Below are 144,179 nucleotides of genomic sequence, written 5' to 3'. Positions count from 1 at the left end.
TTTCCCTCTAATATAATGTAATATAACACTGTCATTATCACCTGACCTAAACCAGTCAAAACAAAAAATACCAACAGTGGACAGTGTGTCATTGTAACATAAATTAGATTTCCCTTTGAGAGCCAAAGACTCAAGAAATGACCAGAGTACTATTACTCCACACAAACAAATGTGTTTTTCAAATATGGTAAAACTGATGGTTATCTGGAAATGGAGCAAATGAGATTTGAGAAAAGACAATTACTGCTCACGTCATGATCTAACCATGACAACACACAATACCAAACAATAAACAACTATAACTCTGCCTCCGAACTCTACGGGAGAGATTTTTGGACAGTGGATTATTATGACAAAGTTATGATGGCGTGTCCTCTGCAGAGTTGCATTACATTTGGTTGTGCTAATTCCAAACACTTACAGTTTACAGATCAGCCGAGGCAGAAAACATCTTTTGGCACTAAATCCTATACTAAGTCACTTTTTCATATTAAAGAATCAACATGTCTCTGCTAAAATGTAGACGTATGAATCAGGACGAACCTGTCATCAGAAACAAATTCATATCAATCCCATATCATCTCCTTTTCCCACCAAATCATGGAGCAGCAGGGAGTTCCAAGGGTAGACAGCTGGGGTCCTGACGAGAGGGGGAGAGCAACGCCTAAACATAGTAACAGGCAGCAGGGTTCTGGCCCTGCAGGCTCTCCTGTTAGTGGAGTAAGGCCAGGCCAGGCAGGCTCTACCTACCTCCAGCAGGGCTTGTTTCTCCCTGACAGTGAAGAGAGGAGACCATGAGCAGCATAAACACTGCACTTCCTCCCTCTCCTGGTTTTTATTCACAGCAGCTTCCTCCCACCCTGTGGGTGTCTCTCCTCAGGGGTCCAGCTAGCCCCACCCCCCACCTTTTCCCCCTGTGAGACATGGCCAGAGTGTTCCACTCGGTCTTGAAGCTCCCACATTGCCTTTCGGCTTGGCAAGTGGGCCTGCCGTTTAGTCCAATCAGGGGTGACCCCACTGACCCCCTACCACCAGAGAGGGGATTAGGGTCCAACAGAAACAAAGCTCTGTTTACAAGAGGAGGCTGGATATCCACCTAGCTGAGCTGATCTCTAAGTTAACATATGGAGTGGCACTCTGTTTGACGACGCAAATACTGCTGTTCACTTAGGAATGTCTTAGGATTCACGTTGTGTGTGACGTATGACCAGTATATTTTCTTGTCAATTTGTTTTGAATCAATTGCAATGCCCTCGTCATATTTTTTGACATACCATTGGCACAGTCAGAGTAGTTCAGGACAGGCACATGACAAAGTAATTACCATGACCTTCAATGCAATCAAGAGCTCGGCGTCCTCCAGCAGTTGTCCTCTGCTCTCTCTGTCTGTGTGCCATACAACCATCTTAAGCATGTGTGTTTACTGCTTGTTCTACAAAGCAAACAAAGACAAGAAGAGCCTCAGTAGTGATTAGAGAAATCAAACAAATCCTCACCAGGATGTGACCTCATGGGCCTCCAGGCCGGATCAGGTTCTTTGGAAAGGGTGAGTCAGTGAGGGTTGGGGGTGGAGGTTAAGGGAGGGTGCTCCGGGACCAGAGGTGTGAACTCAGAGCTAACGGTGCTCCCCGTCTCGATTCGGTTTACCATATCCGTCATGGGAACATCGCCTCTATTTTCTTTTCATTACAGGACCAATCCCTCTGCAATCCTTCCAAACAACAGTGGAATAACAGCTTATTTGCTCTGTGTGGCCTAGGAGGAGGGTGGAGTGATTGTAGTCTGCAGTGAGGTCCATCGAAGACTCTTTGTTGTTGAGCTCGGCCCTCTGCAAAGGTGGAAACAATCTTTCCTCTCAGTGTAAACTTAATCAGTGGGGAATTGGTGAACCACTACAAGATTACATTTTTCCCACGCCAATAACCTGGCCTCCTCACTCAAGCTGGTCCACTGTCTTACTAACTCTGCTATCTGATGCTGTTTGGAAGTAGAACGTTGATGATTGACACAACTAGGACATACAGTATGTTTTTTGAAAAGGGGTAAATTTGATTAATATCTGACAGAAGTATCACAGAGGAAATCCAGACTGGGGCACTTTGAAGGATGCTGGCAGGGGACATTTGATGTGTACCTTTGTTGTATAGCATATTGCAAAACCAAAATATATTACTCTTTTCATTTGTGCTCTGCTTCAAAAAACCTTGACAACAAAGAAGAACACCCAATTAAGGATGATTTTTTTTTTAATATCGCCAGTTCAAAAACATGAGCAGATGTTGCAGTGTCTGGGACAATCTGTCGAGGCAGGTGAGTGATGTAGAATGGCAAGGCCTGGCACGCCCACGTTGTCCTCAAAACAGTCTTTGCCTAATTGGCCTTTCCACACGCAGCCTGCTTTAGATCAGAGCTGACACTGCTGCGTGCAGCGGGAGTCCAGGACAACCAGCTCTACATACATGTACAACAATCCAAGATCTGTTTAGTGTTTCCCTGAGGACTGGTTTATGATGCGTTTAACTAAACAGACAGGCTTGGCTCTGAGACCTGGCAACATGGGCAGTGGGCACGGGTCTATTGAAAGGAGATGATGACAGACAGCAGAGATACAGCAACACCAGTGAGGGAGGGAGTTAAGGCTAGCTGGGTTACCCTCAAGGTGAGGATCTGTTCTATTATCAACAGGTATATCAAAGATCGACATTCCGTATGCACCTGTGCTGCACCAAACCTTCCTTTTCTGCCTCCATTTCACATACCAAGGAATTTTCTCTCTGTCACTGTGTTAAAACACAAGAGAATCCAATCTGCATCAAGAAAAACAAGAACAATGTCCATGTTTGTGATTTGTCAGTTTCATTCATACCATTCATATCAATCCTCAAAAATAGCTGTTATCAGATTAACCAAGACACAACCCAGAAGTCAGTCTTAGTCAATAGGATTGGTATTCTCTTTAGTAAAAGCTACAAGATTCTCAGCAGTCAGGAGTGCTGCAGACAGAGATTCCTGTCATGATGTGTGAATGAGATGGAAATGAAGATGAACGTCTAATTTAAAAAATCATGTTAACACCAAAGAGGAGCTGGAGAATATCTCAGTTTGAAAGATAAATCCTGGACTTATTTTCTGAGGGAATCAAAGGGATAATTTGACCATTATGGCGACAGTTGAAGTCTGTGCATGACCGTACTATCCAGCTATTCCAACATAATCTTTTGAAATAGACAGACACCCTGTGTACCCCTTTCTCTGGCTTAGCTTTTAATGTAACTGCGATCAACCACAACAAGATTTTTGAGGTCCGGTGTTCATCCCTCCGAAATCCTGCTGAACGTGAGTAGTTTTGGAATTCTGGAGTGCCATGCCAACCGTGAAGCCTCCCTGCCTCTCGCCGGCACTCCATGGAGGGCAATTTTCCTCTGGCTGAGCTTACCAAAGCTGCCTCACCTGGAACCAATCTGTAATACAATCGAAGGGTCCTGACTTGAAAGCCCAGTCCTTCCCTTTGATAGTCTTCTCCTGGTAGCCTGCGTGGCGCTGGAAACAGTCCCTTTGTAATCTTCAGATACAAAAGAGACCGAGGGATGGAGACAAGTATTCACCCATCAAAGTGAATTATGCAAATAACCCAGAAACAAAGCTCAGATACTCCTTATTTTTCCTGGGAGGGAAAGAGGAAATTGGGCTGGACACAATTTTCCCTAACATCCATTGTGCTTTTTGTTACTTTACCATACACTGTAACCTACAGTAACATCATGGTATGTTGTAGATGTAGTAGTGATGCAGCACTGAGTTCTCAGGCTTGCAGGTGTCAGGTGAGCAGCATCCTCTGAACACCCACCCAGCTAACAATTACAGGGAGAGAGAACATTATCTTATGTTCTGAAAACATGGCAACCATGTTCTGGTAATATTTGGCTCGACGTTGATGGAAAATTCTCCAAACCCTCAAAAAACTGGACATTGGAATATTCTTGCAATGTTCTGATGAAACTTGTCTACATCACTGAATATTGAATATTCTGAAAACATGGTGACCACATTCTGGGTAAGTTCTGTTTGATATTAAGGGAGTGGTCTTGAAACAGTCCTTGCACATCACTGGAACGTTCTCATGAAAACGTTAGGTAATGACCTAATGACACTCTTAAGGAAACGTTCTCTAAAGTTGTGAGAGTGTTTGTTGTTAGCTGGGCAGACATCTCCTACCTAAACCATGACTCGGCCTTATTCAACAAATTACCTTCCTTCCCCAGTAGCTCAGCAATTTGCCCCTACAGAGCTCTGAGGACTTCCATGATAGGTGAGGCTAGCAATTAAACTTTAATAGCTGTCCATTGAGGGGTCCAGAGGGGCCTACTCCTGAGTCAACATGCCAGACCCCATTTCCTCTTCTTCACATCTTCCTCTGCAAGCAATCTCTCCCTTCTATGTGTGCAATAGGCCTCACCAAAGCCGTGCAGCTAGTGCTGTAGGGAGCAGAACGGAGAGGAGGGAGAATCCCTGACTCTAAGTAGCCTGGGAAATACATTTAAGGAATGCAAAAGAGAGGTAGAAATTAAAACATGTAATTTAGGGGAATGATAATTGGATCCACTTTAAGAAGAATTTATATAACTTTAATATTGGTGTCCATATACTGTAGCATGGAGAAAACTACAAAAAGTTGTAACCACTGTAAAGAAAAGCGGTCCGAAATGAACCTCTGAACCTCCCAAGTGGGCTAGCGGTCTAAGGCACTGCATCTCAGCATCACTGCAGTCCCTGGTTCGAATCCAGTCTGCATCACATCTGGCCATGATTGGGAGTCCCATAGGGCGGCGCACAATTGGCCCAGCGTCGTCCGGGTTTGGCCGGGGTAGGCCATCATTGTAAATAAAAATTTGCTCTTAACTGACTTGCCTAGTTAAATAAAAATATATACAGTATGTCCTCAGATGAATGTATTTTACTAACGAGTGGCCAATTTAATGGCTGGTTGTATAAAGGTGCTAAAAATGGGATAATGGGCCTGTTCTGCCATGTCATGTAGGAATTCTCTTCACCAGACATTCTGGGGGGATGTAGAAATAGTTATTTTGGAGCTGAGGCTCTTGAAAAAAAGGTTACTTGCCCCTGCATGTGATTTTAATTGAGTGATTAGTTGTAATTGAATCAGCAGCAGAAGGGCATGGATGTAAGGCATGAAATGAAAAGGCCGACTGCTCAGTGGCCTCTTTGTATCCCGACCCGGCCGCAGTCCTTACCTTTGATAGTCCCCTCAGTCACAAGTCCTGATCGGCACGTGGCCAGCAGCCCTTCTGGACCGGGGTACTGCCAGCCCTCGCACCACACACCCCCTGTCCAATCGTCTAATCAACTTAGCCCCTCTCTTGCTTTCATTTTTAGGATTCTCTTCTCACATGTCCAACGTTTTCACATCTTGGTGTGTTTCCATAATCATATTTCATACCACAGAGGCCCTGAGAGGAATTCCGGACCAATATTAGATTATATTAACTTCCATCCAAACGTTTATCTTCATCCAAACTTGTCGGTTTAGTAATTCACATTGAATTGTGTGTAAAGTTGAACCTTTTAGGCTGATATCTCACCAATCAGATATGTGCTTTATGGTCTAACACGCAAGAGTATTGTGACTGACGACTGTCCACATTGTAAACCATAGCAAACAGTAGCAAATCTACCAAATAAACATGCACCATTTTCAAGGCAACAGTAGTTGATGGACCAGGACTACAACATGGCTGCCGTGCTCTCATTACAGGAGTCCGTGCCATACCAAGCCTGGTGTTAGACACTGCCAACATCATGCAATATCCAGAGAAAGGTCCTCTATAATGGCCATCATTATAGGAATATAATTGCTGTGTTATGCTCTAGTATGCTGCAAGTCACTATATTAGGAAATCATTAAATCTTATGGAAAAAACATGTGTTTCTAAACAACCATAGCTCATTAGCTATGAACAAAGACTGTGAGTGGAGCACAGCAAAGCTTGTCCTGGGGAGTTTGCTATTTCTGATTGGTTGTTAAGTTTTATTTCAAATCACTGCTACTGATTCCCCATGCGGGCAGCGGGCAGGACGTATTGTACTGCTTTATTATTACAGCCGCAGCAGCTGGCACCAAGGTGGAACACAGAACTCAGCCTTGGATACCACATGCTGGCGCAACTTATTACCCCTTTCACTACCTATTGTCAAGGTACACCACACTGAAACCTACTGTACCGCTGGAAAGACATTCTGATGACAGACTGGTTTTATCGCTTGACGCACCTGAACAGCTACTGCTGAATCACACTTTTAACATTTGAGTGGGCCCTTGAGACACTAAAGTGAACATAGACAGTCATACAGCCCATACACATACAGCCCATAATAAATCAATATTTATTTATCACTCATAAAACGAATCATAAAGATATCTGTTAACACTTCCGTTTAAGGGGTCCTTGTTACAGTGTAATTACACTGTAACAAGTATTGTAGTTAATGGTAACAACTCACAGTTACAGTGTAATAACAACCTGCAACTGGTAGTAATTGCGGTCTGTAATTACAGCATGGTAACAACAAATGATTGTTACCATGCTTGTTACAAATGGGCAGATTTCCACTAAATTCACCAACTTCTTCTCAGCTGCATCCGATTCATTACCAACTGTGACAAAGGTTGGGAAGCCTTCTGGATGCGCTTGGTGTCTGAGAGATTCTAGCCTATACTCAATAGGATCCAATTACTTACCCATGCACTGTTCAAAATATACTGAACAAAAATATAAACGCAACATGTAAAGTGTTGGTCCATGTTTCATGAGCTGAAATAAAAGATCTCAGAAATGTTCCATACACACAAAAGCCAATTTCTCTGAAATGTTGTTCATAAATTTGTTTAAATCCCTGTTAGTGATCATTTATCCTTTTGCCAAGATAATCCATCCACCTGACATGTGTGGTAAATCAAGAAGCTGATTAAACAGCATGATTATTACACAGGTGCACCTTGTGTTTGGGACAATAAAAGGCAACTGTAAAATGTGCCGTTTTGTCACACAACACAATGCCACAGATGTCTCAAGTTTTGAGGGAGTGTGCAATTGGCATGCTGATTGCAGGAATGTCCACCAGAGCTGTTGCCAGATAATTTAATGTTAATTTCTCTACTGTAAGATGTCATTTTAGAGAATTTGGAAGTACATCCTCTCCACCCTCACAACCACAGACCATGTGTAACCACGCCAGCCCAGGACCTCTACATCTGGCTTCTTCACCTGCAGGATCGTCTAAGACCAGCCACCCGGACAGCTGATGAAACTGTGGGTTTGCACATCCGAATAATTTCTGCACACACTGTCAGAAACCATTTCAGGGAAGTTCATCTACTGTATGTGCTCGATGTCTCACCAGGGTCTTGACCTGACTTCAGTTCGGCATCGTAACCAAATTCAGTGGGCAAATGCTCACCTTCGCTGGAGAAGAATCCTGGATGAATCCCCGTTTCAACTGTACCGGGCAGATGGCAGACAGCGAACAGAGTGCTCTATGGTGGCAGTGGGGTTATGGTATGGGCAGGCATAAGCTACAGACAACGAACACCATTGCATTTTATCGAAGGCAATTTGAATGCACAGAGATACCGTGACGAGATCCTGAGGCCCGTTGTCGTGCCATTCATCCTCTGCCTTCACCTCATGTTTCAGCACGAAAAAGCACAGGCCCATGTTGCAAGGACCTGATCACAATTCCTGGAAGCTGGAAATGTCTCAGTTCTTCCATGGCCTGCATACTCAGTAGACATGTCACCCATTGAGCACGTTTGGAATGCTCTGGTTCAACGTGTACGACAGCATATTCCAGTACCCGCCAATATCCAGTAAAAGAGGAGTGTGACAACATTCCACAGGCCACAATCAACAACCTGATTAACTCTATGCGAAGGAGATGTGTCGCGCTGCACACCAGATACTGACTGGTTTTCTGATCGACACCTATACCTTTTTTTAAAGGTATCTGTGACCAACAGATGCATATCTGTATTCCCAGTCATGTGAAATCCATAGATTAGGGCCTAATGAATGTATTTCAATTGACTGATTTCTTTATATGAACTGTAACTCAGTAAAGTCTTTGAAATTGTTGCATGTTGCTTTTATATTTTTGTTCAGTGTATATCTCCAGTCAATGTTGTTGTTAGCACTTGCCCCCAAAATAATGCATACCACATAGGTTAAATTGGTTGAGCTTACGAAAACAGATCTAATACGAGTGTCATCCCAGATGAGGAATAAGACACAATTTCAAAGCCTAAGTACAATGTAATTACTAGTTGTCACACATGATTTAGCTAGTTAAAATGAAGTGTATCTTGAGGGCTACTTACTTTTAATTATACTGTGCCTACAAAGTACATTGCCCATTCTGACAATCTTATCATCAGCTTCTGATAGTGCCATCCAAATGAAAAATAAACACACTAGTGCGCCAAGGAGTACATGTAATATCTGCATAATTACAATGTAATTACTAGGTGTTACACAGGACATAGGTAGTCCTATATAATTACTTTGGCCTGCTACTCATTACCAAGTGAAAATATCTACAAACAATAGATTAACTTCTACTTTAGTCAACTTTATTGCAACATGTAAAAAGAACTTGCATTTCTTACAAAATAATTAGGATTTTTATTGTTAGATTAATAATTTGACTCATTAGATTAAACAAGACATAACATAAAAATAACTATTCTAGTTGTGACTCAAATCTGTAGTCTATAGAGTGGTGAGTAGCCTAGATAGGTCATTTAGAAAAATAAAATTGTCTTCTTCTCCCCTTTTTAACATTACAAGTAGCAATCTGTCTCTGTCTTCATCTGTTTGTTTATTGTAAGCATTTTCCCATCCTGAGACCTTTCCCATCCTGAGACCTTTCCCATCCTGAGACCCAGTCTGAGACCTAGTCTGAGACCTTGTGGAAATCTGTGGTAGAGAAGAAGAATGTATGACAATTTAGCATTAGACACTACGTTAGTCTATACTAGTTATTATCATTAGTTATTATCATCATGCTTTCTATAGTTTAGTCTAGGCCTACCTAGCTGTAAAAGTGCATGCTAACGCCAAATATATTTATATTACGAACTAAATTAGCATATTTTCGTTAGGGAATGCCTACTCTGGGAGATGTGTGTGGGCAATAACTCAATTTGTCCTTGCACTCCTTCTAAACAACACTATTTTTTTTTACTTTGGCAAAGGGTAAAGTCTACAAAACTAAGTCCACTGAGTCTGTTTGTAACATATTCTAGTTTTGGGAACAGAAAACTGTATTGACATCAAATGTTGAATTGATGAGAAAATCAGCATTGTCACATGTGTATTGTCACAAATTGGGAACACATTATGCCTTAATTAACAGTGAAACCTTTGCAAGATTACATGATGAATAAGAGTTTGTCTTATGACCATTTAAGTGCATTTATAAACCATTATTCAACCAAGCTTACAATTTGGCAAGCAGAAATTACTATTTCACAATATTTACCACAACTGTTTGTGTCTAAAATATTTAAATTGGTAGTTAAAACAATCGAACCATTGTCAAATAAACCGTTAAATGATGTACCATTTTAAACAATTGTTTTACGTGAACCGTTAGTGAACCCATTTTTGCCATTGCGCTCATAAGCTTCCATTAATTTGAAATTAAAACTTGACCTGGGGCTGGATATCAGACTCCAGAGCTCTTTATTGCAGAGTTGTGTCAATGAGGTGATCGGTTCTAAGTTGGCTAACACATATAATGTGGTTTGCGCAGGCTGAAAATGGTGTGTTGGGATGCTATTGGCAGTGGTGTAAACTAAAGTACCAGTATTAAAATATGCACTCCAGGATCTTAAGCACAATATATTCATAACAAATAGTATGAATTGGATTCCTAACATATCATACAAATTGCACAACAAAAACATTTGTTTTTTTTGCAGGACGTAACATATCATACAAAATGGATGATGTAGCACACAATTTTATGACGTAGTACACAAAGAATGGGGACCACTTTTGGCTCTCTTTCAAAACTACTGGCTAAAATTATACAAAAGTTTGAGTGTGCATCTTCAAGTAAAACCATTTTATTGTACTGTATCTGTATTTTACTATTTATATTTTTGACAATTTTTACTTTAACTCCACTACAGTTCTAAAGAAAATAATGTACTTTTCACTCCATACATTTTACCCATTTTACACAAAAGTACCCAAAAGTACTCATTACATTTTGAATGCTTAGCAGGACAGGAAAATTGTCCAATTCACACACTTATGAAGTGAACCCCCCTGGTCACCCCTACTGCCTCTGATCTGGCAGACACACTAAACACAAATGCTTTGTTTGTAAATTATGTCTGAGTTTAGGAGTGTGCCCCTGCTATTCATAAATGTAAAAAACAAGAAAATTGTGCCGTCTGGTTTGGTTAATATAAGGAATCTGAAATTATTTATACTTTTACTTTGATACTTTAGTATATTTAAAACCAAATACTTTTACTCAAGGAGTATTTTACTGGGTGACTTTCCCTTTTTATTCAAGTATCTTTACTTTTACGCAAGTATAACAATTGGGTTATTTTTCCACCACTGGCTATCGGTACACTATAATTACAAGTAAGTACCCCTCAAGAAACACAGGATTTGGCTAGTTAAAATTAAGTGTAACTGTCACGATCGTTATATGGTGGAAGAGAGGAGGACCAAGGCGCAGCGTGAAGTGAATACATTTTCCTCGTTTAATGACACGAAACGAAGAACACTTTACAAACTACAAAAACAACAAACGAACGAACGTGACGCTATAATCCAAAATAGTGCTGACACTAAACAATACACATAGACATAGACAATAACCCACGAAATACCCAATGAATATGGCTGCCTAAATATGGTTCCCAATCAGAGACAATGATCAACAGCTGCCTCTAATTGAGAACCAATCTAGGCAGCCATAGACATACAAACACCTAGACTAGACACTGCCCCATAAACATACAAAACCTCTAGACAATACAAAACACATACATCCCCCATGTCACACCCTGACCTAACTAAAATAATAAAGAAAACAAAGATAACTAAGGCCAGGGCGTGACAGTAACGCCTAGTAATTACCTTGTCCTTATGCAGATATTACATGTACTCTGGTTTACTAGTGTATTTATTCTCCCATTTGAGGGCCAGGTTGTCAGAATGGGTGATGTACTGTAATGTACTGTATAAGTTGGTGAACCTAGTGGAAACCTGCCCATTTGTAACAAGCATGGCAACAAGCATTCATTGTTATACTTCTGTAATTACAGACCACAATTACTACCAGGTACATCTTGTTATTACATTGTAACTATTAGTTATTACAGTTAACTACAATACTTGTTACATATAACTACACTGTAACAAGGAAACCTTAAAAGGAAATGTTACCAGATATCCTGTAATATCATAAATTCAAGTGAATTGGGTTTGTATTTTCACAGAGTAGGGATGGGAAGACTCACCCATATGGACATAACGTTGTCACATGTGATGTTTGCCTCTTTTCCCAACCATGCCATCCCCTGCTGAGCTGTAGCTGTGGAATGGGGCTCTGCCTGCTTGGGCCTCTGTCTGTGGCCTCCATTGTTGCTAGCTGAGCTATAGCTGGCCTCAGGCACAGCTAGCAGAGCACTAAACTCAGCTTCCTATTCCCTCCAGGCCCGGCCTTCCAATCCATCCGCTCCCTTTCACTCAGCGGATGTCATAATAAACTAAGACAAATTGATTATTCTTGCCTTTTTTTGCAGCATGGCTCTATGTTAATCAAATTAATTGGTTTACATTGTTCTTGTGCAGTTTAGTCATGTTGGTTGTATTTTAGAGTTCAGAGGAGATGATGAGGGGAGAGACCATAAGGGTCAGAGGTTAGCCAAGTCTGTTCAGATTCACTTGAGATTGGGAGTTTTATTGTGGGATGTGGTGCTTGTCTGAAACCCCTCTGGAACCATTCCATTTATTTTAGTACCATTGTATTATGTTAGGGGATTTCCACCAAATCTGGAAGAGGACAAATCTAGTTTCAGTGTTGTATGGTCCTTAAGAACTATAACACTGTTATCTGTTGTTTGCAGGCTCTCCTGTAATGTCCAGCCAGACTGAGGAATAGAGAGAGAACACTGACTTTGGATCCTGTGTCTGTGCATTGGGAGACAGGACGAGGGACTCAGGGCTCTGGTCCATACCACGAAGATCAGCATGACCCATGTGACCCAATTGTCAGTAAACAGCACACACAGCTCTGACTAAAATCATTTGGACCTTCCAAGCAGGATGAACAGGACTTTGTTGCCAACCTGGCTGACCCCCACAACCTGCAATATCTAAGGTTTGGACCACATGGGCTACAATTTAAACTTCTACACGTCTACAATTACAGTGCAAATGTTCCCTTTATGCACTAAGTACTCGCTAATAATACTGCTTATGTGTGCCCTATCAGTGACATCCCAGGTCAGGTCTTCTCCAGATAAGAGGGGTCAAACTGATAGCTGACCCAAGTGTATCACAGAGAAAACCATTCAACCTGTCAGGCCGTAACCTGCCAAGCCTTAACCTTCCTCAATGTAATCAGTGGCTACATACCAAGGCACTCATATTCACTTGGAAGGTCTTTGTGGGTCCTTATGTTAGATAATGTGATCAAACATTATTAGTAAATTTCATAAAAAATCATGGCAGTTAGATTGCTCATTCGCTCAGCCTGTGACACAAGCGCACACACTCACATATACAAAATAAGATCGGATTACTATTGTTGAAGTTAAATTGCATTTACATTGAATTGGGTAGCGGACAAGTGAAGCAAGGAGTGAAATAAATGTTTGGACGTATGTATGGGTTTATGGAGGGAGAGATGGAGAAGACACCAAGCCCCCCCCCCCCCCCCCCCCCACCTCTTGTGTTCCTCAATTCCCCAACCCTGGGAATGAATGAACTGTGAATAAAGGACATCTTCATCCATGCAAGTGTCCTCGCAAATTAAATGAAGAACATGACTCTGATTAGGGGGCTGTTTGAAAGGGCTCCTTTCTAGTCTCTGTCAGGACATTCCTAGGTATTAGGCCGATGAGTGGCCCTCTGTTTCCTCCTCATGGTGACCTCTGCTCAAGCAGTTTTTTTTCGCAATACCTGACAGCTCTGTTGGACAGAGAGGATGCCAGCTGCTCCGGCTCCACAACACAACACGCCACCCGGCCCTGTTATCAGATAAACAAATACTGCCTTAGAGAGGCTGCAACTCAAACATGTCTGATCCAACATTGTACTTAGACCAACAAAGATTTGTGGCATTTCCTGGTCATCAAACTGCGTCAGACCTCTTTGCCTTTATCTTATCACTGTAGTAATGACGTGGTAATGTCTTTAAATTCAGTGTCACAGAGAGATAATCAGCTTATTGGAGAAGCAAATGTGAAGAGATTATTTTAATGCTTGTGGGAAATCCTTGTTTCTATGAAAAATCTGGAAAATCATAGTTTAAACTACAAATGTGCCTTACCGAGGCAGAGATTGTTAGTGTGGTATTCTTATGGCAGCCATCTCCTCTGTTGAGCCTAATAAGATCTGACATTGTTCTGACAGCCAAAGGACCACAGACTGTAACTACTTTGGAGGATGGCCTGTCCGGCCTTCAAAGATAGTGATGGACTTTCTACCCACAGACCTCCAGGCCCACTGCCTGCCTCTCCTGAGCTTGGTGCCACAGTGCAATATCACTCCCTAGCCCTCTAAGAAATACCTGTGAGTGCAGTGGCAATGTCTATACGTGTCTATGGATTTCTTCCATTAATGGAGACTTGAATGGCCTTTGGCTACAGTCCAGCTAGCCATCAAAATGAACATCATAGTGGGGTTTCACGGAGAAAACACAAACACTTCATTAAGAAGTGAATGATATCTATGAAATATGCAGCTTTTTGTGTTGCAGACAGACGCTGCCTTGACTGCAGTTTGTCTCTGTGCCACTTTCACTGAGTGTGCTCTGTAGATGGAAGACAGTCTCAGATAAATTGATTCTTGATTTCTCTACTGCCTGTCCACTGAAATCAAGCACTCTGTACATTCATGTAGTTTTACTGTAAAGTATGTGATGTGGTGTCATGCTTGTTAAACCAAAGTAAGCAGTGGTGCTCTGTACTGTAGAAAAAAGCTCCTGTCTAGGTCAGAATCACCATCTCAAACCCTTTGATAAACAGGGAACCCCCTCTGTGGCATCACACAAGAGTGTTTTATGTGGAAACCCATGTAAAATGAGATCGCCATAGAGAGTCTTTACAGCTGCTTCTCTTTTTCCAAATAAATGATAGAGTTCTTCTGCTCATGGTCATTATCCAATATGGAAATGACTGACACAACCAGGACAACCTAGGAGGCCCACTATGTATCACCATAGAAATAGGACTTGGATGATTTTTCTGAAGAATATCAAACCCATATTGACAATGAGACTGAGTTAATACACCTGACAAATAGAGAATACAAATATTGGAGGCATATTTTCTTCCATTTCACAGTATTTTTCAAGTAGACGTGTTTTCATTTGGCCCATGGCTTCATAGAATTGTGTCCCCTCTTTGTAAGGCTGTTCTACCACAACATGGAAACCAGCATTACACATCTTCCCTCCACTTGACTAAAGCCCTGATAACAACGAAACACAGTCACAGTTGTGTTCAGATAAAAGAAGCATCAGTGGAAGGATGACACTGGGTTCCCATGGCTGGGGGAAACACTGCAAACATTTAGCAGATACATAAGCACTCTCATTTTCTCTTTATAGACTGTAAGTCAATCTGTATACAGTAAGTCTACAGTGGGTTTCCAAGCAGGGTCAAAGATGGACCTCAAGCTTACATTCTACAAAGATGGATTTCTCTGTCCAGATTTGACAAATTAAAGACAGACTATTAATTTGTGATGTTTTTCCTCTGTGACTGTACAGTCTACAACACAGGGTTATTATATAATATGTGATTGCTCTCTGTGTTGCCATTAACCATGAGAGAGGCCACATTACACAGAACACGAGAGCGAGACACTTTAAAGGGGTAATTCAAACATCTGACGGAAATCACAGACACTTCACACACATGACACCTTTTATGAGATAAATAACACACTATTACTTTCCACTGAAACAAAACATTTACGCAAAGTACAAGATATACAGTATTTTACAAGGATAGTTTTGGGAGCTTGTGAGGACTCGTGAAAATATCGGAATTCTTCCTTTTACATGTTATGCAAAGTATTACATTAAGTTTTGTAGGCTGCATAGTCATAGAGGTACTCCACACATTTCATGATATTGAGAGTGAATGAGGACCTCCTGACTGCTGAGGGCATCAGTAAATCCATATGTCAGTATGGCTCTGTGTCCCATAGCACTGAGAGCTTTTGTCTGCAGTATATGCTGGAAGGCCTGTGTTGACCTGTGTCTGACCAGCCAGCCTCTTCCTGCTCCATCCTCTTTAAGAACATATGTAATTGAATTACAATGGCGTGCCTGGAGGGGGCATGGGAGGAGATGGAGGGGCAGGGGTGACACTGACCTCTGTCCAATCATAATATTTCCACTTGATTTGGAGGTGGTAGTTATAGGAAGGAAAAGGTAGTCCGGAGACTGGACTATGTGCCAGCCTGGAGGCAGGTGGCTGACCTGAAGCTCTGAGATCCGCTCGCAAGCTTGGGAAGGAGCGAAGGAATCTGTGTGTGTGTGGTGTGAATGTGTGTACACTGAGTGTGCGAGCAAATGCGTGTCACAATGAGTGTACAGGCTTGAGAGAGAGAGTATGAGTAAATAGTGTAAAACAAAATAGATAGTTCCTATCTCAGCCTTGGACACTGTCTGTAGGCCGTTGAGTGATAGGCTTAGCGTCTGTAGCTAGGTTTCCATCCAATTGGGGACAGATTTTCATGTGAATATTCTAAAATCTGCATAAAAACAATATGCACATTTTCCCACCAGAGATGTGTTTCACTCAAATTGACTTGTTGCGGATAAAAGTATGTGTGTGTTGACATGTACCGAATAAAGAATACAAGTTAAATGGGATTCTATCACATTTTCAACTTTACTGATGTTTTTGTCACAAAACATGTTGTGTTATATAGCTCATCGATACAGTGCGGGGAGGCTACGTATATGATGTGTCACGCCTGCTCCCGCTCCCCCTCTCTGGCGCTCGAGGGCGCCAGGCTGCCCATCATTACGCACACCTGTCACCATCGTTACGCGCATCAGTGCTTCATTGGACTCACCTGGACTCCATCACTTTATTGATTGCCTCCTCTTTATCTGTCTGTTCCTCAGTTTGATCCCCGTGTCCACATTAATGTCGTTAAGTTTCCCTTGTCCAGACGCTGTCCATGTTTTGTTTCATGTCTGGTATTTATTAAACATTCACTCCCTGTACTTGCTTCTCGTCTCCCAGCGTCTGTCCCCACATTATGAGATTATTATGGACAAAATAGCGAGATCATTTTCATTTGTCAAACGGCAGCCAAGCATCAATCATCATGTAACCAGAATAAGACCCTCGATATTTATTGGAAATACCATTGGACTTTTACCACCCTGTGAAGTTCATCATCATTTATTTCATCTGTAGCCTAATAAACTGCATGCTTTCCCAAGTCGTAGTGGGAGGACCACACAACATAAACGTTCCAAATGACACCAAGTTTTCACCACCATTTCTTGCATAATACATTTTACCGACACAAAAATATCTCATTGTCTAGCATATTTCCTTTGGTTGTCATTTGGAATGTTTACCGACAGATTTGCTGATTCCATCAGGCCTGTCGTGACATTTTATATCTGACATGTACTTTACTCGCCTAGAAAAGTTGGATGGAAACCTGGTTTGTGTTGCAATGTGTTTAACCTCTTCCCTTCCTTGTACAAAACGAGGGCCAGCAGGATTGACAATGTATTAGTTACATGTAACACACTCTCGGCACAGACGTGATCCAAGCACACTATTTGCTGTTGACAAGTCCACTACATACCCTTCACTGATAATTATAGCTCTATTTAAGATGAACGCCTGTCCTGTCTGGGGAAAACTCAGCACTACATGAATATAGTTTATCTACTCTAGCTAACACACATAAGCCTCATAGTAATCAGACACTGTGAAATGAGGCAGAGACGGTTGATTTGGGAGGTTGAGAGCAGGCTACAGATCTACATGAAGCTGGCTTTTGGCAATTCTTCACCACACTTGGATCCGGCTATTACCCTGTCATTCAGTAGAGCTATCCATTGCACATTGGCTCAGAATTAATTTAAACCTCAGACAAAACTCTAAAGGGTAAATAACTGAGACCAAATCTAGAGACCAGATATACTGATGAATGAAGAAGAGAGAATGTGGTCCATTTCCTGACACATGTGCACATGGCCAGCATCCCTGCCCTCTGACCTCTGTGTGAATGTCCCAGGAGCCCCTGCGGCCCACTTCTCTGGAGTCCTGGGGATTGCCAGTGGTTGAGGCCAGAGGTCAAAGCAATGACAGCGAGCACCTTGCTGCGAGAGTCCTGCCCGTCCCGCAAACCAAACAAAGGAGGGTTAGGGTCCGGCCCCTCCCCACCCCCTGTCCAGCTCCATCCAGGCCAGGCAGATAAAACGCCCAGGACCCAGCCTCCTCTTATGAAAACATTGGCAGGGTCGCAGGATGACCTGGAAGATCACACACCACTTTCATCCCAGAGACTTCTGACCAGGGAATGTGGCTTCACCCTGGTGAAGGGAGAGTCTATTCTGTTTTCCTACGCTGGACTCCCATTTGAGGCCCATTTCACCACCAACACTTTGCTGCCTCAGACACATACTGAGTCAATGTCTGCCTGTATTCAAGCTATATGCAATATACCATTTTTAGAAAAATAATGATATGGGAACTGCAATGGATTTCACAATACTGCGTATATGATGTCATACCAGAACTCCCGTAAAAACGAGATGAATTCTCAGGGGGGTTTATCCTCCAAACATTTCTAAATAAAGTAAGATAAAATATTACTATTTTTACGGCCTTGGGAGACAAATAAAAAAGCTGTGCAGCATGGAGTGTGAGAGGAGCACTGAGCCAAATCTATAACTCTGAACTTCATACCGATGTTCTACCCCTAACTTTCACAGTTCAATCCATAAGGGAAACATTGAGACCGAACGCTTCTCACAAAACCCCAAATGCTATAGAAGACTATTCGTGCTGGAGCCAGGGAGTGTGGGGGCGAGACCTCAGTCTTCACACCCTGATCGTCTACCCATAATTCAGAGCAAAGAGCAGTACAGAGACAAAGACAGACAGGGCCGACGTACACGCACACATGTGCACTGTCTCTCATGCACACATTCATGCAGAATGAGTCTTACTCTCCCATGAACAATGACTAAAACATGATTCACAGTAAACATTAATGTAGCTTTGTTTAGGACAGAAGAAATGGCTATAGTTCTATAGTCTGGTGAGTTGTGTCTCTCTAAGATCCAGACAAACAGGTGTATCAGTCTCCAGGAGATCTGAACCTCCACATGCCTCAGTGTCTGACGCTTCAAATGAATCTCTAATAGCCATAGTGACTGAGAACAGCAGATAGGTGACAAAGACAACTATGGTATTACTATCACAGAAGTAGAGTCAGATACAGTAAAACCTGCAGGATACCTGGGAGATGACCATAGCAGAAGAACTGCCCAGTCCAGCAGATACACAGCTTGACCAGCTCTGTCTGGCTAGAAATAGTGCTGTCAGGTAACTGATTTGTACCTAATTTTCCTTACAAGTGCTTCCATATGGTAGTCATATGCAGTAGAGGGGGGAGAGGAACAGAAAGACAACTCTCCTCTCTTCTCCCGCTCCATTCTTCACTCCTCCTCACATCCTCCTACACACTGTGACTGACTGTAAGAGAAAACACAACCTGAGAGCAGTAAAGTTCAGCTTCTGCAGCCTGTTGTCATACACACATACACACACAGACTTTTTTGATACAAAGGGACACACACAAAATTCAATAAAAATTGTTTTGATTGGTCTATAAAACTGCTAAATTTCTTTCTTGCTATGATTTTTTTTCAATGTAAAATGTAAAACAAACATGAAGAGCATTAGATGGGCTAGCTTTCAACAAAAATACAAATAATGATGCATAATTATTTACACGTGCACAAGTAAAGTGAAATGCCTTTCTTGCTAGCTCTAAACCCAACAATGCAGTAATCAATGTAATACTCCAAATGATAAGGTAGAATAAAAACACACAAAATAAAAATAAGAAATAAGAAGAAAGAAGACCACGAGAAAGTAAGAAGCTATATACCGGGTCAGTTCCAATACCGTATTTACAATGTGCAGAGATACTGGAGTGATGGAGGTAGATATGTATAGCGGTAAGGTGACTAGGCATCAGGATATGATAAACAGAGTAGCAGCAGCATAAATGATGATTCTACTCCTGTTTAAGTCATATTCACCTGATTTCCCAGCTAATTTAAACAAACCTACATTCAATTTAGTATTCTGCATTTGTTTTCATACCTTTAGGTAGGAATTGAGGTTATCTTTTCTAACAAGATTATAAACAATTTAAGGAATCAGAGGGTTGTGATCCTCTTTATCAAAACATTGCTGTAATGTCACTTAAGACGTTTAAGTGGACCTAACTAGACCTGCTGAATTGATACACATCACTAATAACACAATAACGCTCGTGGGAATACAATGTGCAAAGATGAACTACTCCACAACATTAGCATAATCATATATCCATGCAATTTCAATTATTTCATTGATGTAGATATATTGTATGGTGTGGATAGTGTTGAGCTAAACAAGCATCAGGTAGCGGTTTCCATATATAATTGATTTTCATTTATGGTGCGATACTGAAACAGTGGTAATAAGAACAGGGTTAGTGAAGGGACAGAGGTAGCTGGGTTTGGAGACAACAGTGCTGAAATATCCATATCAAGTTGGGAGGGCTCAAAGAGCCATGTGTACTATTTTCAAATTGAAGGCATTTGGCGTCCCATTAGATGTCCTTGAAAGTGAATAGCAGCTTCAGAGAATTCAGAGCAGTGCTTCTCTGTTTTTTTGGCAAGCACTGTCCTCCCAATGCCCTACAGTGTTTATAACAGTCCTTCCCAGAATGCACTAGGACTGGCTCTCTGTGTCTTAAATAGAAGGTTTGGACAAGACTGAACAGCCATATAATAGTACTCTATACAGCTATAATCTTGTGTTTATGATGTGCTTATAGATGTGTATGCTTGATGATTATAGTAAACAGATCATGTAAATCGTTACCAAACTTTTAAACAACGTTAACACATAGTAAAGCAATGTAGCGATGCCAAAAACAGGGCATAACAATTCACCATCTGGCTTTTTCCACGGGAGAAGAGAAACAAATTGCTGGACATTTGAGTAATTTATTCAGAATACATTGCTGCCTGCAACCGATTTGCACAACATTATCAGTAAGATGTGGTTGGAGTTTGTTACGATGACTGTGAGGTGTTAATAAGGTATTCACTGCTTGGTTCTCTCTCATTCTCTAAGGAGAGGTTCACAGCAGTGGAGGCTGTTGAGGAGAGGACGGCTCATAATAATGGCTGGAAAGGAGTCAATGGGTTGGTATGAAACGTGGTTTCCATGTGGTTGATACCATTCAATTGACTCCATTCCAGCCATTACTATGAGCCGTCCTCCCCACAGCAACCTCCACTGGTTCACACGTTCTCCACATCAATTCAAATATACCTTCTCACTTTGTGTGCTGTTCCCCATGCATCATTCCAGTTTGAGTTATGAAACAATAAACACTACAGTATCAGTATGCAACTTTGGCAACTGCAGTTTCATGCTTCCAGAGGCTTTATGTTCATCTACCATTATCATATGAAGAGCCCGATCTGAATACTTGCGGCTGTAGACTGTAAAGCACCCTAAGGACCTCCCTAACAGCCTCCTGGCCCATACAACCAGAATGGCTGCATTTGAGAACTAAAGTATAGGTAGGAACAAATACCACACGTACGAGGCTTCCAAGCATGTGAGGCTTTAGTTGTTTACATACCAGTGGGTGACTGTTAAATACTCTGAGTATGACTAATGGCAGTCGATATTCTATCTCCCCACATTCCACATGATTCCTACGGTCTGCGTGTGTGTCACTTTTTCACAGGCAGGATCTGAGGACAGTAGGCTGCATTAAGGTGAGGGACATATCCTCTGTGGGCCCGTGTGTGTTCAAACACAATGACACAGTATGGCTAGAGGGAGCCAAATACCATCCTCTTGAGGTTTATCCTATACAAGTGGACCACTCTGATATTGACTGCTGAGCATCTGGGCCCGGCTGGACCGATAATACCTCACAGCAGACAGTGTTATCTGGGCCTCTGTCAGGGCCGTGGAGGATGGAGGGGCTTTAATGTGCTGCACGCACAGCGCTCCCCTCCTTCGCTCCTCCTCTCTGTGCAGCGCATGCCGGGTGTGCTCTGAATTTGATGAAGAGGGATAATTCGACCAACTGATCATATCACTCAAGGAGGAATCCCAAGATCAAGACCAGACTGCTTAGCCAGTCACATATGGGATGCATTTTTGCAAATCCTAATAAACTTTCATCTGCAGATTGGGGGGGCCGTGGGCATCAGCTCCAGGCCCCCTACAAGTTCTGCAGGAGCAGATCCTAATGTAAGGAGGTGTCTGACAGGGGCTGGGTGGAAAATGAAAATCTGGGACTGACCTAGAGTCAAACCCAAACTATACGAACAGAAAACTCACATCCCCACTCTGACTGTGCCCCCTCTTCTAAATAAGATTTAATTTCAGACAGTGAAAATGATTTCATAAACAATACCACATTCAGTATAATCAACATTTGACATAATATTCAGTCATTTTCACATTATTGTTCTTAATTTCTAGTAGTTGTAGTATGCATATTGTACAGTCTTCTGATGAACAGTGATGCTTATGTGTTGCTACACAGGAACGTTGCCTGTTCCACCTTGTAGCCCTAGTGTTAGAGTAACAGGACCAGATGTGTGGCGCTGCGGTGCCCCATCAGGGGAAGACCAGCAGATGTTCCGCTGATGCTGCTGATCAGTATGTTACGGAGGAACATACTCTGTTCAACACTGCACTAGAACGGTTAAACCCAGCCTGGCCAAGGAGCAGAGACCAGAGAAAGAGGGCACTGATGATTTTTCTGTCTCCCTCCTTGGTCCTGTTTATTAAATTAAAGATCAGTACAACCGCTGGCCCTTTCCCCTTCTTCTCTGTTTAATATGATCAGAGATTCTGCTGATGCAGTCTGCCCCTCCACTCATGTGAAACCAATTTCAGCAGCACATAAAAATCTGGTGCTCTGCTCCAAAGAGGCACGGTGAGGGCTCATCCTCACCCAGAAGACACTCACATATTCGGGGGTGTCTGTCTGAAAACACAGGGGTAGGGACAGATCAGGCCCATCACCCCACACAGGGACAGTGGAAGGGGTAACAGAGTTGAGCAGACCTGGGTGAGCGTCGCGGGTGGGAATGGGTTTCGATTTTAAACTCCACCCGCCTATCTTCAGAAAAACCGTGACTGACGACACCACACAACATGCAGGGTGGAATAAACAAGCGTCAGTGAATGCTGTGGGTCATGCGTCATCCAATCAGCACCACAGGATGACTATGGTGGGGTACACCATATGGTTACTATGGTGAGGGGAAGATCCCCCCACTACGCTTCAAAAACACACTGTATCTATGATTCAAAACACTAGTCACACGCAGAGCAGTCTGTTGAATACACACCGTCTCACTCTCACCACACACACGCGCACGCACACACACAAATACACACTCACATATACACACACACACACAAAATCGCAACATCTGAGGAACATTTCTATTGTAGGTTAGTAATTCAAAAATCCCCATTGCAATCAATAGATTTAACAGTTCACCAAGAACACAGAACACAAACGACATGAATGATGAAAAGATTTTCAAATGTCCAGGTTGAAATGACACACACACTACACATTACACGGTCAACATATATAAACAGCACACAACAAATCACATGAAGGAGTGACATGAGAGTAACCGCCTACACTGTCAGATAGAACACTGTGTGTGTATGTACGCATCAAGGCATACAGACCAAACTCAACTCCCTGGTACACTCAGATAGAACACTGTGTGTGTATGTACGCATCAAGGCATACAGACCAAACTCAACTCCCTGGTACACTGTGATTCGTTCATCTGGGCAATGTAATGAATGTCAAATGTGTTCAGGCGTAATTACTTGTGTTCACTTCCTGCCTGCCTGGGCAGGACTGTTTTCCCCTCTGCAGAGCACGGGCCAGTCTAGATACCTGTGATGCAAAAACAGTGGACTAGATAGAGGGAGCAGAGCAGAGTGGAGCCTCAACCCAAAACAGACCCTCTGGAGGGAGATTGTGTTCATCAAACACTGCTGAGCTATGTCCTCCTCGCTTTGGCTTCAGCAAGCCCAAATGGAACTATCTGGAACATACAGTGCAGTCCCACATTAGAGAGAGGAGGGATGTGCTAGTCATGTGATATCATGCTCAAATAGACTGCTTTGGAACAGTTATTTTATGTTAAATTAAATAAGATCTGCGTACGATCCACTCATCTTCCTGTTCCTCTGTCCACTTTACATCCGCTAGCGTCACTGAACAATGCTGTCAATTATTAGCGTCTCTCCACACTGTATTAACAGCCATCAAAGGCCTGCACCACCAGCCTAGCCAAGGGCTACAGTCAACATGGCTGACACAGTCACTGCACTAAGGATGTAGCCCGCATGGTGTCTCATCCATATCCTTGTGTTGTCTTTTAACTCCCACAATCACAAATAGATGACTCTTCCCGTGACTGGAACGAAGCGTTTGAATAGAGCAAAACACAATGGGTGCATGTCAAGGTCATTGACTATGACAACTGTCACTCCCCCCTTGTGTCATGAGGACAATGTGTTGGGCTATTACACTGGGCTGACTTCCTTCCAGATCAGTCACAAACTATCATTTAGATGGCTGCTAATACTATAGAATCAGAATTTCTAATACATAAGCTATTAAGACATTGTACCATCAGACTGCGATATTGCAAGATATTTGCAGAGTTGAACTGTGAGTTGCCTTCTTATTGCCCTCTTTTGTCTGGAAGGGGGGGGGGGTTGAGGGCGAGGGTCATCTCTCTCCCCTCTTCTAAAATCCAATATTATGAATCACATGCAGCCCCTTTACTAAAACAGATTTTTTTCTGATCTTTTTTTCATATCTCGTTCGCCATATTTTCATAAAGTGTACCTCATTAAAATGGATGAATTCCCCCCTGTTCCATTATAGTGGGAATCTTATGTCTTTATTCTATAGACCACAGGGATTTAGACCCCAGCTCGTGTGCGTGCAGGGGTGCACCGCCCGTCGACGAAATAAGGGGTTCACGTTTTAATAAATGAGCAAATTTGTCAACATTTCCACCATGCAGACAGTTTATTTAATACTTTTACCCTTATACTGAATGTCAGGGAATGAATAGTTGGTTGTTCAGGGAACATACTTTTACCATTATACTGAATGTCAGGGACTGAATCGTTGTTGGTTCAGGGAACATACTTTGACAGAAAGACGCAAATGACTTTGATCACATACAAAATAAACAACAAAACATGTGATATAAAAACCTCTGCATTTGATGATATAATTTTCAGACAAAATACTTATATGATACTAGCATTTGAACTACTCCCTAGAGAACAGTGAATATAGATCATGTCAGGCATCCTCAAACATTGAAATAATTCAAACAAGTGTAAAAATTATGATGATCATTGGTCTCTGCTTCTCTTCCGTTAATAAAGAAATTGACATTGACATTAATGCTGTATAGTCCAACGCTTTATGATGATAATAATAATCTTACCCCCTAATAATATACCCCCTGACTATTAGAAACAGAATAGTGGTTATTGTGACACATATTTCAATGATGACCCAAGGAGACCTGAGTTTGTAATTGCAAGAGCAGCTAAATAAATAAGACACATGATGTTGTAAATAATCAGCTAGGTACAATCCATATAGCGGTACTTTCCTATCAAACTGAAGTCTTGCAAACTGAAATCTACTGACAGGCTCTGCATTACTCCCGACACGTTATGATGGCTTACAACTGTTTCCTCAGCATGAGATATATTATATTACAACTAAAAACACGTATCATCCATTACTTTCAATTATGACAAAAATTTTAAAATATACATAATGACACATTCAATAATGCAATAATTACAGTGTTTGAGGTTTTAAGTGCACTTACAGCGAGCATATTCAAAGATGCAATAACTTGTTTCTACATGACTTTGGGCTAATGTTACACCTTATAAAAACAGCACTTAAACATTTGTTATTAAAAGCATCAACATTCTCCTATTATACAAAACAAGTGTGATACCATGGTGTGCCAAGTGTTTCTTTTCTTGATGTATATATATATATATATATTCTATTTTATTAAGGCAGGTGGGCCTGTGGTCGAAGGGAAGCTTTTAATAGCTTTGCCAGAAAACTGACACGTTAATAGCTTTTCAATAGTCAGGAGTGTAATCGCTAGCTGGAGCCCCTCTCCCTCTATGTACTGTGTCTATTCCAAGCTGCAGCACCAAAGGAGGGCGCATGGTTTTTATAATAAAACAATTACATTAAGTGAGACTAGGGACGCTTTACCCCTGAAATAAACAGAGTAGGAATCACGCTTGTGGCCAGGACAAGAACCACCCTCTGAATATGCCAATGGAAATATACAACATATAGTCCATCTTTATCTACAGTGTAGCCAACATATTATTTTGCACAGTGCGGACTGTGCACACTATAGACAAAAGAGACAAAAGAGAAAGTAGCAAAAAATGTCAACCAAATGTTAGACAGTATTGTAAAGTTATATTACACTTTTGGGGGTGCCATTTTCTGCTCACTACTGCTTAGAAAAGTGAAACAAGTCACTTTTGGTGGTAATCATGTAACTAGTATCCTAACTAGTAGCTCATGGTATTGAAAAAGTACTGAAAATTGTGACACCTACTCTGGAGTCCATATCGATGTAGGATCTTAATTTAATCACTCTGTGCAGCAGAACCTTCCTGCAATGCAGGATATTTAAAACGTGTTGTGCATTTGAAGTTTAAAAAGGCTTCATTTCCATTTAGAAATTTCAGACTTGATCTTTGGGGTTCCTGAGTGGCACAGCAGTCTAAGGCACTGCATCTCAGTGCTAGAGGCGTCATTACAGACCCTGGTTCGATTCCAGGCTGCCGTCACAACCGGCCGTGATTGGGAGTCCCATAGGGCGGCCCACAATTGGCCAAGCGTAGTCGAGGTTAGGGTTTGGCCAGGGTAGATCGTCATTGTAAGTAAGAATTTGTTCTTAACTGACTTATAGTTAAATAAAAACATCTACAATTAAAATAAAAAACAATCCCTTACAAAACGTTATAAACCACTACAAAAAATTCAATTAATTATAATTCACATAATAATTCACATTTCCTGTTGCAGAATTATTCTCCTGCTGTAGCAAACTGTCTCAAATTAAGATCCTACATCTGTAGTTGCTTAGTTGGATCATCAACGTTTCTTGATCTAATACCTGCCCTAGGAGAGGGAAGAGGCAGTCTCAGCATTCAGCATCCAGCTGTGGGTGTGGAAAGCAGGCACAAGCCACATAACCATTTATTATTTGGTTTAGGTGAAGGTATTAGTCATTCACAGCCTCTTCTGAAAACCACAGCGAAAAGCAGAGAGAGATATTTCGCTCATTGTAGCCTACTAGAGACATTGTATGGAGCCACTGTGCTCTCCTAGCTGTTATTCAGAAGCTGGTGTCATCACTAACCCTTCTATCATTGCTGGGGTATAGGATGTGTGTGTTCAGCCTCTTAAGCCCTGATGGGCTTTCATTACCAAACACACCTGTTCCTCTGGCAGGGGTCAGGGGACGGAGTAGGACACACACAGTGGTTCACTCACATTGTAAAAGTGTTTCTTGAGTTTTTCCCCCCCCCATAAAATATGGTATTTTTATGCATTTGACTGTCACAAACCTATATACCTCACTTCTCAAAGGCTTTTTGCTGCTGGCTTGGCTGAACGTAAACAGTACTGAAGTATAGAGACAGCAATACATAAACATAGAGGCACCTTTCAGCTGTCTAAATGCCCTTCAAATTTAATCTAGGGAACAAAGTGCTGCAAGTGCATTGCCGTATTTGACGTATATATATATATGTGTGTGTGTGTGTGTGTGTGTGTGTGTGTGTGTGTGTGTGTGTGTGTGTGTGTGTGTGTGTGTGTGTGTGTGTGTGTGTGTGTGTGTGTGTGTGTGTGTGTGTGTGTGTGTGTGTGTGGTTACTCAGTATGGCTGGTTTGCATTTGTTCTGCTGTAGTGTTGGGTCCTCCACACATTCTCTCTGTGTGCCATGTATACATTCCTCTACTGCCAAGAGTGCTGCTTTCTACCACCCTGGGCACCAGCCTCAGGCCTGTAACACAACCTGGCCCCTGCCCTGCCTGCCTGCCTGCAGAACAAATACACAATGTGACATCATGTCTCCCTCCATGTCTACCTGTCGGAGACAGGCTGGGCACATCAGGTTAAGGTTGGGCGACTGGTTTCTGGACCACATCCGTAGAGGTTAAGGGTGGACCCACCAGCCCCTGGAACATCCTGATCCTGTTCCCATCTATGACTGACGCATCACACTGTTTCTCCATTTAGACAACATGACAACATATTCCACTTTACCATTCACTAAAGCATACAATGTTCTTCATTTCATCGGTCTTTAATGACAGATGCCTTACAGAATACATAATATAAATCATCAATCTACATTATTCAAGCTTGCTACGGGTGTGGTATTTTTGCTACCTTGTCTTTTTTCTCTACCCTTTCGGAAGGAACTGCACAATGTACCTGTTATCAAAGGATGTTAACAAAGCTCCCACGTCTGAGAAAAGAAGTGACAGATGAGCTGAGAATATTTAATATAAGTTTAATAACAGTTTATATAGCAAGTAATATGGAACAAACAAACGGACAAGGTTTGTATTGCTGTATATCAAGTCACAATCTAGGATCATTGTATTATGTTATTATAAATAACTGATAAACAAAGCCTGTATTGCTGTATATCAGGTCACAATCTAGGATCATTGTATTATGTTATTATAAATAACTGATAAACAAAGTGAACGTATCTTTGTGTTTGACACTCAGATGTGACAAATACAAAACCTCTATGTTAAGACCTTGTGGAAATGGAAGTCACCCCACCCCCTGCTTCTGTAGATGGCTAGCAGAAATTATTAATACTATTAACTTCGAAAATATTCGTTTTTCATGGATTTACTCCTCCAGCAAATTTCGGGTCCGTTTCTGGACCGTCTGGACACGTCTGGACAGAGACTGACTGGGAACACTGACTAGGAACGCGTATTGTTGTTGTATCTGTCATTGTTGCTCTATTCTTGTCCCATGTCTTGCTTAAGCAATACTTCACTTCATATGTCTTTTGTTTTGTACTGAATTGCTAAAGAAAACCCTTTAAAAGAAAATATACAAAAAGAAAAGACGTTGTGGAAATTAGATTCATTTAAAAGTAAAATAAAATAAACGGCCAGATCTAAATACATTGTGGCGTTTGATCTCTTTGATATGAATGACGAATGTCTGGAAACAGAACTTTGAAATAAATTGATTCACACTGCTTTAGGGTGAAATCAATCGAATCTAGCTGTCCTTGAGACTGAGCGTTTAATCAAGCGCCTATTTCACATTAACGCAATGTTACCTACAGCAGTCAATATAACATTTTAGTGGGCCTCCACATTTCCAAAGTCCACTGCAATATGGTATTCATTCGTTTATGCAATTTGTGAGTCTTACTATATTAATATAATGCATGCTTCTCATTTCATATTTCTATGAATGATGCATTACAGAAAAAGTTATTATTATAATATTAGGCTTATAATAATAACTATAATGCTTTAATATATTATTTCGATTGATTGGTTTTGGGTTTAAACGACAACAACATCTTTGAGATGTGTGCATCCCGTGGAAACAAATGGTGAATAGTGTCATTGGTGGAAAATATAATCACCCGTGAGTTTTACACAAGGTCTCTGATACCAGAGGGACTGGGGAAGAAAGTCCGCAAATGAGCAGCAATGTGGAGATGTGCTCTATTTCATTTAATATGGAAGGCGGCTTTGGATAACCCTGTTTATAGCGTCCTTAACGTCCCTGCATTTGCCTTAGTTTTTTATTGTTGACAGTAAAGGAGAAAAGGCTATCTCTAGGCCAATCTAACAGGTAAGATTGGCCTATGCTTGCTCTAATGGGAAATATATAAAGACTAATATAAAGACTAACTAAACCATGTAGCCTAATTTACGATTATATATTTTTTATTTAACTTAACAATCAAAGGAATCACCAAACCAATCACCACGAACTGCATAGATAAAACTGCACACCGTGTAGGCCTAATGTGTACTATAGCGTGTGGTTAAATTAACAAGGCCACTTTAATGCAGCCTGTATTGAACTTTGTTATGTTGGGTTAAATACGTTTCCCTGGGTAGTAAATAATACCAATGAATTATTTAAGTGCTTGAATGCTCAAGTCCGTTTCCTGTAATATCACCATGTAGCCATGTCCAATAGTATTAACCGAAATCTCTATGTCTCATTATTTTATTTATTGAACATTCGTTTTGTAGCATCTGAAAAGCATGCAGGCCTTCGCTCTCAAAGTGATCTACAGCAAAATGCACTCATTTTCAAATAGCTCCAACGATCGAGGCTGCCTTTGACTAGGCCTTTGCTACGTTTTTGGGAAACGTTTCATAATAGGCTAATTATGTTTTTTTATATTGCGTTTGATACACTTAATTAAACATTCAATTAGACAATTATCCTAATTAAAAGTTTGACTCGATTTCAGCCCACGAATGCAATATTTTGACATAAACAATGAGTGTGAGATTGTGCTAAATTCGCTTAATTGATGACATTACATTTTAATGTAGCCTAATCATGTCTCACTACCCTGTCATCACCACTTGTAGGTTTTAGGAGGGTGTCAGTCTCGTTTCCAAGCTCATTACCCATGAACTACACTGTGAACATTCAGTGATCAAAGAACCATGTTGTTTTCAGTAGCCTACTGCAGAGATATTTTACGCGGAATATTTTTCACCAGAGGGGCTTAACACAGCAACTCCCTGTAATAAGATTGTAGCCTAATAGCCATACGTTCAAATCTAAATACAGTGAATATAGTAGCCAAGCATGTTCTTCACCAATTCAGTTAAAATATTTAATTTGCTGAGCAATATCCCACAAAATTGGAGATAACAATGAAATAAGTAACCCAAGAAGGAAAATATGTTTTATTCCTGCATGTGACAAATAAATGTCCCAACGTCCCACGAGTACATTAACATAGGCCTAATCTGTTATTAAAATATTGAAGTAAGTGGCAATAGAAAACACGATGACTCCTACCACTACGTTTTGACATTTCAGTGATGTGCTTGTTGCCGAGTTTGCAATAATCGTTGTAATATAGATATATCTCCAATTATTAAGACATATTGGACTAATTTCACTGAAATGATTAGATCATATTTTGAGCACATAAGCCTTTAGGCCCAAATTGTATGATTTTGTTGAATCAGACGTGGTTATATCAGTGTGGTTCATTTATCGACGGGACCCATTCAACCTTTGCAAACGTGTCTAATTGGAGAACCCGTGCTATAGGCTTAAGTTAAATAATTTGCGTTAAAGTTTGAACCCGGCGATATTAAATGCTATTAATGAACTTACAATATGTCATTCACATCAAATGAATCACATCAAGAGTGGAAGGGTTTGACACGGAGATAAATTATAAGTGCAATGTGATTTATTTCCAATCAGTTAATGACATGAGAAAAAAGGCCTTATTCATTTCAAAAAGTCAAAAAACTTAGATCAACGGGATATAAGGATAAAGTTGTAGATATTCTGAATATAGGCTAACTCATCTTTAACGATAGAAAATATTTTCTGAGTGATATGGTTTCCAGAAAAATAAAATGTAATTCTGCTTAAAACACATATACCCCCCCCCCCCCCCCCCACATATAAATGGGAATCAGAAAAATGTAGAATAGTTCTCCATGTCACAAATCACACAGTACACATGAAGCATGGATTGGCTATATTGTCCTGTATGTGTCGAGATTCCATTTGTCTGGAAGAAGTCCCCTCTTGAAGAACCATTGCGAATCAATCATAAAATTGCGCTCTCGCTGTTGCCCTTCACTTACAATTAGTTATATATTCATACCCTAATTACATTAATGTCATGTGTTAAGTCCCCCCACATATAAAAAAAACAACGTTTTTTTCTTCTGAGGAAAGGTCTGACATCACCCATTCATTTTATCAACATAATCACTCCTGAGAGGTCTTGACTTAAAGTCCACACAGCTCTGGGTAGTGTATATCGGGGAGATCTGGGTTGCATCTTCTGAAGAAAGACGCATTTTTGTTACTCCTCTAAACCTTAAGGGGAGTTTTTAGCTTTTGGTCAGCGAGTGGTTCCTGGAAAACATCTGAATCGTTTTATAACCAAACACAGCTGCCGTGCCAGTGTATGTGTGTGTGCGTGACAGTGTGTATGCGTGTGTTCATCCGTATGTGGAAGAAGGAGAGAGAGTGAGGGTATCTGTTTGCTTCCCTTTCCAAAACGGAAAGAAAGAAAAAAGTTTGGAAGTCTTTTTCTCACAGTAACTTTTTTTAGGCATGAACGCCGAGACGTGCGTCTCATACTGCGATATGACATCCATGGATTCATATTATAGCCCCTCTGCACCGCAAGGTAGGGATCATCCGACGAACCCGTTTAGGACATTCCAAGTAAGTGACACCAAATACAGCCCCACTTTCCTGCCAAACAAAGGTCAGGCTTACGGAGAAAAGTCTCGGAGCCCATTCCAACAGGAGTGTCAGTCATTGGATGCCACCGCTGGGGAAGGCACCTTTAACAAATACCACCTCTTCATGCAGAGGTCTTCTTGCAAAACCCCCCCGGAAGGAGGCAAACTGCACCAAGAAAGCGAACACAACGGAGCGCTCATTCCCTGCTATGGTGAGTAAACCACAGTTCTGTTTCGAACGAACGGAGATTTCCCGTGTCCCGTATTGTTTACTCTTATGGAGAAACCACATCAAACGACAACAGAAATTGTGCTTGTGTTCTGTATACACTGCTCGGTGTAAATATCTGTTCACTTGACTGACTATGCCCCCAATTATGAGGGATGTTTTGAGTATTTTCCTAAAGTTGGGAACGTTATGCATGTCTCCACATGCCTCGTAAACAGGTTCCTGTAAATTGAGAAATTCCTTCCAATAACCAGAACTGATGATAAAATAAAAGAAATGGGTGAAGTAATCATGTCTGCTATCATTCCGGGTGTTAGGATAATATCACTAATCGCATATGAACATTTGTCAATGCATGAGTCTTTACAAACTCAATGTGATGAACTTCACAACTTACTACCAATATTATGGCCACAACTATCCCCTGTAACACAATTACGAAGAGGCATAACCTTCCCGACTATCACGTTTTCCCTTTGGCGATTGAATTAAATTAGGCTATATTTAATGCGATAATCTGCATTACAATCCTTAATATTGAATCTGAATCGGACAATTTAATTAACACGTTTTCAAGCATGAAAAATGACTGAGCGTCGAATTTACTTTAATATGTGAAATAGTTTATCAGCGGACCAATATTGTTATTATCCATAGTCTCTTTACATCTATAGGCTACTTACTCAATATTGTCTCATGACCAATAGATATTGGGGGAGTTTGCAAATGTTAAGAATCCATCGTTGACATACACACACACCCACACACACACGTTTTGGCACCTATATGATATCAAGGTAAAGATAATCCGATTCTTGTAGAAAATATTGCCCAAACTGATAGCCTATGGTGAATTGAAGATTGTGACTAAAACATTGCTGATCAAACAGCCTGATTTTCTGAACTGACAAAATAACACTGTAAAGGCCTCTAGCCTAGAATAGCCTACGTGCACTCTGCAGAAACGTTGCATTAGCGTGACTTGGGTATTGGTGACCTTATAGATGTTTGTATGGCCATACAATAAAATGTAACGGATCACAAGTTCTTAAGAAATATTTGTTTATTTTACAATGAAATACAACCTTTAACTTTGCAACTCGAAACCCACAGTTGCGTTGCATTAAATTAATATGTAATGTGTAAAATACCTACATGCAATTCTTAATTCTTAATAAGAAACAATACCCTCTACTGATTTCCCGAACTATATCTTTATATTGAAGATATTCTGCAGAGGTCTAGCAAAGGGCACATCTTGAGCGCAGGAAGAATCCGCCCATGCTATAAATTTAACACAAATACCGCAAAATCCATCGCTTTCTCTAACCATCTGCGAGCAGCTTGTGGGTGAGATGAAAACCCACGGACATACAGCGGCTTCTCAGATGATGAACTGGAGGGAAGCATCAAATACTGCGGTAAAAGCTTTATGGATCCTCTCTCAGGAGAGTGGTTACAAGTGCTAAGAATTTTTTTAGGAGTTATTACAAATTTCAAACGTGATTCATTTGTTGTTTAAGGTTTAGAAGTCAGTGACCAAAGCCAGATGATATTCGATACGTAGGCCACGAATCCTCAAGAAAATGGCTTACTTAAACAAGACTAAAGCAGTGCTAAAATTATAATAGAGGCCTTAGAGGCCTTAGACTTTCTGCCAAATAATTATTTCAGTCTCACGTTTCGAAGTCTCTATAAACCAATTGCGGCAGGTAGCCTAGTGATTAAAGCTTTGGGCCAGTAACCGAAAGGTTGCTGGATCGAATCCCCGAGCGGACAAGGTAAAAAATGTGTCGTTCTGCCTCTGAACTAGGTAGTTAACCCGGTAGGCCGTCATTGTAAATACGAATTTGTTCTTAACTGACTTGTCTAGATAAAAAAAAGAGTAGTTAGCTCATTTCTAAAACATTTTCATTAAATGTGGCCCAATTCTGTCTCAGGTTTAGGCTATATTTAGATCAAAGATGTCCAACGTTCCTTCATTTAAACGCACATTCTTCACATATTTTATTACAAAAAGTAAGAGTGCATAGACGATGATCGAACCACATGATAGTTTATTGAACGCTATTGGTAACATTAAGCGCAAGAATGAGTAAAAATCACCACAATTTCAATAATCCTTAATTAATCATGGTCGAAAATCAACCAAGCGCTCTGTGAGGGAAACTGAAGTATTTTTCCATCCATCTGTGTAATTTAGAAAATGTAAATGTATACCCATTACACCTGATTTATAACATAACAATAACATCCGTTTTCCGTTTTTCCGGATCAATAAATAGAAAAACTAAACCGACACTAAAGATGCATGCACAGTGAACGTATGGACACTGGACAGTGCTGCTAACACGAACAACATCCAAATTAAAATCAAATGCCAGATTACTGAAATTATAGAATGAAATTAGAATATTTAACAATTTCCATCAATATTCTAATATCAATTTGCACTGTTGTGCATGGGAACGGTTCGATTAAACGAAAGTATAGGCTTCACCAAACCTGTTAATGAATCACTATTACAGATATTCTAATGAATATCTAGTGAAAACGACAGGAGTCCTGTCCTTCGTGAAAATGAGAAAATGGGGACACAACCAAAGAGGATATAACGAGTTGAGATGTCAATATAAAAGCGAAAGCACTGAATCACTGCTGTCAAGGAGAAGACATTGATCAATTGTCTGGTCTAGCGGGCCAACGTGAGAAAAAGTACACATCAGTTAAACTTTGCCATGCTGTTCTTACTATTGGCTAATGGCTACCATGATGGGGATCAGGATGATATTAATGAGGATAAAGATTATATTATTGTTGATGACTAGACTATCATCATCATAACAGTAATAATAGTATTATTATTACATAATTAAGTATTTACAGCTGAGTTACGGAGGAGGGCTGGGCACTGAAAACATGCCACTAACGTGCCAGAATAGGATTTCTGTAAACCTTAATGAAAGCACATAAACCAATCAGTCTTTCTTCGCTACGTAATTAGTTTAAACGGGTGACGTAACATAGCATAGCCATCAATATAAGATTTAATGATGGTCTGCTGTGCAGATGTTATCAAATCTCTTTGGTTTAATCAAATAACTTTGGACAACAACATACGAACACCAGACACTTGCTTTGTCAAGAGTATGCGACTGATTGATCACTGCTGGGAATCTATGGGAATACGACTACTACTACTACTACTACTACTACTAATAATAATAATATTAATAGTAGTTAAACAATAGTTAACCATATGAGCATATTATGATGAATCAGAAGTCATTTACCGTATGCACATCTTTATTATTCAAAAAGCAACAAGTTGCCTATTATATAGTCATTATATAGCTTCTAATATTTAGATCATTCTGAACAAGAAAATATTCACCTGAAATAAATGAGTAAATACTCTGATCCAAACTTGAACCCGTATGTGCAGTCTTTTCTCTATTGGTCATTTAAGCACATTACGCACGGGCGCCAAACGTGTTTTGCCTATAACATTAAGCCTACAAGTTATTCAAGTTAAACATAATATTCAGTTGTTCATATATTTAATTTCCAATCCTGTGTTATGGCCTTGCTTAACCTTTGGTACGTAATGACTCACAGGAGAGGCGTGCGTAATATAGCGCGGAAAAGATCAGGCCTGCACATAAACCTGTAAGAAATTACGAAAATGCTCGGCATATACAAAGTCAACTAATGAAAACCTATAGACACGGACTGAAAATTTAATGATCGATTTGAAGGTGCGTTTGAATCACATAGGCCTATACTAAAAACCCAAACACATTGTCACACTTTCCTATCAACTCGGGGTCATATTTGCAATGGAATGCGTTTGTGTCCGGGGAATAGTTTTTATGTTCCGTAAACCTACCAGATCACATAATCACTCACGAGATCTTATTTAGGGTCACGTTTTAAAGACCCTAAACCTGGTCTTGGAAGCCATATTGGTTTCGACCACAGGTATAAGTCATGGCAGGTAATTCAACGGGGACTTCGTGAGTTATTACTTCAATCAGGCTTAAGCAGGTAGGCTGAAATTCCTGGAGTCACAGTCTTTACAATATTTCCCGCTAGACACCGCGGGGACCTTTGAAGATAATACCAGCGCTGTTTTCAGGAGATTTCAAGGGAGTTTGTTTCTTTTTGCGTTCAGCTGAATTTGCCAGTGACCTGTAGTCTACATAACGTCGCACACTCGGTAGATGTAAAGAAAATGATTGCCACTGTTAATCCCAAACAAACCGCCATAAATAATACGTAGACTAATGATGCCGTCCTAATGTATCTTATTAAAGCAATAAGTGAGCTACTAAAAAGGAAGTTTACATATCTAATATTTTACAACAGATACCCTCTGGGCACGTGTTTTGTTTTTGTCCTAGCACTACACAGTTGATTCAAATAACCAAGTCATCATAAAGCTTTGGTTATTTGAATCAGCTGTGTAGTGCTAGTACAAAAAAACAAAACTGCTCCCAGGGGAGGCCCAGGACCAAGTTTGAGAAACCCTGTTCTATGGTATCACAGGACCCTGGCTGGGTAGACCATGCACGTTTTTACAGTGGATGTCACCCTTACAGCAGCCTTGCCTGACCACAGGTATGACTGACTCCTCAGACAGAGCGAGCGTTAAAGAGCAGGCAGGAAAGTCTCAGCACTACAGGAGACCTCCACCATTAATGTGACTCAGATGTACATCAGCACTGCCCCCAGTTATTTTCATACTTTCAAAGGCCAGCCCTTCGTAACCACAGGCAGTCCTTGCGTGTCCAAGAGGTGACTGGTTTGTGTAACCTTGCTAAACAAGTGCACATACAAATACACAACATGTCACCAATACAATATTTGTTTATGGGGTGGGTCGCAAGTGATTGAAAGGATCAGTGAATGATTTTGTGGACATTAACATGCTGTACTGTGCTTACAAATCTTTACGTACTGTAAGAGGAAGGAAACAAATACTTTGTGCCTGCAACTTAGAAATGAGGCAAAGGGAAATGTATTGTTTTGTCAACCAAATTGTAAAGGACAGCTAGAACCCTTTAGATTTTCATACAGGTTTTCTAAGCCACCGTTGAATTATGGTAAAAAACTGTGGCTCCAAAAGAGTACAGGGTAACAAATGGCATGGTTTCAACCATTCCTCCATTCAAACCTCTTAAGATGAAACAATGGGACACTTTCTACGGCCCATCAGTCCAGTTACATTGAGGTTCTCTCAGGTCCAGCAGCCCTGGACCAACAATATGCTACTTCAGGGACAACATATACAAGGTCTGTGCATTAGCAGTAGGGGAGAGCAGTCCCTTTCCTAGCCGGGTCTACATGCAGTGATAAAAGCTTGTAGACTCCACTGGACTCCAGGCTCCATAAACCAGACTCCTCTCCGCCAGGTAATAGGATATTTAGGGCCTGGCTCTGAACATCTCAGGGAGAGTGGACAAAATTCAACCTGATAGAATCTGACAACAGGTGGCCTTTACATTGGGGGATTGTGTTTTTTTACATTAAAATATATAGTAGAATAGAATAAGATGGGATAATAGATGGTTTCTTGACTTGGTTTGACACACACAAACAATGCACATTGTCAGAGATAGCTATCCTTGGCTTCTCTACCGTGTCAAGAGGGGTCAGAGTACCCACTGAGAACGTAACCTCCAAACTAGGAACATCAATCTCTTTGTATTTTTCTTGAAGCAACAGGAGTTTTCCTATTATGGTGTTTGACTGTCCTCCCTGAGGACAGGACACAGAGACCTTTAACTCTGGTTTCCTTCCCTTTTTAGAAGAGCTGTACCCCAAAATTCTCCAGAGCGAATCGATCTAAAACCCAAAAGAATCCAAACAGAAACGTACATTATATTTTCGCAACATTTGTAGTCAAGATCACTATTTACTTTAACATTCCAAGAGCTTTTCCAATGAACTATTCGTGAGCTATAGACGGAGAGAGGAAGATCCTTTGTTGTGACATTACAAGCATTTGGTATATAGTTGCGGTTACAATATTGTGTTTTCACTCAAAGAGAGGGGGGATATAGGAGGTGTGAATAAACTGTCCTGTGAGATCCTTTCAATCTAGACTGAAGCCACCAACACCCCATCTGCTGCCCTTTCTCTCTCTACCGTCTTTAGTACAGCACAACCATTTGAGCCTTTCTTTCTGTCCGTCTGTGCTGATTGATATGAGCAGCGGGTAATAGAAACCAGCCATGGAAGTGCTGCGAAGCCTGGAGAACCAGGACACACTTCAGCAGGTTGCTGACATGACTAGAGGTGACAAGGACCTAGGATCATTTTACCAGTTAACTCGTATTTTGGCACAGCAATTTACATTAGGCTCAATCTGCGCGGCCGGAGTGAGACAGGGCTACATTGAACCTCGTACTCCAGGCCTTCTCTCGGCCCGGCAGTCAGATCCTCTGCTGTGTAACTAAACCCTCCATAGTTGAGGCCCTCAGAGGACGCTTACTGATCAGACATCCAGCACAAAGAATATCCCAGAAGATTAGAGTCTGTAATATCACCTACTGCGTATACATTTTCTCAGACGTTATAGTACAGTAAAAAGTTAGCATGTCCATTGGCCTGGACAGTGGCACCCATCACAAGAACTGAAATTATAAGCATGTTGATTTTTTCTATAAACTACCCATTGAATCACATTATTTCACATGGTGTTTCCTAATGACAGAGTACTATGTAAGTTCACATGGGAGCTGATGTAAATCATTTTAAGAAGCCTAGATGAAATTATATATTATTTAACAAGCAGATGATCATTTTTGCTTAGTTACAAGTGATTAACAATTTGTACCACCAAGGACAATCTAGTGCTCTTTCCACATTGTATTTACTTCAGTATAACAATGCTATTGTCAGAAGTGGAATCCACATTATGCTAAGAGGACAGTGGCCAACCTGTCTTTATTATGGCATTCCCGTGCACTCGTAAAATGGATGTTTGCTTCATTGTGGTTTTTAACATCACCCGAGAGATTCAGACCTCACTGGGAAAGGAGGAGGGAACATAACGTCAACTGTTAGATAAACTGAGAGGATCTCACATTAAGAAGCCTTCCCCTCTCAAGGGGTCTCCCTCTGCATTCATTCAAATAACCTCAAATCTATTGGAACATGAAGGCTTTCTTTCCTTTAGTCATTTCAGTACAGTACTGGTTAAAACCACAGCGTACGCAGTCAAATATTATTTTGCATGAACTTTGCATTACACTGGGTATTATATCTCCAACACAACTTACAGTGTTGTTACAGTTATTACTGTGTATTTACATGGGTATAAGAGCAGGGGAAAGTGTTTCCAGATATGCTAATAAGTTGGTTTCAGAAAGACAAATAGAGCTTTGTTCCTTCATCTTATGTGTAATTGTCTAACACTGTCTTGACCTTGTTTTAGAGCTAGCCAAACTGTGGAAAAGGCACTGAGTAGACCCTAGCCCAGTCTCAGGCTAGTGGAGATCCTGCCATGCTCTGGGGCCTGAGAGAGACTCTCAGACAGATGAAGAACCTTGAAGAGAGAGGGGTGATTTATCAGTGTCTCAGGCTTTATGGATACGCTCCCATAGCAGTTGTTTTTTGGCGCAGCGTGTGCACTTCACAGCAGCCTGATGGGATGAATCATCCCTCTCACTGTTTGACTTCAAAGTGGACGCTTACCTATCAGATGCTCCCAAACTACTGTAGCTGTAAGCTAGTCAGAGAGGTACTTATGGAACTTTCTCATCCGTTAGCTGACGTTTTGTTTACGGCGTCAGGCATATGAGAGGGCAGCAGGGATATGAGAAAGGCATGGGCCTAGTGAGCACCAGCTTAGGCTAACCTTGAACTGTTTCAATGACTGCAATTGACACCATAGCCTACTCATACTGCGGTGCTATTCGTAGTGGTGTCATGGTGCTCCTGACCAGGAACAAGATCGTTTAAGAAGGACTGGTTTATAAGAACTGCTGAGACTCGACTCCATCTGCCTTTGGGTAGGCGATTAGCTCTGGTTTTGCAAATGGCCGTGTAGGCAGAGGGCTTGCTAATAAGGCTCTCCCCATGCTAATGCCTTGTGGTGACACACTCACAGGCTGCAATAAAATGGATCAATGTCTCTCACATCACTTTTCATTCGTCATGATGTAGGCATGACAAAGTTTACATCTCAACACACCAGTCAGTCTCTCCATCCACTACCTGTGTTAGTTAGTGTGTCTGTATGTAACAGCCTCACAGCCAGCGGAACGGGCCGGAAGAGAGGACTTCACAGAGATGGCGGGACTTCAGAGCACAAAGCTTCCCATTATGATTCAATCCATATTTTAAGAAGGGAAAACAAACCAAATTAGAGTTACAAATAAACGCTTAGCAGAGAAAACAGCTTACACAAATTTCCTCTGCACCCTGGGTCCAGTCCAAACAGGGATCTATCAAGCCTAGACTACACACACTTAATCTCTTTAATTTATGTTTTCTAATATTTAGGGATTTTTTTTCAGATTTGGGAATATTTTGTCATTAATCGCTCTCAGTCACCGCAGGGTGTCTAATTTATAGTGTTTCTTTTAAATGCTGTGAGCTGACCCTAGCCGTCCTTTCCAATAAAGAGGCTGGGGAGGCGCCCTGTCGCTTTACTGCCAGTTAAATTACACTTTGATGTTCCCCTCTCGTTTTTGACAGCGACTTAACGTCTGTCCCCAGTGAAGGTCTGACCCTTGCTAACTTTAAGGGGTCCAGCACGGATATCCAAGGGCAGGAACTATAGTCATTTACCCCTCATAGCATAGCTGCTATGATGATCATATCTATTACTCTAACGTAACCATCTTTTTTCTTATTTTGACATTTTCTGTGGACACAACTTTTTAAACGACTTACAGTGCAAAATATAAAATTACGTTTGAAGACATTTTTTTGTGGGGAAATGTAGACGCTATTAAAAGGGGTTTACAAGACCCTGTGTTGCTCTGCAGGCAGGTGTGAATACTGTTAGGGTTAAACTGCCAATTAGTTCTCTGGTTTAACCTCACCCCTCTTCTCTCTCACCCACTGATGAACTCTGCTTTCAGACCCTCTTGGTTTCAGCTTGGTCAGATCTGGACTGATTTAGTAGAGTATTCTGTTTCCTTGACAGTGTAAAGAATAATATGAAGATTTCAGTTCTGAACTACCTTGTACTTGGACACAGCCACAGTTTTGTATCACATCTCATTATTTCTTACTTTAAACAAACATAAAAATAGCATAAGACAGCAGTTATACAACTGGAAAGGAACAGGGAAGCTATTTCAATTTTAGATCACAGCAGTTGTACAGTCACTGTAGACTTGGTATGTCAGATCCCTAACAGGGTTGGGGCAGACAAAGAACAATGGGCTCCAGACGTGCCTCTCTCCGTCAGAGAGCTGTAATTGGAACTGATGTGGAATCTTGGATCCAAAGTAAAAAATGAAAAAAATCTGTGAACACTGCTGTAGAGCAGCTTCCTCTAAATGGGAAACACGCATGCTATGAGGTTTAAATGGGAAACACGCATGCTATGAGGTTTAAATGGGAAACACGCATGCTATGAGGTTTAAATGGGAAACACGCATGCTATGAGGTTTAAATGGGAAACACGCATGCTATGAGGTTTAAATGGGAAACACGCATGCTATGAGGTTTAAATGGGAAACACGCATGCTATGAGGTTTAAATGGGAAACACGCATGCTATGAGGTTTAAATGGGAAACACGCATGCTATGAGGTTTAAATGGGAAACACGCATGCTATGAGGTTTAAATGGGAAACACGCATGCTATGAGGTTTAAATGGGAAACACGCATGCTATGAGGTTTAAATGGGAAACACGCATGCTATGAGGTTTAAATGGGAAACACGCATGCTATGAGGTTTAAATGGGAAACACGCATGCTATGAGGTTTAAATGGGAAACACGCATGCTATGAGGTTTAAATGGGAAACACGCATGCTATGAGGTTTAAATGGGAAACACGCATGCTATGAGGTTTTAGCAGAAGGGACTGAGGAGTTTATTGTCTGCTTGCTTCCAAGTGTTGTATCAGGGATGCTGAGATCTAGGTCTGTATAACAGGTAAAAGGTGAAAATGAGAGGGGGGTTGTAAGCACTGATAAATTACAGCAGCATGTCAGAACATATCCTGGCATAGAGACAGAAGTGTCTTTGCTTTATACAGTATATAACATATCATACTTTCACTAAGCCCAAATATGATTGTGTAATCCAATCAGCTAAGGTGAAAGTGTCTGAGTATCAGTTATCTTCAGGAAAATCCACCATGATGCTCATTGGAAATGTCTTTCTCCCCAATCAGTGATCATGAAATGTAGTGAGGAATGCCACTCTGACATTGCTCATCCTAATATTCATACATTCCTTAATTCCATTATTTTACTTTTAGGTTGTGTGTATTGTGTGTATTGTTGTGAATTGTTAGATATTACTGCACTGTTGGAGCTAGAAACACAAGCATTTCGCTACACCCGCAAAAACATCTGCTAAACATGTGTATGTGAAAAATACAATTTGATTGGATTTAATGATGCTGTATTTCTGAAATACTTTAGTGATGACTACTTTTAGTGATGACTGATAAGCTCTTTACCTCCATAGTTGAGATGGAGAAAATATTGCCTCTGCGATTTCAGAAGGACCTCTCCATGCCAATTACTCTCAGTGGCTTCTTGCTACAGGCATATCTCCTTCTATCAGTCTTTTACTAACCCAACTCTGTTAACAGGAAGAAACAATTCAACATTAGCCTTTAATGGCTGTGTTCACTCAGGGCTCCCTCCACTGCATGGGTATCCTGACTGACATTATTTGCAGTAAGACTTTCTCATGTTCCTCATCCATATGGCCCAGCCCCCGGGAGGGCCCACTGCTGTTCACCTGGTGCAGTGGAGAATGCCTTGCCTCGCAGCCACGGCCCAGCGCACGAATAACAAGCGGGAGATTGTCACAATACCCTGCGCCTGCCAAAAACCATCAATGACACAGGGCATAAACAAGAGTCTTTGATCAGCAGAGAGCCCTTGATTTCAAAAAGCCTGACAGCCTTGCCTTGTTGGGACTATCGGTGCAGGGCATATGATGAGGGAATAACTAGAAATGATTTACATTTTGGTAAATGCGTTGAGCTAGCTCGTCTCAGGCTTAACAGGATGTGTCAGTCCTGGGCAGGCAGCAGGCAATGTGGGAGCCATTATACCCCTGGCCAGGGCCAGGGCCCGGACCCCGATCGATGCTGCTGCCTGCCTGACAGTCCACAGTGGCCAGGGTGCTCGGCAGCAGCCTGGAGAAGGCAAACTGACACAGCCAGAGAGAGTGAGCATGCTGCTGAGACGGCTCAAATCAGACCCTCACAATTATTTACCAATACCAGGTGTAATCTTTTTCCTCATATCCAACTCTGAGGGAAAAGTTCTAACTTACAGTATGACAATAACAGACAGAATGAGAGTTGGAGGTTTTGAGAATCAGACGGGTGAAACATAACAGTGCAACAGTGATTGGTATAAATGAACAACTAAATTACAATATTATGGTAGGAAGAGGGGCTTTTCCTAAGTGTGGCCCCTGCAGTAAACAAATCCTACAGCACAAGGCTTCTATTTCTCATGGTGTCATTGACTGTTATGCGGCTCCCTTTACCCAAGTCCTTGAAAGGTGTGTAGGGCGGGGGACCGAGGGTGTGTGTATCATCAGATGAGCTATCAGGTCCCCTCACCTTGCAGCACATTACCCAACAAGGCTCTGTGTGGAAGGCCGGAGGGCATGCTGCCCTGCTGTGTTGAAAGCAGTACGCACACCAGAAGCTCACATGCACACCTACACCCCCTGGCTCTAACTTGACAAGGCTTTACCCCAGCCTCAGATAAGAAATGAGCACATCCCAACCCTGGGCTCCCTAAAATAACTCCCTGTCTCTTAGAGCTAAGCTAAACAGAGGGGAGCGTAGTGCCTGGACTCACCACTAGACCGAGCCAGAGGGGACGTCACCAAGCAGAGGGGTTGAGAAGCAGATGTGAGGTTTGGCTTGGACACCAAACCATATTCTATACCCCCTTGAACAGCCTAGAGCCCAAGGGGGAGGGTTTGCAGTTCATGTGAGTGAGTATGACAACACATTGCCTTCCCAGGACCCCAAACAAACCCCTTAATAGAAGCCGTAATGGAGAGAGTTTAATGATCCACAGGCAGGGAGGGCAGTAAGGGCATAGAGGATTGGCACTGTAGTGGAATAATGAACGAACGGCACACTGGCACAAACAGCATCATGGGAATGTATGATCAGTAGGCTGACTGAGGTTTCACGGCTAGGCTGCTGTGTGTGTTTCCCCTCGCTACAAATTACCGTCCAGCAAATTGCCACTGACACTCTTGTTGCCGGGTTAGTTTGGTCGCGTTAGTAAGTGAGCTTCAGCTTGCAGCCACACCACAGACCACGCCCGGACCACGCGTCTCTGTTAAAGACCTGAGTTCCCCCAGCGTAAGACCTGACTCCAACCCCAACCATACTGAGAGAGAGAGAGAGACGTGAAAACCTGTAATTTTCTACTATTCTGCAATTACTGCCTGCCAGGGTGTCCGTTTCCATGATTTATGAGCAGCGGTATGGAGGGAGTGTTCTGGGAGTCACACAGCTTACACCCCCACTCCTAACCACACCATGAACCAGAGTCCAGACCTGGAACCAGCTGTCCAGGGAGCTTTCAAAGAACAACATGCTGCAAGAGTCATTTGGTCCTTGTGCAGTGCTATATAATACTGTAAACACAGTCTAAATGAGTTTTCCATTGCACATCAGTCCCAAAACATAGGGTGTCAATAATAACCACATCCATAATAATTGAGCACAGTACGAGATATAATGTGCTCTAACACCTCCCTTCTCTCATCCTCTCTCCAGGTAAAGACAGCTCAGGACTGACAGACTCTGACCTGACCCCGAACTCTGACCCCTCTGGGATGGACGGCAGCTACCTGAGTGTGAAGGATCAAGGCGTGAAGGGCCACTCGGACCGACCAGGCTCGGACATGGCCAGCCCCATGGACAAGGGCGAGGGTGAGAGCAACAAGGGCAAGAAGAGGCGTAACCGCACCACCTTCACCAGCTACCAACTGGAGGAGCTGGAGAAGGTCTTCCAGAAGACCCACTACCCAGATGTGTACGCCCGCGAGCAGCTGGCCCTCCGGACTGACCTGACTGAGGCCCGGGTACAGGTAAGACTGGCTCACCTGAGAGGAGCTCTACTGCTAACCGCTACTTACTCAGGTCCTGTGAAGATCTGGGACTTCAGTCTAGCAGTATCACATCAATAACAGTTATGATCACCGTTATAAACAGAAGCACAATTCATAGAGTTCTATACTTGAGCATCCTTTACTTTAGGCCACGACTGGCCAAACAGGAACAAGGACCAACGCTATCTCGAATCAGATGGCGGCTGTTAGTTACTGAAAGGACTTGAACAAAAACCGGACAAAGCCAATGACTAGGAGACTGTGGATAGAACCACATTAATCCCTCAACATCTGTGGCTTTGGAGAGATAACGTCACCAAGCCACCAGGGTGAGAGTGAGATTTATTTGGCAATGTGGGAGTAGGGGCCAACGCAGGGCAGGGGGCCCCAAGGGGCTGAGGATGGAGCTGGGCCTCATTTGTTCACTGTCAAGAGAGCAGACTTTCATCCACATATGAGGAGACACGCTTGGTTCTGCTCAGCTCCACACCCTAGCCTGCACCTGAACCCCTGGACTTCTGAACCTCTGAACTGAGCTCTGCAAGTGGCTAACCAGGCCTGGGGCTACAAACATACAACCTTCCTGTGACCTTTCATTTACATATAATCCGTCCATGACTACTGCCACATTCCAGCATTGGTGGATAGATGATGAGACTCCCCTCGTTCGTAGCACAGACACAGACACGGACACACACACACACACGTGTGCACACGCAAAGTCTACCAAATGCCCTTGGATTCATTGTGTTTTTCTTTCATTAACATCCTGTTCAGGAAGAATGTGTCCCTCCCATGGTCTCGGGGGTAGGTGTGAAAACCTTCCCGAGTCTCTGGTAAGTTGTGAGGTTCGCAGCAGCCATCATGCACTATTCCATAGGAAACATGCCACGATATACAGTACAATACCAACACAAATATCTGTAAATACAAACGTCATGTGAAAGTAAAGAGAGCAAGTGCTCTTTGAAAGAGTCTGAGGGATTAGATCAGGCTGGATATTTATATGACGTGCTGGCACAGTGGCCAGAAACCCCTCACAGTGAAACCCAGGAAGTCCCTGAAGCCAGAGGGTTGTAATTCAGCCTAGAGCTCTCTCTCTCTCGCTGTCTCTGTCTCTGTCTCTGTCTCTCTCTCTCTCTCTCTCTCTCTCTCTCTCTCTCTCTCTCTCTCTCTCTCTCTCTCTCTCTCTCTCTCTCTCTCTCTCTCTCTCTCTCTCTCTCTCTCTCTCTCTCTCTCTCTCTCTCTCTCTCTCTCTCTCTCTCTCTCTCTCTCTCTCTCTCTCTCTCTCTCTCTCTCTCTCTCTCTCTCTCTCTCTCTCTCTCCATACACACACATCTATATGTGTATATATATACACACATCTGGGTAGTGGGTCTTCTGGAAGACCTTCTCCAGCTCCTCCAGTTGGTAGCTGGTGAAGGTGGTGCGGTTACGCCTCTTCTTGCCCTTGTTGCTCTCATATATATATATATATATATATATATATAGAGAGAGAGAGAGAGAGAAATATAGGTAGTTCAGCTGGGCCCTTTACAGCCTAAGCTCTCCCACTGACCCTCTTAAACCATTCAAGTTAAAAGATAAAAGACACAAGATGCCTTGTCAATAGATTTCCAAATTAATTAAGGCAGTGTTTTTCAGATTGTAACTGAAATACTCTCTCTTTAGTCCACTTAATAGGACAGAACAAGAGGAGCTTGTAAACTTGCCTGACTATAAACGTTAGCCAGAGAAATGTTTGTTTTTTCTGTCTACTGGTTTCAAAGGGAGGAAGTCGGTTGAGCTCTGAGTCATCTGCACTCCAGATACATCTACAGGTCAAAGGTCAAGGGTTTCAATAACATCACGTCTCTCAGACTACCTTGCTGTCAGTCCACAGCTCTGAGGCTGCTGGACGTTGTTTGACATGGGGAGTATATAATGCAACATAAAATGCCAATATGAGTTAAGGACCAAACTACAGACCTTAGTTAAGATAAAACAGGACAGCCACCCATCAATAAGCATAATAACAAATAATATAAATATGATATTAGATGTTGTGCTCATAGCTGGGTAACTATACAAATTAGAAATACTTAGTCATTGAGTACCACCATTGTGTACTATTTGCAGGTCCATTTGGGCCTTGCTATAGTATGGAAACAGCAGTGGCAGACGATCAATCCTCAAAGCCGGTCTCTGAATTCAAATTAGCTCTATCCCCATGCAGCCTCCCTGCCAGGACAGTTTGGCATTTCTGTGTTCTTTCTCTCTGTGCTGGAACATAACTAAAGCCTCATAGTAAGTCTCTAAGCTACTTTAGCTGTCAACGTCTTTACCAATTACTGTCACTACCCAGTGAGCACAACACAAACACTTAGCTCTACGGAACAGACCCTGTCTAGGGAGAAGTCGGACAGAAAGCACGAACAAACCGTATCTGTTGGTAGATAGATACTTACTGTCCGAACATGATCAACAACTCTACTGGTGGATCACTGTCAAAAGACACAAAGGGAGAAGGTGCATGTGAAGCAAGGAGTGAGTCCATCCAACTATCATACTGTACTCTTTGCAATCTCTTCTCCACATAATTTAGCATTGTAGTTGAAGAGGGGATTCATGGGCAATAGAAGCTAGTGAGTATTTGGGTTGTATGAGACTGTTGAAAGAAAGACATGAAGCCAGAGAGAGAAGGAAAGAGACAGATGACAGCAGTGAGAGGAGAGGTGAGGGAGCGTAGCTGTCCTTCTCTCTTGTCTGTGTGGCTCTTCTGGGCTGGAGGGGGAGCATCGGAAAGCCAGGGGTTTAGGTGTCAGGAAATTAAACATAAAATGAAAACAAGCTCTGGTTTGAACATTCTCCCATTTCACTTTTCAATGTCCCTACTCAGATTTATAAAGGGAGGAAGAGTGTGAGTGAGTGAGTGAAAGAAAGAATAAATGACCAAGGAGAGAGAGAAATCATGTCAGGGGTGCAGAAAGAAAAAAGGGGAATAATTGGCTAGTTATTGTGCTCTCTCACAAAAATGCTGTGATACCATATACTGCTCATATATTTCCTGTATCAGTGTAATCAGTGAGTAAAGCTTTCTAAACAGACGATGTGAAGCTGAGGGACAGTGCTCTCAGCTCTGTGCCTTGACATGAAGTGCAATCAGAGTCAGGCTGATATCAGGTTACCCAGCTCTGAGATAGGTCCTATGACGTTGTGTGGGGGAGGGCGCCAGGCCTAAGCCCATCTGAGACTGACTCTATTCAGATCACTTTCACCAGCTTTGATGGAAATTTAAACACAATAATGCTTTCAATAAACAACCGTTTTAGGCTCAGATGTCAAAGGTAATTACAGCACACTTTTGTCATGAGAAAATTGCCCTGTTCCTGTCAGAAGACAAAGAAAGGGAGGGAAGGGTCTGTGAACGTTTTGTTTTGAGTACTCAAGTGAAAACCTCCTCTCCACATTGTCTGTATTAGAGGCCTAGAGATCCTTCTGCTCTCCTCTCCTCTCTGATTGCCCACCCGCCCAGGGAATCAGACCAACGGATTTATTACTTCACCCTATTTTTAATTATACCTCTGAAAGTGTGTGTGTGTGTGTGTGTGCGTACGCATGTGTATGTGTGTACTTGGTTGACAGAGAGGGGAAATTGTATGGCAGTGGCTGTGTAAACCACAAACTGATTGACCAAAGGCTCATCCTCAGAACCAAGTTCAAACTCTGTGACAAATCAAGATTGCAAAACATAGGGGGCTCCCCCTTTGAATAGGCCTCCACTTCACGAATCAATAAATAGATGGAGTTAATCTGAGAGTCAGATGGATCACAGGGAAAGGAATTTCTGGCTGCTTTTGAGACTATAAGCTTAAGAATAGTTTGCTTTATCTACAGAGCAGCACATACTTTCACTTTTTTCCACTAAGATTTTCGGCACATTGATGTCTGTGCAGATAGAACAGTCGCTTTGGATAGTCGCTTTGGCTGTGATCCTCAGAACCCTTTTCCCATACAGAAAATAATAGTGTTATTTGTATCTATCAGAAAGGCATTCTCCTGAGATGTGGTGGAAAGTTTAAAGCTTCAGGCTTACTGGGTCCAGTACTACCTCCGCCCCGGCCCCCACTGACTCCCCCACTCCCCCATCTCCCCTCCACATCTCGCCCTCCATCCCAACCTCCTGCTGCTGATGGCGCTGATAGGAGGGGAACTCAGAGGAGGCCTTCACAAGGCCTGTCAACTTCCCCAGATGTCAAACTCCAGCCAGGTCTCTGCTTTCTCTGAGAGAGGGAGACTGTAAAAAATAAGCCATGCACACAGGCCCAGGCCCAGGGCTGAGGGGCAGAGAGTCCCCTTCTCTGTGATTCCCCTGCCAGGCCAACCATGGAGGTTCCTGGACTGTTTCTCAGGTGCCTGACCATGCTGCTGGACAGTGCTTGCCCACAGTTCACCCAGCCTCACTGAGCCCCAGGCTTGAGAGACACTTGGTAGTCTCTTTCCTCCCCTTACAGCCAAAAGACACAGAACAGCACCACAATTATAATCACAACAGTGTTTGTGCAAGTTATGTGCTTTGTATATTATACTGTAGACCTACATATTATTTTAGTTCTATTGGATGTTCAGGGAAAAACATGTATGACTGACTATATTCTTCTTTCAATTTTGAACTATGCTCAAAATGTTTTACTATGTGTATCTATGGATCTTATGTGACTATGTGACTCAGTCTTGACCTTTGCCCAGCAGGTGTGGTTCCAGAATCGCCGAGCCAAATGGAGGAAGAGGGAGCGCTTTGGTCAGATGCAGCAGGTTAGGACACACTTCTCCACGGCGTACGAGCTGCCTCTTCTAGCCAGACCTGAGAACTATGCACAGGTAATAATAATTAATAAATAATACAGTAATTTAATGTATTTACAGTTGAAGTCGGAAGTTTACATACACTTAGGTTGGTGTCATTAAAACTCGTTTTTCAACCACTCCACAAATTTCTTGTTAACAAACTAGTTTTGGCAAGTTGGTTAGGACATCTACTTTGTGCATGACACAAGTCATTTTTCCAACAATTGTCTACAGACAGATTATTTCACTTATAATTCACTGTATCATAATTCCAGTGGGTCAGAAGTTTACATACACTAAATTGACTGTGCCTTTAAACAGCTTGGAAAATTCCAGAAAATTATGTCATGGCTTTAGAAGCTTCTGATAGGCTAGTTGACATAATTTGAGTCAATTGGAGGTGTACCTGTAGATGTATTTCAAGGCCTACCTTCAAACTCAGTGCCTCTTTGCTTTACATCATGGGAAAATCAAAAGAAATCAGCCAAGAGCTCAGAAAAAAAACTGTAGACCTCCACAAGTCTGGTTCATCCTTGGAAGCAATTTCCAAACGCCTGAAGGTACCACGTTCATCTGTACAAACAATAGTATGCAAGTATAAACACCATGGGACCACGCAGCCGTCATACCGCTCAGGAAGGAGACACGTTCTGTGAACGTACTTTGGTGCGAAAAGTGCAAATCAATCCCAGAACAACAGCAAAGGACCTTGTGAAGATGCTGGAGGAAACAGGTACAAAAGTATCTATATCCACAGTAAAACGAGTCCTATATCGACATAACCTGAAAGGCCGCTCAGCAAGGAAGAAGCCACTGCTCCAAAACCGCCATAAAAAAGCCAGACCACAGTTTGCAACTGCACATGGAGACAAAAATTGTACTTTTTGGAGAAATGTCCGCTGGTCTGATGAAACAAAAAGAGAACTGTTTGGCCATAATGGCCATCGTTATGTTTGGAGGAAAAAGGGGGAGGCTTGCAAGCCGAAGAGTACCATCCCAACCGTGAAGCACGGGGGTGGCAGCATCATTTTGTGGGGGTGCTTTGCTACAGGAGGGACTGGTGCACTTCACAAAATAGATGGCATCATGAGGACGGAAAATTATGTGGATATATTGAAGCAACATCTCAAGACATCAGTCAGGAAGTTAAAGCTTGGTCGCAAATGGGTCTTCCAAATGGACAATGACCCCAAGCATACTTCCAAAGTTGTAGCAAAATGGCTTAAGGACAACAAAGTCAAGGTATTGGAGTGGCCATCACAAAGCCCTGACCTCAAACCTATAGAACATTTGTGGGCAGAACTGAAACAGTTTAGGCGAGCAAGGAGGCCTACAAACCTGACTCAGTTACACCAGCTCTGTCAGGAGGAATGGGACAAAATTCACAGTGGGAAGCGTGTGGAAGTCTACATGAAATGTTTGACCCTAGTTAAACAATTTAAAGGCAATGCTACCAAATTCTAATTGAGTGTATGTAAACTTCTGACCCACTGGGAATGTGATGAAAGAAATAAAAGCTGAAATAAATAATTCTCTCTACTATTATTCATTTCACATTTCACATTCTTACAATAAAGTGGTGATTCTAACTGACTTGATTAAGACAGGGAATTTTTACTTGGATTAAATGTCAGGAATTGTGTAAAACTGAGTTCAAATGTATTTGGCTAAGGTGTATGTAAACTTCCGACTTCAACTATATATAGCGTTTTTTCAAATGCTCAAACAAAATGCTTACATAGTAAGGAGGAAACTCTCCTCAACCACCACCAATGAGTGGCACCCACTTGGATGAAACACAGCAACCGTTTGTACCAAAACGCTCACCAGCCATCAGCTGTCATGGTGTAGAGGTGAGGTAGGTCTTGGAGGAGCAGAGAGTGGGGTTACTTACATCTTCTGGGTGTTACAGACAAAGGATTTGAGAGAGTAGTTCAAGCTGAGGGGGAGGCCTTTCTCTGTGATGCATTGACAGATCAGCAGGCCCAGATGAGGCAGCTCCCCTTCTTGTTCTCTCCTCTCTCTGTCTGCCCCCCAGAGAGTGAGGTCAGGCTGGCTCCAGTGACAGGCCAGACACACCCTCACATAGACCCAGAGAACCCCCCATGTATTATTCATCTGCACAGAGGGTCAGAGGGCAGGTGTGTGTGTGTGTGTGTGTGTGTGATGCTGTGAAATGCAGCTCTGTGCACATCTGGCCACTCCATGCAAGCCTCCAGCACCACTACCCCGGCCCCCCATCTCAAACACCCCCACACCCACACCCATATCCCTATCAGCTCCCTGACCCCCGCCGCTCTCTCTCTGTCTGTGGAGGAGGGTGACAGGAAGCATGGAGATTACTAAGACAGCCAGTTAAGGTGTTGAAGGACTGAGGTAGGAGGGAAATGTCTTTCCCTTCAACTTATGTACCGACCTGCAGCAACACTCCAATAGAGTTTTCAACGTTCAAATATCAGGCTATGGATAAGTAGACCATAATGTGAACGTTGCTCCACAGAGTTGATAGGTTAATGAATTATTCAAGTAGATTTGACAGACTATGGTGGGTATCGTAGGCTTCTTGATCTTCATAGCCTATTTGTAAAGCGTTTTACCATAAAAGGTCTACCTCGTCTTTAGGCCATTGAGTGTGCCGGGCGAAATACCAAGGAAGAGACAAGTGGAAGCTGGTGCACAAGATAACCATTTTTTGGGTGGTGAGAGTTGTAGACTGATGAACTTCACCGAGGAAGCAAAACATGACAATAAATAATTGTACAACTTGTGCTGTATTGCATTAGTATCCTCAGTTGGTTCTTTTGTTTGTAAACAGGATGTCAAACACACACCACATCCTTCATTCTGCAATAATCATATTCAGTCTACAGAGGGTGTCTGAAAAAACTAAGCACTGACTCACCCAAATAGTTTTTGGTATTTAAAGTGACCCTGTCCTCTCTCTGCGTTTCAGATACAGAACCCATCATGGATTGGTGGCGGCAGCGGAGCGTCTCCTGTACCAGGCTGTGTAGTGCCCTGTGACTCAGTCACATCCTGTATGACCCCTCACCCTCACTCCGGCAGCGGTTTATCTGACTTCCTGGGCGTCCCGAACCCTGGGGGTCACATGGGACAGACACACATGGGCAGCCTGTTTGGGGGTCCTGGCATGGGGTCAGGAATCAACGGGTACGATCTGAACAGCATGGACCCGGACCGCAAGTCCTCCAGCATCGCCGCCTTGCGTATGAAGGCCAAGGAGCACAGTGCAGCCATCTCCTGGGCAACATGATGCCTCAACAGCAGCAGGACAGGGGCCTCTGGGAACCCCACCACGTCCAAACCAAGCCAAAGCAGAGAGGGGGGCCAGTCTGTGCTACTATAACAGAAATATTGATAATCTAAAATAATAATGATGATAAAAGCCATAAAAGCCATAGCAAATTGCTGAAGAGGAGAAAAGAGACTAACAAATCTGGACAGTGAACTTCTTTATTTTGTGTCTCTGATGGGAGAGACCAGTGGACATCAGAGATGAACAACAGTCAGTCAGGTAGTCAAAGCATGAGATAAGAAGCAGGAAATCAAGAATCAGACGTATCCTTAACGAGACAAATGAATTGGTTGCTTGTTGGAAACAATGTGCTGGTTATACAGTAGCTATAAACTAAAACACAACAAAAATAACAAAAAAAAGCTGAATAGATTTGAACCAATCCCTGCACTTATTCAGTTAATACAGGTAATGCTGTTTGTACAGATATTGAGATGCGTCCGCTAACACACCTGCTATTGAGTGTCAATATAGCTTTTTCTGTTCAGGTGTTATTATACTTTCTTGTTTTCCAGTATTTAAATTTTAAGTGTGTATTTTTTTATTCATTTTGATCATGGTTTTGTCACAGAATCCCTTGTCCCTTTCTGTCAGACTGTGTGCGAATGCAACTAACCACATAAACTGCAAACTGATATTCACATATTTACATACATTTGGCCTGATTTGGGTCTGTGTGTACATTTGGGTTTCCTTAGGTCATTTTGGTCAGCTTCACTTCAAGGAGAGGGGTGTAGGTAACGGTCAAGCCCAAAGCCGATCCATCTCCGTCAGACTAACTGAAAGAATGCTGATAAAATCAGTCATATTCTTCAGTTTGGGAAAGAGGTAAACCATTTCAAAGGTAGCTTACTGTTTCTGGTTTGCATGGTCAGCACTAGCATACTTTAGGTTGGTGCTACCTTCCAACATTTAAATGTCAGATATAAATCCAGGTTTGTTTAAGTGCGGGCAAACGGAGAGCCCTACTTGCCCCGCTGATGGGCCGTCACTGAGCCAGAGAGGGACGGGGACGAGGAAGTGGTGTGTGTGAGTATGAGAGAGAGGCACAGCAGGCCTGCTGGGGCCTACAGGTCTGAGAGCACCAGACAGGCTCAGCTCTGTTTGCAGGAGGAGATTCAAAGTGGACATGCCATTTCCTCCCTTGGCATTTCCTCACCTCACATTTCCACCTAGGGAGTTACAGGAAAAGTGCCCTCCAGTCCCATTGCCAGAAATAATACCCAGCGGCAGCCTTGAACAGCAGAGGCAGTGTAGATTATACAGATTATGCAGTTTTTGTAGATTATACAGTTTTTGAGGGAGATAATAAAATGCTGACTAACGCCATCAATGTTGACCACTGTCTCTTTTCATGTAAAGCCTCACCACCCCTTATAGCCCCCCGCCCCCCCAGGCAACAACCGGATCCCCCGTCCCTTCACCTCAGTGTGGACATGGAACAATGCGGGGGGCAAACTGGCATCCGTGCTTTCGATGGCTCCATGTCACGATTTGCGGAGGTGACAGAAATACTAGACGTGTTCCATCATCTTATGCATTATGGGCTTTCTGTTTTCCCAAGGTCCCATTTGGATCAAGTCAAAACAAAAGGTCTCATAGATTTGAAGCCAAATATGATACCCCATGCACCTTAAGCAGAGAATCCATCTCTAATTCCGTAACACAAGCCTCATTATTTCCCCTTTCACTAGGTAGCTCTGCTAGGATATAGTGTTATGAATGATCCAGGATGAACTGTCAGCATCTACAAACAGTGGATCAGAAACCCTTTCCAAATGACAACTCAGATTGGATCCAGTTTTACATGGCAGTTCAAGCCTAATGCATGAACATACTGCTGACAACATAGCTTGTCTCTTAGTGTTTGGAGGTGCTCCTCTGAGATTTGGAGATGGGGCCCCTGTGCTCTCATAGGCCGCTCTAAGGGGTTGCTGGGAGGGCGAACGGGCCGCGGCGTTCCGGTGTTCTGGGAAAAGGACAGTGCACACAGCTGCGCTCAGGGGATAAATGCAAAACAAACATGCCTCGCACATGCTTCCCCTCAGCTGTCATGGCTCCGTTTACAAAGAAGCCCCCACATTGCACTAGGGCTCTCCCTCTCGCTCCTCTTGCCGAATGCCTGCCCCTCCGGCACTAAGGCCATACATAGCCGCACAGCCAGGCTGCAGCCTTTTTAATTAACACTGAGACATCTGTGGACAGGGATTCTTTCTGGGATTGTGTGACAGAACAGACAGAGCCGCCTGTGGCCCTGTGCTTCAGGTTGGCCTATAGCTGTCTCTGACTAGGGCTTGGGGGGTTTACAGTGCTGGGTTGGGTGCTTCTCAGAGCTCAAACACACATCAGGTCGACACAGTTGATTTGTTTACCGTTTTCGTCATGTTTTTTAAAACATTTGAATTTCTTTATTTATAGACATGTTCTGTTATCTGCAGTTCTCTATTGATTGAAAAGGACAAAACCGAAAGCTCAGTGTTAAAGACTGCAGAAACGTACAAGCCCATATGAAGCCTTCTTGGATGAATCACAGGTTAATATGTAAATGTTCAATTTCTCATCTACCCTAATCGAGGCACAGCTTGCCTTAGGGCCTTAACTGATCAGATATGCAGAATTTAAGTAGTTGCGAAACAGCTTGTATATCAGCTCATCCTGTTGTAGCCTGCAGGGGTCCCAGTCTGTCCCTCGGTGATGATGTCACCTTTCACACCACCCCTATCATTTCTAATACTACTGAAGCAGGGCAATAAAAATAAGTAAATACTTATTATAATATAAAACTGTGTGTTGTGTGTGCATGTAAAACATTTTTTTGTATGTAAATTGGACTGATTTACAGTAATTTACAAAGACCCTTGAAATGTTACTAATTTGATGTAAAGTTTTGCATTATCTTTGTGAGATACTTGTGGGTTGGTTTTTGAGTGATCCTTTTGAAGGGGGTGGGTGTTCTTGGTTTGAGTTTCCAAGTATTTTGAAAGGTTTTTGTGGCTTTAAGCTATATTGTATGGCTTTTTAATTAATGATGGTATACTTTTACTTGTGTTCATGTTCTCATATATATTTTGTGTGAGTTACTATAGTACAGTAAGTTATTGCACTTACATAATATTTTAGATTTTTTTTTTACAAGCATTGAGAGCAAAACAGTTCTTCATCACATACTTGTTTTTTTAAAACTGCATCAACTACAATTTTTTTTTACGGATAATTGAAGTGCAGCTTCAATTGTCACGAATGATTTCATATAGTTCCCGCCAATTCTTTAAAGGTCCAGTGCAGTCCAAAACGTGATTTCCCTGGTTTTATATATATTTCCTGATGAGGTTGGAATAATACTGTAAAATAGTGAAAATGATAATGGCCTTTTAATGTGAGAGCAGTTTGAAAAGACCACCTGAAATTTCAGCCTGTTTTGGTGGGATGGAGTTTTGGCCTGCCTGGTATAGAATTAGTTAGACCATTAAGAAAGAGAGCTCCAACCCGCTCTGCCAATTTCAGCTGATGTTTAGTTCTCCCCATTCAGACCACTCCCAGACAGTCTGGCACAATTCTTGCTTGAGAAAGTGCTCTTTGCTAAGAAGTTACATTTCTTTTTGACCATTCATATTGAAATCATATTAAGATACTTCATTGCTACCCTGAAATTATTTTATATTGTGATTATAAAGGCTGCATTGGACTTTTAAACAAACAAAACACATGAGGTCAGAGTTCAATATTTGACAATTTTTCTATGCTGTTGTGTGGTGGGAATGATGCTACAGCAGAAGGATTCCTATTCTCACAGAATGATCCTACATTTAAAGACTGGGATGTTTTTAGGATGGCAAGACTCTCAGAGGATTCATTAAGAGTAGCAGTTTTTACAATATCCTCAGCAATGGGTAACATCTGACCATAATAACATGTGTGGAGATTTTGGGGATTCTGGTGTTGTTCTGTTTATACTGATGTCTATATAATTAGGATGGAGGGGTGGGAGGGCAATCAATAAAAATCTAGAGGGTTCCAAAAAAAAAAAAAAAAGAAGCACGTCCATCTTCTTGCATTACATATCTATCCCATATGTTTCATGACTGCGTCAGTTGCAGTGACAGCCTAAAATCCCTCTGCATCTCAGACTTGAGTGCTGAAATGAGATCGCACAACCCCCAAGAATGTCACGCTAATTGAAGTCGACAAAAATACTAACAGCGTTCTTTTGAACTGCTGACATTGTACAGGGTGGATTAGGGAGCGTATATTAACAGGTGACAGGCGAGGCTGAACAGCGGTGCTGCACACGGCCTGGCTGTCACAACAGCCCTGGTCAGACATTGGCTTACACCAAATCAGAATGGAGGACGGAGAGTGTGACAGACACAGAGGCCTGCTACTGCTGACTGCATGAGAAAACCACTCCAATAAACATGCACATATCGTCTTCCACGTCTAGAACACTTCCGATGACATAACTTTTTTCAAGCACTAATCAACTTCCCCTGTTCTCCAGTAGCTGAATTTCCTCTTCATTTTAGTTTGCTCAATTCATGCACCTTGGTTGGAGTGAGGCAGCGCCATTGTTCCTTTCTCGAATCACAGGCAAATAAAATGGCCATGAAAAACATATTTATTTAGCATGTATTTCTTCCAATTTCTTTACAAAGTCAATATATTTAGGAACACATTTATCACAAACAACAATCCTTACGAAAGTAAAAAAACAAAACAAAGGCAATATTGACATCTTAAAAAGTGTGTGCTGACTTGAACTTGAAATGCTTAGGACATTCCTTTAGAGAGATGAGCAAGCCTACACAGACTAACAGAAGGCTAAAACAAAAAGAGACCTCAGAATTGGGGAGTTGTACAACCTGGTGCCTACATCTCCATGAAGCAGACAGTCCAATGTCACCGCATCAATTACAGTAGCTTCCCTCCTATACCAGACGTTACTGCAATAGTTTATATATTACGCAGCAGAACACTTAAAAAAAAAAGGTAATTTAAAATGTCCAGATACCAGTCATTCTTTTGAAAAGTGTTAGCAGTAGAACAATTGGCAGTAAATATATAGAATACATATTATTCGCGATATATCCTCTATGCAGAGAAAGCTGACCATACACCTCTGCAGTGCTCACACTATACAAATAAAAATTACTCATGCCATGAAATGACCTTTGTCGAGAAGCACCCTCTTAAACTACCTTGTTTTTCATATTATTTATTATTACAAAAAAATCATCAGTTAGAGATAAATGACATGGGATATACTATCTCTACAGGTTTTCAACATATTACACATCCCCCTCCCCATATGCTTGGCAGACAGTGGTCCTGACTCACCATGCTACATAAAAATTTAGCACTGCTGTGATTTATATACACTGATCCAAGATCAGCCAAAAAGCCCACAGGGCCTCTGACTCGAATACAGCAGCAGCGGACATACACAGACTAGTCATCTCTGTCGCACAGTGGATTCATCTGCACACAGTGGATTCTGTCTAGTCAACCAATGAGCACACACACCTCAACTCTCACCACTTCAAACCAGTATTTAGGAAAGGAAACAATACAGGCGCCCAACCCCACCCTGCAGAGAACAACAACCTTCCAGATAGTTCTATATGGACAGATAGAAGAGTTTATGTTTCCCCTGAACTAGATGATGCTGGGTATGTATGGGTGTCTGGGGGTTGCTGGGCCACAGCCCTGTCCGGTCAGAGACTGCCGATGTTGGGGAAACTCTTCAGCTTCTCTGGGAAGTCGTCCTTGTAGAGGACTGGGTCTGCACGGTGTTCCACTACCTTCAGGGGCATGGTGCCGAACACCGACGCAAACTTGTTGATGCACTCCGATCTGGGGAAGTGCACAGAAGTTACCGGCGTTAACATTGAGGCAATCAACCACAGACAAAAAAACACGTCCAGATATTATATGTCCACTACTACCTCTATGAATATTGATTTGGCATATACACACCATTTCTAGAGTTGCTAGGCGATGAACATGCTCGGTGCAGGACGTACCTCTCTACCATGTGTGTCTGGTCCAGGGACAGACCGTCAATGGCTGTGCACTCAGGACACTTGAACTTCTTCCTTGGGGTCACCTAAATGGAACCAGGACAGTGACCTTTACAATCTACCATTCTGCCATTGCCACACAACTAAGAAACATACAGTACAGAATCTACTGTGTGGTGAGATCAAATCCCTGTGCTGATGAGACAAGTCTATAACCGTCACAGTACTGCTTAAAGGGATACTTAAAGGGATCTATTTCTCCAGAGTCAGATGAACCTGTGGATACCGTTTTTATGTCTCTGCGTGCAGTTTGAAGGATATTGCTAACTAGCTTTAGCTCAATTGTTAGCATGCTAGTCGATACCATAGACTTCCAACCATTGTGCTAATGCTAGTTAGCATTGGCTTGCAAAACTACCTCCAACTTCCTTCATACTGGAGTCAGAGACATAAAAATGGTATCCATGAGTTCATCTGACTCTGGGGAAGTAGATAAAGGACTTCATTGCCCAAATCCCGAAATATCCCTTTAAGTTGCAGTTCTCTAGAATGTGATAAACCCATTAGATAAAGTCATGCTAGTTGTGACAGCAGGTCCAGCAGTGGTTGTTGCAGCAGAGTGTGATTGAGGGCTGTTGCGCTGAGGGAGGATGGTGTGCTGCTGTATACCTGAATGGTCATTAAAGGCCAGGGCATGCTGCTTGCGTGCCGAGGAGAAACAGCTGTATGCTCATTAAAGGGGTGATGTATGGCCTTCCTCCGTCTTACCCACCCCACCAGTCCATCTTACTCCAGACTGGAGATCAGTGCTGAGGAGGACGTGTGGGAGATGTGGGGTGGGGGGGTAGCCTACTGCAGGCGCAGAGAGATGGAGGGAGTAGGTATTGCTTTGACGGTGGGGGGTGAGCTTAGGAAAACATAGTCGGAGTGGGAGTGGCATTCAGTGACACCCAGATAAGAGAGGTTAAGGCTTGGCTTTAGGGGCGGCCTCTGCACCTGGACACGGTCACAGCGTTGGGGAGGTATCAGGGGGCACAGAGGGGTGAGAACTGATCAAAGACAGAGCCTCTATCAGGACAGGAAGAAACAAATATTTCTGCATTCTGGGACTTTTCCACCTCTGTGGAGTTGGAGTTACGGCCTTCAGCTTCCTGATATGTGGTGCATGTTGTAGTACTGCTCCTAATGAGATATTAACATAGCTCCGTCCCAAATGCCACCCCATTGACTAGGAAGTTCACTGTTTTGGACCAGGGCCCATAGGGCTCTGGTCAAAAGTAGTGCACCATTATAGGGAATAGAATGCAATTTGGGATGCAAGCCATGGCTCTGGTGAACATCCAATATTGAATTTGACCCCCTAAGGACCTAATGTCAGCATAATGGGTTGGGTAGGACTGTTGTGTTCAGGTGCTGGGACAACGTTGTGCACTGTTCTGTACCTTTATGGGGGCTTTGCCAGTGATGTTGGCCACTAGGAAGTTCATGGCGATATCCTCACAGTTCATATGAGCATCCACCCAGTTCTTGATGTCTCCTGGCATCTTGTAAGTGTACAGGTAGTTAAAGTACTGGAAAGGAAAGAAGCCAGTGTTACTCATCAAAATCAACGGGAACTACATGCAGATAAATACATTTAAAACATTTGTCATCCTACTCACTCGTGATATGATAAATGAGTCTAACCCCTGAATAGAGGGTTGCATTTTCACAGAAGTATTTGCTTTGAATCAAAAGGAAAGCTTTTGGTTGACAGTGAAACAGATAACCTAACCTCACCTATGACTCTTCCATGCTCTCTCTGTGTGACCTAACCCTACCCCCTCCACATACTGGGCCTGGCAGGGGGACAGAGGGAGGAGGGGCTTTTGTCTGAGGCTAACCTTGTGGTAGAAGGCTGCTCCAGTCAGAACCATGGACACCTCGTTGGTCCACTCGGACTCGTACTTCCACTTCCCCATCTCGTGGTCCCACAGGTGGAGCCGACCCGGGTACCCCACCAACCGGTCTGAGAACTCCCTCCACACCTGAGGGGGATGGTAGGGAAAACAGACGGTTAGACACAAATTCCAGGTTTTCCAGGAATATGGAGAAAGTTCCAAGTTAATGGAATTAGGCAACACTAAAAACATTCCAAGTAGCCTCCTTTCACTTTCTTCAAGGTAGTGCTAGAAGACCGCCATCACTGAGATATTTTGAGCACCAAGGTTCACTTTAAAGAGATGAAAGCTACAGGCCCTCTCTGTGATGGGCAGAGAAGTGTGTGGAGACTGGATACCTGAGCCCAGAAGCCTGTCCCACTATTGGTCCCAGCGAGAGGCAGTAGAGCCAGACAGCAACCTGCCTCTCATTTCATGTCATTATCCTCAATTGTCTCAATAGGTCCTAAATGCCTTCAGGTGAGTGCCAAGCCGGGCTGTAGGCATGGACAGCATCAGCTCTGGCCTGTCACCATCCGTCACACATCAAACATATCTCCAGCACCCGGCAGCCGCCTCACATATACCACTACTGGAGGCTGACTTAAGCTCCCTGGAGGAGTTTAAACTCTGGGGTCAGCCCTAAGTAGCCAGCGTTTACCTGCCAGTAGGAATGCACTAAGCCCAAGGTCAAACATTTGGGGTGACATCTCCCAGGCGAGATACAGGGTATCCTCTCTCTCACCTCGTAGCCAAACTGCAGTTCGTCAGACGTCAGCATGATGATGTCATCGTCGATGGCCAGCACGGCCTCAGTCTCGATCTCGTCGTACGGGAAGAAGCGGTTGCTGAGCTTGTTCTCTTTGGTGCGCACCACCTTGAGAGGCACGGCAATCTTCGGCCATAGAGAATCTAACCGAGGGACAGAGACCAAGGGAATATGAGTGATAAGCCTACAATACAGACTGGTCATAGAAAATCCATTCTATCAATGCAAATGGTGACCTTGGCAAACGGGTCAGTTTGCATTGTGTGCTACTTGAGAAGCTGCAAGACATTAAGTAAACTGAAAATTACTTCCACACATTCCAAATCTGACAGTATATATTGCATCACCCACCTACACCTAAGACATCAAACCAGACTGCCAGTTTTCTAGGTCAAACTAACATCTAGACTTCAGTTGGAGAGGAGTGGAGTTGGATTGCCATCAAGGGAGACGTTTCAAAATGGCAATCCTAGTGGAAAAGTACGCTAGCAGTAAAACTAATCACTGACTCGAATCGCAATGCCAACTTGAATCATGTGCAAGCCTGACCACACCAAGATTCCTCTCAAGGCAGAGCAGCAACGTTAGCTTTTTCAAAAGTAGTCTTTAGTGAGCTTGGGAAGTGTTCATGTCACGGAGCAGAGTCAGACAGATGGCACAGAATGTGTCACCCCATTAAAGCTCTAACTGGGGCCTGACAAGCAGGCAGCGCTCCCAACTGCCCGACGAGCTCTGAACGTCTCCACACTAAACTGTCAACAGGAGAACTGCTGTGATATATTCAAGTGCTTTCCTCTCTCTTCCTTTTCCAAAGATGAGCAGGGAGATGAGTGCAGTGCAAAATCAGCTTAGATCTGATTGAATCAGTACAGCCTGGCCTTTTCTTTTGGTATGGGTTTGCACACACGTACTGAAACATTTTCTGGCTGCTGGAAGCCCATCTACTTTGCTTCTCATTTTCAGACTTTCTCCTGGGCTAACCAGGAGATCCTCTCCACTACAGAAAAACAGAATCCTGCTGCAATCCCCATCTCTCCTGTAGTTACCTCTGTCTCCATGCTCTGCAGCTCCATAACTGTCTTTGAACGATGTGAAAAACAGGTTTCTTCAGGTCATGAAGCTAAGATTGTTTGAGTGAACAAATAAACTATGAAGTTAATCATGACATCCAAACACAGTACAATCTCTGTGCATGTCAGAAGCAGAAGATAAAATAATAATTCTATGTTGTGGACTTTATCTTAGTACTCCAAGACTTAGGCTCCCAAGCAGCACCTTGTTAAAATGCCAAACGTGCAGGACTTGAGGCGGCAGCTTATGGCCGCTTGAAATAAACACAATCAGGCCTTGTGAGGATGAGGAGGAAATCCGTCCTCATCCCAAGCAGAGGCCCTGAGTTGACCCATGAACGGCCCCTTGTTAATTCTAATGGGTCACAAAGCTCTGGCCAGGCTCCACTGACGCCTCTAATCAAAGGCTACACTGGGCCATTAGAGTGAGCTTCAAAGTGGACCGCTGCTTCATTACATTACACAACTCTATGCAGAGGATAGATTTAATTCCCTGCCGTCCCCCGAGCTGTCAGTGTTAAGGGGCGCCATAAACAGCCGCATACCTAATCGCCTTGTAAAGAGGAATCATTAGAGCGAAAGCCACAATAAATAATGACTAATATCAGCTTACTCTGAAACATCTCTAATGGGCTCTAAATGAGGGCTGTGGCAGGAGGACAGACAGGCAGCACTAGCAGAACACTGCACTCTGTTTGATGAAGTGGAGTGTCTGTAGTGGACAGTATATCAACATGAATGAAAGGCCTCTATGTCGTCTGGCTTGCCAGTACCGAGGAGACCTGTTGACATCGGAAGGTTAGAATGAGGTGGCTGCTGCAGCACCGAGTGGGGTGGGTAGGAGGATTTGTATTCTGTCCGACCGGCAGCAACATGCCACGGAGCTGCTCCAGTTTCCTGATACTCAACATGAAGCAAAGCCAGAGAGAGGTTTGGCTCCAGCCGCGAGCATGTCATGCTTTTCAGTGTCTAAACTTATAGAGAGATGGTCTTGGCTGCTGAAGCTGTTATCACTCATCTGGTACACATCAAGAGCTCCATTTTGTGTATTAAACCATGGCATGGTGAAATAACCACTTCTTCTCACATCACGTTGGCAGTTAACATGGAGTGTTCAGCCACTTTCCCATTCCTTGTGTGTATCAATCTGCCATCTTTAGTCATTTATTTTGACTCTTTGGTAGCTATGAAGTAAGGCAATCTGACAGAACACTAATATCCCATCTTCGAACATCCAACATCGCATCATCGTTGTCACTGAAAAGGTTAACTCATGAAAACTCCTATTGCTGGTGTGCTTGTTTAAGGGTAATATTTGAATCAATAATGGGTTTAATGAACAGTATGGGGAAGGGAGGGTCAGAATCAGAGGTGTATTCACTAGGAACCAAACAGAAGAACATCTACCAAAATGGAGGGGGACTACCTGAACCTGTCCAATAAGAAACTTATTTTAGTTCCCCCCCCAAAATATTGTGTTGCAAAATGTTACCCTACCGTGTGCGCTAATGAATACACCCTAGGGCTCACCTTCAGGGGGACTCTTGTTCTGGTTGTTCCACACCACTAGTAGCTTGGCCAGGCTGGGAACCTTGGAGATCTCAGTGATGACCCGGAAGAGGCTCTCGATACGGTCGTAGGTCAGCACCACAGCAGTGAACCCTGGGGACCTCGGTGGGATGAGAGGCAGGAACAGAGGGCTGTTCACACTCGACCACTTCTACAGAGGACAAGAGACCAAAAGCAAAAAGGTTAGAGTCACTCTCTCCTACAATGCAGACGTATGCCTAGCTAGCTTCATCTGTCTGCCATCCTGGCCCGCGTCATGTTTTCCATCGTGATTTAAGCTGCCATTCCATTTCTTGATTCAGCAATGTCACCTGCAGTGATTTCCAGACAATGGTTTTACTAGGGAACAGGAATCATCTATTAACTCATTTGAAAGATGAATAGACTCACAACCGGGAATGCCGAGCACCCAGCGTGAAGTGATCTGGAATGACAAGCACACTATAAAAAACGAGCGGTAGCTGAGCTGTTCAGGAGCACAGCTTAGACAGAGACAAAGAGCTCCACCCTCATCTCAGGTACATGTGTAAGTTGAGTCCACACACTATGACTTGGTAGTCTTGGCCTCTCCTGCTGTTTCTACACTGCTGCTTTGAGATGTTATAAGTGACGTTTTGTCATGAAGCTCTGATGAGCTCTATGCAGCAGGGGTCCAGATGAGTTCAAGCGGGGCGGGGGGGAGAGAGCAAGGGAGGCAGGGCGATGCAGGCAACGGTGTCGGGGGTCCAGTGTGGGACTTGGATCCTCTTCCTGGCCCCGTCTTAAAATGGCCCGTTAACTCTGGAAGATGCACAGACCCTAGCCTAGATCAAGTGACGCTGTAAAATAAAATACTGGCACAAGGAGGCACATACACACGGAGACAAAGAGACACTCAATACAGACCTCTGAACTAACATATAGACAACAACTGACATTTTGAGTAATGCGATTATACAAGAGTAACAATATGTCAACATGCGACACAGGAGACTCACTGCAGCAGCTTAAAGTGCTCTACAATCTACAGGGTCAACTTCAACGCTCCCGTTCTCTGTTAGCAGGAGCATTATGCTGACTGGATGATGTGCTTTTAACCCTTAATTAACTGTCAAACACTACAACAGTAGCATTCTCAAATAAAGGAGGTTGCAGCTGACTTAATCAACTGTACCAAAGGCCCCCCAAAGCCTCCAGACCTCCACTAGAGACATGTGCTAACCTCATAGGGAGGGAATGGAGATTTGAAATAAAACTGTGGGCTTCTTGAAGTGCTTCTCTGTTCTGCTGCAGACAGGTGACCACAAACAGACTGGTGTTTCTGTGGCTCTTCCAACGGCGTCCACCATGTCTGTCACCATAAACATGGTCACCCCATATACCCTACATCAGTCAGTCCTCACCAATAAAACAACTTGACTTCTCTGTGGTGGTGTGACACTGACATACAAGCAGAGGAGAAATAATTAAACTAACACGGTGACACATAAGTGGTGAGATGAAGAGAAGATGAAAGGGACCACTTAAGTCATTTGTCAGATGACATAAACAAGATGAAAGAAAGACAGCCACTTCTCCGATGTTAATTAGTTAAATTGAGTTCACTGCTTACAATGCTCAATTTACACAAAACGGAAACATGCAGCCATTTGGGTGATTTAGGCTACACATTATTGTGGAGGTGTTAGGAAAAGTAGATTGATGCAAATCATTGTAAACATCCTCATAATGCAACATCGAGAACATGGCATTTGAGTGTTTGACAAACAGTGTTTTCTCCTCAATAACAAACGCTTTCCCAAGGCAAAGTGGCAGTAACAGCAGCTCCAGTGATGACTGGAGGCAGGTCCATCTAGCCAGCAGGGGGCCTTTGATTTGTGTGGTGTGTAGTTTGTGTGTGTGATGATTGTCTACCAGGGATTAGGAGAAGCAGAGATGGTGCAGCCGTCACATCTTCTCAAGAGTCCTGATATGAGCACATTCACAGTGCAGGCTTCGTCTGCTCTCTACCAGTGAAGGAATCGTCTGGCCAGGTTTCTTGGCCCATTTAAACCACTGAACAAGCCCCGACTTAGCCTAAATTCAAATGTTAGATGTCCCCTAGAAACCAAAGGTCAAGCTTAAAAAAATAATCAGTTGCCATCACATGAATATTCATTACTATGCAAGGTGTAATTAATTGGACCGAGACCACCCTTTTGAGCAAACCATGGTGCGTTGTTTAGTGTGCACCCAATTGTGAATAGTGTGTTCACACCATTCCAAACTAAGGGAGAAAACACGCCAGAGCTCAGAAGAACAACACCCTCCAAACCAATCTGATATGAAAGCCCCCTGGGTACAAAGTCTCCTAACCTTCAGCCACCTTTCAGAGGCTGAACAGGTGACTACCATGGATTACCCGTTTCGTATCTTACAACTATGCCCACGGCCGTACAAAAAGCAGCCTGTCTGTCCCTCCCTAGCCTGAAAACCCTTCTAAAGGCACTGCTACTAGCAGAGAGCCTGTGAAATGTGCTTTCAATTATGACCCCGAACGAAGGATACAGAACAGCAGAGAAAAAAAACGCTTGATTTATTTAGTGTCCTGTTCCAATTCTGCTCGACGTGTTTCCACTGAATACGTAGAGATAGCACTTCTCTAGCATTGGAATGGTAATAGGTCTGTGGCCCTGCACAATTAACCTCTTGTGAGCAGGGACTGAGACAGCAGACCTAAATGACGATTGGTTGGGAAAAAAGGCAGACATGAGTTTCAGATAAAGAGAGAGGTGGGTAATGTCAAGTGTAACTGTTGATTAACCAGCTACCCACTCCGAAAAAAGGCAACACTGGCTGTGATTGAGCAGTTGGCTTGAGTAGAAAGTAATTAGACCTGAGGTCTTGAAGAGCTTTGAATTACTCTGAGAAGCCAAGTGTTGTAAACATACCTTCAGTCAGAGTCAGTGTGACTTGTTCAGACCAACATAACCTGACTGGCTCACATATCACCAACCATTGGTAGGACTGGGTAGGGCTGTCCAATAAGGAGGAACATGGGCCCCCCTCTACCCCACAGACAGACAGAGGAAGGGCGGAGCTGCGTGTGGTGTCTTTGGGGACTGCAGCAGATCAGGCTGGGCTGATTAACAGCCCCTGAGAGGTGGTAGCTGAGCCAAGCTGTCTGCATCCCCACACTCCTACAACCACAGAGGTTACACACACACACACACAGACTCCTTAAACAGTGTTCTCTCACACATACACAATGACTCAAACACTAAGGCATGTATTTTTCACCACACTGGAGGCATCCTCCCAGTGCAGAACTGCTGACACAAACGCACTGGCTGTTTCAGCAGTACTGGGTGTTTACCAAGCAGCCAAAGACCACATGTGTGGAGAGAGGGACCTATAAAGAGGAAGCTGTCCTGCCGATACACTGGGAAAGACTTACCTGGGTAAACTGTGTCATATCTGTCACTGAGGGAGTCAGTCACTGTGTTGTGAGGCCAGCACAGTAGTGTCAGGTCACACATCAATACCACACACTGCAGACTGCACCCCCATAAATATGACTCGTATGTCTAAGAAGATTCAGTGGTTAACCACAGTAAAATACAATAACATTAGTGGTGTAGGCTAGAGGGGCATAGATTATAGCAGGCTACAGTGGAAGACTTTGATGTATCCAATCAAGTTAAAACACATCTAGCCTAAAACGTATCTTTCCACTCTTTAAAGACCTAGCAACTAGAGGTATACTCACCACCAGAGGGGGGTTGTTCCACTGTTCGTAGGTGCGGGCAGCATAGGGGTAGATGCGGTCATTGATGATCTGAAGCGTTGTCATGCCGATGGCCTTCATGGAGCTGAAGTAAGCGTCCCAGAACCAGCGGGCCTGAGGAGAACAGAGTTTTTTGAGTAAAAACATATGGTCTGGGCCATGGACAAACAGACAAGCTGTCATAAACATGAACACACATTCAGAAGGCATCCCAGTGACTGGAGAACAGGAAGGACTGCTCTAGACAGTTAGAATCTCTAACATCATCTGTCCTACAGCAGGCCAAGACCTTCTACAGCTCACCTGACTTTCAAAGCACAGGGCAGCCAAATATCAACCTGGCCAGTGGTTCCAACCTTTTTCTGTTACTGTACCACCAACTGAATTTGACTCTTCCAGTAGTACCCCTGAAGTACCCCCTCATGTGCATTTACCAGTAGACCTATGGTCTCATGAGTCTCCTCAAGTACCCCCAGTGGTCCTAGTAAACCTGGTTGGGAACCCCTGCTTAAGGCAATATAGATAGGCCCATTGGGACTAATACATGTTCATCCAAGATGTATGCGAACTATGTACGCATCTACCTTTAGTTGCGCATCAAAAATGTATTTAAGTCAATTCATCACCAGTCCATGGTAACAACAAGGGGCATTACGGTGCCGGAGGGGAAGTGTAGCCTAGAAGTCAATCATATTTCAATGCAGATGTTACTAGTACAACATCCCCAGGCAGCACCCCAGCTTCCCTGGTGCTCCCCTCCCACTGATCCATTAAGAGACAGCTATGGAGGGAGAGGAGCCCATAAGAGTTAATGATCCTTAAAACAGAAATGTCTCCTGCCAGGAGGCGCCATGTCAGTGTGACCCGACTCCACCTCAGCAGGTCCTAGGTGACCCTGAGTGCAGCCCTCTAACAAGCACATGTCGGAGGTCCATACTGGACCCCTCAACTCCAACTGCCATTTGACTGGTTAGCCAGAGCACACCCTGGAAACTATTCACACAGCCTGAAACTCAAGGTATTAATAGCATATGTGTTGGGTGAGAATAAGACCCCCAGCTGAAGAAGTCCTCCTCTGTTTGGGATTAGGTGCAGAGGATGATCAAACGACAAACAGACAACAACGGTGCACAAAATGAAAACTGCAATTCAGCAAACACAGTTCTAGCATAGGCTGCTACAGCTTAGCCAATGAGCCAACTGTTTTGCTAGAGCTGTGGTAGTCTTGGCCTGGCTACAGGGCTCTGTCCTTCCATAGCAGTGGAGCAGCTTGTCCTGGTGTTTTTGTTGTCGTATGGTCCACCGAGAGCTCTCAGCGGCACATGAGAAGGAACCAGCTCCCAACTCCACATCCCCACCCGTAGTCCCCTTTAACACTGGAGAAATACAAAAACAGCGTTTATTTTTATGGAGGGGGTGAGGAGTATTCAAAAATACTTTCTAATCTCAGGGGGACCCAACGGCCCATAAATCAGCCAGTGATGAAAGTTTCCTTTCCGACCGGGAGGAGGCAAAAAGCAAACTGCTCCAGCCTAAGAGGCCCGCCCCGCCCCCTCCCAGCGCCTGCAGGAATTTTTATGAGGGAAGAAGAGACGGAGTCACTGCAGAGAAAAAGGGCAGAGCGGTCTGCTTCACTGCAGCACTGTCATTCCCTTCCTCTAACATACGGTGCTGGGCTAAGGAGGCTGAATTTTCTTTGAGATGTGCTTAAACTTGGACCATAAACAACATCAATCAAATGTATTTATAAAGCCCTTCTTACATCAGCTGATTTCTCAAAGTGCTGTACAGAAACCCAGCCTAAAACCCCAAACAACAAGCAATGCAGGTATAGAAGCACAGTGGCTAGGAAAAACTCCCTAGAAAGGCTAGAACCTAGGAAGAAACCTAGAGAGGAACCAGGCTATGAGGGGTGGCCAGTCCTCTTCTGGCTGTGCCGGGTGGAGATTATAACAGTACATGGCCAAGATGTTGAAACGTTCATAGATGACCAGCAGGGTCAAATAATAATCACAGTTGCTGTAGAGGATGCAACAGGTCAGCAACTCAGGAGTAAATGTCAGTTGGCTTTTCATAGCCGATCATATCCATCAATTCAAAACTGATTTGGCTAATCTTTGCTACTGCAACTAAAATAAACGCAATTACTTGCGCCTCTTAATCAGATATAAATTGAGTAAAAGTAAAGTTGTCATGGTGAACAATTCTTTGTTTAGCACAAACTTGCTTAGGAGGCCATTGTAGTATTACCACGATGACAGACAACTGATCATCAATAGTGGTTCCAGTGGGACTGAGAAATCATACTAGAAGCCAGACTTTCACGACCAGGGTCAAGGGAACAACCCAGTCTACCATCTCTTTCTCTAGCTATACTCTGCTGTCCGTCAACTCCTTTTAGACAGGGAGGGTTCAGACAGGATTACATTGGGCTTGGTACTATAGCTGCAGCCCTGTGATTGACAAGTACTCATTTCAGCTGTACTGATCTAACAAAGCATGTATTCAATTCCTAGGGTCTGACACAAACAAGGCTCAGAGGAAAGCCTCAGGTGACCACCACTAACATTTAGCAGCTGTTAAGCACTTAGCTCACAATTTGGGACCTATGTGGATGCTACCACATCAGATGTTGAAATCATTTTTTTCTCCTGAAATGATGCTGCTGGCTACTGCTGGATTGGGAGTTTTACATTTGACCTTAGTTGTGAGGCCCTGTATAAGTGAGAAAGAATGTCTCAATTATCATTCAATTCAGGACTTAGTAAATCATACAGATAGTCAATCAAAGCTGAGATGGAGTCATCATGAGCAAGGCTGTTATTCTGATATTTTTCCCACTAATTGGTCTTTTGACCAATCACATCTGATCTTTTTCACAGCTGATGTGATTGGTCAAAAGACCAATTAGTGAAAAAAAAGATCAGCATTGTGTATTTTAGTCATACTAGGCATATGGTCAGGGACCTTTTAAACCCATAAAGGATGAAGATGACAGTGTGGAATTCAGAACCGCTGAGGAAGGAAAGACAGTTAGGCCCTCTGTTGGACAGTGAGTAAATACTTCACTTCAGCTCCTCAATAATCAGCAAAAAAAAAATGCTCCTACAGCACTTCTAAAAAAATGTTTAAAGAGAGAAGAAAAAAACCCCATTTTGAACACATCCAAATGAGTTAGAGTTGACAATGTGTTGTCTATACTACTGAAAATGTAGAGGTTTTATGGGGGACCAACTCAGTGATTCCCAGTGTCCTCTCCTCTCCAGCCAGTGAATGTGAGTGAGGAGTTTCTCCAGATGTGTGCAGGTGTGGACTGATATGGAATGGGCTCTGCAGCACCCCATAAATCCTGGATAAGATGGGCCTTTGTGCTCCGGCCCTACCCCACCCTTACACGTCCTGAGCCCGGCTCCAACACCCTCCTCCCGTCAGTCCTGCAGGGGCCACAGGCACGCACAGGGCAGTGACATACCTACGCCTCACCTTCCCCTGGCTTAAGATGTACTCACTACTCAACTCAGACCAATATGATTTGGCTGTGTTCCTCTGATCTCCAGTGAATTGATACAATGTTTATTATCAGTATTTGTTTTACCCCAAACAAACTACAATCCTTCCCCTTATCATCAGTCCTCATCTCTACGGAGAACCTTTTCCTGACAGTCCTGCAGCTATGGAAGACAACTGATTACACATCTCATAGCTAAATTCCAAGCGCTAGACAAGACAGACTGACAGAAACACACTAAACAGTGGATAAGCATTTCAGATCCCCACAGCTACAGAGACAGGAGGGGGACCCTCGAGGGAAGACATATTCAAGGCTTGGCAAATGAAACAACTCCAACAGGGTTTCTGAGCTGTGGGGCTGATATGACTGTTTGGCCAGTCTAATTGGTAAATGGACTAGCGTTGATACAAGGGAATGAGAAACAGCTTGGACATGCAGAGCTCTCTGAGGGCTTTCACTTCTGTTTATTGAGGCTCAGTTGGACCAGTGAAAGGAGGGGATTTGTCATTGATTTGGCGCGACTGAAACTAACACTGAAGAACCTTTATAAGAGCTTTTAATCAAGATTAGATTGTCTCCTCATGTTCCCAAACAGACAACAGGACAGAAACTCTAGTCCTAAAGGCTCATTACAACGTGTCTGTCTCACACTTCAGTCTGCCTGTGTTATGGCTTCCATTGGGCTGACAGTGAGGCACGCGTCTCACAAGAACACAGGTTGGAATGGGAGCGTGAAAGTCACAACTCCTTTGACCCCGTCTTCACACTAACTTAACCTGAGAGGGCAGGAGGCACTTTCTCCTGAGGCGTATTCATCTGGAAATAGACTATTACGACAACTCTATAAAGAGTGCATTTCCCTATATGTGCATATAAAAATCCCCAGCAAAGGGATTCAGTCTATTTGAATGTTAGCTGAAGAAAAGATGTGATCTGACTGTCACCTGTCTTTGCATCTCCTCCACCTGCCTGTGAGGGATACTCTTCAAGATGGTGTACATCTCTGGGAGCTTCTCCTCTGGAATGACCACGGATGCCCTGTACAATACACACACACAAAAATGTCAGTCAGTATCAATGTCAATGGAAAAAATGGCCACTGGTATTAAACTAGATCAGAAATCACAATACGAGCTCAGAAAATCTAATGCAGAGATACATGTTGAAGTTGGTTGGAGTGAGATCATGAGCAGCGTCTTTAGCGTACCTCTTCCAGTCGAGGACCTCAGAGAAGGGCAGGATGTATGAGTCTGCTAGGATGACAGGGACACAGCCAGCCTGCAGCACATCACTGAGGGTGGCCTGTCCCAGCCGAGCCCCGCGCAGCACCACACAGAACGACGACTCCTGGGGAACACAGATTACAACAAGGTATTACAATATCATAGCCATGTCAACTGTACATGGCTTTATGACATAGCCGTCGCCAAACTAAGGAAGCTTAGACGGGTCAAAAACAGACTAACATAATATTAGTGGGCAGCTTGTGTTTGGTCAGAGTCTGATAAAATGACTGCATGAACTGTCGAGGTTGCCTCCCATATGGAAGAGTTTAGGGTGGGGAGGGCAATGTCATGGTGGACCAATTACAGATGTTAAAAGTATACAAGCAGGCAACCTAAAATATTATTCTAAAATACAGGCATCACTTAGTGAACTTCTCCAATGTCAGAGGTGGAGAAGGGTGGTTTCACTGAGATTCTGCCACCCCACCCCTCCACCCCCTCTCCTTGGTGGGACGTCTCCCAGATGTGCAGCTATGCTGCACCCATACCAGATGATAAGCGCACTTCCTGTCTAGACAGGCTGGAGATGCACTATGAGCTGACAGACAGTGCAGAGAAGCACACCGGATGACTGACTGCCACAGACATTGCTGTAGTTTCCCAGGTATACCCTGCATAAAGTTACCCACATAGACTGCTAACTCAGAGTTGACCTACACAGCTGAGCAGAAACCTCTTAAATGCATTTAAGTCTGAAAATGGCCATGCTGATCTGTTAAACATCAATTTCCCCCTAAGCTGTGTAATGTCTACAAGTGTGTGTACATGTTAGTCTAAACGGTAGCAAGACTCTGTGCGCGTCTCACCTGGAGAATCTGGGGGTAGTCGAACACCTGGCCCTTGTAGCAGCGTTTCCTCGCTGAGGCGGCTCCCTGAGAGAGGTTGCTGCACTTGTCCAGGAGGAGCAGAGCCTCCCCGTTCTCCTCCTTCAGCCTCTCCAGCTCTGCCCGGTACTCACGGTGGATGGCCGTCTGAGACGACAGAATGAAGAAGCGCCGGGGCCTGCAGCCGGGACGGGGACACCATTAGAAATGATTTAAAACTCTGTGACTGATGATGGTGACTAAAAGATAACTTCCCAAATGTTCCCATTGTCACATGAAGTGAGGATGCCTGTTGTCTTGCTTTAGGAAGTGATAAGAGCCCTATGCTATGTGCTAAAACAGGGTGGTGGTGTTGCTGCTCACCCAGGCTGTCTCTCAGGCAGCTCCACGTCTGCAGACAGAGGGCTGTACACAGGGATGCTGACATCATAACCCTGCCTGTAGGTCCACGTGGAGAAGCCTCCCCCTGCAAGCAGAGCCCTATAACACACACAAAACAAACACACATATCCAATGTTACACCATTGTCACATAGGCTTACATAGTTAAGACAGAGAGAAGAGACAGCTATACCAAACTTTGCAGCAAGACAATACATGTCAGATGTGCATATGCCCTGGCTGTTTCTTGTCATATCTGCTTAACAATGCTATTGAGTAACATGAAGATCATGAGAAGTATTCACATGGATCCTTTTGGAAATCTGTGCATGTAATAGTTATATGACAACTGATGAACAATCTTTATGGCGTCCTACCTGTGGATGCAAGTACAACCTCAGCACACACACACACACACCTATATATACACACACAGCTGGTTTTGATGAGGCCCCACGCCAAATGGAGCACAGCCGGATGAGCCCAGGAAATTCCCTACAGCTCCAGATAAGTGTTCATCGTCTCAGGGCTTTCTGTTCACAAAACCCACCTTTTCCACCCGAAAGGAGCGAGCGGCCAAGAGCAAGGCTGGGAAACATGGCCTCTCTCTGTGGCAGTAAATACCAGGAGATTAGGCATGTCTGCCCGCTCAAGGCCGCTAGAGGTTCTGTCATCTCTGGACTACTTTTAAGTAGTACTTTCATCTTAGCTGAATATTTTTCAAGCCCCCTTGTAATTATATGCAAGTACTGTAGTTGTGTTGGATATAAAAGATGGAATTGAATCTGGATTATCTAGTCAAGTCAAATTACAAAATATGGAGCAAAAAATTAGTCAATTTAATTAACAAAAACAAGAAAAAAAATACAACTATTCTCTGAACATAACGTCAGACTAAGGACATGTAAGGAAACTGAAAGCTAAGATAACACCATGCTTCCCTCTAGTGGTGTCTTGGTAGAACAAAATGTGCCTGGCAGTAACTCTGCTAACAAACACTGATCACTCACACTGGAGTAAATATTAGCTGGAAGTTAAGGATGGTTGATGAACCAAAAAATGAAAATGTGAGTTAATCCAACTACATTCATTGTAATTGACTTTCATTTTTTTTCTGTGCTGGGTTTATTAATGTTACCGGTCTCTTGGCACATCAAGGGCTGTGTTGTAGTCTGGAGGTCCTCCAGGTAACATGTTGAACAGAAGGTGGTTCATCCCTTTGTCCCACCTGGAAACGAACATCTTTAAGGGTCAATAACCTACAAATGTGTGCACTTAGATTTCTGAAATGGGCAGATAGATCATTGTGGTAGATGACAGGTGAGAGCAAGAATGACAGAGAGGATAAAGGATAAATACATATGAAGAGAACTCCCAGCTTCGGGGTGGAGGAGATAACAGTGCAACCCGAGCAGTGTGCAGGAAAGGTTACCTGGGGAGCATGGCCAGAGCCTGGGCAGTCTCCCGGATGCGCAGAGAGTTCTGATTGAGCACATCAATAGAGGGCACGAACAGGCATGCCCTGGTGACGTCATCGGTGTAGAACTCACTGTCAGAGATGGCACTGAGCAGGTCATTGTACTCTCGGGACAGGCCTGTGCTGCTGATGGGCACTCCTACCTCATCCACAAAACGCTGCAGAGGATAGATGTACACCTGCCAGACAGACACAGTCATTTCTGATGGTCCACTTTAGCTGCTGTTGGATATATAACATCTTTCAAGCCTTCAATCATGTGGTTCAAAAGATAAGGTTCAGAGACTAACAATTGCAAATGAAACTAACTTCACGTATCTGTAATTTGTGACGTGTGATGGAGACTAGGCTCACCTTGATTCTATTCTTAGGGTTGTAGCCACATCGATACACATCAAAACAAGTGTGCATTCTGCAGCTAAGGTCCCCTCTCTCAGGAATAGGGTTGGAGACAGGCAGTCGGACGAGAGGTGCATCGTGCACGCTGCGTCGGTCCAGGCCCCAGTCTGCCGTTGATTCGATGGAGTGTGGCCAGAACTGGAACATCCCTGTGGCGATGAGTCCCAGTAGCACCACAGAGAACAGGGTGATGTAGTAGATGCGGTGCTTAGTCTTCATCCGTGGAATCAGAGCCGGGCCCCGTGAACTGTACTTTCCGGACGCGTACATGCTGAGCCTGACCATTCAACCACTTTGAGAGAGAGAAATATTAGCATGGCTCCTGGTCCCTTGTCACACTGCCAGGGTATGTATCAACGGTCTAAAATGGCTTCCTCTCCTAAAGGAAATGAAGCCATTTTGGCCTACTGTCAGGAATAGCAAGAAATAAACAGCAAGAAATAAACACGTTAATGTAACGTTACTTGGCCTTGCCTAAACGAGCCAAGCAGGTCTCGTTATACAAAACTACATGACAACTTACAACACTAGCTGTCAATCAAAGGCATTCTAGTGAGGTAAAGCTAGCTAACGACAACAGGCCAAACTGAACTAGCTAATGTAGCAAACCATATAACTTAAAATACTCTGGCAGCAAATTAGCAAACTCAATTTAGCGAGCAGACTGGTTGGCAAGCTACGTTAGCAGGTTTAGCCAGCGGCAGCAGATTTCGATTTGATCCGTAAACTTACCTTCACGCTTGACCGGTGCAGAGTCGATCACAAACTGTTAATTCATACCCTCTTCTTAGCTAAGCGGCAATCCAATCATGTATAGTTCAATGATTTCTTAACGGATTCGTTTAAAACCAACCTATTTTCGTCGGTGTTTATTATAAAATACCACGGAAGAAATGTATATAGCTAGCTAACATCACACTTCAAAATAAACCGAAATCTTGAAAAGTAAAAGCAAGTAACGTTAGCCAGCTAGCTTCAAGCTTAGCTACCTACGCGTTAGCTGGGTAACGTTAGCAGGTTTAGCCAGCGGCAGCAGACTTAGATTTGATCAGTAAACTTACCTTGACGCTTGGTGCTTGGTTCACGCTTGGTGCAGAGTCGATCAAACTGTTAATTCATATCCTCTTCTTAGCTAAGCGGCAATCCAATCGTGTATAGTTTTTATACATTTAACGTTAGGCAGCTAGCTAATTAAACGTTGTTGATGTTATCGTGTGAATGATTTGATTTCCGGAAGTGGAATCCTTCTTCGCTGTCGGAAACCCGTGGGCTACTCTGCACGCACTGGCTATAGTGCCACCTACTAAGGCGGGGTATCATCACACCCACCCAGTATCATACAGATGTATCTTTCACAAGGTGCGTTGTTTTTCTCCGCTGAATTAATTGTACCCTCTAACTTGATTTGTGAATGGATAGCTATAACCTGGCATAAAATACCTATATACTCGGTCTACAATTAACATAATACTTTATAATTTACATGTGAATATTCACTTGAATGTGCAATCAACGGAAGCATGTCGTCAGACATCCAGATTGAAGTGTTCTAACTAGGCCCTAAAGCCAGCTGACATCTGGGCTGTTTGGTAGCAACCTACATATGTTTTCCCACTATTCTCCACTGCACAACCACCATTATGGTAGGCATATCTAGCTCAAAATATGCAGCCTGTTGAGAGGTTGGCAAATAGAAATTACATTTTAAAAAGTTCCAGTAAATTTTCCTTAAATTGGTTTTGCTTTATTCCATTACAGGCAGGGCAGTGAGAGGTGGCGGGGGTTAAATACATTCTCAATCTGGGACAGGAAGGGAAGAGTAGCAAACCAGGTAAACATGGACAAGACATCATTGAATGATTTATCGGTCAACATAGATTATTGTCAGAATTGAACAGAATTGATTACTCATTTTTCTGTCATAGATCTTTCTCACTAAATAGATTCATTTTTCCCCCCATACATTTGTACTTTTTCTATATATGTCAATATTGATATAGATTTGTAATATACCTGTTATCATAGTCATTTTCTATGTTATTCTATTTTCATTGAATCTTTTTTATAATAAAAAAACGAAAACAAAGACAGGAAACAAGACATCTGCATTTAAATAATGACAAATAAGACACTGCTGTACATGTCATGGTGAAAAGGGAATGTGGCATCTTCCTATGGTGGTGCTGATATAGCCTACACTGGGCCGTGACCCACTGCAGCAAAGCTATTTCACACTGGTTGTTCAACACTGTGCTGGCAAAGTAGAGACTGCTGTGAGAGCATGGATTTGTGTGGTGTCAAACTGTAATCTGGCCACAGAGTGAGGCCTGTTGAGTGATACCACAGCAAAGCCATTTCTAAAAGAGTACAGCTTCTATAGGTCACCACAGTGACCCCTTCAGAATGGCTGTATTGTATCAGAGGTCACTGTAATGACCCCACTTCCTATTATAGAGTCTGTCTCTCTGCCATCACCATGGCAGCTAATGGAGGCTGCTGAGGGGAGAATGGCTCATAATAATGTCTGGAACAGAGCGAATGGAATCAAACACATAGAAACCATGTGTTTGATACCATTCCACAAATTCCGCTCCAGCTATTACCACGAGCCATTACCCCAATGAAGGTGGCACCAATCTCCTGTGATGTTGACACCCAGTACTTTTTCACTTGGACAGAGATATCTTCCCAGAGATATACCCTTATTTTGAGAGTCGGCTGAAATTCACCAGCCTTACCCAGCAACTGAAAGCCGAACTCATAGAAAGCAAACCAAACTGTTACAAGAGTAATAATAAGGATAATAATACCACCAATAATAGTAAGAAACAACAGTAATAAATAATGTAGTATGTTTGATCCAACCAATACAACTGATATGAAATATGTTTGCCACATGTTTTAGTAAAATGTAGAGAAAGTGGGCACTACAACCTGTACAGTTCAACCTCAATATGCTTGATATGAACCAGTTTAAAGGGAACCAAAGACTTAGAAGTCATTGACATAATTGTGTACCTCAGCAAGACCCCTTTAAGAGGAACAATCTCCTACAGTGCATCTCATGTTTTTTTATAGCATAATTGGCTTGGTACAAACACTTGGAGAGAGACATGTTTTGGGAGATATGTGCCATGGCAGTGTTGTAGGGATAGCTTCCTCATCCTCTCCAGGGTGGTTTAACACAGTTTGAACGGGAATAGACTGATTGGCTATTAAAGGGAGCGATACCAAAATGTATCTTCTCCCTCTCAGAGTTAAACTTGAAACCTGTATCTTTGTTTTGTGAAAGTGTACATTTTGCAGTATTTCACAAACAAACAATATCACACTTTATAAATACATTTGGCAATACATTTTTGGGCAAATTGTGCATTTTAATGTGTGTGAGATGGTTCGTATGTTAGTAAGAGTTGCTGACTGACGAGTGATTTCTGTTAATAAAAATGAATACTACGTTCCTCATGCTATAAAAGACAACCAAAGACCAAAAACCACATTCTTAACATTTGTCACAATCACTGTTTTAAGACACATCAATACTCTATGATCTACACTCCTTCTCTTCCACACTGTCATTTCCTGATAGACCTGAGAAACAAACCATAACGTCTTCTCTCTCTCCTCTCTGTTGTTCAGCATCTGTCTCCGTTTTTTACTTTCCTGATATTAAAGATGAATAAGCTTTAGGCACTGATGAGGGAGGATGGTAAGTTAATTGTGGTCATGTGCCAATGAAAACCCCACCTAGTGTCTAACTCCTCCCTCCCCCTGCTCAGTTGTCTCCCATTTGATAAAGTCACGTCACTGCAGGGCTGTAATGCTACCATGTGTTGATGTGAGATAGTGTGTGTTGGAATGACAGTCAGTGGTGAGGCTATTCACCCCAAAGCAGAACAGGCCCCTGGCATGCAGACAGAGATTCAAATGTATTATTACAATAGTAGTGAAAATGCTTTACACAGCTTTTGACACCTGAAAATGGAACAATAGTTTTTCATCTCAGTCTTATTCATTATGGTCTGTCATGTCTTTGTAAGGTACTGTAACAGCATAGCAGATTGCATTCCATCACATGCATGTTCAGTGATACTTTAACATCAGATAGATGCAGCAACGGAATAAGGAAAGAGGAGAGAGAAAGAGTCATAAAGGGACTGAGTGGGCCACTATACCATAGACACCAGTGCGTTTTCTTCAGGGTAGGGACAGGGAGTGGAGGTTCGTAGTGAGTGAGTGGGAGGAGGTGCTCCGTCGGCGGGAGAGAGGTCATTGAGCTCACCAGAGGAAGAGAGAGGGAATGAGGGTGAGAGGGAGATGCCAGAGGAAGGGTCAGCAGATCCAGCAAAGGTACGCGGGGGCTTGGGGACCAGGTTAGGCTCCATTGTGGCCCGAGCCAGAAGCTGTGTATCGTCCCCCTTCTGTCCTTCCACTGGCCCCTCTCCCTGACCATATGACCCCCGACCGGACTCAGACTCCCCGTCAGACAACTCCAGAGGCGGTGAGCCACTGCCATCCAGCCTGAAGAGAGAGTCAAGGTACTGTGCAAACTCCAGCACTGCCTGACTAGGGTTGCCGTTGGACAGCTGGGCTGGAGGACTGGAGGGCTGTGACTCACCTGTCTCTGTTTCCCATCCTTCTGCCTCTACTCCATCCTCCTCCCCATGGCTGATCCGTGGGTTGAGGGGAGCATTAGGGGTGCTGCCTGGGCTGTAAATGTCAGGCATTTGATGGCAAGGGGCAGCACAAGGCAATTTTTGTGTGAAAGGCTGACCTATGACACTCTGGGCCAGTGGTGCTGGGGAGTGGTGGCTGCTATAGCGCGGGGTGGAAGGGGAGAGGCGCATGGGGTAGTCTGGGGTGGAGCCGGATCCCAGAGGAGTGAAGTAAGGTCCTGCCTCTCCCAGCTCGTGCTCTGGGGTGGCCTGGTAGAGGCAGTCAGCAGCCAGCAGCTCAGTGCGGGAGCTGAGAGAGGGGTTCTCCTCAGGGATAGGTGGATTCAGTTGGAAGGGAAGGCACCCCAGCATGGGCGAGCCCCTGAGTGCAGCTGAGGAACGTCGGGAGTCCAGGCTGTAGAGGGACTCGGCGTCTGACAGGCTCTCCATCACGGCCAAGGGTGCGTGGCGATCCCTCAGCTCCACGGTAAGGCGCTCCCTGGCCCCCTGCAGAACCACTGACACTGAGGGAGGGGGGCACTCTGCAAAGCCATCCAGTGATATCTCAGAGCGAGCACAGGAACTGAGGGAAAGAGGAGCGCAAAATAAAAGGGGGGAGATTAGAGAGGAGGGAGGGTGTGGTAACAGATTCACCAAATAGAGGGACATATGTTTTTTTTTATTTTTATTTTTTTATTTTTTATAAATGTGTCAGAGTAACAAGTGAAATTATTTAATGAAATCAAAATAGGATAGAATGAAGGCAGAAATGGTAAGGGGTCAAGTAAGAAAAAAGTAGAATACAGTAGGAATAATAAGATGGATGTGAGTAAGGGAGGTATTATAGAGAGTAGAGATGATAGAGGAGAGGGGTTGGAGCACAGAGGGGTAAGAGAGAGGGATAAAGGATTAAGGTTAGGGTTACACTTCACAAATCACTACCAGTAGACTAAACTACTTCTGTTCTACAGGGGCTAAACCAGAGGGGGGCGAGGGGGGAACTGTGCTACCATACGTTCCCACTGATCTGGAGTCAGACCAATGACTGTGGGTCAGAGTGAGGAGCGTGCATGGGAGAAAGGTACAGTGGCAGAGTTAATGCTGTCATGCTTTACTTATCTGAACACATAGAAGAACAAACTTTGAAGGACTAAGTACATTCTTGCAGACTCTTGCACATATCATACATTCAACGGCCAAAATAAAGGAAACGCCAACAAAGTGTCTTAATAGGGTGTAGGGCCACCACAAGCCAGAACAGCTTCAATGCACCGTGGTATAGATTCTACACGTGACTGGAACTCTATTGGAGGGATGCAACAATCAATTTCATGCTCATCCACCATTCAGTGGATAGGGGTATTGTCATCCTATGGGGGCAGAGCCATGGTAGCTGAAATGTAAAAAATAACAGCCTGCCCAGCATTTTTAGACATGACCCTAAGCATGATGGGATGTTAATTGCTTAATTGACTCAGGAACCACATGTGTGGAAGCACCTGCTTTCAGTATACTTTGTATCCTTCATTTACTCAAGTGTTTCCATTATTTGGGCAGTTACCTGTACACATGCATGAGATTTTGATTATACACAGTCAGTCATAAATGTTTCCAGTCTCTGCCCAGACCCTCCCAAAGCTCCACCCATATCCCAGTGGACTAACCGAACACTGCTGTTCCTGCGGTGTTGTGTGGTTGGGGTGGGTTGTTGGGAGGCAGGAGGCGGGGCGGCTGCCATGAAGATGGTCTCTGGGTTCAGGTCCACCTCGGTTGGGCTCACCATTACCTTAGCAGCTGAAAGCAGGGCTGTCTTCCCTTTGTTATAGTTCTCCAGCACCTGTCAATAACACGATAGGAGGAGCAGTCAATTTACTGCTACCAGCATTGTAGACATTATTGACTGATTTGGAGGCTCTGGAAGGACTGAAGGAGGGAGAGCAGTAACAGTGAACTAAGGTGATCAGTAAGGAGCGTTTAAGTGCTGTAGAACTGGAATTGCCTGTAATATGTAATTGACATCAGCAAGAACAATGGATTGACAGGTAGACTAGTACAGGAAAAAGTGAATGTTAAGATTATTGAAAACAAGGCATTGAGACGAGTCAACACTGTGTCAAGTGAAGGGAAAGATGAAGGTCAGAAACAGTAAGTCCATCCACCCTCATTTGTTTAAGCATGGTACTTGAATACTGAACAAACCTAGATAGCACAGGCAAACACCAAACCTGAGTAGAAACCAAAGTCATGCACTATACCCCTGGATACAAATCTTAGACTTTCACCTTACATGTTGCTGCACAAGTAGTCCATACAATGTAGGCCTACGCAGATGTATGTGTGGTGTGTACACCCTAAGTAGGTTAATCATCTAAACTGATGAAAAAGAAAAGGAGAGCAGAGAGCACAGACAACAGTTACTACACACTCATGGTAATCCCATCACCACACAGAGAGAGCACAGACAACAGTTACTACACATGGTAATCCCATCACCACACAGAGAGAGCACAGACAACAGTTACTACACACTCATGGTAATCCCATCACCACACAGAGAGAGCACAGACAACAGTTACTACACTCATGGTAATCACGTCACCACACAGGTAAATATGTTATTTGTCTTTAATGAGTTAAAATGAAAAATGAAAAAAAGCATTATTCAAAAACATACAATATCATTAATAAATATGAAAACATTTGGATCACATGCCATGCATTTTTTTAAACACATTGTGACATGGAATACAACATTTCAATATGAAAATGACAAATGGCTATAATGAAACATGAAAATAAATTATAATGGGAGTTAACATTGATGGTATTGGTATGAAAGCTATGTGTAACAGGAAGAGATGGACAGAGAGGGATGTGAGTAAAAACAGTCAGCTAATGATGGGTGTCAATCAGCTTATAAAAAACTAAATGAAGTACAGTACTTTTCTGGATATAACTATAGCACATACTGAGAACCAGGCGAAAGATCAATAAGGCAGGAAGCAGCATGACCTTAATATTTCCATAGCAACAACAATAGAAAAAGGCACATCCCCAACACCCCAGCAGCACCATAGGGGACATAATCAGAAACAAAGCCACCAAGATCAAATACTGTAAAACACATCAACCAGTAGGTGCATCTCCAACAGTGCTCAGAGTGCTCTCCCACAGCACAGAACAGTACCAGGGAAGAACTGTTCTGCCTCCATGACCAGTGCTTGATTTGGACTGAAATAGGTGCTGGCACTCATTTTGAGTGCTGGTACTGTTTACATTTAGGTGCTTGAGCTAGGAAAAGGAGCTCAAGCAGTAGAAAATGTGAGGTGCAGGTATTCAGCTCCTGCCCAAGTCAAGCACTGACCATGACTAATAGACCAGCACGTCCTCCCTCTTTGTAACGAACCCATTGAGATATATTATTAGGTCAATTTATCTTTTGACTAATTATATCAATGAATTGAGCATAAACGAGGGCTAGCTCAGTGCTCCATCATCTCACTAATATAAAGTGAACTGGTCTGAATGGTGGGAGGTTATTTCAGGCTAGTCAATCTGTACAAGTAGTCATCACTGTCAGGTAACAGGCTACTCTAATTTAAAACCAGACCATTTGAATCTATTTGATGTGACCACACGGTCTACAGTAGCCTGGTTGCCGGTCTGTTTGTGCCATCATGCCAACTGTGGGGGAATCAGAGGACTCAGAAAAGCTTAGCACATCCTCCTTACTCAGGACACCTTGAGCTGCCAATTTGTAACAGCAGGAGGCCACAAGGAATAATGAGGAGGGGGTTAGTGTTGGAGAAATGGGGGTAACCATGGAAAGCCCACTGCATCTAGAGAAAAGCGTGCATTAGTTAGTAAGTAGGTGGTTTCTCAATCTGAACAATTTGAAGCTAAAGCAAAGAGCAAGACAGGGTTTGTAAGACTGAAGAGGCAGAGGAGGAATGTGAGCTGGAAAGGAGAGGCAGAGACTAACGTTAAACCAGAAGATTTGGGATAGGTAGTGGGAGGGTGGTGGATGGTGTATTTGAAGAGTCTACTTGGGTAGATGAAGGGGTATTGGATAGTACAGGTTCAGAGGCGCTTGGTGGAAGGGTACACCTGTAAGAGGAGGGGGTCTGTCTGTCATGATTGTGGGGGAAAGGGTAGGTCTGTTTGGGGGGTACTTGATGCTTGAGGAAAAGAGTGGGTGTGACAGAGGTGTAGAGAACAAGTCCGTTTCCTGAGTAGAGGGGTCATTCGATAATTGGGAGACGGCGGGTTGGTCTATGTGGGAGACGGCGGGTTGGTCTATGTGGGAGACGGCGGGTTGGTCTATGTGGGAGACGGCGGGTTGGTCTATGTGGGAGACGGCGGGTTGGTCTATTTGGGGGGAGGTATTTGATGGTTCAGTGGGGGAAAGACTACCTATAAGAGGAGGGGTAGAGTGTGTTTGGGGAACAGATGGGGTATCTACAAGAGGGGTAGATGGCAGCTCTATTTTGGGGGTAGAGGGACAATCTGAAAGAGAACAGGGAGAGGAAATGTCTTTGTGGGTATCAGAATATGTATTTGAAAGAGGAGAGAAACAGTGTGGGTCTTTCTTGGTATCAGAAGAGCTATCTGAAAGAGGAGAGGTAGAGAGTGAGTCTTTGTGGGTGTTAGAGGAGGTATCTGAAAGCAGAGGTGTAGAGGGCAGCTCTGTTTCAGAGGTTATGACCACCACAGTGCTGGCTGGTTGGCCCTCATCCTCCATCGGCTCTGCACCTGCCTGCTCAGAACTGAGACCAAATGGTTCCAGTACCTGCAGAAACATCATAAGTATCACACAGACATACAAACACACCACTGCAGTTTCAATCACACAACACCATGCTTACACCAATACCCAACACACAGCAGACACACTCCAACACCAATGCAGTTCCATCAGAGTAACCTCAGTATAGCCTAAGCATGTAGTGCCTGTGGAGCAGCCCAGACAGAACATTCAGCACACCGTCAGTGAACAGCACCCTTCTCCAGCTACAGCACAAGAAAACATGAGGTTAGTTCTAACTATTCATTGAAAACATACAATTGTTAGGAAAGCTTTTACAGACAGAAACCCACAAACACATTCATACATACAGTTGAAGTTGGAAGTTTACATTACACTTAGGTTGGAGTCATTAAAACTCGTTTTTCAACCACTCCACAAATTTCTTGTTAACAAACAATAGTTTTGGCAAGTCGGATAGGACATCTACTTTGTGCATGACAAGTAATTTTTCCAACAATTGTTTACAGACAGATTATTTAACTGAGGTAGTCGCCTGCAATGCATTTCAATTAACAGGTGTGCCTTGTTAACAGTTAATTTGGGGAATTTCTTTCCTTCTTAATGCCTAGTTAAATGAAGGTTAAATAAAAAAATATATTTAAAAAATGCGTTTGAGCCAGTCAGTTGTGTTGGGACAAGGTAGGGGTGGTATACAGAAGATAGTCCTATATGGTAAAAGACCAAGTTTTTATTATGGCAAGAACAGCTCAAATAAGCAAAGATAAATGACAGTCCATCATTACTTTAAGACATGAAGGTCAATCAATCCGGGAAATTTCAAGAACTTTGATAGTTACTTCAAGTGCAGTCGCGAAAACCATCAAGCGCTTTGATGAACCTGGTTCTCATGAGTACCGCCACGGGAAAGGAAGACCCAGAGTTACCTCTGCCGCAGAGGATAAGTTCATTAGAGTTACCAGCCTCAAAATTTCCGCCCCAAATACAGTTGAAGTCGGAAGTTTACATACGCTTAGGTTGGAGTCATTAAAACTCGTTTTTCAACCTCTCCACAAATTTCTTGTTAAAACTATAGCTTTGGCAAGTCAGTTAGGACATCTACTTTGTGCAGGACAAGTCATTTTTCCAAAAATAGTTTACAGACAGATTATTTATTTTACATACACTAAGTTGACCATGCCTTTAAACAGCTTGGAAAATTCCAGAAAATTATGTCATGGCTTTAGAAGCTTCTGATAGGCTAGTTGACATAATTTGAGTCAATTGGAGGTGTACCTGTAGATGTATTTCAAGGCCTACCTTCAAACTCAGTGCCTCTTTGCTTTACATCATGGGAAAATCAAAAGAAATCAGCCAAGAGCTCAGAAAAAAAAACTGTAGACCTCCACAAGTCTGGTTCATCCTTGGAAGCAATTTCCAAACGCCTGAAGGTACCACGTTCATCTGTACAAACATTAGTACGCAAGTATAAACACCATGCTGTCACACCACTCAGGAAGGAGACACCTTCTGTCTCCTAGAGATGAACGTACTTTGTTGCGAAAAGTGCAAATCAATCACAGAACAACAGCAAAGGACCTTGTGAAGATGCTGGAGGAAACGGGTACAAAAATATCTATATCCACAGTCCTATATCGACATAACCTGAAAGGCCGCTCAGCAAGGAAGAAGCCACTGCTCCAAAACGGCCGTAAAAAAGTCAGACTACGGTTTGCGACTGCACACGGGGACAAAGATCGTACTTTTTGGAGAAACGTCCTCTGGTCTGATGAAACAAATATAGAACTGTTTGTCCATAATGACCATCGTTATGTTTGGAGGAAAAAGGGGGAGGCTTGCAAGCCGAAGAACAACATCCCAACCGTGAAGCATGGGGGTCGCATCATGGTGTGGGGGTGCTTTGCTGCAGGAGGGGCTGGTGCATTTCACAAAATAGATGGCATCATGAGGCAGAAAAATTATGTGGATATATTGAAGCAACATCTCAAGAGATCAGTCAGGAAGTTAAAGCTTGATCGCAAATGGGTCTTCCAAATTGACAATGACCCCAAGCATACTTCCAAAGTTGTGCAAAATGGCTTAAGGACAACAAAGTCAAGGTATTGGAGTGGCCATCACAAAGCCCTGACCTCAATCCTATAGAAAATGTGTGGGCAGAACTGAAAAAGCGTGTGAGCAAGGAGGCCTACAAACATGACTCAGTTACACCAGCACTGTCAGGAGGAAGGGGGTAAAATTCACCCAACTTATTGTGGGAAGCTTGTGGAAGGCTACCCAAAACGTTTGACCCAAATTAAATTTAAAGGCAATGCTACCAAATACTAATTGAGTGTATGTAAACTTCTGACCCACTGGGAATGTGATGAAAGAAATAAAAGCTGAAATAAATCATTGTCTCTATTATTATTATTCTGACATTTCACATTCTTAAAATAAAGTGGTGATCCTAACTGACCTAAGACAGGGCATTTTTACTAGGATTAAATGTCAGGAATTGTGAAAAACTGAGTTTAAATGTATTTGGCTAAGGTGTATGTATACTTCCGACTTCAACTGTAGACCATTCATCCAGTGTCATCACCTGCCAACTCAGTGTATGAATGAGGTTTGGTTAATTGATACTTCCCTCAGTGCATTTCACCAGCGCTCCGCTACCTTATTCTGCCACCTTCCCCAACAGAGCATCTGACCAGGACCCCTACTCTCATTTTATCTACAGGAAACCTCCACCCATCCCATCCAACACACAAAGGAAACCCAGAAAGACATGGACAGTGTATCTATTATATTCACAGACCTTGTTAAGTCCCTCCATCACCATGTGAGGCATGTGCTCGTTTAGCATGGCAGGGGAGATGATGACCTCGTTGAAAGACTTGTTATCCCCCCAGAGAGCTGAGTAGGTGGGCTCCTCCTGTCCACAGCTACACACAGAGAGGGGCATGCTAAATTATATACGCAGCAAAATGATGTATGCATGCACATTTATACCAAAAGTAATGTCTGCGTAAAGCCAGTCTTTTCACTAGTACAGTTTCTATCCAATTAGCATAAAACATGTCACACTAGATGTGTACTAAACTGATTGGTAGTATACACTGTCCTCACCCACTTGGACGAAAGGAATGCATGTGAGGATGCTGTTCATCAACTACAATACCGCTAAGCTCACCACAAAGCTCTCAGCCTTGGGACTGAACTCCTCCCTATGCAACTGGGTCCTGGACTTCCTGACGGGCTGCCCCCAGGTGGTGAAGGTAGGCAACATCACCTCCTTCACACTGATCCTTAACACGGGAGCCCCACAAGGGTGCGTCCTCAGTCCCCTACTGTACTCCCTGTATACCCACAACTGGGTGGCCTCACACAGTTCCAACTCCCTCATCAAGTTCACTGACGACACAACAGTATTAGGCCTTAGTCCCAAACATGACAAGACGGTCTACAGAGAGGAGGTAGGCATTCTTACGGCGTGGTGCCAGGTAAACAACCTCTCACTCAACGTCAGCAAAACAAAGGAGCTGATTGTGGACTTCAGGAGGAACCAGGCTGGGCACGCTCCCATCCTCATCAACAGGGCTGCCCTGGAGACGGTCCAAAAAAAAAGTTCATCGGCATAAACATCTCCAAGGAATTGAAATGGTCAAACCACACGGACACCGTGGTGAAGAAGCTTCAGCGCATAAGACGGCGGGAAGGATAATTGGTATAGATCAAGAATCAGCCACCAACCTGCACACAAAAACTCATCCTCCTAAAAGTTGAAAGCATTTTACAGGACACTGCTCATCCCCTTCACTCAAAACAGATAGATATGGGGACTCTTTCATTCCAACAGCCATCAGGCTGTATAATAGATAGTCTGTTGGTCCCTCCAGTATACAGCATATTGCACTTTCACTTTAAACGTGTAGCTATAGCACTTTGAATTAATTATTTTGTGTAGTTTCTGTAAAGTATTTTTAAGCACATGACCAAACAAATTTCCCCCTGGTGGGATAATAAAGTTGATCTTAATCTCTGAAGGAGGCACGACAGCAACTCTGCAACCTCAAGAGGCTGAAAAAATGTGGCCTGTCCCCGAGGGCCCTCAGTGTTCTACAGGAGCACCATCGAGAGCATACTGTTGGGCTGCATCACAGCCTGGTACGACAACTCTGCCGCCGCTGACCGCAAGGCTCTACAGAGGGTGGTACCCTCAGCCGAACGCACCATCGTGTGCACACTGCCTGCCCTCCAGGACACCAACACAAGGTGTCGCAGGAAGGCCAAGAAGATCATCATGGACCTCAGCCACCCGAGCCACGGCCTGTTCTCCCTGATTTCAACACTCAATATAGGAGCATCATGGCAAAAACTGACAGACTGGCCAATAGCTTCCAACCCCAGATCATCAGGCTGCTGAGTAGCCACCAATAGGCTGCTTGCTACCTGCTCCCCCTGTCCCTCTCCTGCCCCCAGACTCACTTCACTTCTCTTTGACCTGCATTGTTGGTCAGAGGATTCCACAGTACCCTGAAATTACATCTGTGACCCTGTCAATGTGACTAATAAACTTTCTTGTGCCATCATTGTAATGCCAGGGCTCTTACCATGTCTCTGAGGGGTGGTTGTGGACCACGTGGATGACCTTGCCCGGGGGGTAGAGAGGGGTGGAGGCTGACAGGGCGATGCTGAGATCACTGGGGTGCAGCCAGAGACGGGTGCTGGGGGGCACAGGGGCTGTCTGGGGCTGGGGGCCGTCGTCCACAGGCAGCTCGGACTTAGGAATGCACTTAGTTCCCCCTGCAATGATCCTCCACTGGCAGGGAGATATCAGCAGTTACAACCTATACTGATAGCGGTTAGTGCACAGTGTTGATGCTTCCTTTCTGTAGAATATACAGAGTTTGATCACACACACACAGTTTGCTATCTAATTAGAAAGACATGCGCTACCTTTGGCTTGTCGCTCTTCTGTAAGACTTCCAGCAGGTGGCGCCGAAACCCCTCCAACTGAGAGAGACCAATCCTATGAGAGACAAACAGGAGAGAAATGAGTACAGCTGTACATCATGACATACGATACTTGAAATGGGTGGGGTTTCTACATAGATGACATACCTTGGGACAAGGTCCTTTCCCAAAACGACAGAGGTGACAAACTCTTTGGAGTACTCCATGGCATCCTCACTGTAGAAACAAAACGATGAGGAGAGTCAAATCAAATGTTATTGGTCACACACACATATTTAGCAGATGTTACTGCGGGTGTAGCAAAATGCTTGTCAGAGACACAAAAAGAGAAAGAGGATGTGAAAAAAGGAAGAGCGGGCCAGAAAAACTAAGTGTTTGTCTAGTAAGAGTGTGATGTGTACTCTTTCCCTCCGTCACCACTGAAACTGTTGCTGCTGAATTTCCAGCCAGACGTTTTCCACACACACAAATCACGAGTCTGATCTCATTCCAGCTAAATAATTCAACATCTCTCCACAGCAAACGTCGATGTGTAGAGGCATCAAGGCCCGCAATGAGTTGCCCTTCGATAAAAAGCACCCAAAATAGACAGCGGTGTCATAAAAGGGATTGGGATCTAATCAATATCAATAGATGAGATCAGAGACAAACAGGCTAGATCACGAGTCACGACTGACAAATATGAAGAAAAAAGATCTCAGCACAGAAAACACTGGTGTATACAGAGATGATGCTTCTGAGTTCCCTGCTTTATAATCTAGAAACTGGAGGACTTGACAAAAGGCCTCTACCTCATCTGATCAGCACAGATAATCTAGAACCAGTTCGAACCACAAATGACCTTCTCAGAACAGCACTGGACTGGCAGAGCACTGGAACATGTCATATGTTTACACAACCTCTTTCACCATGATTTACATTGCAAATCCAGTTATAGGGGACTGGCTGCTTTAGAGGTTATTTAGCTTTGCCACAAGGCAAAAAGAAACAAGCCCCATAATAGAGCCTAATATCTACTGAAAGACACAAGCCCCATAATAGAGCTTAATATCTACTGAAAGGCACAAGCCCAATAGAGCCTAATATCTACTGAAAGAAACAAGCCCCATAATAGAGCTTAATATCTACTGAAAGACACAAGCCCCATAATAGAGCTTAATATCTACTGAAAGACACAAGCCCCATAATAGAGCCTAATATCTACTGAAAGACACAAGCCCCATAATAGAGCCTAATATCTACTGAAAGCCACAAGCCCCATAATAGAGCTTAATATCTACTGAAAGCCACAAGCCCCATAAGAGCTTAATATCTACTGAAAGCCACAAGCCCCATAATAGAGCCTAATATCTACTGAAAGACACAAGCCCCATAATAGAGCCTAATATCTACTGAAAGAAACAAGCCCCATAATAGAGCCTAATATCTACTGAAAGAAACAAGCCCCACAATAGAGCCTAATATCTACTGAAAGAAACAAGCCCCATAATAGAGCCTAATATCTACTGAAAGAAACAAGCCCCACAATAGAGCCTAATATCTACTGAAAGAAACAAGCCCCATAATAGAGCCTAATATCTACTGAAAGAAACAAGCCCCACAATAGAGCCTAATATCTACTGAAAGAAACAAGCCCCATAATAGAGCCTAATATCTACTGAAAGAAACAAGCCCCACAATAGAGCCTAATATCTACTGAAAGAAACAAGCCCCATAATAGAGCCTAATATCTACTGAAAGAAACAAGCCCCACAATAGAGCCTAATATCTACTGAAAGAAACAAGCCCCATAATAGAGCCTAATATCTACTGAAAGACACACATGGACATGTTACACAGTGATCTTATGACTGTTGAAGGCGAGACGTTTCAGTGTGCGTGTTTAGTGTACTATTGGTAATTTAGTTCCCAATGCAATTCCAGCCTATACAAGCAATGGGATATGGATGTCTGATGCAAAGTTCTCTTGATCCGAGTAGGTCTTGGTGCTTTCTGTCTTGTTGCAATAGCTACAAGCAATGGGCCGAGCAACTACATCTACCATATAGTTTGATGACATGATGAAGGCCATAGTTACCTCAGAAGGCCACCTGGTGGAGAGTAGGAGTAGCACTGCAGTGTGGGGTACTGGGGGCGGAGCAGGAAGGACAGAATGGCTGCAGTACCGGCACCAAGGGAGTGTCCCACTATCACCAGCCCGTAGTGCATGGTTCCCTTACCCTGAGAAAAACATTCGGATTAGACTTGTATACACGCACACACACACTCTTCTAATGCTCTGTTCCTATGAAAGTGTTAGTTATGCAAACCTATTACATTTCAACCAATATACACAAATCCTTTCTACCACACAGATATATTCACATATTCATCACTCATGTACCAAATCTCTTCCAAAGGCTTGTGACAAGATCATTTCCTGCTCCAGTTTCTTCTTAATGTACTCTGCTGAGTAAACCATCCCCTGAGAGAGGAAGAGAAGGAGGGAGGGAAAAGGGGAGAGAGAGAGAGAGAGAGAGGCAGACTAACATTCATTTTTTCTTCGCTTCAGCATCTTTATTAAATAATTTTAATATCCACTCATTTTACATCTATAAATCATTCCACTTTTGAGAAGTGAAATGGCCCCTGTGCTTTGGGAGCACATTGGACCAATATCTCTTGGGGATGGTTTGTAACAAAGGGTGAAGAGACACCCAAAAGGAACCTCTGATTTGACTAGGTCTGGCTGGGTGAATGCATTCTTACCTTGTGGCCCAGCCAGTTTCCGTGCTGCTCCTCCACTGGCAGACGCTCAGAGTCCCCTGTGAGATCAGTCAGGGCATCCTAACACACACACACACACACACACACACACGTTATGATACTACTACATGCACTTAAAGAGATTCTCTGGTACTTTTGTAAACTTTTTTGCGACTAGTTCTGAAAGTAGCACTCACGAGCCAAAAGTGGTCCCTGAAAACTGCATACTACTTCACATGTGCAGATATGTGCGCCATATCATTGCTCTCGGTCTCCCGGCAACCTCATTGGATTACACTGGGCAGGCCTATGCTAGCTGTCACTCAGCGGCAGGAAGCCTAGCGGTTAGAGCGTTGGGACAGTAACCGAAAGGTTGCTTGTTCGAATCCCCGAGTTGGCAACGTGGAAAAATCTGCCGTTCTGCCCTTGATCAAGGCAGATGTCGATTAAGGCAGCCGCACGGCACCTCTCTGATTCAGTTATTGGGTTAAATACGAAGACACATTTCGGATGAATGAATTCAGTTGTGCCACTGACTAGGTATCCCTTTTCAAATGCGAGGGACTGAACTCATTGGCCAGAACTCAAATTGCTAGGGGGCTGGGCCACATTGGGGGAAATGTAGAGAAAATGGCACGGCACAGCTTGAAGGAAACAGTCACTTTCAAACTAGGGATTTCGTGGCCAATTGAGGTAAAACAGTAATTCTGCTCATAGATTATGCATATATGAACTACACATTGACACATCTAGACCAAATCGGGAGGTTTAAAAAATACTTTCTTAGTTGCCAGAGAATGTCTTTATTGGTGGAGGTGATAACAAAAGATGAAAGACAGGAGAGACAGAGTATGTGTGTGTGAGAGAGAAAATGTGCTCCATTTCCTCAAGTAAAGAAAAAACTATTTTGATGTGAGAAAAATAACCGTGACATTTTAAATAGATGGGTTGACACATATTCGAGGCGAGTTCTGAATACTGCTAGCAAGTGCAAGACATTTTCTTTCTGCTCCAGTTAAATAATATTCTCCTTTCCTTGGACACTGTTAAAGAAAAGTTACCTCATAAATCGTGCTACGGAGTATAGTGATTTTACAGTACTTGAGCAAAATTGAGCCCAGAGAATGTTCAGCCAACAAGAGAGGGTGTGGGAGTTCAGTTGAAGATGGAGACTTCATGGGAATTTGATGTCATAGAACTGCGAGGAATTTAACTTCACTGAAAGTCGTTGTACTGCTTAACATTGTATTGTGCTCCATGATTGACTGACATGGACTTTGGTGACTATCTGGTCATTCACTTGTGAGTCATTGTCTGCATCCCAAATAGCACCTTTTGGCCTATATAGTGGACTGTGTAGGTTGTTGCAGTCTTTTTGGGAGATGCCATCACCCTCTCTCTTATTTTAAACACTACATGCACAACTTTCGACCAGAAGCTCTTGTCAAAAAGTGTTGCAATATATAGGGAATAGGTTGCCATTTGGAACACAACCATGGTCGTTTGATGACTCTCTGGTCAGTCACTTGTGAGTCATTAGTTTGTCACTGTGTCTTACTTTGGGGGACAGGGTTCCTCGAATGCTGATGACAACTTTCTTTTTCCCATGATCCACAGCCACAAAGAAAGGTGTCTCGTAAACCTATGAAGGGGAGAGAGAGAATAGTGAGAGGTAGCAGCTAAATCTATTTATTTTGGTAACACACATCAATCAAAGGCATCGCAGAAGAAACAGCCAAGGACTATAATGATGTCTTCCATCATGGAGTGTCCTGGCCTAACTCCCTCTGTGATGCGAGTCTGCAGAGTCCAGACCCTCCACTCTTCTGCTATCTAGCCTGCATGGTGTGGTTTAATGGATGGAAAGTCAGACTTGGCCCAGTTAACAGAGAAGTCTGCTTTACAAATCAGTCAGTGTGTTTTGAGTGCTCTCTTTCTCGCTACGGCAACATCCCTCTGCGAACAGGAAATAATTAACAGGTGGAATATTTTGGATGTGATTTGGATAGTATTTGTCCAGCCAGACGATTGGCAGTGTGATTTACTTCCCTTGCTACAGAGCAATGCAAGGTGTTATATTACATGCAAGGTGTTATATTACATGCAAGGTGTTATATTACATATATTGTTGAGGGAACTAAGTGCAATATATCATCAAGAAGTCATTTCGAGAAACAATTCCAAGGAGAGTGATACAGCAAATTTTTGACTGACAGACAATATGACAAATCATACACCTGTTCATCTGTACTTTGCAAATTGCTTCTACTAACACTGCATGTTGTATCTTCTGTATTCTACTCATGCCTGGTAATTGTCCAGACTGTCACCCTTCCATTTGGTACTCACCGCGTCGTGCCAGGATGTGTAGACAACGTGGACCTGCTTCAGCTCTCTGTCCAGGAAGTGGCGGCGGATAGCCAGGACGTTACAGCCACAACAGTTATCCTCTTCCACTGTCACTGTCTGGGAGAGCCTAGAGCCAGACCCTGATGTACAGCTGAGAGAGGAGGAGAAGGGGAGAGAGAGAGACAGAGAGGGGAAAATGGAGAGAGGAAGAGAGAGAAAGGGGAGAGATGGAGAGAGATTACTACAATAGATCCTTAAATTGAGTGTGCGAGTCTAAAACACAAACATATCTGTGTGATTCAGTGTATTTAGGTCTTTGTATCACTAGTCAAGTGGTTAGTGCGTGGGTCAGTGTTTTGTCTGAACAGTGGAGTGGAACACGCTGTGTGTCAGTGCTCCATTGTTTACCCACTGTGTCAGAGAGTAGGGTCTGACCAGAGTGTTATTGTCCCAGTGGAATACCACGTTGTCAATACAGATGAATGTGAAACCGGTGTAAGTGCATGGGATGGGAGGGAGGCAGGCAGACTTACTGGCAGGAGCTGGCCAGGCGGCACAGCCCACAGGCAGGCTTCCTTATCAGGTACATGGGCCAGCCGTACGCTGCCAGGGCAAACAGCATGTAGTAACACACCTCCTTGTACATGCCCATCTCCGTCTGAGGGACACACACACAATGTTAAAAATACATCCAAAACAGAGACAGAGGCTACACCGCTGCCTTAGAGGTTCAATATAAAACCACAAACACACACTCACCGAGTTCTTAAGGTCCAGGTATTTGGTGTTGCGAGTTACAGGCATTCCAGATAAGAAAGCTAAAATGTCATTGTTGGCCTGAAGGAGAAAAACAACAATTTCACACACTAATAAGACTGTCAAACACAAACAGGCCCTCCAACTCTGTTAGCATTTTACCTGTAACGTTTCCCCCCCATCCCTCTCTCTTTCTCTCTCCACACTGGTCCCCATCCCATGTTACCTGGTCCAGGATGGCACCTCTGCTGGACCTCTGTCTCTGGCGAAGCAGCACCAGGCCAGCTATGATGTCACTAGGCACAATGTCCAGATCTCTGAAGAACTCTGCAAACAGGCTGGCCACCTCAGAATACGCATCCTAACGGGAGAGGAGAGATAGAGGTTGAACCATGTATAACCACAAGAACAGATCCTAACCACAACCATTGCTTCTCACTGAATAGATTGTATCATACAGGAAGTTGGGTGATGGATAGAGGAACAAGAATTCTATTTCCCTCACAGACTGTGTGTCCTGGGCTCGGGTGCAGCACATGAAGAACTTCAGTCTCCTGCTCCAGCTGCTGGCTTGGCCCTCCTCTAGCCTGTGTCTGAGGAAGGGAGGCACAGCAGGATGGTTACCTTAGTGTGCTGGGAAGGACAGAGTTGGGCAGAGAGGGTAGTAGTGTGTAGGGCAGAAGGTAGTAGTGTGTAGGGAAGAGGGTACCAACCTGAGGGTTTAGAGATGGTAGTGTGTAGGGCAGATCGTACCAACCTAAGGGTGTACAGGCGGTAGTATGCAGGGAAGAGGGTACCAACCTGAGGGTGTAGGTGGTGAGGTTGCGTTGGCGTCGCCGGGTGGCTTTCAGTTTAACAAATGTGCGTCCCGTGGGGTCAAAGGTACACATGAGCGTGAAGAACACGCTGAAGATCACCAGCCAATTGCACACCACAATCCCTGGGGTGAGACGGGATAGTTTTGATATATTGTGATCTTCATAACGAACCACGCAATGGTGTAAGAAAAGCAAAACATGCCCATGGGCATTTCTACTCCATTACTTTGTTTTACAAGTCCGTCCTTGTTCTCTTTGAAGATTACACTAGTCTACAACATATTTACTCTAGTGATTGCTGCTCCCTCGTACTCCCTCTCTAACTCACCCAAAGCAAGGTTCTTGGCAGTGACATCAGAGCACGGTTGGTAGTATTGGAAAAGCCAGGCGATCCCCACCACTGCATATACCAACTCCACCAACAAAATGGCTGAAAGAGAGAAAGCAGGGAGGGAAGAGAAACAACATTACTCAATATTGTGAAATTAGACAGGATACTTCAGAAAGTATTCAGACACCTCAACTTTTTCCACATTTTGTTACGTTACAGGCTTATTCTAAAATGGATTTAAAAATAAATAAATCCTCAGCAATCAACACACAATACCCCATAAAACAGGTTTAGAAATGTTAGCGTCATTTTTGCAAAAAAACGAAATACCTTATTTACTGTTAGGTTCTTATTTTTCAGAGTAAATAACTCACGGACACTAGAAGCTTTAACCAAGTTTAATCATTCCCAAAGGTTCTGTACAGCTGTAATCAGACAGCAAAACATTTCTCACATCACAGTTTATATACATCCTACTTAAGACACTCCCTCTCTCCATCCTTAGTTTATGCCCAAGAGAAAGAAGGTATCCAGATACTAACCCTGATTACTCCCTTAAGGGGAACTGACCTCACCCCTCACCTCAACCCCTCCTTCACCTAATCCACAGATATCCATCTTCCCTATATCAACACATCGCTCTCCTCTCCTCCATCAAACACATTCCAAAGCCTTCTGGGTTGCTACAGATTCTTTCTATTCAAGGCTTCGTCTCTATCATTTATTTAATATCTCAATGTTCAAAGTTTAGCCGATTCCAACATTACATAAGTATTCAGAACCTTTGCTATGAGACTCGAAATTGAGCACAGCTGCATCCTGTTTCCATTGATCATCCTTGAGATGTTTCTACAACTTGATTGGAGTCCACCTGTGGTAAATTCAATTGATTGGACATGATTTGGAAAAGGCACACACCTGTCTATATACGGTCCCATAGTGCATGTCAGAGCAAAAAACAAGACATGAGGTCGAAGGACATGAGCTCCGAGACAGGATTGTGTCAAGGCACAGATCTGGGGAAGAATATCAAATAATCTCTGCAGCATTGAAGGTCCAAAAACACAGTGGCCTCCATCATTCTTAAATGGCAGAAGTTTGGAACCCCCAAGACACTCCCTAGAGCTGTCCGTCCGGCCAAACTGAACAATCGGGGGAGAAGGGCCTTAGTCAAGGAGGTGACTAAGAACCCAATGTTCACTCCTCTGTGGAGATGAGAGAACCATCCAGAAGGACAACCATCTCTGCAGCACTCCATCAATCAGGCATTTATGGTAGAGTGGCCAGATGGAAGCCACTCCTCAGTAAAAGGCACATGACAGCCCGCTTGGAGTTTGACAAAAGGCACCTAAAGACTCTCAAACCATGAGAAGCAACATTATTTTTCACCTGAATGCCAAGCGTCACTTCTGGAGGAAACCTGGCACCATCCCTACGGTGAAGCATGGTGGTGGCAGCATCATGCTGTGGGAATGTTTTTCAGCGGCAGGGAGTGGGAAACTAGTCAGGATCGAGGCAAAGACGAACAGAGCAAAGTACAGAGAGATCCTTGATGAAAACCTGCTCCAGAGCACTCAGGACCTCAGACTGGGGCGAAGGTTCACCTTCCAACAGGACAACGGCCCTAAGCTCACAGCCAAGACAAAGCAGGAGTGGATTCGGGACAAGTCTCAATGTCCTTGAGTGGCCCAGCCAGAGCCCGGACTTGAACCCGATCGAACTTCTCTGAAGAGACCCGAAAATAGCTGTGCAGCAACGCTCCCCATCCAACCTGATAGAGCTTGAGAGGATCTGCAGGGAATGGGAGAAACTCCCCAAATAAAGATGTGCCAAGCTTGTAGAGTCATACCCAAGAAGGCTTGATGCCATGGTAATTGCCAAAGGTGCTTCAACAAAGTACTGAGTAAAGGGTCTGAATACTTATATAAATGTAATATTTTCATTTAGAATTTTTTATAAATTAGCAAACATTTCTAAAAACTGTTTTTGCTTTGTCATTATGAGGGGAAAAAAACAATTTATTCAGTTTAAGGAAAAGACTAACATAATAAAATGTGGAAAAGTCAAGGGGTCTGAATACTTTCTGATGGCACTGTATGTTAAGCGTGACTATATATATATATATATATATATATATATATATATATATATAGTGTGTCTGTGATAACATGCTGGTGTGTCTTACCTAGTCGTATGTAGATGACATACTGCACAGCTTCTCTGGGCTGTGTGTAGAGGATGCTGCCTCTCATACTCAGCCATATGATGGCGCTCTCACAGATCAGGCAGCTGACCAAGATGCCCAGGTACCCCCGGCCATGGTCCACCAGGGTGACCGAGCAGGACTGGTCCGAGCCATAGGGCAGGCTGAACAGAACCACAGACAGAACCACCAGCCTGGCAGGGGAGGGGGAGGGAGGGGGATGGTCACAGATGACACACCCATGGTTCAGACAACATTTTGGGGGGTAAATTTTCCATCTCATATACAGCTTCATACTTTTAGCTTGGTGAGGGGACCAGACAGACAGACACAGGAACATACACTCACAGAGAGAAACATCCAAACGCAGTACTCACCAGATGCAGTGCAGTAGAAAGAGGAAGAGGGCGGGCAGCACTAGGTCATCACTACCAACTGACCAGCGCCGCCGAAACATCACCATACCAGGCATCACTGCCCTGTGAGGGAGAGAGGAAGAAAACAGCACATTACGACACAAATCTTTACAACCTCGAACAAAAGAGCGCTTAAAATAGTGGTTTAACACACACCCTTGGTTTTAATAAATCCTGCCCACAGTACCCAGCATCGCTGCCCTCGGAGAAAGCAAGAGAGGACGAGAAATAAAAAAAGCAATGTCCACATCATGTTGTGATCAAAAGGCCAGACCCTCTTTCCCCACTGACCAGCTTTCATAATAGCCAAGACTTCCTCAAAGCTCTGCTGCATCAGTCAGACTATAGCAGAACTATCAGTACGCTCTGTTTCTCCTCACAATGAAACTCTCCAGATGGAAAGAGAGGTGAAATGGAAATATGGAGGGAAAGAGTGTGAGAGGGGGAGGGAGAGAGACAGTGGGATAATGGCTAAGCTAGTTTATGTGGATAATGTGGCCCAGGTAATGAGTGAGGGTGTGAGAGAGGACTTGTTTTGATGGGTTTGTTTGTTACCATATGCTCTGGCAACGTGAACACCGCTTTCATTCTTCCCTTCCCTTCATCCAAAAGGGCAGTCTAAAACAAGTCAAAAATGCCTTAGGCCTAAATTGAACTGAAGTAAGAGAGAGGGAGAGCGTGAGGGATCTGGAGAGGTGGCTAGCCTTAGCCTATAGTGGTATACCGTTAGCATATTTGGTCAAAACAGAAGCAAAGCCCACTGTCACAAAACACATGGGTAGCAGATGGTTAAAAACGTGTAAGGAACGCCTAGTGTGACAGTGTACCAAGTTTGTGACTCATTTTATAGAGAATTTAACTAAAGCGTGGGGGCAGGGATCCTAAAACTGGATAAAGTCAGCAACTACATATTCCATGATTTAAGACAACTATGTCTAGAGTATGCTTCAATAAAGGCTGGCTAAACAGTGTGACAGGTCTATATGGTCTCACTACAGATTAGGACAACATTACTGCTCTGCCCCCCCCTGTCGCCGGCTGCCACATGGCTTCCTGTGGGTGTGACTCACATTATAGAGAAGAGGGAAGGAGGAGGGGAACGAGAGAAGAGGGGAAAAAAGGAATAAGAGAGTAAACCCCTTGTCATTTAGGCCGAAACAAAATTAGACTAATGAAATATAGCAGGTCCCACAATTTAGGAGGTCTGTCCTCCACCACTTGAGACAGTGACGTCATCACTCCAAACCCTCCTCTCCTCCAGGCCGTGTGTTATAGCCTAGATACAGGTTGCAGTCCCCATGGGGATCTTACCAGTGAAACACACTACCACTTTAACTGGAAAGGCTATATCAATAGAATCAGTGAAGCAGCACACTCTCCCATACCAATAAGCCCATGTGTTTTTATTGAATCTGATTAGGCCTAGGTTTGGAAGTCTGGGACAGGTATTGACGGAGAGGATGACGGAGGAGAAGGCTCCCGGGTGGCGCAGCAGTCTAAGGCACTGCATCTCGATGCCACTACAGACACCCTGGTTCGAATCCAGGCTGTATCACAACCGGCCGTGATTGGGAGTCCCATAGGGCGGCGCACATTTGGCCCAGCGTCATCTGGGTTTGGCCGGTGTAGGCCGTCATTGTAAATAAGAATTTGTTCTTAACTGAACTGCCTAGTAAAATAAAGGTGAAATAAAATTGTAGGGAGAAGCCGAGTTTCTGTTCTCAAACCCCTAACTGTCCCTTTGTCTTTCAGAAAGTATAATAGGTTACATATAAACTATTAACATTGCTTGCCTTTTAGGGTAATGGCTCCTAGGACCTCTAACAAAGAGAGTATGGATTTAATGGCAGGCGTAAACGGCTTTCCTTTGCCAACTGGTAGGCTATTCTAGGAACCATACATGTAACTGTATGACAGTCAACACAAATCCACAATACCCAGGTCATAGAAACTGTATGGAATACAGCCATACAGTATAATTCGTTTATTTGGGATAAATTCCTTTGATGATAAACAACACAAGCTGATCCATACTCCTTGGTTTGGCTGTACTCCATTAGTGCTCATACAGACAACACCCAGCTCATCTCACAGTAATATCCACTGTCCAACTCCAAGCCCTCCCATATGGCAGTGACCTCCCCAGAGCCCACCCAAGCAGAGTTCCGCCGTCCAGTCAGGACTGTGACCTCTGCTGAAATGGGTTTTTCTACTGTAGCTTCAAAACGAGGATATTAATCATACTCATCAGTGCATGTCTTAAACCCACAGGCCACCGCATGCGCTTAGCATAGGGCATCCATCCCCCTAGAGATGTACAAGACTCTGGGTAAACATTTATCAAATGCACTTAAGTAGGTAGAACTGGGCTTCTGTTGAATTGGAAAACTTTTGAAAGCATTTTCTTTTGTGGTGTAACATGAAGAAAGAATTGAGAAATATTGTAGGAACATAATAATGAGCCATTTTATTCAACAGACTCAGCATCAACAACATGGCAGGAAAGCTAAGTGATACTAAGAGATTCGGCGAGACTAAGAGACTTCCAGGTCATAAAGACCTCAAAGAACATGATTTTAGGAACGTGGATGGCACCTTCAGCTTGGAAATGCAGAGACCATATTAAGCTGTTAGAAATGTCCCCAAACCAGTTGAAGAGAGAACATACAGTACCAGTCAAAGGTTTGGACAGACCTACTCATTCCAGGGTTTCTCTTTATTTTAACTATTTTCTACATTGTAGAATAGTGAAGACATCAAAACTATTACATTTCACACATGAAATCATGTAGTAACCAAAAAAAAAAAAGTGTTAAACAAATCAAAATATATTTTATACATTTGAGATTCTTCAAAGTAGCCACCCTTTGCCTTGACAGCTTTGCACACTCTTAGCATTCTCTCAACCAGTTTCATGAGGTAGTCACCTGGGATGCATTTCAATTAACAGGTGTGCCTTGTTAAGTTAATTTGTGGAATTTCTTTCCTTCTTAAGGCGTTTGAGCCAATCAGTTGAGACGTGACAAGGTAGGGGAAGATAGCCCTATTTGGTAAAAGACCAAATCCATATTATGGCAAGAACAGCTCAAATGAGCAAAGAGAAACGACAGTCCATTAAATTAATTTCTTTATCGTGTCCCTTTGGGGAAATGTAGTATTGCGTATACGGTTTCAGGCCACTCTACAAGACAGTTCTCTGCATTCTGTCAACTGTGAGTCATAGAATCCCTCACTACTACAATCTATTCTAATTTGGATCTGTGAATCCAACTAACATGTGTTTTGTGGAATGTTTGTATGACTCAGAGAGGAACCTCTTCAGCATAGTGCTTTGTCTGTCCAGTGACGTCACTCAAAACAATTATTAAAACCCTTTCCTGTATTAAAATGACCTAGTGGCCTCATGGGTGGAATATTAAACATTTTCACAATTTCATAACTAAATATATGAACTCAGCAAAAAAGAAAATTCCTCTCACTGTCAACTGCGTCTATTTTCAGCAAACTTAACATGTGTAAATATTTGTATGAACATGACAAGTTTCAACAACAGACATAAGCTGAACAAGTTCCACAGACATGTGACTAACAGAAATGGAATAATGTATCCCTGAACAAATCAAAAGTAAGTCAGTATCTGGTGTGGCCACTAGCTGCATTAAGTACTGCAGTGCATCTCCTTCTCATGGACTGCACCAGATTTGCCAGTTCTTCCTGTGAGATGTTACCCCACTCTTCCAACAAGGTACCTGCAATTTCCCGGACATTTCTGGGGGGGGAATGGCTCTAGCCCTCACCCTCCAATCCAACAGGTCCCAGACGTGCTCAATGGGATTGAGATCCGGGCTCTTTGCTGGCCATGGCAGAACACTGACATTCCTGTCTTGCAGGAAATCACGCACAGAACGAGCAGTATGGCTGGTGGCATTGTCGTGCTGGAGGGTCATGTCAGGATGAGCATGCAGGAAGGGTAGCACATGAGGGAGGAGGAGGATGTCTTCCCTGTAACGCACAGCGTTGAGATTGTCTGCAATGACAACAAGCTCAGTCCGATGTGACACACCGGCCCAGACCATGACGGACCCTCCACCGCCGAATCGATCCCGCTCCAGAGTACAGGCCTCGGTGTAACGCTCATTCCTTCGACGATAAATGCGAATCCGACCATCACCCCTGGTGAGACAAAACTGCGACTCGTCAGTTTAGAGCACTTTTTGCCAGTCCTGTCTGGTCCAGCGACCAGATGGGCAGGGACCCCGGGCATCTTTCTTTTGGTGTTTTTCAGAGTCAGTAGAAAGGCCTCTTTAGTGTCCTAAGTTTTCATAACTGTGACCTTAATTGCCTACCGTCTGTAAGCTGTTAGTGTCTTAACGACAGTTCCACAGGTGCATGTTTATTAATTGTTTATGGTTCATTGAACAAGCATGGGAAACAGTGTTTCTTTTTTTGCTGAGATATATTTTTTTTAAAGCCAAAAATAATACATTTTTCTATGTTAAACAGTTTTGTTATATTTCATTCTTCTATGATGTACAGTGGGGAGAACAAGTATTTGATACACTGCCGATTTTGCAGGTTTTCCTACTTACAAAGCATGTAGAGGTCTGTAATTTTTATTTCATAAAATGTTTATTTAATAAAATGCAAATTAATACTTAAATTATACAATGTGATTTTCTGGATTTTTGTTTTAGATTCCGTCTCTCACAGTTGAAGTGTACCTATGATAAACATTACAGACCTCTACATGCTTTGTAAGTAGGAAAACCTGCAAAATCGGCAGTGTATCAAATACTTGTTCTCCCCACTGTATATAAAGTGTAATATTGGGATGCAAACTCAAAAATGTAATACATCTGACAGTACAGGTGTCTTCTTTTTTTTATTAAGCCCATAACCATGTGTGTTTGAAACAACAGTATACACTTCAAAGTAGATATCATAACCGCCATAGATAAAATACAGTACTGTGCAGCCGTCTTCATCGACCTGGCCAAGGCTTTCAACTCTGTCAATCACCTCATTCTTATCGGCAGACTCAATAGCCTTGGCTTCTCAAATGACTGCCTCGCCTGGTTCACCAACTACTTCTCAGATAGAGTTCAGTGTGTCAAATCGTAGGGCCTGTTGTCCGGACCTCTGGCAGTCTCTATGGGGTGCCACAGGGTTAAATTTTCGGGCTGACTCTTTTCTCTGTATATATCAATGATGTCGCTCTTGCTGCTGGTGATTCTCTGATCCACCTCTACGCAGACGACACCATTCTGTATATATCTGGCCCTTCATTGGACACTGTGCTAACAAACCTCCAAACGAGCTTCAATCCCATACAACACTCCTTCTGTTGCCTCCAACTGCTTTTAAATGCTAGTAAAACTAAGTGCATGCTCTTCAACCGAATGCTGCCCGCACCCTCCCGCCCGACTAGCATCACTACTCTGGACGGTTCTGACTTAGAATATGTGGACAACTACAAATACCTAGGTGTCTGGTTAGACTGTAAACTCTCCTCCCAGACTCACAGTAAGCATCTCCAATCCAAAACTAAATCTAGAATCGGCTTCCTATTTCACAACAAAGCCTCCTTCACTCATACCGCCAAACATGCCCTCGTAAAACTGACTATCCCACCGATCCTTGACTTCGGCGATATCATTTACAAAATAGCCCCCAACACTCTACTCAGCAAACTGGATGTAGTCCATCACAGTGCCATCCGTTTTATCACCACCCACCACTGCAACCTGTATGCTCTCGTTGGCTGGCCCTCGCTACACATTCGTCGCCAAACCCACTGGCTCCAGGTCATCTATAAGTCTTTGCTAGGTAAAGCCCTGCCTTATCTCAGCTCACTGGTCACCATAGTAACACCCACCCGTAGCACGCGCTCCAGCAGGTATATTGCACTGGTCATCCCCAAAGCCAACACCACCTTTGGCCTCCTTTCCTTCCAGTTCTCTGCTGCCAATGACTAGAACGAATTGCAAAAATCACTTAAGCTGGAGACTTATATCTCCCTCTCTAACTTTAAGCATCAGCTGTCAGAGCATCTTACCGATCACTGTACCTGTACACAGCCCATCTGTAAATAGCACACCCGACTACCTCATCCCCATATTATTACTTACCCTCTTGCTCTTTTGCACCCCAGTATCTCTACTTGCACATCATCATCTGCACATATATCACTCCAGTGTTAATGCTAAATTGTAATTATTTTCACCTCTAGGGCCTATTTACTGCCTACCTCCCTACTCTTCTACATTTGCACACACTGTACATAGATCTTTCTATTTTTCTTTTGTGTTATTGACTGTACGTTTGTTGATGTGTAACTGTGTTGTTTTTCTTGGTCGCACTGCTATGCTCTATCTTGGCCAGGTCGCAGTTTTAAGTGAGAACTTGTTCTCACCTAGCCTACCTGGTTAAATAAAGGTGAACAAAATATATATATTGTTTCAGAATACCTGTGTGACCCTGATTTAGCCCACTGCAGTAAAAGGTTAACCCTTTTAGGTTTCATGTTTGACTGACTGTCAACCACCTATCTTGCCCCTGCTAGGCCTATTAGAATGCAGCTTACTGAGTATAGCTTAAGTAATATTGCAAGAATATTACTGTTATAGTTTGTCTGTTAGGAGCCCATTCAGATGGGTAAAGTCATGTTCACAATGACCCATTTTACACAGCCATTTGTTTAGTGTGCTATACTACATTTGACAGTAGGTTTAACACCGGATCCCTATTTCACATACTAGTTACAGCAGGTTTATTGTGCCAAGCTTGTTTAAGCCCAGGTTAGTGCAGCACATTAAACCAAACTGTTCCAGTCTCAGCAGTTTGAGTCTAACTGCGGCAGTCTCCACGTGCCATTTGCATCAGGTCAAGTGTAAGTGGGTCACACAGTGATGCTTCACGTTTAAGTTTGGTAAGCAAACATCTTGCCTCCCTCTCTCTCTCTCCGTTTTAGGCCAACTCAGGAGGGTTCGCCCGTAAAAGCAAAGAGACTGTCTCTGGACATCTCTGCAAACACACAGAGCAATACAACTGGTTTGAAAATAAACAAACCGGGTAATCACTCCCATTACTGTCATAAAGCTCTAAATTGTGGTATTTGTAATGCTTTCCTTCAGGTGAGGTTAGAAAAAGGCTGCTCTCATATACGCTAGGCCTACTATTAAATCAAACATTACAGAGAAAATTCATTTTCAAAAAGCTTGGTAACAACAGGTTAACTTCTTATCAAATTGAATGAGGTATTTTGTAAACATACTGCCTATCACCCTAGGTGGCCTTTTACCTGATAGAAAATATCATCACAGTAAAGTAATGGAGGCTATGACCAAAACCCACCCACTCCAAACCATCAGCACTACCTTGGACCCACATTTCATTTCACAGCCATTTGAGGCCTGATGAATTTGAGGAGGTAGGATAGATGGAGGTATATTGGTAAGTAATTTGATGTGTGATTAGTAGATTAGTTGATTAAATGCAGTCCAATTATCCCCAGTCCAATGCTTCAGCCTCTCTGTCGGTATGGCTGGTTGACATTTTTTGACACTTAATCTGAAAGCTAGCTGTCACCTCATCGCAATGCCTTTGGAGGTGACTGTGTATCCAGTGGTATCTAGAACTATTGGATCCCTTGATAAAGACACGCAAAAAAATACAGTATAAAATAATACTGACCTATATTGTGTGCCCCAAAAATACAAACAATTGTATGCCCTAAAAATATAATTTCTCAAAGAGATTTTGTTGAACAAGTAATAAAAAATAAAAATCTAAAAGAAAAGGCCTCAAAATTATTGGATCCCCCGGTTTTCGAAACTCCAGCACCCTCCAAGGATAACGACACTGAGCCTTTTTCTAAAATGTTTTATAAGATTGGAGAACACATTGGGATTGATCATAGACCATTCCTCCATACAGAATTCTTCGATATCCTTCATCTATGCTTATGGACTTGTGTGCTTGGGGTCAATGTCTTGCTGGAAGACTCACAAGTTTCAGCCTCCTGGCAGAGTCAACCAGGTTTTTAGTTAAAATGTCCTGGTACTTGATAAAATTCTTGATGTCATTGACCTTATCCAGTGCCCCTGAAGTTTGCTAAATGGCATTGGAATTTGGATTGGAACCGGTGCTATGGGTCATTTCCATATAAATGACTCATGAGCACCAACATGTTAAGTTCATAGGAGCATGTCAAATCGGGTGTCAAATGGAAACTACGAGTCTATATATACACATCTTTGAGAAATTAAGGAATATATATATTTTTTTTAAGTAAATGTTACCCTTTTTTTTTTTGATAAACAAAGGAGTTGATTTGTCAAACAGATGTTTTCTAAGACTCATTTTTCATATATCAGAAAGTCTTAAAAAGGTATCATAAAAACAAAACACACATTTACACTGAACAAAAATATAAACAACATGTAATATGTTGGTCCCATGTTTCATGAGCTGAAATAAAAGATCCCCGAAATATTTCACACGCACAAAAAGCTTATTTCTCTAAACTTTTGTGCAGAAATTTGTTTACATCCCCGTTAGTAAGCATTTGTAATTTGCCAAGCTAATCCATCCACCTGACAGGTGTGGCATTTCAAGAAGCTGATTAAACAGCTTGATCATTACACAGGTGTACCTTGTGCTGGAGACAATAATAGGCCACTAAAATGTACAGTTTTGTCATACAACACAATGCCACAGATGTCTCAAGTTGAGGGAGCGTGCAATTGGCATGCTGACTACAGGAATGTCCACCAAAGCCATTGCCAGAGAATTTAATGTTAATTTCTTTACCATAAGCCACCTCCAACGTTGTTTTAGAGAATTTGGCAGTACGTCCAACCGGCCTCATAACTGCAGGCCACGTGTAAACATGCCAGCCCAGGACTTCCACATCCAGCTTCTTCACCTGCGGGATCAGAGACAAGCCACCCGGACAGCTGCACAACCTAAGAATTTCTGCACACACTGTCAGAAACATCTCAGGGAACCTCGTCTGCATGCGCGTTGTCCTCCCCAGGTCTTGACCTGACTGCAGTTCAGTGTCTTAATTCACTTCTGTGGGCAAATGCTCACCTTTGATGGCCACTGGCATGCTGCTTGTACCGGGCAGATAGCAGTATGGTGTGGGAGAGCGGTATACTCGCCCATATGTCAACAGAGTGCCCCATGGTGGCGGTGGGGTTATGGTATGGGCGGGCATAAGCTACGGACAATGAACACAACTGCATTTTATCAATGGCAATTTCAATGCACAGAGATACTGTGACAAGATCCTGAGGCCCATCGTTGTGCCATTCATCCGCCGCATGATAATGCACAGCCCCATGTCGCAAGGATCTGTTCACAATTCCTGGAAGCTGAAAATATCCCAGTTCTTCCATGGCCTGCATACCCACCAGACATGTCACCCATTGAGCATGTTTGGGATGCTCTGGATCGATGTGTGCAACAGCGTGTTCAAGTTCCCGCCAATATCCAGCAACTTCGCAGTCATTAAAGAGGAGTAGGACAACATTCCACTGACCACAATCAACAGCCTGATCAACTCTATGCGAAGGAGATGTGTCACGCTGCATGAGGCAAATGGTGGTCACACCAGATACGTACTTGTTTGCTGATCCACGCCCCAAATGTTATTTTTTTAAGTATCTGTTAAGATGCATATCTGTATTCCCAGTCAGGTGAAATCCATAGATTAGGGCCTAATTTATTTATTTAAATTGACTGATTTCCTTATTTGAACTGTAACTCAGTAAAATCTTTGAAATTGTTGCATTTATATTTTTGTTCAGTATAGTTTAAGAAACATTGCCTTGTGCCTTAAAATTCCATTAACAAAACCCCACATATCTTTAAGATATTTTCAAATCTTTCTCCCTCATGAGAAGGGAGGATAATTAAAGTTCAGAAGTAAGAAGGTAGAGACCTATCAACTAGTTGGTGTTTTTACTAAGATACATTTTGTTTATGAATGATTTGGATATTAAAAACTGAAATTATGTTACCAAATCGGTAACAGAATATCTGCAATTAAATTGGCTACACTGGGAAATCCTAACAGTCACAAACCACAGTTGGGTCATCTGCTACTGTCCTCCCTTCCACTGCCATACTGTTATGTTCAGCTGATAACGGTTTTCTTTCTATTTCTGTCATCTGGTGGTCAAAGCAGGAGTGTGAAAACTCTGGATAACCCCTACCGGCAGGTAGTCTAGCGATTAAGTGTTGGGCCAGTAACTGAAAGGTCGCTGGTTCAAAATGGCGGAGTGATTTCTGCATATTGCACCCTTAAATGTGAAAGACACATTTTGGTTGAATGCATTCATTTGTGCAACTGACCACGTACCTCTCTCTCTCCAATGCATGTCAACTCTCCCAGCTCTTACTGACATCTACCCATGAGCTGCCTCTCGTTCCATTTACTGTAACCAGCATCTTCACCCACTGAGCACCGACCGACACCGGACAGAGTTTTGTCAGTCCACCCTGGCCTTGATTTCAATGTCCACAGACAGTTTTTTGGTCCAGTCTGGAGCAGCGTTTATTTCAACACAGACGTCTGGACCAACCGTCATCTGGCCTAAACGTAGATGTCCATGATTGGTTCAGATTTGGTCCAATCAGGACCAAATCTGAACTAATCATAGACGTCTATGTTTCGCAAGTTTGGACAGTAGAGTACAGTACAGTGCATAACAGTACAGTCAAGAAAAGTCGAGATTAGTTCAGTACTACAGTGGAATTCCACTACAGTGGAATTGAGTGGAGTGGAGTAGAGTTCAGTACACAGTACTGAACACTAGAGTATAATGTACTGTACTCAGATTTCTGGTATTGAACACTGCTGTACTGAGATTTTTTCAAACTCAAGGTGTCATGTCATAGCTAACACCCCATTCTTTCTGAAGACATCTTTGAATTTGGAACAGACATTTTTTTGGGAAAAGAAATCTCACTCAGTTTGTGACCATTTACCTAAATGATGTTACCAAATTTGCTTAGTTCTTTCAATAAATGTGGTTTTGTAAAATGTTCAGTGTACATTTGTTTAATTACTCCTTGTGCATAGAGTTATGGAGTATGGGTTGATAAACTTTAAAATCAATAGTTTTTGTTTGGCATACATTTTAAGTGGGTTTGGCCTTCGAAAGAACAATGCATATGCAGAAAATACCTCATTCTGTAAAATATGCTGGTGGATCTTTGACACTGATGACACTCGGGAGGCAGTGTTCTCCAATTTCATAAAACATTTTAGAAAAAGGCTTAATGTCGTTATCCTCACAATGGGAGGGTGTTGGAGTATTGAAAGGGGATCCCCAAAAATGTACCGCCATCTTTTTTAGATTTTTTTCAATTACTTGTTATACAATTGCTCAGAGAATGAGATTGTGTAAGTATAAAATATATCGTTTTTAAATTAAAAGTAGCATTCAATGTAGCTCAGTATTTGTATTATTTATTTATAGTATTTTTTGGCATCTTTATACAACCCCCACCTGTGGACGTCGGGCCCTCATACCACCCTCATGGAGTCTGTTTCTGACCGTTTGAGCAGACACATGCACATTTGTGGCCTGCTGGAGGTCATTTTGCAGGGCTCTGGTAGTGCTCCTCCTTGCACAAAGGCGGAGGTAGCGGTCCTGCTGCTGGGTTGTTGCCCTCCTACGGCCTCCTCCACGTCTCCTGATGTACTGGCCTGTCTCCTGGTAGCGCCTCCATGCTCTGGACACTACGCTGACAGACACAGCAAACCTTCTTGCCACAGCTCGCATTGATGTGCCATCCTGGATGAGCTGCACTACCTGAGCCACTTGTGTGGGTTGTAGACTCCGTCTCATGCTACCACTAGAGTGAGAGCACCGCCAGCATTCAAAAGTGACCAAAACATCAGCCAGGAAGCATAGGAACTGAGAAGTGGTCTGTGGTCACCACCTGCAGAATCACTCCTTTTTTGGGGGTGTCTTGCTAATTGCCTATAATTTCCACCTTTTGTCTATTCCATTTGCACAACAGCATGTGAAATGTATTGTCAATCAGTGTTGCTTCCTAAGTGGACAGTTTGATTTCACAGAAGTGTGATTGACTTGGAGTTACATTGTGTTGTTTAAGTGTTCCCTTTATTTTTTTGAGCAGTGTATATGGAGTGTGCGACTATTTTTTATAGCTTATTCTCCGTTAGTCAGCACCTCTACATAAAATAATGGTCTCTGGGTGTGCGCCAGCTCATGTTTTTTATCAGACTCAAAAGAGAGACTTCACTGCACATAATGCATAATGAGTACGCACTAACAAGTGGGCTACACAATCAGAACGTCATATTTACACACATACATCCAATGCATATACTATCACACAAAGTCACAGAATAGAGTGTGGAGGGAGGAGAGGTGAAAGGGATTGAGTGGGCGGGAGTGTGAGCGAAAGACAGAGAAAGAGGCAGAGGGAGAGTGGGAGTGAGTGGCACATGGCTTTCAGTCTAAAAAAGGGAAAGAGCAGCATGAAGCCAAAACCAGAACCTGGATTAGCTAGATAAAAAATGGGGGGGGGGGGGGGGGGGGGGGAGAAAGAAAATGTAGGTTTCTTCACTGTGGAAATGGTGCAAACGCATGTTTTCGCGGTCACAAACGTCTTCTAAAATATGAATAGACAATGAGCGTGTGGGTAGAGTGAGAATAAGGGGGTCCGGGGAGAAAGATGGATGGATAAAGCAAATAGATGAGGAGACAGGAAAAGAGGGAGAGATAGGCTAGAGATGTAATGTTAAAGGTCGGCTGGATGGTGCATGGAAGAGGATGTGGTAATAAAAGACAGAGGTGAAGGAGGAAGATGGAGGAGTAGGCCTACTAGGAGAAACGGAGGAGGAGGAGAGCGTGTGACGAGTATATAGGAACTCACAAGAGAGAAGCTCTGTGTATAGTGCGACACTGACCCAGGCAGAAAGGGAGAGAGCTGCACATGGAGGCTGGAGCAGACGGGTACAGGGCTTGGAGCCGAGAGACAGAGGGAGGGAGAGACAGGGCCCTGCTGCAACTGCACCGCTCTGCCAGCCTGGGTTAACATCCCCCTGTGGACTCTCTCAATAACGTCCCAATCTCTCCCCTATTCATGCCGAACACCTCACCAATACACTTCACACTGGACCCCTAATATCCTCCTCAGTCCTCACACCGCAAGGCTGGGCTCGCAAAATACACTGGGAGTTTTCCCACTATGCTTCCACAAACACCTGTGTCCTCTCACCACCACACACTAGAACAAATACAATATGTGGCATTCAGTCAGGTCCATAATTATTGGCACCCTTGATACAGATGAGGAAAAAAGACTGATCCCTCCCAATGTGTTCTCCTATCTCATGAAACGTTTTAACAAAAAGGTTCAGTGCTGTTATTCTCACAGGGTGAGGTATTGAAAACAGGGGAAGCAATAATTTTGACCACCTTTTTTAGAAGAAATATTACTTGTTAAACTAAATGTATTTCTCTGAGAAAATGCATTTGCAAAAAATAATATAATTTCCCTCAAAAATGTTGCATACAATATAGCTCAGTATTTGTATACATTTATTTTATAGTATTTTCTGCTGCAAAATGTTTGGTCCTAATGTATGACCATATGTGACTTGATAAGCTTCTAATAAACTGTAGCTGTAAATTACTTCACTAGTCAATCATTTACAGTTTTTTTGTAGTCCAAAAATGCCATGACCATCACAGTACTCCAGATAAAACCTCTCCCTCTTTGAATACAAAAACCGTCAATGACATACATTATATGTGTGTCATATGTGTGGCACATTGAGGCTGTCAAAAAGAGGCACCCTATTCCCTTTATAGTGCACTACTTTTGACTAGGGTTTGTAGGGCTCTATAGAGAATATGGTGCCATTTCAGACACACTTTGTGAAAGACACAACTGTCAGGGGAGGAGAGGTACTCTGTGGGGGTTGGGGAGTCAGCAGGGAGGGAGTAAGTGGAAGCAGGTGTAAAATAAACAGACAGTATTCTGTTGTACTGTGGCTAGGAATCTCTTAGCCCCCTACTGTAGATCTAATGGATTATTAGGCTTTTAAATGGTTGTGTTTGTCACAGGGACACCAGGTTTCTGTCTGAGAAAAGCAGTTTAATTTATAATATGGCCATACCACCAGTGTGATCTTTCCCATATTAGATTTAATCTTATGTTGGAGAAATCCGTGTAGATTGTTGTCATGAAGTCCAGAACGTGACACTTGTTTGTTGTGATGGGAATTATTGGCTAGGGAGTGGTTGCTGTAAATGACCAAAGCAAAATCACAATAGCACCTCTACTGGAAACAGATCTGTGCATGTGCAACATGAATATACATCTCACACATACACACTCCAGTCTCATCTCAGGTATTGAAATCAAGCGTGTTCCATAAACGATGGGAAAGAGTTTGAGAAGAAAAAAGTAAAGAAAACCTGTCCTCTTCTCCCTGCTAAGGTAGAGACGCAGCAGAGCCACAGTACTGCGGCGTAATTATTAGTCCAAATGGAACGTTTTGCAACTGTACTGAACAAAAATATAAACGCAACATGAGCTAAAAGATCCCAAACATTTTTCATATGCACATAAAGCTTATTTCTCTCAACTTTGGTGCAGAAATTTGTTTACATCCCTGTTAGTGAGTATTTCTAATTTGCCAAGCTAGTCCATCCACCTGACAGGTGTGACATTTCAAGAAGCTGATTAAACAGCTTGATCATTACACAGGTGTACCTTGTGCTGGGGGCAATAAAAGGCCACTAAAAAGGGCCGTTTTGTCACAACACAATGCCACAGTTGAGGGAACGTGCAGTTGTGACTGTAGGAATATCCACCAAAGCTGTTGCCAGAGAATTTAATGTTAATTTCTCTACCATAAGCCACTACCAACGTTGTTTTAGAGAATTTGGCAGAACATCCAACCGGCCTCACAACCGCAGACCACGCCACCACAGGACCACCACATCCAGCTTCTTCACCTGCGGGATCATCGGAGACCAGCCACCCGGACAGCTGATGAAACTGTGGGTTTGCACAACCAAAGAATTTCTGCACAAGATGTCAGAAACTGTCTTAGGGAAGCTCATCTGAGTGCTCGTCGTCCTCCCCAGAGTCTTGACCTAACTGCAGTTTGGCGTCGTAACCGACTTCAGTGGGCAAATACTCACCTTCGATGGCCACAGGCACGATGGAGAAGTATGCTTTTCACAGATAAATCCTGGTTTATACTGTCCCGGGCAGATGACAGAGATGGTATGGTGTCATGTGGGTGATCAGTTTGCTGATGTCAACGTTGTGAACAGAGTGCCTCATGGTGGCGGTGGGGTTATGGTATGGGCAGGCATAAGCTACGGACAATGAACACAATTGCATTTTATCTATGGCAATTTGAATGTACAGAGATACCATGACATGACCCCGAGGCCCATTGTCGTGCCATTCATCCGCCGCCATCACCTCATGTTTCAGCATGATAATGCTCAGCCTCATGTCACAAGGATCTGTACACAATTCCTCGAATCTGAAAATGTCCCCATTCTTCCATGGCCGGCATACTAACCGAACATGTCACACATTGAGCACGTTTGGGATGCTCTGGATTAAAGTGTACGACAGCGTGTTCCAGTTCCCGCCAATATCCAGCAAATTTGCACAGCCATTGAAGAGTGGGACATCATTCCACAGGCCACAATCAACAGCCTGACAAACTCTATGCGAAGGAGATGTGTCGCGCTGCATGAGGCAAATGGTGGTCACACCAGATACTGACTGGTTTTCTGATCCACACCCCTATCTTTTTTTAAAGGTATCTGTGACCAACAGATGCATATCTGTACTCCAAGTCATGTGAAATCCATAGATAAGGGCCTAATGAATTTATTTAAGATCAACTGATATCTTTACAGTATATGAACTGTAACACAGTAAAAAAAAAAAACTAGAGTTGCTATTGGACAACTTCAGGTAGGTCCCCTGTAGGTCCAGCCCCGTTATGTTCCAGTTGCTTCCGTTTAAGAAATGCTTTGCAGCAGAATCAGCATAATGAATACGCCCCTGGGTAAACTGAGTCTGAATGAGAGATTACTACAGGGATTTAAACCAGCTTTAGGGGGCAAACTGGGTCTCAAATCCACTGAAGACGTTTTGAACGTGACCGTAATCCATGTACACTGCATCTCTCTGCCCACTGGCTTTTGTCTTCTAGTATTACACGACAGTCATAACAACTCTCTCCAAGTAGTAACAACTTTCAGGACATCACTTAGATCACTTTTACACTACTGCAAACAGATCATGCTTGATACACAGACATACACCTGTGATACAAACTCACATAGCTTACATGATCCACTTGTCCATGTTAGAGCCTTCATGAAAACATTGCAGAGCACCTAGGGAAGCTATATTGGCACTCATGGAAATAAAGTGATTGTGACTGGGCATTCTATTGGTATGACATGCATTTCTCTCTGTAGGCCCAGCTATGAGGCTGTTAAAGGGCTCTGTCTTTGCCCATTGAGCTACATGTGCTTTATCCAGTCTCTCTCCACCTGCTGCATGAGCACATATGCACATAGCCTGCCTAGTCCTAAAGGGTTATTGAGAGGCTTGCAAAAACACTGGACATTCTGCAGAAAGACTCCACAACGATGCAATAATAAAGGAGTAAAGACATGGTCGAGAAAAGGTTTGAATACATCTAGCCTAATCTTCAAGGTTTGAATACATCTAGCCTAATCTTCAAGGTTTGAATACATCTAGCCTAATCTTCAAGGTTTGAATACATCTAGCCTAATCTTCAAGGTTTGAATACATCTAGCCTAATCTTCAAGGTTTGAATACATCTAGCCTAATCTTCAAGGTTTGAATACATCTAGCCTAATCTTCAAGGTTTGAATACATCTAGCCTAATCTTCAAGGTTTGAATACATCTAGCCTAATCTTCAAGGTTTGAATACATCTAGCCTAATCTTCAAGGTTTGAATACATCTAGCCTAATCTTCAAGGTTTGAATACATCTAGCCTAATCTTCAAGGTTTGAATACATCTAGCCTAATCTTCAAGGTTTGAATACATCTAGCCTAATCTTCAAGGTTTGAATACATCTAGCCTAATCTTCAAGGTTTGAATACATCTAGCCTAATCTTCAAGGTTTGAATACATCTAGCCTAATCTTCAAGATTTGAATACATCTAGCCTAATCTTCAAGGTTTGCTATGGGTTGAGCCTTCCTTAAATCAATAATGGACCTGTCACTAATTGTTGAGCCACATAACCTAATGTCCGGATTTGCCTAAATCTCTTATCACCAAGGTAGGTAAAGCTAAGAAAAAAATGCATGAGTAATATTGCTACCCCAGTTGATATTTTAGAAAAGGCGATTGTCTAAATAGGTAAGAAATTCACGCTGTCACTGTATGACACCCCTCCCCATCCCATTGATCGGCCGTTGGGCTTCTCTCTCACCTGTATTGTGACGATGCCTTGCCAAGACCCACTGCATCTGTTCAGTTCGCTCTCCCATCCTACGCTTGTCCACCTCGAGCTCACCTCCACGCGGACCTGGACCAGTGCTCTGCCGGGGATAAACCCTGTAAAACTCCACAGCGACAATACTGCGCTGAACCGTGGCTGGCAGAACACACACGTACCTCCCTATGAATCCAGCCACGGTACTTCAAGTGACAGGTTCCACTGGAATCCGGGCCAGGCAATCAGATAAAGGTCGCAGCTGGATCATACCCTAACCTTCAGTCAAAACCGTGCAGACACGCGCTCCATTTACTTTGCCTTGGAATTCAAGGTCTTAATTCTTCGATAAATTGCAACACGTCGTCGATATGTAGGATATCCGCTGACCGACGTCTCTTCACGCCATGTATGAGAGCCGGGAGGTTCATCCATACAATGTTTCTCACTGACAGAGAGTTTAGTTGAACAAATAAATCGCTACACAATCTTTTTATATTGTGTGTATCATCTGTGACAACCAACCGGACAACTCCCGAACCCAATCAGACTACTTCAAGTAGCTGGTCCCAAGAAATTAGTTGTTGTAATACCAGCCGACAGACCAATTTTTACCCCTGAAAAGATACGTCGTTTCTATTCCCATTCCCTATTCCGCAGCTGCGGATCAAACACGAATCACCACTGCGTCATTTACGTAGGAACTTTACGTCATCCATCGCCCTACAATAGAGCCAGTTGGATTTGCGTCGTTCACGCAGGCTTCGGCGATTGTATGCACTGTATAACCGCTGGCATACTGTGAAATGCACGACTGGTGGTTTGTGAATGTCGAGGAATCTCCAACTGTAGAGTTTGGGCGTGGACTCGCGTCATTTCTTGAGCTACACTTTTATTAAATAGGTGTGCCCTGCGCTCAAACTGGCTCTAAATGCTAAACATGGGCAGACCACATTTTCTTTAAAATATCAGCAAAACAAATATTATTACAAGCACATAATTAGCCAAATGCATTTTCCATGAATAGGCAAACACTATTAGACTACACAAATTGGGAAGGCTACCCTACAGCCATCAGTCTGCTACGACCTCAATAGCTTTGGGTCATCTCTCCATGGCAGACTGTCAGGCATCACCCTAAAATAGAAATAAGCTGTCTGAAATATTCATTCTTCGTAATGTCGACACTGTTGACAATAGGCCTACTTGATATCCCAAAATGGATACTGATTTTCAGAGTTGTAAGTTTGTTGTATATAACACACAATCATCAGCCCATCTTACAGTATAGGCAACAAGGCACAGGCACATAGGCACAAAACCTGACTGTTGGCATTGGCATTGCATTGACATTTATTTGAGTATTGACTGAGCCCTGCTGGCCATGCTTGTTAATGTCAAACATTACTGCTGTGTGTTTTAGGAATGCAGAAATGTTGCTATAGGCATCTGCCATGATGTTCCTCCTACTATAAGTCATCCTTCTATATCCTGCTTCCTCCCATATATTAGTATTATTAGTACATGGAGGTAACCACCTTAATGCATTACTACAGTGGTGAGAAAAGGTTTAAATGTTATAATTGAATTGTCAAAAACTAGACAAAAGCAGCCAGGCCCAGAAAACATGTTTATTTTTATTTAACGAGGCAAGTCAGTTAAGAACAAATTCTTATTTACAATGAAGGCCTACCCAAAGGCAAAAAGCCTCCTGCGGGGACAGGGGCCCGGGATTAAAAATTAAAAATAAATATAGGACAAAACACACATCACAACAAGATAGACAACACAACACTACATAAAGAGAGACCTATAAGACAACAACATAGCAAGGCAGCAACACATGACAACACAACATGGTAGTGACACAATATAAGAACAACATGGTAGCAACACAACATGGTAGCAGCACAAAACATGGTACAAACATTATTGGGCACAGACAACGGCACAAATGGCAAGAAGGTAGAGACAACAATACATCACACAAAGCAGCCACAACTGTCAGTAAGAGCATCCATGACTGAGTCTTTGAATGAAGAGATTGCGATAAAACTGTCCAGTTTGAGTGTTTGTTGCAGCTCGTTCCAGTCGCTAGCTGCAGCGAACTGAAAAGAGGAGCAAACCAGGGATGTGTGTGCTTGGGGGACCTTTAGCAGAATGGGACTGGCAGAACAGGTGTTGTATGTGGAGGATGAGGGTTGCAGTGAGGCCTAAGAGGGTTTTATAAATAAGCATCAACCAGTGGGTCTTGAGATGGGTATACAGAGATGACCAGTTAACAGAGGAGTATAGAGTGCAGTGGTGGCAAATCTGATGGCCTAATGGTAAAGAACATCTAGCCGCTCGAGAGCACTCTTTTTTAAATATTTTTTATTTATTTTTATTTTTTAAATTTTATCCCCAATATTCGTGGTATCCAATCGCTAGTAATTACTATCTTGTCTCATCGCTACAACTCCCATACGGGCTCGGGAGAGACGAAGGTCGAAAGCCACGCGTCCTCCGAAGCACAACCCAACCAAACCGCACTGCTTCTTAACACAGCGCGCCTCCAACCCGGAAGCCAGCCGCACCAATGTGTCGGAGGAAACACCGTGCACCTGGCCCCCTTGTTTAGCGCGCACTGCGCCCGGCCCGCCACAGGAGTCGCTGGAGCGCGATGAGACAAGGATATCCCTACCGGCCAAACCCTCCCTAACCCGGACGACGCTAGCCCAATTGTGCGTCGCCCCACGGACCTCCCGGTCGCGGCCGGCTGCGACAGAGCCTGGGCGCGAACCCAGAGACTCTGGTGGCGCAGCTAGTACTGCGATGCAGTGCCCTAGACCACTGCGCCACCCGGGAGGCCCCCTCGAGAGCACTCTTACCTGCAAATCTATAAATTATGTCTCCATAATCTAGCATGGGTAGCATGGTCATCTGAATCAGGGTTAGTTTGGCAGCTGGGGTGAAATAGGAGCGATTACGATAAATCTAGACTTTGTTTTGCCTAACTTTAGCCTGCAGCTTTGATATGTGCTGAGAGAAGGACAGTGCACCGTCTAGCCATACTCCCAAGTACTTGTATGAGGTGACTACCTCAAGCTCTAAACCCTCAGAGGTAGTAATAACACCTGTGGGATGAGGGGCATTCTTCTTACCAAACCACATGACCTTTGTTTTGGAGGTGTTCAGAACAAGGTTAAGGGTAGAGAAAGCTTGTTGGACACTCAGAAAGCTTTGTTGTAGAGCATTTAACACAAAATCCAGGGAGGGGCCAGCTGAGTAAAAGACGGTATCATCTGCATTTAAATGGATGAGAGCGCTTCCTACTGCCTGAGCTATGTTGTTGATGTATATTGAGAAGAGCGTGGGCCTAGGATCGAGCCTTGGGGTACTCCCTTGGTGACAGGCAGTGGCTGAGACAGCAGATTTTCTGACTTTATACACTGCACTCTTTAAGAGAGGTAGCTAGCAAATCAGCCCAAAGACCCCTCATAGACACCAATACTCCTTAGCCGGCCCACAAGAATGGAATGGTCTACCGTATCAAAAGCTTTGGACAAGTCAATAAAAATAGCAGCACAATATTGCTTAGAATCAAGGGCAAAGGTGACATCATTGAGGACCTTTAAGGTTGCAGTGACACATACATAACCTGAGCGGAAACCAGATTGCGTACCCAAGAGAATACTTTAGACATCAAGAAAGCAAGTTAGTTGATTATTGACAAGTTTTTCCAACACTTTTGATAAAATAGAAATAGGACTATAACAGGTAGGATCAGCTTGATCTCCCCCTTTAAATAAAGGACGAACCAAATCTAATGTGGAGTTTGAATATTTTTTATTTTTTAAATCTCATATGTAATTGATGGGGGAATACAAATAATCATACTTGGATAGATGAGGGCTATAGCTGACTGGTGAAAATCAGACAGCTCAATAATCACAGTAGACTTGTCGGTAGAATACAATGGTAGGCAGGTATCCTAGCGGTTAAGCGTGTTGGGCCAGTAACCAAAAGTTCTGGTTTGAATCCCAGAGCAGACTTGAAGAAAAATATGTTGATGTGCCCTTGAGCAAAGCACTTAACCCTAATTGCTCCTGTAAGTCACTCTGGATAAGAGTGTCTGCTAAATGACAAAAATGACAATGTAGGCATACAGTAGTATTTGACTGAACTAGAGCTGTATTATTTGAATGATGTCATCCCCTTAGCATCACAGGGAGATATGTTATTTAGATACAGTCAACAGTCAGGGACAGTGGTGCAAGAAAGTACTCAACTAAATCCATGGACTGAACACACTTGAGATAAAATTTGAAACACACAAACAACAAGCATATTTTCCCCTTTACAAATGTGACAGTGACTCACAAACACACACATTTTGAGGCAGAATGATGCCACACATTGGGTATGCAAATCTTTGACTTCTATTATATATATCTGTACAGTATATACAATTTAATTACTATTGTAGTAATTATTATAGTAGGCTTCTAACAAGAATTTCACAAGAATTTATTTAAAAAAAAAAGACATCCTAAGCTCTAGGGCTAGGCAGAGAGAGATACAGTAAATTGAACCAAGACACAATGCAGTCTAAAGATATGGTCACCCCCACTGTTTGCAGCCCAGATGGTACATCCCAGTCCTTCTCCTTTACCTCCCTCTGTTTTCACTTTGCCCTCCATCTCTCTACTTACTCTCACTCTCTGTCTTGAGGACATTACTGAGTTCCGGCTGACAGCCTTTGAGCAGCAATTCCATCCCTCCATCCTTCCGGCCATTGTTACAGAGCTGTTGGAGAGGAGAACAGAATAGCCTGAGGGTATGTACTCCCAGATTTCTACCTCCTCACCCTTCATGCAATTTCAGTATTTTGGTCAATGGGATTATCACAGCCTGTGCAACTCCTATCTTCATATCCTGTGCCAGCATCGAGCATCCTCAGATGCATCCGTTTTAGTATCTCTCTGTTTTTTCTTTAATTCTCTCTCTCTCTTTCTTATTTTCTTGCCTTTGGATCATTCTGTATCCCCACTATGTTATTACTCTCTCCTCTCCTTATTCCTGTCTGCTTTCCTCCATCTTGACCTCCATTAACAGTACATACTGTATGACTCATGCCATTTTAGAGATAGACAGGGAGAGAGAGATATAAATAAATATACAGAGACAATATTTATTGCTTGCTGAGACTGGATTAACACTTGTGTCAGACAGTGTGGTGAGTGCAGAGGACATGCATGCACCTCTGTGCCTCTGTCAACTGGGCTCTTTTTTTAGCAGCTGCAGCAGCGTGATTACTCCGTCTGTTACAAAACGTGCAGTTAACTTTCCCATGAGATTGCTCTTGACAGGATACTGGACTTAAAGTGTTGCTTCCCCTGGAAGTTTGTTCTACAGATGTAATAAACAAACCAGATAATGTATATAGCAGGAATAATATGGTTCTGTTTATGTCATCTTGTCTGTCAAGGTCACATGATGGCCCTGTCTCTACTGACATGAAGCAACATGATGACATGATGCTTCATTCTGCAGTGAATAAGGAGGTGTAAAATACTTCCTGTGTATGTTGATGCTCCCTGTCTGTATAATAACACCAAGGGACAGTAGAGCAGATAACAGAGTCTAATCTGTGTGATTATCTGTCTGCCTCTGTTTGCTGTTTTCCATCAGTAAAGCAGTGCTGACCTGAAAGACACTCCTGACCAACCCCACCTGTTTCTGGATCCTATGGAAGCTAAGGCTAAGAGCGGGGCACCAGCGCCCAAGGCATCCTCTAAAGCAGAGAAGAAGGAGGCAGCTCCCCCTAAAAAGGTTGACCCCACTCAAGTAGAGCCTCCACCCCCAGCGGCCCCTGTGGAAGAGCCTCAAGTGGAGGATGGCTCAGCTGAACCAGAGGGTGCACCAGAGGGGGAAGAGGCAGCAGAGGCCAGCACAGACTCCCTGGAAAGCCTGAAGCCCTTCCTCATTGGTGGTGCCATCATCGCTGCTGGTGCCATCCTGTTGGGGGCACTGTTGTTGGCACGAAGAAATTAATCACCACCACTCATCATCAAAACCTATTGGTTGATGGGTTAACGAGTCACTTGCTGATTGGTTCATAGACTATCATGCAGCTGGTAGAGATGGGGGATGGGGAGACACTTTGCTTCTTAAGTTTATTTCAGTCTGACCTTGCTTGTAGTGAATATACACATCAGTGAACATTCAAGTTATACATATTTGGGCCCCTGCTAGTATACTCACGCATGAATTTGCTCCACCCCTCTAACTGCACCTACTTATAGGTCTACAGGCTTTTAATCACCATACAAATGCACTCCAACAGTTACACTGGACACACACATATATACAGTACTTGAATACCCTATTTATCCAGTATGCACTGAAACATTTTGATGTTTCTGGGTCTACTAATACATAAGTTAGTAGTAGAAACACAGTAACTTTATATTGTTTGATTTGAAAAAGGTCATATGAAGTATATTAAACATACTATTGTGAGTGCTTAGCAGGTTTGGGGTCAATTTAATTTAAATTCCAGTCAATTCAGGAAGTACACTGAAATTCCAATTCTCTTGAATCCTTTTCAATATAGAACATTTGGAATTTGAATTTTGTTTAATTTCTGAATGGAAATTAAATGGAATTGATCCCAACCCTGGTGCCTAGTATGTGCTATTTTTATGCCCGTATTGCTTTTGCTGTAAATACCTGGTCCCTGCAGATTAGATGTGAACCCTTTTGAATAACGGTTTTAGACCAGGAGATATCGTTATATCAATTCAGGGGAAGTTGCATGGTTTAGAGAAGGCTGTGTGTAAGTGATGTCAGTAATGGCAGATAATAGTGTGACAGATGAAGTAACTTAAATAATTGTATGTGATAGACTTCCATTTCAGTCTCTACTGATGCTGAGGTAATAACATTTCATAGTCAAATTGCCCCTATATCCCAAATCAATATGTACATTGAGATTATAGTCAAAGTTATGCCTGGCTGTCCGCGTTTACTGCCCCGGTGACACAAATGGAGTATAAACAAAAAGCATATACACTAAATTGCCAAACCTATTGCCAAAAATATTATATTTTAACCCTGTGTGTTGACACTGAAATCCCTTGGTGTGTCCATTTGTCAAATGTATTAACAGCTTACATACTACAATTTCTCTGGAGCAATAGTGTAGCCTCTATTTATTTGAAGACCATAGATGTTAGAGAGTGTTAGTGCGAGAGACAGTGCAGCTACTGTAATAGTACTGTACATTGTATGAATTTTGATTCAGAATTAAAATATTCTACATGCAATATGTGGTGTACCAATCAATGTATGTAGTAGCTTGGCCAGTCATGCTCACCAAATCAGCATATACACAAATATATTACATCCATCTCCAACCTCCAGGAAAGCCTTGAAAGTATGATGAAATGATGATAATACATGCATTACAGTGTATTTTGTAATACATTCATATTTTTTGATAGTTTGATGAACCTAGAATTCAAGTAGAAAGCATGCATTATTGATGGGAGTAGAGAAATAGCTGGATTTATTTAGTAGATCAACTGAGATTGTTTCCTCTTTTGTTTCCCTATTCATTACAGAGAAGCTCTCCTATTTTTGATAACATACAAACAGTTATTTTTATTTTTATAAGAGGCCTAGGAGATTTTCAACACCCAATCAAACATCTTGCTTGAACACTGGCATGTAGCGTACCATGATGCAATATCAATACCTCCAGCACAGCAACAGAACAGACACATATTCTGCAGATACATGTTCAAATAGCCTAGTCGTCACAGAGTACTAAATAAAATCTAGCAGTTATTTTCCTTGGTCTCAAAGAGCGTATAAATGCAATAATTCCAGTAGGACTACACATTTTAGCACATGTTCTATATGATATTAAAATAATGGCAATGATGGTGAAATGTTGATGGGTAATACTATTGTAAATGGAGAATGAGAACCAGATGATGATGATGTGATAGTGGTGATTATGATGGGGATTAAACCTATATTTTCTTGATATCCCAGCTCCCTATGACATATTTTCCCTCTTGCACACTCAATCCCCTGCCCCCAAAGCTCCTTGTGTAAATCCAAATGGTTGTCTTGTGACTTGACCTGACCTTTATTAAAGGCAATGAACACGCTTGCATAGACTAAAGGGTCTCTTTGATAGCTGTGAATCATTTTGTGTCCTACACTCTCCACCAATAGAAATCGCTAGGGTTCATTGTGTTGAGATTGAAGCACTCCTCTCATTGTTTCCTTTCCTCCATCATCACTGATATGAATAGGACTGATTGGCTATAGACTGTATTATGTCCACCATTCACATGTCAGCAGTCATGAAAAGGAGACATTTTAAATGTTATCATGCTGGCCAATAGGGTTTCTAAACATCGTGCCGTTTTAAAAATCTGAATTCTCAAAGAGATACAGTAGCCAGTTCCAGATGTGATTAATGTGAATCTAGTATTCTAGTAACCATGTGTATGTGACCAATACAATTTGAAGATTTGAATCTAGTATTGGACTAGTCCAAAATAGAAAACTGAGGGGGAGTCATATTCTAAACAGACCCCTAATATATTCGGAAAATCTAATGTGTACCATGAAAACAACAATATGTTAAAGGTAAATAGATCTATGAATGAGGCGCAGCTCATTCAATTCCAACATTTCTAGAACCCCCTGTAACGTTGCAGCCCCTGGACATGCCCCAGTCAGTTGCCAATTTAGCGACTTTGTCCCTATATTTAGCGAGTATTCAGACCCCTCTAGCGACACATTTTCAAAAAAGCAACAAGTGACAAATCTAGCAACTTTTTCTGGTGTTCTTGGAGACTCTGACGTGAAAGCACGTATCGTTCTTACTCTTCTCAACAAGCAGCGGGTGCTGCCGTGGGCCCCCGTCCGAAAGCACTCACAGGCGACCCAATCCTCGCGCAGCTGTCCCTCCCAGCTGCAGTCAGAGCAGGAGACGTTCACCCCTCTGCGTCCAGACTGCAAATGAATCAGGCTGCTGCCTGATCCCGCCCTGGTTTACATATATATATATATTTTTTTAAATACCTGAATTAGGGCCAGACTAGTTACCATAATTTTCTCACATTGCCATTGATAGTTTTTTCTATTGTCTCTTTTTGGTCCATTTAGATTGTTAATGTAGATTGTATACAACAAAAAATATATAAAAAATATTACGGTTAAAAATGTTCATGTTTTACTGTGACTTGTTGTAGGCTGCTAAGTGGACCATAAGGTTAAAAACCAAACCAAATTAAGAAAACTAAACTAAAAAACTAAAAAATAAGTAACTATTTTGGGTCACTTTTGCCGGTCCCAAGCCCGGATAAAGGAGGGAGGGTTGGAATTGTGACATAAAAAAAAACAAGAACCGACAGAAGAAAGTTCATTTATAGTTCTAAACATATTTAGGGTGTTTTTTTACTCACGTTTTGTCTCCCCCACGACGTTATTCCTCTCTCCTACAGCATCCATCACAATTACATGCACATTGCCAATTGTGCAAATTAGGGGACGTAATTTTGCGACTTCTAGGACAGCCAATAGCTACTTTCCTTATTGAGGAGTTGGCAACACAGCCAGTATTGAGGGAGGAGCGACGCGCGTTAGCCTAGCTAGCTACATGTTCTTCCTGTGTGCTTTCTTGTCTGTTTGCAAGGGTTACTGCGGAACATCTTTTACTTTACAGTGAGTCAATAACTACTTTATTGTTTGAGTCTCTATTTCGCCATGATATAAAGCATGTCTATGTTGTGTGCTAACACTTTTTGGTTAATTAGCTAACTCTATGCAACGGGTTTGAAAACGTGTGCGCTAGCTAGTACTGTGTAGCTAGCTAGCACGCTTGTTGACATGCCCGCGCTAGACTGAGCGTCAGTAAAACAAAGCAAGTTATCTACAAAATTGATAGGCTATGCAATTTTCGTTGAATATCTACCTTTTTCTTCAAGACACCCGTCTGCCGTTGGCTGGCTAGCTTGTTAACATTAAATACATAAATTATTTTTTACATTTGTCATTCAGCAGATGCTCTTATTCAGGGCAATTTACAGTAGAGTGCATACATTTTTTCGTAATTTGTTTTCAGGGCCCCAGTCGATCGGATCAAAATGATTATCCCGGTCCGGTGCTTCACCTGTGGGAAAATCGTTGGGAATAAATGGGAGGCGTACCTTGGCCTCCTTCAAGCTGAATACACTGAAGGGTGAGATACTCATGTCTGTTGTCATTATTTACATTGTATTTCCCTAAGATGAATCCCTTTCTCCAAATATTGTGTTCACTTATTTCATTAGTAGCTACATAGGCTACTCCTGATAAGCCTATTACAAACTCTAGTGTCTCCCATTTGTTTGGTTGGCAGTGATGCCCTTGATGCTCTTGGTCTGAAGAGGTATTGCTGTCGGAGGATGCTGCTGGCTCATGTAGACCTCATTGAGAAGTTGCTGAATTATGCACCCCTGGAGAAATGATGGATACAACAACCACATACAAGAATCATATGGCTTATTTATGGACAAGCCCTGGCTGACTGCCAGTGAGGCAGTGCACCCTGATGGATTGACATCCTCAAGAGACTATTTTCACACCTTGTTTGAATCCTACATGTTTTTTTGTTGTTGAATAAAGCAATAAATACTAAATTATAATAAGTGCTTTGTAAAGTGGAGTCAAAGTTCTTTAATATGGTTTCTTTGTGTTGGCTCAGTGACCTAGTTTCGCATGCACTCTGTATCCTGAGAGAACATTGAACCCTGGCAGGCAAGGCTCATTTCACTAGGTGTCAATTCCTGCTGCTTTCTGACAAAAACATGGCAAGTGGATGTAGCCTTATTGATTGAAGTAAAGCCATGTAATTTACATTGTGTAAATAAACAAGACAGTAGGCCAACCCCTTTAAGCAGCATGGGTCAGGCAATGAAAACTACCTGGTCCACTTGTAACAATCCCTTTTTGCAATAAACACTTGTTCCAACTCATTTTAACAGCCTTTTTTAATCAGTTCAAATTTGATACAAAAGAAGGGGGAAGAGGGAAAAAAACACTACACAGTTCAACATATAAAAAAACATGTACTTCTGCTTTGTGCATGCAGGTGTGGCAACAAAAGTTGTAGCCACGACCCTGGAACGGTCAATTCATAATCAAAAATAAAATTACAAAGACAGTATCACTGTGAAAGAGGGGGTTGGTGATGGCCAAGATTAGAAGGTAAAATGCTTGGTGGCTGCTGAATACCAGGGAAACGTGAACATGGGAGATGGGGCAGTAGGTTGTGGAGATATGGGGGGGGGGGGGGCTATGGACATTCATTTTGTCTCACCATCAGTTCATCCATTAACCCAGACTTTTAAGCAGCTTGGTGCAGAAATAAAGTCCTACCGCCCCTCCTACTCAGCCTGACAGGGACAAAGACAACCTAGAATGTAATGAAAAGAACACAGACAAAAGTTCTGTCAGTAGTGCATAAATACAAAGGGTTGAATTAAAAAAACTGGTGCTTGGCAATTAGAGGTGGTGGTGTATTTCAGGATGTGAGTAAGTGGTGGTAGTCTGTAGATCACAGAATTAGAGGGGAGATGTGTTGGAGATACGACAGGGTCAGAGAGCTTACCTAGCGGTGCCGCTCGCGGTGCTCCCTATGTCTATCTCGTTCCCGAACACGCTCCCGGTCTCTCCCATCTCTCTCCCCACTTAGGGAGCGTTCTCGGTGCCGGCGGGACATTCCTGCAGCCTCCCATTCCTGGCTGTAGGACTCTTCCCTTTCCCTGCCTCTGTCCCGTTCTCTTTCCCTGTCCCGCTCTCTATCTCGGGAACGGTGTTCTCTGTCACGGGAACGGTGTCTTTTCCTACAAAGAGAGAACAAGTTAGGAGTGAGGCCACATTACAATTTCCATTTGTGATGAAAGAACAGTTCATGAGAGGTACAAACAATTTTTCCAGCACTGACCTGGAGCCGTAAGACTTGCTCTCGATGGAGAAGAGGCAGTCTTTCAGAGAGGTGACCAGCGCTCGACAGCGCTCGTCCCCATACACTCTTGACTGCTTGATGACAGCAATGGCAGTCAAAAGTGTCTCAATGGCCAGGGGCATGTCTCCTACATGAGGCGAGGTTACAGAGTTTATTACAATGGCAGAATTTAAGATGACCATGATCTGCATTGTGTACTGCACATGTAAATGTCTTTGGGTCTCTAGTCTAGATTTATCATCATGAATCTGTATTTGAGTGTACTGTAGGCATTTTTCAGTGAGAGTCTAACCAGCAGTAGCTCCAGACACAGCCTTGGTGATGGCGCTGCTGGCGATTGCTCTGTTTCTGTTCATCAGCTCATCAAACTCTCCCTCTGGAATTTGGGGTGTGGGTGCTTCACTGTCCCTGCTGCTAGAGAAAGAAACACTCCCTTACTGATCATCATCATACATATCCATACAACTTGTGATAAACATGTTTTTGTATTAATTTGTAAACATTCCATAATATAAAGTACAGTGGATGAGCTCACCTGTGCCGGTTGTACAGTGTGTTGTGTTGTTGACTGTAGTTGTCATGTTGTGCTGGAGGAAAGAAGGCGGGGTTGAGATGCAGGGAGGGAGGAGGATGGCTGGGGAGACGTAGAGGTGGTGGAGGGAAAAGGTGGGGCATGGGGGGAGGAGGGATGTGTGGGGGAAGGTGAGGGAAAAGAGGAGGAGGCAGCCTAAAGTATGGGACTGACAGAGGGGGAGGTTTGTTGTGAATGTGTTGGGGGTGGATAGTGTGAGGGATAGTGGAGTGGTTCTGGTTGAGCACAGGAGGGGAGACGGAGGTGTTTTTATCCCCAGTATCTGACGACTCCTTTGAGTTAGAGCGCTGGGGGACACCTATGGAAAAGGAGGGACAATTTGATTTTGTTTCTATGGCAGTACTGGATATCGCTTCCGAGAAAGACTTGACTACCTATTTATTTGCTGTAAGTAGATGTGTGCTTACGTTTATTAGCCTGGGCTTCAAACACGGCAAGATTCTGGCGTGTGGCAAAGCGGCAGTCCACCTTTTCCCCATTAACATGACAATTTGGCAATGTCTCCAGCAACCTCTGCAATGACTCTTCTGTGGCCACCACTACCTCAGCGTATCTATAGAGAGTAAAAGACAAATATCAGCTAGTATACTTAATGTTACCAGCTGGAAAGAAAGGCTATTTCAGAGCTTTGAAAGCCCATCACAACATAATCGACTAGCCATCAGTAGACCACCAGAGCAGCCCTGTCCAGTTCTTCAGGGTCTGGAGACAACACTTTGGCTCTGGATCATGCACAGATAATAAATAAAACATTGGGAGTCATCTGTAAGATCTGTATTTAGCTTAGCTACTGGAGCATCATATTTATTTGAGGACTAATTTGACTCAATAGGTGTCTGTCTCCAGGTCTCCCTAGAACACCATGGCCAGACCCCGTCATGAAATGACGAAACACCCAGTTAATAAACAGTGAAGAAATAGATCACATTAGATTAGAATGATGCCCAGTGGATAGGCCTAACTCTCACCCCCTGGACTGGCCATTAGCTCTGTTCTCAGCAAATTTGATCTCCACAATGTCCTTCACACCCAAGGTGCGCGCCACGTTAATAAGGTCTTTGTCGGAGGTCCACTGAGGAGAGGGGTAAAGGAAGACAAAGGAGAGAAAGAGGGAGAAGATGAGTAAAAATTAAGGATAGGGACAGAAAGGTAATAGAACTAGGTGGCTGTATCTCATTACAGAACATAGACTAATAGATTAGCAGACTGGATTGAAGATAATGGTGGTGGTGGGAGACTCACCCAGGAGAAGTTGCCCACATATACAGCCAGTCTCTTGTTCCACACTCCACTGTAAGTGTACAGTATTGCTGGTTTGCTCTCCTCTTTCGTCGGCTGGTCCTTGCTGAGAGGCATAGCGTCCTCTGAGAATTTCCTTTCCCGGCTCACAGAGCCAGTGAGCACGTCATCATAAAGATCACTTGCCTCTGCCGTTGTTGCAAAATCTCCATCCTATATAGAGAGAGAAGATGGACATCATCCCTCAATGCCTAGCTTATCACTCAATGACCATCCCTGAAGAATCAGACAAACTACAAGAGAACACTAACTGCCACATTTGTATTGTTGATATCAAGGTTAAGAAATAGAATAGTATGACTTTTTAATCATATATTCTAAATGTAGCTATTGACATTAATTCATTTAAGATGTAGACATGTTGATCATGCTAAAAATCAAACAACCTCACCCAACAAGTTATTTTAGTTCCCACTTCAATAATCTTCTGCATTCACTTTTAGCTTCTCACAACTATTCATGTCTACAGCACTTTTCATAATCGCTCTCGGCCTGTCTCACCTCCCCGTTGTTTTGACTGAACTTCTCGTCGTAGATGTCTATGAGGTCAGTTGCACCACCACCATCGGCCGCTTTAGCCGCCATCCCGAGTCCTGGGTTGGCAGTGCAGCCTCTGGCTACGTTAGCAACGTTTTCTCTCAGCAATCGACACTTGGCAATAAACGTAAAGGAAATAACTACAGGTGCATGTTTTGCACCTTTCCGGGCATCTATGTTTTATTGATGTAGCTAGTCCAGCTGGCTAACGTTACCCAGTTAGCACCGCAATATTGTTGAACTAAATAGCTAGGTAGCGAACGTTAGCTAAATAGCATTCCCTCCCCTTGCAGGGAAACTGGCGTGGACAGAATACCAAAGGCAAACAAAGAAATTACCAACCCAGATTAAAATGTCAACAAATATTATACTTTCAAAATGTGATATAATTGTAATGTAAGTCTGCATGCAAAAACTGATAACACTCAGGTAAGCACTCAGCTAGCTTGTTGCTGCTACATCAGAACAGAAGCGGAATCGAGGAGTGCATCTTTCAAATATCTCCGATGTGAAACAGGCATGGTATTACGACTATCCGAAAAAAATGTTTAGCTATCAGCTAAATAATATATGTTGTTACATACGTGAATATATAATGTAAATGTGTGACATGTTGATACAATTCATATTGTTTAACATGCATTTCAAGAATTATTTGGAAGAAGTAATAATTGCCCTTACCAATATGGCGCCAATTATTGCCCCAAGCTAGAGCGGACATTTCTTGCTGTGCTCCCACTGTAATTATGTGACTGTCTTTGGCTAGCAGGGACTTGTGTAATTTTACTGGTTGCTCTCGAGTCAACAAGAACAGTCACATCAGGATTCAGCAGTCACAAGAAAGAAAGACACAATGCTGTCTGTTCTCGTTGCTAAAAGAGTGAGTCGTATTTTGAATACAAACGTGAGGCTACACGGACTACCTGAGTTAACCTCGTTGACTTTTTGTTTTTTACTGTCTGTTTGCTAGCTAGATAACTGATCTCAAGGCTGGCTAGAAATGCTGTCTATTCTGACTGAAGCTAACTCGAGTTTGCCCATAAACCTACTGTAGTTTACTACTGAGTTTGAAAGTCATTTTCTGTTCTCTCTTTTCAAACTGAGCGGTAACGTTGTGTAGGATATGAAGGTACACTTGTGCAACCATACCATGGGAGGGCAGCAGATAATGTTATGCAACCAACCTCATGTTTTGTAGCTAAAGGAAGGTGGCTGTCTGGCAAGAACAGCAGTCCAATTCATACATAGTGGTAACGTTAGCTAGCTAGGTAAAATTATGCTCAAGGACAAAGGTACTCTTCTATCGGACTGTCGTCTGAATTAGCCTAGGGGCGCTATGATCTTTGCCAGTCAAACTTGTGAATACCCTACAGGACAGTCATTGTAAGCTACTTTTCTAGCAATTAAACTATGAAATAACATTTTATTGGTCACATACACATGGTTAGCAGATGTTATTGCGAGTGTAGCGAAATGCTTATGCTACACTCGCAATAACATCTGCTAACCATGTGTATAATTAAAACCATCTCCATGTTGTTGTGTAAAGTCATTCCAGTTGTTGGTAATGATGTTGTTTCTCTTGTCTAGCTGGTAAGTAGGGTATGCCAGGAGTCATTGAGACCAGCTGTGGTAGAACTAGTGACTACACGGGGTTACAAAGGAGAGGCACCTGATGACTCTAGGGGTGACCTAATTGAGATCCCCCTACCCCCCTGGACAGAGAAGGATGGTGAGACCATGGACATCAAAAAACGGCGCCTGCTCTTCCAAAGCCGAAAGAGGGGCATGCTGGAGAATTGCATATTGCTCAGGTGAGTGGACCACTAATCATACTGTATATATTTTAGTTTTGATTTTAGTCTTCTTTTTAGTCCTGAGCAAAGCTCATACTATGATAGAGTCCATGATAGAGATATAAAAAAATTATAAACCATCTGGTTTAAGGACAGGCAGCATATTTGTGGTCAGTGGCAGAGGCATGATTTAATTATAGTGTGCAACTTACAATATGTGTATCTGAGTCTTGGACATGTCTCAAAACCATACACTTGCACATACCAATCAAATTGTCTTTCCCCTTTCAGCCTGTTTGCCAAACAATATCTTAATACAATGAGCGAGCACCAGTTAAGACAGTATGACAGACTGATCAACGAGCCTAGCAACGACTGGGACATCTACTACTGGGCAACAGGTGAGGAGAGTGGTTCAGCTTCATATTATCTTATCATCTGTGATTATCCACTCTGATCTACACCAGGGCAAGCAAAGCCATATAATACAGTTAGTTATACTGTTGTTTAGAAATAGTTCTTATTTTCAAGCTGATCTGCTGACTTACCCATTCTATATGAGATATGAAATGTCAGTTGAAGTTAACTGAATGTGTGTTGTCTTTCCCTCCTCTCAACAGAGGCCCAGCCTGTACCTGATGTGTACACAGGTGAAATCATGGACCTACTGAAGGAGTTCACTAAGAACAAAGATCAGGAACAAAGGCTGGACGCACCCAACCTGGAATACCTGGACAAGGGGAGCCAGTGAAGCGTGGCTGACACATCCCTCTCAGGGTGTTTTCACATATAGTCTTCTTTAAAATAACTGATCTCAGTCCTAGTTAAAGTGAACTCCAAGGGTAAAAAAAGAAATAAGCAAAATATCTGTTCTCTTTGTATTCACACTGCCCTTGCCTTTGAATGAGGACTTAACTCGTTTGCCAGTTCACTTCACCTATTTTGTTGTCTGAGTCCTCTTTGCATTCACACTGCTATGTTTAGAAAGGAACCAAGATCTTTCTCCAACATTCATTCAATGCACTGTGGGTTTTTACAAAGTGCAGGACAAGCCATTCCATCAGAATATGCTATCGGACAGCTACTAGATATACCATATACCTACTTACATTTTGGAAGCTAATAGTTAGCATTTTGTTAAAAATGAGACAGAATAATTGTAATTAGAAGATACTATTAACATGTAAATATCACTGGTAATAGAATAAATTGCAGAATAATAACTGCAGATTAGATAATGCTGTAGTAGAACATTTTACACCCATTGTAGGCCACTGCCCCTTTAAGAGCCTGAATCGATTTTGTACCCTATGGTGTGATTTTTACCAAATTATGTTGTCGTCTCCTCACACTATTCAAACTCCACAGTCGAATAAACATCATAAGATGCTCTTAGCCTATAGATCACATATTGCAACAAAAAAATCTGAACTAAAAACTAAACGCATATTATGGCATTTCTGTGCATCCTTGACAATCGCTAATCAATAATCTTAAATAGCACATGTTTTTTTCCCCCGCGAACAACATCATTTATCTAATTTGTGGCACCAATGCGAGGGGCAATTGCAGGGAAAACGGTGTTGCTGTAGTCTTCTAGTGTGTGGTGCGGGAATAATGACAAGCGAATCTGGGGCGCTTTGTGTTCACATTGCCCTAAAAAAGGGAGCCGGACCGTGAAATTCATGCGAACCGAACTCAGACTACCTCTCGAAATGGTCTAAGTTCGCTTCGGGGGCTCTATCTTTGAGTGGTCTGAGTTCCTTTGGGGTTTTCAGACAATCACACTGCACTAAAAAAATAAGCGACAAAAAATTGTCTGAAAGGGACCAAGTGTGAAAACACCCTCAGAGAATGCTAATGATCTCATCATAATTTACCAGAGAAATGTACTACCTCCTTGACAAGGACAATTCCTACAGCTACATGCATATTTCTATCACCGGCCTTATAAGACCTTCAACACAAAATGAAAATAATGACTGTAGTACACGGATGTGTAAGTTAACTATACTGAAAAAAAATATAAACGCAACATGTAAAGTGTTGGTTTCATGAGCTGAAATAAAAGATCACAGAAATGTTCCATACGCACAAAAAATGATAATTTCTCTGAAATGTACACAAATTTGTTGGTGAGCATTTCCCCTTTGGCATTTCACCCACGGTGCTCATGTTTATTTCTAGTGAAAACGACAGTGTCAATGCATAGACACCAGGAGGTAGCAAAACTACGGTTTCATTCCCTTTTTGCACCTCAACTGCACATCACTGCTAATCACAGGTTTAACGTAACATACTGGGAATGCAGATTAAAAAACATGAAGCTCAATACTCACTCTTAAGTGCAGAGATGCAGGCACCAAAACAGTTAATATAGCTAAGCTTATTGTGGGTTGCCCTGGCAAGCTATGGACAATCATCACTGTCCTTGATGTCTGTAATTAGCTTTCAGCTCAGTTACTCAGGTTAAGATGATTCATAATGTGGCTAGATATCTGCATGAAATTAATAGGCAAGGCTCTCCTTTCACCATGAATGAGTAAACGTATGAAGACCTGGCTATAATGAAAAGTGTATCAGGTGTGAATGGGTGCACCTGCTGTGCATAATGTTTGTGCGAGTGTGTGTGTATGTTTGCACTGTGTGTGTTTGTAGGGCTGCATGCTGGTGAGTGGGAGTTTGTGAGTGTCAGAGTGTCAAATAGTATCAGTGCTTAAATTGCAGATTGTATTTGCCCTGAAGCACATATACAGTGTTTCTTTCTCCCTCTCCCCCTGCTACAACAGTAACTTGTCGTGAGAGTTTCTCTGTTATCATGTAATCTCAGTGGAATGTTCTGAGACCAGCAGGTAGGTGCCCTTGGGCCAGGGGGTGTGCAGAGAATTAGAACAGAAATGAGACAAGCCTTCCCTCTGCCTGGTTCTACCCGCAAGTCACCAGAACCATTGTGCTGGACACAGGCGATTACAGAAGACATTTATGATTTAAAAGATGATGTCCATCACCTGAGGGAACAGTCTCAGCTCACCAACGCAAACACAATTTGCACTTCAGTAGTCTTCAATAGTCTGTACCAAGGTTACTTCCTCATTTGGCAATAAAATAATAAAACCACTTGGCATAAATCTTCTGCGTTAGAGTGGTGATTTGTACACAATTGATCATAGATTAAATTGCTACACAAAATCATTTTACGTACAGCTCCTGCATGGACAGGGTGAGGTGGAGATGCTGGGTGTGTCTTTAAATAGCACACTGTGATGTCAGCAGAGTCCCCCTCTGTGTCATCTCTGTGACTTTGCTGCCATCTGTCCCACTTCAGAGACTTGGACTGGGCACATCTTCTTCTGACCTCTGTCTGTCTGTCCTTTTTTTATATCTGTCTCTGTCGGTGTTCGGCTATTTACCTGACTGACGCTCAGTCTGTCTGTATAACTTTGTGTTCAGCCACTCATCTGGGTGTCATTATTTCCAACACCACTAGTGTCAAAGATGTATTGGCCTGTGTCAAGTTTGTATCTTCATATTTCTTCAATTGATATCTTTATCATCTTACTTCTTAATTGTTTGTCTTGATTAGGTTTTAATCGGAAAGAATTAGAAACCTGCTTAGAAACAGTTGTCTGATGTGGATGTTCAGAGCGCACATTCTGTAGGAGCGTCTGTACACATGTATCTGAACATATCGTTTCCTGTACTGCATGAGAAACTTAGATCATGTGGGTGTGACTTTAATCAAACACAAATTCAATGTGCACTTTCCTTTGCTCACATGTCAATGGTCCCGTTTCCTTTTCCTCACATGGCAATGGTCCTGTGTGGCTCAGTTGGTAGAGCGTGGCACTTTCAACGGCAGGGTTTTGGGTTCGATTCCCATGGGGGACCATTACCAAAATGTACTCATTCACTACTGTAAGTCACTCTGGATAAGAGCAGCTACTAAATTACTATAATGTCATTTATCCCTGTTCTCTCACTATTAAATGATACGCCGCACCTGTGAATTCTACATATCAGTTTTTCATGTGCTGCACAGTTCATGTTTTTCCATTCCCGTTAAGCTTGTTTGGAGTGTGGATCTGTTTGTCGCCCACAGCCGCCCACTCTCCCCATCTCCAAGCCGACGTGTTCCTGTCTTCTTCTAGTGCTGTGTCTCTGTGTCGTGACAGCTCTCAGTTTTATCCTCCGCTCTACACTACCGCCAATCTCTGCTCCTCTGGAATTAAAATTGTACCCCTCTCTCTTTCTTCACTGTCTCTCTCCCCCCTCCTCAACATGTATTCTCATTCTCTCTGTACTTGAGAGAAGCCTGCAGGAAGGGAGCTGTACAACAGAGAGAAAATACTGTAGTAGTTTCACTATTCTACTACTAATAACCTGTATTCAGGGCCAATTTTCCTGCCAGGTCATGTGGTCAGGAAAAACTTCTGTTGTGCACAGGTTTAGAAAACTTAACACAAACATGCACACATCCCCTCTTCTTCATGCTCAGAGTTAACAGGGTTTCTGTAGTTGACTCAAAAATAACCACATGTCAAAGATCAATAGTTGAAATTAACTATTGAAAATAAAATGTATTAAAAAGAAGCCCAAAGGAGGGAGTAGGGCAGATGTATGTAGGAAGTGGATTTGTAAAATACTAAAGATCTATTCTGTTCTTGTGTTCTGGTTGTAACTACAGTGTGTGAGCATAAGGAATGAACTGTGTGGGAAGCAATGTGTGTGGGTTGTGGTGTTTTTTAAACACTTGAGAAAAGGACAAAATAATACAACTGTGTGTAAACCAGCACTTAGAAACCCCTTTTACAGCCTGTCAAAAAATACTCCTGTATAGTCCCTTTACTTTGGTTTGAGTCCAAACTGAGCTAGCTCTATCATGTTGCTACTCATTAGATTAGCTACCAATTTTATTTACTATAATTTTATTAACACAACATGCCTACCACTTTGAAGATGCCAAATATTTTTTATTTGCGAAACAAACAAGAAATAAGAAAAAAAACAGAAAACTTGAGCGTGCATAACTATTCACCCCCACAAAGTCAATACTTTGTAGAGCCACCTTTTGCACCAATTACAGCTGCAAGTCTTTTGGGATATGACTCCATAAGCTTGGCACATCTAGCCACTGGGATGTTTGCCCATTCTTTAAGGCAAAACTGCTCCAGCTCCTTCAAGTTGGATGGGTTCCTGCTGGTGTACAGCAATCTTTAAGTCATACCACAGATTCTCCATTGGATTAAGGTCTGGGCTTTGACCAGGCCATTCCAAGACTTTTAAATGTTTCCCCTTAAACCACTCAAGTGTTGCTTTAACAGTATGCTTAGGGTCATTGTCCTGCTGGAAGGTGAACCTCCGCCCCAGTCTCAAATCTCTGGAAGACTGAAACAGGTTTCCCTCAAGAATTTCCCTGAATTTAGCGCCATATATCATTCCTTCAATTCTGACCAGTTTCCCAATCCCTACCGATGAAAAACATCCCCATAGCATGATGCTGCCACCACCATGCTTCACTGTGGGGATGGTGTTCTCGGGGTGATGAGAGGTGTTGGGTTTGTGCCAGACAATGTTTTCCTTGATCGCCAAAAAGCTCAATTTTAGTTTCAACTGACCAGAGTACCTTCTTCCATTTGTTTGAAGAGTCTCCCACATGACTTTTGGAGAACACCAAATGTGTTTGCTTATTTTTTTTCTTTAAGCAATGGCTTATTTCTGGCCATTCTTCCGTAAAGGCCACCTCTGTGGAGGGTACGGCTTAAAGTGGTCCTATGGACAGATACTCCAATCTCCGCTCTGGAGCTTTGCAGCTCCTTCAGGGTTATCTATGGTCTCTTTGCTGCCTCTGATTAATGCCCCCCTTGCCTGGTCCGTGAGTTTTGGTGGGCGGCCCTCTCTTGGCAGGTTTGTTGCGGTGCCATATTCTTTCCATTTTTAATCATTGATTTAATGGTGCTCTGTGGGATGTTCAAAGTTTCAGATATTTTTTATAACCCAACCCTGATCTGTACTTCTCCACAACTTTGTCCCTGACCTGTTTGGAGAGCTCCTTGGTCTTCATGGTGCCGCTTGCTTGGTGGTGCCTCTTGCTTAGTGGTGTTGCAGACTCCGGGGCCTTTCAGAACAGGTGTATATACAGTTGACGTCTGAGGTTACCATACACCTTAGCCAAATACATTTAAACTCAGTTTTTCACAATTCCTGACATTTAATCCAAGTACAAATTCCCTGTCTTAGGTCAGTTAGGATCACCACTATTTTAAGAATGTGAAATGTCAGAATAATAGTAGAGAGAATGATTTCTTTCAGGTTTTATTTCTTTCATCACATTCCAAGTGGGTCAGAAGTTTACATACACTCAATTAGTATTTGGTATCATTGTCTTTATATTGCTTACCTTGGGTTAAACTTTTTGGGTAGCCTTCCACAAGCTTCCCACAATAAGTTGTGTGAATTTTGGCCCATTCCTCCTGACAGAGCTGGTATAACTGAGTCAGGTTTGTAGGCCTCCTTGCTCGCAAATTATTTGTCAGTTCTGCCCACACATTTTCTATGGGATTGAGGTCAGGGCTTTGTGATGGCCACTCCAATACCTTGACTTTGTTGTCCTTAAGCCATTTTGCAACAACTTTGGAAGTATGCTTGGGGTCATTGTCCATTTGGAAGACCTATTTGCAACCAAGCTTTAACTTCCTGACTGATTTCTTGAGATGTTGCTTCAATATATACACATAATTTTCCTTCCTCATGATGCCATCTATTTTGTGAAGTGCACCAGTCCCTCCTGCAGCAAAGCACCCCCACAACATGATGCTGCCACCCCCGTGCTTCACGGTTGGGATGGTGTTCTTCGGCTTGCAAGCGTCCCCCTTTTTCCTCCAAACATAACGATGCTCATTATGGCCAAACAGTTCTATTTTTGTTTCATCAGACCAGAGGACATTGCTACAAAAAGTACGATCTTTGTCCCCATGTTCAGTTGCAAACCGTAGTCTGGCTTTTTTATGACGGTTTTGGAGCAGTGGCTTCTTCCTTGCTGAGCGGCCTTTCAGGTTATGTTGATATAGGACTCGTTTTACTGTGGATATAGATACTTTTGTACCTGTTTCCTCCAGCATCTTCACAAGATCCTTTGCTGTTGTTCTGGGATTGATTTGCACTTTTCGCACCAAAGTACGTTCATCTCTAGGAGACAGAAGGCGTCTCCTTCCTGAGCGGTATGACGGCTGCATGGTCCCATGGTGTTTATACTTGCATACTATTGTTTGTACAGATGAATGTGGTACCTTCAGGCATTTGGAAATTTCTCCCAAGGATGAACCAGACTTATGGAGGTCTACAATTTGGTCTTGGCTGATTTCTTTTGATTTTCCCATACCTAAGTGTATGTAAACTTCCAACTTCAACTGTATATACTGAGATCATGTGACAGATCATGTGACACTGAGATTGCACACAGGTGGACTTCATTTAATTAATTATGTGACTTCTGAAGGTAAATGGTTGCACCAGATCTTATTTGGGGGCTTCATAGCAAAGGGGGTGAATACATATGCACGCACCACTTTTCCGTTTAAATTTTTTGCATTTTTGGAAACAACTGTAACTGTATATACTGAGATCATGTGACAGATCATGTGACACTGAGATTGCACACAGGTGGACTTCATTTAATTAATTATGTGACTTCTGAAGGTAAATGGTTGCACCAGATCTTATTTGGGGGCTTCATAGCAAAGGGGGTGAATACATATGCACGCACCACTTTTCCGTTTAAATTTTTTGCATTTTTGGAAACAAGTAATTTTCTTCATTTCACTTCACCAATTTGGACTATTTTGTGTATGTCCATTACATGACATCCAATTAAAAATCTATTTAAATGACAGGTTGTAATGCAACAAAATAGCAAAAACGCCAAGGGGTGAATACTTTTGCAAGGCACTGTAGCTGTGAAAATATGAAAGTAAACAACATCTAATTAAAGGAATCAATGCAGCTTGGGTTGACAGAAAACCAGTGTATGTACAGTATATCATTCCTCTATGAACTGAATTTGATGTTCAAGTTGAAGGCCAGGTTTGAAGGCGAGGTTCAGACTTGATTCTTCACAACAGTGTTTTTACTGCAACAGAACTACTGTTTCAACTGAACTAGCCAGTGGGAACAGTTGGAATCCTTACTAAGTTCCTCTGATGGAAATCAAATAGGGAGAGAAAGCCACAAGCCACTATGAAATACCACAGTAAATCGGCTTTAGAAAAACAACAAAAACTATTTTAGAAGTTTCTTCTTTTTATGTACACATTTCTATATTTATACACTGTACAGATTTCAAAAAATAAATGGTTGATATATAAGGTTGTGCACCCCACAGATGTGTGACTAAAGAGAGAACAGAAGAGAGCGAGAGATGGGACAAAGGGATGTCAAGGACATACAGATATCAACATCCCCAATTAACACTGATGAGTTTTTACATACACAATTTTCATTTATCCTTTATACAATGTCACAAAATCCTGGCCTGTTTTGGCCAATCCTCCTTGTATCTCCACCAATATCTGTGTAGAGAGCCCTAATCAGACATTTAGGGTGATTTCAATCTGAGTGAACACTGATTAGTTTTCAGATTTATTTAGATCTGTGTTATGAATTGTTACTGGGCTTTTCTAGGGCCAAGGAAGGACTCTACCAAGAATCCCAGCTCAATGCCTCAGAGGCAAATGGACCATACCTGGCTTCTGGACCTATTTTCAGTTCAGGTAAATCAAGTCAAACAAATAATACATTTTCACCTGAATCGTGCCATTTTATCTGTGTTTCCTATTCTAGTTGATCTTTTCAATTTAATGCTGAGTTTGATGCATAATGATGTATCGTTTGCTTGTGTGCTCAGTATGAGGCAGGGAGGTGACTCTGTTCCCAGTTATTTTAGGAGCAGGTAGGTGCTCTGCTATGTTCTGCTCTGCCTGGAGATTGCAGTGATGCAAATGAGGTGATGATCATTGTCTGTCTCACCTTTTCTCTGTGACACTTGGGGAGTGAGAGCATATGGAGGAGAGGGGGGAGGGGTGTTGTTTAAGAGCACATTGTGCCAAAAAGCATGTGGGTCACAGTGGGGTTTTGAAGTACGTCAGCACTGACGTCTGGAGACCTCGCCTGTCTTAGTCTCAGTGTGTTGGGCCAGACCTAGAGCGGAGGGACAGGGTGTTGGGCCAGACCTAGAGCGGAGGGACAGCGTGTTGGGCCAGACCTAGAGCGGAGGGACAGCGTGTTGGGCCAGACCTAGAGCGGAGGGACAGCGTGTTGGGCCAGACCTAGAGCGGAGGGACAGCCCCTGATGCACACAGGCCTGAGTGAATGGTCCCTCTGCCCAACAGAAAAGGGCTAGAATAGAATATGCTGTATGTGGTATTGTCAGATGTAATGAGCTCCCCTCTCCCTTTTCTTTGTTTCTCTCTTCACTCAGACTCTCGAATGTCTATGGCCCCCTCCTCAACCAACCCATAAAACCCCAACAAATAGAAAGTAGACACATGCCCTTTGTCACGTTCCAACATCCCAGTAATCATTAGCGTCTCCTCCTTAGCGGTCAGCGACAACATAAATAATTAACTGAACATCTACATTACTTTATACAGAATAAAAACAGCCAAAAAAACA

The 144,179-nt window shown here is 43.0% G+C and overlaps 6 protein-coding genes across 9 annotated transcripts; 3 read left to right on the top strand and 3 right to left on the bottom strand.

Moving 5' to 3' along the window:
• Nucleotides 1-32,013: 32,013 nt before the first annotated feature.
• LOC120056877 (homeobox protein aristaless-like 4) lies at nucleotides 32,014-53,772 on the top strand. Its single transcript, XM_039005138.1, has 4 exons — nucleotides 32,014-32,359; nucleotides 45,337-45,650; nucleotides 50,403-50,531; nucleotides 53,452-53,772. Exons 1-4 carry the CDS (start codon nucleotides 32,014-32,016, stop codon nucleotides 53,770-53,772), a joined length of 1,110 nt encoding a protein of 369 aa, XP_038861066.1.
• Nucleotides 53,773-58,411: 4,639 nt separating this feature from the next.
• On the bottom strand, nucleotides 58,412-78,022 carry LOC120049131 (exostosin-2). 3 transcript variants are annotated; one of them, XM_038995371.1, is made up of 16 exons: nucleotides 77,842-78,022; nucleotides 77,513-77,519; nucleotides 76,736-77,072; nucleotides 76,337-76,560; nucleotides 76,043-76,132; nucleotides 74,888-75,004; nucleotides 74,507-74,702; nucleotides 73,622-73,761; nucleotides 73,359-73,452; nucleotides 68,886-69,017; nucleotides 65,120-65,309; nucleotides 62,496-62,662; nucleotides 61,715-61,858; nucleotides 61,274-61,402; nucleotides 59,835-59,917; nucleotides 58,412-59,664 (listed from the first exon to the last, which is right to left on the bottom strand). In XM_038995371.1, exons 3-16 carry the CDS (start codon nucleotides 77,063-77,065, stop codon nucleotides 59,526-59,528), a joined length of 2,175 nt encoding a protein of 724 aa, XP_038851299.1. In that variant the 5' UTR covers nucleotides 77,066-77,072; nucleotides 77,513-77,519; nucleotides 77,842-78,022; the 3' UTR covers nucleotides 58,412-59,525. The 3 variants fall into 3 exon arrangements, with proteins under 3 accessions (XP_038851299.1, XP_038851305.1, XP_038851296.1); XM_038995377.1 differs by lacking the exon at nucleotides 77,513-77,519 and having other exon boundaries at nucleotides 59,788-59,917; XM_038995368.1 differs by lacking the exon at nucleotides 77,513-77,519.
• A 488-nt stretch (nucleotides 78,023-78,510) lies between these two features.
• LOC120056868 (diacylglycerol lipase-alpha-like) lies at nucleotides 78,511-100,830 on the bottom strand. The gene is given in 19 exon segments (XM_039005127.1): nucleotides 78,511-82,018; nucleotides 83,100-83,272; nucleotides 88,998-89,145; nucleotides 90,793-91,001; nucleotides 91,139-91,211; nucleotides 91,304-91,372; nucleotides 93,234-93,376; nucleotides 93,540-93,620; nucleotides 93,905-93,982; nucleotides 95,460-95,543; nucleotides 96,251-96,377; nucleotides 96,754-96,908; nucleotides 97,010-97,087; nucleotides 97,233-97,367; nucleotides 97,512-97,599; nucleotides 97,808-97,946; nucleotides 98,153-98,254; nucleotides 100,341-100,552; nucleotides 100,736-100,830. Coding segments are annotated over 19 exon segments (3,258 nt in total). The 3' UTR covers nucleotides 78,511-80,949.
• Nucleotides 100,831-127,901: 27,071 nt separating this feature from the next.
• LOC120049121 (DNA-directed RNA polymerases I, II, and III subunit RPABC5-like) lies at nucleotides 127,902-128,972 on the top strand. The gene is made up of 3 exons (XM_038995365.1): nucleotides 127,902-128,005; nucleotides 128,406-128,522; nucleotides 128,682-128,972. Exons 1-3 carry the CDS (start codon nucleotides 127,941-127,943, stop codon nucleotides 128,788-128,790), a joined length of 291 nt encoding a protein of 96 aa, XP_038851293.1. The 5' UTR covers nucleotides 127,902-127,940; the 3' UTR covers nucleotides 128,791-128,972.
• Nucleotides 128,973-129,294: 322 nt separating this feature from the next.
• Nucleotides 129,295-133,201, bottom strand: LOC120049103 (cleavage and polyadenylation specificity factor subunit 7-like). Of its 2 annotated transcripts, none has more exons than XM_038995349.1 (9): nucleotides 132,682-133,201; nucleotides 132,124-132,333; nucleotides 131,850-131,953; nucleotides 131,289-131,434; nucleotides 130,825-131,179; nucleotides 130,582-130,703; nucleotides 130,269-130,416; nucleotides 129,933-130,167; nucleotides 129,295-129,737 (listed from the first exon to the last, which is right to left on the bottom strand). In XM_038995349.1, exons 1-8 carry the CDS (start codon nucleotides 132,763-132,765, stop codon nucleotides 129,933-129,935), a joined length of 1,404 nt encoding a protein of 467 aa, XP_038851277.1. In that variant the 5' UTR covers nucleotides 132,766-133,201; the 3' UTR covers nucleotides 129,295-129,737. The 2 variants fall into 2 exon arrangements, with proteins under 2 accessions (XP_038851277.1, XP_038851284.1); XM_038995356.1 differs by having other exon boundaries at nucleotides 130,582-130,700.
• A 248-nt stretch (nucleotides 133,202-133,449) lies between these two features.
• Nucleotides 133,450-135,908, top strand: LOC120049092 (succinate dehydrogenase assembly factor 2, mitochondrial-like). The gene is made up of 4 exons (XM_038995338.1): nucleotides 133,450-133,597; nucleotides 134,308-134,531; nucleotides 134,805-134,914; nucleotides 135,134-135,908. The coding sequence occupies exons 1-4, from the start codon at nucleotides 133,571-133,573 to the stop codon at nucleotides 135,262-135,264; spliced, it is 492 nt and encodes a 163-aa protein (XP_038851266.1). The 5' UTR covers nucleotides 133,450-133,570; the 3' UTR covers nucleotides 135,265-135,908.
• The last annotated feature ends 8,271 nt before the right edge of the window (nucleotides 135,909-144,179 follow it).

This window comes from Salvelinus namaycush, chromosome 1 (genome assembly GCF_016432855.1).
Source record: "Salvelinus namaycush isolate Seneca chromosome 1, SaNama_1.0, whole genome shotgun sequence".
Lineage (NCBI taxonomy): Eukaryota > Metazoa > Chordata > Actinopteri > Salmoniformes > Salmonidae > Salvelinus > Salvelinus namaycush.
The sequence above is the reverse complement of the archived record's forward strand: the minus strand, read 5'-3'. Positions and strand labels throughout refer to the sequence as shown.

What these genes read in the sequence shown, in the direction of transcription:
- LOC120049131 (XM_038995371.1), bottom strand. Translation starts at nt 77,065, where the DNA reads ATGGTCAGGCTCAGCATGTACGCGTCCGGAAAGTACAGTTCACGGGGC. An exon ending in CTGCCTGAGAGACAGCCTGG is followed by an intron (nt 74,703 to 74,887) that starts GTGAGCAGCAAC and finishes TCCCGGCTGCAG; the next exon opens with GCCCCGGCGCTTCTTCATTC. An exon ending in TGGAGGAGATGCAAAGACAG is followed by an intron (nt 69,018 to 73,358) that starts GTGACAGTCAGA and finishes TGTTCTCCTCAG; the next exon opens with GCCCGCTGGTTCTGGGACGC.
- LOC120049103 (XM_038995349.1), bottom strand. Translation starts at nt 132,765, where the DNA reads ATGGCGGCTAAAGCGGCCGATGGTGGTGGTGCAACTGACCTCATAGAC. An exon ending in ACACTGTACAACCGGCACAG is followed by an intron (nt 130,704 to 130,824) that starts GTGAGCTCATCC and finishes TTCTTTCTCTAG; the next exon opens with CAGCAGGGACAGTGAAGCAC. An exon ending in TGTGTCTGGAGCTACTGCTG is followed by an intron (nt 130,417 to 130,581) that starts GTTAGACTCTCA and finishes CGCCTCATGTAG; the next exon opens with GAGACATGCCCCTGGCCATT.
- LOC120049092 (XM_038995338.1), top strand. Translation starts at nt 133,571, where the DNA reads ATGCTGTCTGTTCTCGTTGCTAAAAGA. An exon ending in GAGAATTGCATATTGCTCAG is followed by an intron (nt 134,532 to 134,804) that starts GTGAGTGGACCA and finishes TTCCCCTTTCAG; the next exon opens with CCTGTTTGCCAAACAATATC. An exon ending in CATCTACTACTGGGCAACAG is followed by an intron (nt 134,915 to 135,133) that starts GTGAGGAGAGTG and finishes TCCTCTCAACAG; the next exon opens with AGGCCCAGCCTGTACCTGAT.
- LOC120056877 (XM_039005138.1), top strand. Translation starts at nt 32,014, where the DNA reads ATGAACGCCGAGACGTGCGTCTCATACTGCGATATGACATCCATGGAT. An exon ending in TGACTGAGGCCCGGGTACAG is followed by an intron (nt 45,651 to 50,402) that starts GTAAGACTGGCT and finishes TTTGCCCAGCAG; the next exon opens with GTGTGGTTCCAGAATCGCCG. An exon ending in GACCTGAGAACTATGCACAG is followed by an intron (nt 50,532 to 53,451) that starts GTAATAATAATT and finishes TCTGCGTTTCAG; the next exon opens with ATACAGAACCCATCATGGAT.
- LOC120049121 (XM_038995365.1), top strand. Translation starts at nt 127,941, where the DNA reads ATGTTCTTCCTGTGTGCTTTCTTGTCTGTTTGCAAGGGTTACTGCGGA. An exon ending in GGAACATCTTTTACTTTACA is followed by an intron (nt 128,006 to 128,405) that starts GTGAGTCAATAA and finishes ATTTGTTTTCAG; the next exon opens with GGCCCCAGTCGATCGGATCA. An exon ending in CAAGCTGAATACACTGAAGG is followed by an intron (nt 128,523 to 128,681) that starts GTGAGATACTCA and finishes TTTGGTTGGCAG; the next exon opens with TGATGCCCTTGATGCTCTTG.